The sequence below is a fragment of the Natator depressus genome, chromosome 14 (assembly GCF_965152275.1).
Source record: "Natator depressus isolate rNatDep1 chromosome 14, rNatDep2.hap1, whole genome shotgun sequence".
Classification (NCBI taxonomy): Eukaryota; Metazoa; Chordata; order Testudines; family Cheloniidae; genus Natator; species Natator depressus.
Genome location: NC_134247.1, coordinates 10,634,255 through 10,747,889, shown reverse-complemented (window position 1 = coordinate 10,747,889; position 113,635 = coordinate 10,634,255). Strand labels below are relative to the sequence as shown.

General features: G+C 42.5%; 2 protein-coding genes across 3 annotated transcripts; both read right to left on the bottom strand.

The window, feature by feature from the left end:
- Nucleotides 1–27,101: 27,101 nt before the first annotated feature.
- On the bottom strand, nt 27,102–90,068 carry MMD (monocyte to macrophage differentiation associated). Of its 2 annotated transcripts, none has more exons than XM_074970953.1 (7): nt 89,989–90,068; nt 39,870–39,951; nt 34,680–34,840; nt 33,279–33,353; nt 32,375–32,476; nt 30,858–30,927; nt 27,102–29,181 (listed from the first exon to the last, which is right to left on the bottom strand). In XM_074970953.1, exons 1-7 carry the CDS (start codon nt 90,051–90,053, stop codon nt 28,981–28,983), a joined length of 756 nt encoding a protein of 251 aa, XP_074827054.1. In that variant the 5' UTR covers nt 90,054–90,068; the 3' UTR covers nt 27,102–28,980. The 2 variants fall into 2 exon arrangements, with proteins under 2 accessions (XP_074827054.1, XP_074827055.1); XM_074970954.1 differs by lacking the exon at nt 89,989–90,068 and adding an exon at nt 56,204–56,231.
- An 18-nt stretch (nt 90,069–90,086) lies between these two features.
- SMIM36 (small integral membrane protein 36) lies at nt 90,087–90,386 on the bottom strand. The gene has a single exon (XM_074970955.1). The coding sequence runs from the start codon at nt 90,369–90,371 to the stop codon at nt 90,087–90,089; it is 285 nt and encodes a 94-aa protein (XP_074827056.1). The 5' UTR covers nt 90,372–90,386.
- Between the last annotated feature and the right edge of the window lie 23,249 nt (nt 90,387–113,635).

Below are 113,635 nucleotides of genomic sequence, written 5' to 3'. Positions count from 1 at the left end.
GGCTGTCTCAGACTTATTTATTGGGGGTGGGTTGGGGAGGAAGAACAAGGTAGGCTCTCCACCGTGTGCCAGCAGAGGTTTCTCGCAGCTACCTCATCCACCATCACAAACATTTCTGAGTCTGTTCAGGTGCCTTATATCTATAGGTCATGCATACTGTTTTCATGGTATGAACATTTGACAAATGCATCCTGCACAACAAAACGAAACCATGTTGTTTGACTTGGAGAGACTCAGAATAATCAGGAAGGGCTGTGGAAGTCCAGTAGCTAATAATAATAATAAAGTAACGCCCAGGAGCGCTGCTATCTAGAGTTGTGTCAACATTTCCATAAAAACCACCATTGACACCATCATTTTTAGGGGTTTATAACTAGGGCATTTAGGCTTTGATTGTCTGAGGCACCTAAAGGCGTCAGGGACTCCACTCTTACAGCGGGATTTGGGTACCTCACTGTTTAAGAAAAAAAAAACATCTGGGATAAACCTTGAAATATAAATTCTCAGCCTAGGACACTTTCCCAAAAGAATAACAATTTTTAAAACATTTTTTTTACCTTGTATTCAACTTATAAGGGCACTGTATCAGGGATACTCAAGATTCTGATGGGCCTTATTGTCTCTAAAGGAGTTCTTAGGTCTGTCAAATTATATGGCATTTAAAAAGGATCTGACAATGTATTTGCACGATAATCCACTGAAATCTAATAAGTAAACAATAAGCATTGGCGAAATGTTTGCATTATGCTAGCCCTTAAATCAATTATTTCAACTTTTTTTTAAAAAAACCCACTGTTTAAAAAATAAATCATTTTCAATTTCAATTCTAGTCATATAGGTTTTATTGCCTTAGGAATTAGGGGGGGGGGGGTCTTCTGATGCTGTTGGCACTAAAATAACCAGCATCATGGAATGAAAGTGCTGACTTAAATCCACAAAAGCAAGGAATTCAGAGCTAAAGGAAAACATTCACATTTCACACTTAACTCATTCTGCTGTGCCTATCTATTGCAGTGTCAATATGCTACATAACATCACAGGCACTGAATCGAAGACTCTGCAAAATGGGATGAGGATTGAATTATCATCTTGCCTTTGTGGGTTTGTCAGTCATTAATGTCACTCTAAAAATGATTTCTGTGTGTGGTTTATTGGCGAGAGAAGTGTGGTTTATTTTTTGTTTTTTAAAACTTGGAAAAAAATATTTAAAAATAACAAGTGATCAACCATTGTATTTTGGGCAACACCACAAGACAGCATCTGTTTAAATACAAGTTTAACATATAAGATCAAATTAAATGTATGTCATGCATTGGATTGCATCCTGTATGCTGTTCAGCCCAAATTTTTTTGTCTGTTGTTCTTAATGTTTAATAAACTTTTAAATTTTTCTGCTCTCAGCTGTATATTTGCTTTAGTGTGTCAGAGAGTGGGATGGTCTTTTTTTCAGCCCATACACTTGAAGGTCTATTATTAGTTATCATTGGTCCTGGAGAAACAACCCATAATATGGCACATCTTTGAGGGTCCCTCTTCAGTTAGTCTCAGGTCCATACCCCAATTAAATCACATGTGAAAATACGCCCCCTGTCCATAAAACACTTGCCACTGCAGTTATGTAATGCCAGACTACCTTTGCTCCTGAAGCTACTTTCTAAACACCCAATTTTTACAGGGGACTGAAAGTTACTTAAATAAAGCTATCAGTTCTTGAGCGCTTTAAAGAAGTAGATACACATCCTAAGCTCTTTGCGTTCCTCAGTAGGGCTCCTAACACCCGCTTCCTGCTGCCCCCGGGGAAAAACAAGCAGCCGTGGTAGACTGCAAACTGTTTATACTTTCCACTGTTCTAGCAGTACTGCAACCAACAAATAAAAAAAATGTCCCGCTTGCCATGACAGACTGAGAAAAAGCTAAGGGAACCTAGTTTTCTTCCTTACCTTAAAAAGAAAAGGAGGACTTGTGGCACCTTAGAGACTAACCAATTTATTTGAGCATAAGCTTTCGTGAGCTACAGCTCACTTCATCGGATGCATAAAGTGGGAAGAAGTGAGCTGTAGCTCACGAAAGCTTATGCTCAAATAAATTGGTTAGTCTCTAAGGTGCCACAAGTCCTCCTTTTCTTTTTGCGGATACAGACTAACATGGCTGCTACTCTGAAACCTTCCTTACCTTAGTATCTCTGCTCTTTCTTACAATAGTGACCAAATTACCCAGACTTGCAGGCCTAGGGGCCTAAGGAGACAGCTTCTCAGATGACCAGTAACTTACGGATTGAGCAACAGACACGAGGTTTAGGGTCAGAACTTAACACACCCATGTGCTGATCCTTTACAAAAGAGAGGGCTTGATATGCAACCTACTGTCTATTGGCAACATGGCATAGTCACATCAGTGCTGGTTCGCTTTAGCTGGCAGTAGATACATGGGACCTGCACTGGTTTTCAGACTAGTTTAAATGCATTGCTTTCACCCTGCTGTACATTCTGCTGTCATGCTGGTGTAAATGCTGAGTATCTCCACTGACACCGTCAGCATCATGCTGGGGTAAAATTACAGGTGAAGATACCACGAGGCCCTTCAAGTCTGTGCAAATGCACAGGAAGAAAAGATTATCAGCCAATATTTTGAAAAGATATTAAGGATTTGGGGTTCCAAATTGGCAACTGTAAAAGGGCTTGATTTTCAGCAGGCAGTGTGGTTTGAAAATTGTGCCCCTAAGTCATCAGTCACTTTTTTGGGGGAGGGGAAAAAACCCTTACCTCATAACCTTTGAGTCCACAGTTGCACGGCGGTGACGTGAGACCATTAGGGTGTGATAAGCTACAGCTACGTTTCCTGAGCAAGCCCAGCACTAGAGCGAGTGGGTAATTGTTCGACCAACCGTGCCAATTAGTTGCAAACAAAAATGTTTATGGAAACACATCATGTGCAACAAACCTTTTGTTTGGGAAGGTTCCTGAGGTCTGGGATGGAATCTGGAGTGGGGGAAGGAGAAGGAGGAAAGAGAGCAAGTGGAATAGCTAGTAGCCTGGTGATTACAGCACTCACCTGGGACCTGCTTGACGCAGAGAAGCAAATTGAACCTGGTCGCCCGCATTCCAAGTGAGTAGCCTAACCAGGAAACTCTTGGCTACAAGGTTTCTGTCTCTTGCTTCTCCATGAAAAATGTCAAAAGGTCTCAGTTTCAGCCCCATGCAGACCAAGAACAATTTGTGAAAGCTTGAAAATTTCCAGCAAATCTGTTTCCAGCCAGCTGTACCTGGGGCATACAGTGTACTGACTATTCTCATGTGTTTTGCAATTCACTCTTAGGTCAATGAGAGCGAATTTGGTTTCCCCTCCCCCCACACCACAAAGGTATAGCTAGGCTAGATTTGGAGAGGACAGAGTAGGCCATAGAATCTTACTGAGATTGGCACGCAAAAGACTAATAATATTCCTAAATAATTTTTAAAAGTGTGCTCACTGGGGCAGGGACTGTCAGCTACTACACGTTTGTACAGGGCCGAGCACCGTGCAGCCGAGACCTGTATGAGACCTCTGGGTCTTACCACACTATAAGTAACAGTAATACGGAGACATAAAGCATTATTGATATAAAGTGAGACACTTCTTCTGGACAGCTAAAAAGATTGTTTTTATCAGGCATGTGGAGTTATATAACAGGGGAAATCAAAGCCACTGATTTAGGGTGTGGAAACACTCTTGCATTATTATGACTCAGAAGTGGTGTATGATATAACCTTAAATGCCAGGGTGTCTGTCTGAGTTTACATCATCTACTGCTCACTGCTAGCCATACCGTGGATGACAGAGCCACTAATAGAAACTGCTTCTGGTTTGCTGCGTCGCCACTAAAATATGAACAACCCCAATGTCATCCCTAGCTTTAGAACCATGTTACTGTTCCGATTTCGCCTGCCTACCACAGAGGGAGAGCCAGGAGTCTCATGTGATCAGGATGGTGGAGCCATTCAGTTTGGGGTCATTCGAGGATTAGGTCACCTTGCCCTACAACAGCGGTCCCCAAACTTTTCCTCTCATTAACCCCCACTCCCCCCCACCAGTAATAGACTGTGTCCATGCCCTCCCCGAGGCCAGGAGCAGAGCTGCGGCCGGCGGAGGCTGAAAGCGGGGACGGGGCCTGAGCCACAGCCAGGAGCAGGGAATGGGACCAGTGCAGGCCCGGGGGGGGGAGCCCAAGCCTGGCTGGAGCCGAGCTGGGAGCAGAGAAGGGCTCGGTGGACCTCCGTCCCCTTTCCTCTCCTGGGGGCTGGACCAGGCCCCGCTACACATCCCACCCCAGGACATTCCTCCATGCCCCCCCACCCCCCTCCGACCCTAGAACTGTGGTTTCAACCTTTTTTTTTTTTTTTTTTTTTTTTGAACTCCGCCTCCCCCAAACAAATTTCAAATGGCAGCATGGACCCCTTTGGAAATCTTAGACATGGTCTGCGGACCCCCAGGTGTCTGTGTACCACAGGCTGTAAACTACTGCCGCAGGGTCTGCTATACCTGGGTCAGAGGCCACATCCTAAACTCCCATTGAGCAGTACCTTATTCTGCACCTACTCAGAGCCCAGCCGGCTCATCGCGATGCCTCTGGGTGGCAGAACCGGCTCCATGGTGTGTCAGGGGATTTGAGAATTATAATGAGCATGTTTTCCCAGGGGTTACACATGGCTGTAAACTGTATAATCTTTGTTAAAGGTTGGCCCAGCCTTTGCCTTTCTAACAGTCATTCAGCACCTAGTGTCATAGCAGCTTAAAGTGCTTCATAAAAACGGCATCCAGCAACTCCAACTCATGCAAATGGGCCACATCTAGGATGTCCCAATGAGGGCAGTGGGACTCCTCACATGTGCACTACGCTTATGAATAAGGGTTGGGCCTTCTAATTTATTAAATTGCAGCACATCAATGAGACAGGTATTATGCCCATTTTATAGATGGAAAAACTGAGGCACAGAGTGGTTAAATGACACATCCAAGGTTTCAGCCAACACTTATAAAAGTCAATGGAAGCTTTTTCATTGACATCCACTGGACACGGGATCAGGGCATTACTGATTCAGTGGCAGGGCTGGATCTGGACTCGGGTGTCCTGGCCTCCAGCTGTGAATGTTGGGGAACAATGGATTGGCAATGGGTGGAAAAGCCAGCATTGGATGCCCGGCTCTCTCATTCAATTTCATCACGTACTAGAAAATAGTCTTTTCTTTCAATAACTGTTTTACCTGCAGCAAACATCGAAAGGCACTTAGGAAGACAAGGTGGGCAAGGGAATATCTTTTATTGGACCAGCTTATGCTGGTGAGAGAAACACAGTTAGCATTCAGTAATTTCACTCCCCCAACCCCCCAATCAAACGTCTTTGCCTTTCAAAGACTTGCTTGCTGTCTAAAAAAACCAGCATGTCCTTGACATCCATGTATCTGTTCACACTCTTGCTTGCTCAAATAATGTCCTTGAGCAGATATACTAGCTTAACAATTTACCATGCTTCCAATATACCACTGTAGCTGTAGCTTTAGAGAATATATGGCAATTTAAGTCAACATGTGTCTTAATTTGTTTGAGCTTTGTCATTTAAGAGGGAACTTTGCATCTAGTGTGCACTGGGTGAGGCTAATTGTTGCAGCATGGGCCATTTGATTTGCAGAAGGGACCTCCCTTTCTGGTTGCAAACTGAAAGCCTGTTTAGACTTTGTAGTTTCAATGGAGATTACTCATTCTTTGTGAAATTAGCATTGGGTTCCCTGGGTTTCAAATCGACTGTCTGTGCATGATAGGAAATCAATTGGCAGTCAAAATACTGTCATCACAGAAGCACTACGGAAAAGGTAAATGCTTCGTACTAGATTAAGTCCAAGAGAGTTTCCACCACGCCTAAAACAGTTAGCCCTTCGCTTTTGATGTGCAACTAATTCTGAATGTACAGCACCTGTCTACGCTTCTGCAACTGGGGTGTTCTTTTCTAGCCCATAACTGTTACTGTTCCTCTTCTGCCTGCAAGCTAGAGAAAGTCATCCCTTTGCAGCCTGCCTCCTTGCTGATTAACTGAGAGATACGGTATGGTTGGTGCCTTACAGCATCAAATGTTTTTACAGGTTTCGTCTAATGGGCATTAAGACATCTCTTTCCTGCATGCAAAAAAAAAAATCCCAGCAACATCATATCAACAACAGACGCTGCTACCTCATTTCCAGCTAAATGGAGCAGTGATCAAGGACGAGAAAAGCTATAATTCTTGAGCCACTGCAGCTGCAAATAAAATCAAAGAGGGGTTGATTTAAAATGAAAGTGGAAAGGGATTAAAAATTCATTTGGAAGCACAGACTTTTAAAATGGTGACATAGGGCTAGATCGTGACTTGGACAGTGGACTACATGGCAGCACAGGGAAGTAAGAAATAGCTTATGTCTTGTGGGCTACGTAGACCGTGGATCTAGAATTGCATGGGTCAATGGGTGCCATCCGCAGGGGAGGTGGGTAGAGCATGGAGACGGATGGGCTGAACCTGACCTCCACCATTAGCACTAGTAATATGCCTGTCTGTTAGATGTCTGCAGACTGGGGAATGGTCTGATGTTGTTTTCCCATGAGGTCGGAGTTAAGGGTTAGCATTAGAGTGTGCTTGTGAGGCCTGCAGCGTGTGTGTGTCGTCGTGTTACTGTACGTGCTGGATAGGTATGGGACTTGCTGACAGAGGGCAGTGTCTGTGACTGCACATGGGAAATGTGATGTAGTGAGCAGAGCATAGTTCATGTGCCCTCTTACCTTAACTGCCCATTTTCCTGCTCGTGTGGATTTCTGTGGGTGGATGTTCCCCTTAAGCACGTGGGAATATACATACACATGTCTATATGTTGTATGTCGTTCCCCTACCCTCGGTCTGTCTTTTGACTGTGATCCCTTTGGGCAGGGATTGTGAGTTCCTGCTTTGGAGAGTTTGGGCTCTATCAGAAACAGGTATATTATAACAATTTGTGCTGCTCTGTGCCGTACTTACTCTGCCTTTGCAGCACGTCCTGTGCAGGGTCCATGTTGGAGAGACCCAGATGTACAATGAGGTGCCCCATCCGGGGGAACTTGGACAAAGTGGAAGGAAGAGGAGGGGGAATCCATCAACATCTCACCTTCAGCTCCCAGTCTCTCCTGGCCCAGAAGTCTCTCCCCAAATTGCATTGTCTATTTTTGCTGTCACATCACATTGCAGACCTATGTATACTTTCCTATCAACCCCTCTTGTATTGGTAAAATATTACATTGCAATGTATAACCTGATTTGCAAACTCCTGAGTTGTTAGTAGCTTTGCCATTAGCTCAGTATCCTGCACGTAACCCACATTAATTCTGTATAGCTCTTTGTCTCCCTCTAGTGGCTACACCGTGACTAGAGTTTTATTTATGCTTCAGATCAAGAGGTTCTGGACTCTCTTCTGGTTCCTGCAGACCACTCAGCCCCTGGGGCATCTTTGGAAGTATCAGCCACCAACCTACCTTCCCTGCCTCAAACTAAATAGGGTAGTGTTACATGCACACAGAGTACAATAAAACATTTGTAGCACTATCTGCTAAGAAGAATAATCTGCACTGAGATTTGCCGCAAGCAATACTTGTTTTGGGTACACAGTGGTCACAAGTTTGCTCAGCAGCCACTGGTCCCTTTAAAGCTGTTCAATGTGTAATTGTAAGTCTTAGAGACTGGAATATCCCATGACATGCCACAGTTTCCTCTTAGTTATTCTTTCCCATTACTGGAAGGTAAAGGAGCTGCTGAAAGGGCCTGTAGCAACAATTTGTTGTGCTGTCTGAGTAGCTCACAAGAGACACTGAATTTCCCAGAGGGAACTCATGTGAAATTCATGCTAACTGGCCGTCACATGATTTTGTGATAATACCATTATCACAGTGGTCACTTGATGGCTAGATGTAGTGGCAATCCCAGACCAGGCTAAACTTCATGTTAGTTATGTTGTAAGTACAGCAGCTTGGTGCACAAAGAGAAACAGCAAAAAGTGCATGTTAGCCCATAAGTGAAGTCAAAGTGACAGGCCAACAATATGATCAGCTGCTGTGGATCTGCTCTTATGACCAAACAGGCCGAGCGATTGGCCTGGACTGGGTAAACACACACGGCAGGAGAGGCAAACGCCCCACCTAGCCATGCAGCGACTGGCTGTAGTTGCAACTTCAGGCCAGCATCTGGGGTATCCTCCAAAGGCTCCTACATTCACCTTGCCCTACAAAAGCGGGAGAGAAGAACAGGAAGATCTCTGGCAAAACAGACTCCTCAACTCACCTCCGGCCATGCCCTGCATCCCATCCTCAAGCAGCCAACACCAACCTTCTAAGAGAAGATCGGATTTACTCCTCAGCCCCAAGGTTCAGTCATGACTAGGGTGGTAAAAGTGTCTTCTTGACTTAGGCCCTACAGATGGAGTCACTTGTTGGCTGCCTCTGGCCCATTTTCAGAACACCATCATTTTCAGCTGGCCTTCCCTGGACTGTTTTATGGGTCCCAGCTTACTCCATTGCGGGACTTATGAGTTCTTATGGCTCAGTGGTCAGATGTTGTGAGATAACTGGACGATTGCTAATTGGTTATTGAGATCTGGGTCCTGAAAGTCTAAAATGGGTGGCTGGGTGCCGGAGTGTCTAAATGAGGTGCTGAGCCCCCTGATTTTCCAGCCCATGTAGAAAATATTGGGCTCAGGGGCTTCATAAAGGGAACTAAGAAACAAATTGTCTTGTAAATTATATTGTTGTTTGTACGACAGGCGCACCTGAAATATCAATGCCAGCCAAGATCAGGAAGACTGTGGTGCTAGATACCATACCAAGTAAGATCGTGTTTATATGGGAAAGTTATTCCAGAATAAGGTAGGTAGTGAATTTAAAGTAAAATAGGAGTAGCAATAGGTTATTCCAGCATAAAAGTGTCCACAAGGGAAACTATTCCAAAATATTCTGCAATAGCTATTCCAATTAATTTCCTCATATAGACAAGCCCTAAGAGGCAGTCCCTGTCCCGAAGAGCTTACAGTCTGAACAGACAAGACAGACAAACCATAAGAAGGGACTCAGAGGCCCAGAGCGGAGATGTGATTTGCCCAAGGTCTCACAGAAGTTCAGTGATATCACTGAGAACCCCAAAATGACCAATGCCAAAGTAAGGAATCCAAGAGAAAAAAAGAGTGAAGGAAGACAAAGAAATGAACAAAGAGGTTTAAGATGCAGATGTCCTGCCCTCCTCTCTTTGGAAATGATGATTATTTTTATCCAGGAATGTAGATTGGTCTGAGGGGGGAATTAAAGCCATTAGCTCAGTGAGTGGAAAGGATGGTGCATTCTTATGACCAAAAGGAGAAGAATGACATCATCCTTAATTCAAGTTCATCCCTTTTGGCTTGCATCAAAGGTGATTGCTGTTTTGTGACAGAATGTACGCCTGTGTCCCCCACACCATTCACACTATTGTAATAATCTTTGTACAAAGTATGTCTTGTAAGGTATCATCTGAAAACTCATAATTTGCTTGTCAGTATTGTCCTGATAAAATATGTGTGGCAACATTGTATGTGAAATTATAAGATTCCACTGTAAGGTGTTATTAACTCATGTTCCAAACCGTGATTGGCAAACAGGTCTGTCTCCAACAAAGCAATGTGTGATCCGATTAATTTGCATGTAAGCAGTAAACAGAGTCATCAAGCAGGAAGGGGAGACAAAAGAAGCTAAAATAGGTGAGAAAAAAGCCACAGGGAACATCCTTCCCTATAGACCTTTTGTCTCCTGGTACCCAGCAGGAAATGTTTTTCAGAAGGGAAACTGAAACTATAAAAAAGGAGGGGCAAAGACCAAGACACACTCCTCCCTGTCCATTGCAATCGCAGCACCAGAAGCGACAAAGGAAGCATTTGATGGAACTCTGGGAGAAGGGGTCCCGACCAATGTTCCCTCTCATTTTTAACAGGCCATGTGCGCAAAAAATTTCTTCTGTGCCGCCACCGAAGCAAAAAAAAAAACCCAAGCCGGAGTGCCGCTGCGGAAGCAAAAAGACCCAACAACCGCTACTGAAGCCGAAGTGCGCATGGCGTTTTGCCGTGTGCGCGGGGTTTAAGATCTGTGTGCGCGTGTGGGAGCTGAGAGGGAACAGTGGTCCTGACTGCTGTAAGCACATGGTGAGAAACTTATTTGAATCTGAGTTTGTTATATTAGGTCCCAGTAGTGTTTTAACTTTATTTTCTACAAACCATTTCTGACTTTTATGTCTCATTACTTGCACTCACTTAAAGTCTAGCTCTTTGTAGTTAATAAACTTGTTTTACTGTTTTATCTAATCCAACGTGTTTAAGTTGAAGTGTTTGGGAAACTCCATCTGGCATGGCAAGTTGTGTGCATATTATTTCTATTAAAGAAGTAATGGACTTTATGTAAGCTTGTATTGTCCAGGAGCGGGCTGGGCAGTACAGGACATACATTTCTAGGGCGAAGATGTAAGACTGGGAGTGTATTGGGGTCATCTGAAGTATAACCATTGCTGATAAGAGCCAGGGTGTGTCTGGCTGGCTTCAGCACATACCCAGACATAGCTGGGAGTGACGCACGCTGAAGGCTCTTTGTGAGCATTGCAGTCCGGAGGCTACAACAGCAAAGTATTGTAAAGGGCTCCCCAGGTTAGACGCCAGAGTTGACACAGCTACTTATTAGTCTGGATTGTACCCTGCTATGTCACATCTTTACACCCGTGATGGAGATAGTGTACATGCTCTGGGGGAAATTGGTCTACAGCAGATCTATGCATCACTCAAGTCCCATTTGAACTTTGATGGTGCAATAAGAGACACTATTAGAAATCTTTGTGACTTAATTGAATCTTCAATGAAATGTGCCAACGTAGCTGCTTTCAGTAGCTATGTCTACACTGGGATTTCAGTCACTGTTGCGCACTGTTGTCCGTGCACTAATGCAAACCCCAAGTCCAGGCACGATTTATACAAGTGTAGTCTTCACCAGTGTAGTTAACCTTCGTTTCAAACAAGGGCAAGCTGCACCGGCTCCGATCACACCGCTGTAGTGTAAATCATGGCTGCACCTTTGCAGCTTAAGTCCTACATTTCGCCCTACTGCAGTGCCGGAGGGAATGGTCTGGAGAGTGGGTGAGCCAATGGGAATTAGTCACCTAAATACAGTTCAGGATCTGGTCCGTAGTCTCTCTGTGACTCTGTCCTCCATCTGTAAAATGAGAATATTAGCACTGCCCTACCTCACAGGGGTGCTGAAAGGATGGATACATTCAAGACTGTGAGATGTAAAAATATAACGGAGGGTACCTACAATAGATGCATCAGACCTGCTGGCTTTGGAAGAGCTGTGATTTGCACTGTTTTGCACCAGCCCATAGTAGTAATTTGGAAAAGCCCAGTAACTCTGCCTACAGCTTTTCCCTCTGCCCTTTGCTCTTGTATCTACTAGTCAAAAACTTATTTTCTATATAAATACCACTAATCCACCTTAGGCAGCAGCTCCAAGTTGACTTGTTTACCAATGCCAACCCGTGATGCAGCTGCCTTCCTGGAAATCAGCAGCGGGCTCTAGGCCTGTCAACACACCTCAGGCTTCCTGTTGATGCTGGCTTCTAGCAAACCTTTTCTGGTTTATTTTTTAAGTTGGTCAATAGTTCTTCACACTCCGTTTCTTCTTCTGTAAACCTAGATCTTTCAAATCAGCATGTTACTTAATAAATATGCAAAGCAGTGGCAGTCCCAAAATACTTGTGAGTTTTATTATCATCTGCTGCCTCTTATTTTATTTATCTATTTCAGGGCATGGAGGAGAGACGGAAAGGTGGATTTTGTTTTAATGGATGCGTTTTTGCCACAGGTGTTTGAAACACCTCTGTGGCAAAGCCCTTTTGGGTTGAGTTTTAAGTAGAAAAGTGGCAGCTCTTCAATTATATTTTATTGCTTTCACTTGCATGCGGAGGCCGCCGATTGAGTGAGAACTCACAGGAGATTTGAGCCAAAGTTTATAATGGGTTTGGTTTGTAAAGGAAAATAGCCGCAAACTGGTTTCTGATCCTCCAAGGCATTTAGACAGTGAACAATAAAAGTCCCCCAGTTACAAGCAGAAGGCCAAATTCTGCTCCAAATCTTGCTAGTGTAAGTCTGGCCTAACTCCACTGGCATCGATGGAATGATTCCAGATTTACATCAGTATAACTGAAAGCAGAACTTGGCCCAGCATGTGAAGACAAACTTTTTACAATCTAGGGAACCAAACCTGTGATCTTGTAAGGAAGAGACGAGCCCCTTCTGAGCGTATTAAAGGTGACGTGTGATTTCATGCATAAACCTCCCAATAGCTAGTGCTACAGGCTGCTGTTTGGAGAATGCAGCCATTAGCACAGCAAGCTGGACCCTCGTCAGCTTTTAGAAGCTACACAGGTCCTTGTCCAAGTCAGGACTTGTCTGGGGGCCTGCAGGGTAGTGGCACTGGTGGTTCAGTAGGGGGCAGTCTTTGCTCAGAGTCAGTATTGAACAGCGTCTGTTCTGTTCCCCAGAGTTTTCCCTCTGCTCTGGTACACCTGGGCTGGGTTACTCTGGTACACCTGGGCTCTGGTACACCTGGGCTGGAGGGGACTGAAAGGGAGATGAAACTGCTTCGAGCTGTCTCACCTACCTCCACACAGCCATCTGGGGACTGTGCCACTGGGAGTGGGTGGGTGCCTGCTCTCACACCCCAGCGAAGTCCCCTCCACGCAGAGCTCCGGGGCAGCACTGTGGTTTTGACCGGGGGGACAGTTTCACCACTTCTAACTGTGCTAGGGCCCCAGTATGTTTGTCCTGGTGGCCCATACTCATCAATACTCTAGGGGGCGCTGTATAATCGTGGCCTAAACTTTACCACAAGAAACCCAACAGCAGCAGAACCAGTCCCCTAAAACTATAAATTACAAAGATCTGATAGACCAGAATTGTACACAGGAAGAAAAGGGAATAAGGATGAGAGAGACACTGGCAGAGAGAAAGGCTGAGCTTGTGGGTAAGGCATTGGACGGTGGTTCTGCCCCAGACTCCATATGAGAGTTTGGCCCAGTCACTCATCTCTCTATTCTTCAGTTCCACATCAGTATAATATGAAAAAACCCTTCCTTTCCCTGTCTTAACAGCTGTAAGCTCTTTGGGGGAAGGGTTTGCCTCTTACTATATGTATGTACAGAGCCTAGCACACTGGGCCTTCTTGGCACTCCTGTAATTTAAACAATGATTTATAGAGAGTCCATTCTTACAAGCTTTGGCACTCTCTGTGTAGCCACAGCTACCAATCCATCAGGCTTTTATTATGTGCAAAAAGACAGAGAAGAGACACCTACATGTCTGAATAATATCTAAATCCATACTCCTCCCTAATCAGTCATGTTATTTACACAGTGACCGCACAGATAACAGACAGGAAAGGATCCAAACACCTTCCCCTGGGGAAATATATAGAAAGCAGATTATGGATCAGGCAATGAGATTTTATTGTAGATCACGAAAGGGCTGAATGGGTGCAGATTGGCAATATCTAGGTTAACCTAAATCCAGAGAAACACAAATTATATTTCTGTTGATTGATTTGAACCCACAGAAGATATCAGGTAATGCTGCAAGCAACAACCTTACCTACTGCATTGCTCATTATTTGCAGAATTATTGGGATTTAGAAACTAAAATGCACCTTCAATGATACCAAAGGAGAAGAAAGCACAACTCCTCCGACTCACAAGTTATGCCGAGTAATAGTAACATTTTGGACTCCACTAGCATCTTCAATCTCAAAGAGATTGCACCTCCCACCAAACCTTTTCAACTACTCCTTTCTGCTAGTCCTGTGAAGCTGATGCAAGTCAGCCACACAAGCAGGCCACAAAAGGAGAAAGGGATGGTGAATGGAGACATGGAGAAAGGCAGGGATCCCTACTGCTTAGAGCACAATACTGACACTGTGGCTGATACACAAGCACTTTAACCAGATGACTCTCAGTGGGATCAATGTGCTGCGTAGTGGAATGTGGGTGGGGCACTGCTAGCTCAGGCCCCAATCTCCCCAACGTAACCCACTTGTGAGAGTGTGGTACAGTCCCCTCTGTGCCCGATCCACAGAGGATTTGAGTGGGTTACAGGTCCAGCTAAGAAGCTATAGCTCAAGCTTTTATCTCTGCAAGGCCACAGTTCAATTCCTGGGGTGTCCGCCGAGACGACAGCCATCACACCAAAATATAAGGGGATGTTTCAAAAGCAGCAAAACTTCCACTCCTGTTCCCGGTTTGACTTCTCATTGGACAGCAGCACACAGGGACTTCGGTGGGAGCAGAAGTTAGGCCAACACCAAGCGTTTTGAAGATCCCACCTTTACCCACATGCTTCTCTTTATTCACGTGAGCTTCAACAGGGCTAGTTTTATGAGTCAGGTTAAGTGTGCACGCAAGCTCTGCAGGGTCAGGTCCTTGGAGGATAAGGCAACTGCTATTCCCTTTCTTTGCCTCCTTTCCCCGTCTTCCTTCCCATTAATCACTGACATTAACTTGGCTGTGTTAGTGCAACCCCCTTCAGGTTACAGTAATCACAGGAGAAATTCTGATACTTAATTGAATCCTATTGTCAGTTGCCATGCAGGAAAGACACGACACAATTGCTTCATGATAGCAAGGTTATTTCTCAGCACATCTGTAACACTTCTGCCTGATGCTGTTGAGAGCAAAAAGGGCTGGGTCCAGTTTTCTAGGGATTCCTTCCAAAAATCTTAAACAGCATTGGCTGGAGCCTGCACCCAGAAACCTGGGAAACTAGAGACACTGTCCTGGGCACCCTGGATGGGCTTCTCTACTCGCAAGCACTGAGTCCAAGGATTTGAACAAAGAGACAACAAAATAAACTTGGAAAAGCCATCAATTAATCCATTCACTATCTATTCGGTATGATGCCAACTGCCAGGGTTATCTGATGACCTCAGTCCTCGTCTTGCAGTTGTGAGTGTTCTAGCCACTTCCCTCTTTCCCGGATCCCCACTCACACTTTGTTGTCCAGGGTCGGTGAAGTCCAAGGATTCTTTCTGGCAACTCAGTTTCCAGCCCCTAAGGGAAGTGCTGCTCTGGAGGCTTTACCACCTGACCCAGCTGAAATTATTTCAGCTTTGTTTGCTGAGGAGGGAGGAGCACACTGGAATCTCTCAGGTAGGTCATTATTCTCTGTGGCTTCAGCCCTAGTTACTTCAGTGCCATCCACTGCTGCCCTAGATGCCACATCAACTCAGCTTCACCTCTTAGCTGAGCTCTATCTGCTCACTCAACACTGTCTCTGTGCTGAGTCTTTGGAGAAGAATCAATATCGCAGAGGATCTTTTTTTAGAGTCCTCATCACCAGAAAGGCACATCCTCCCCAAAAAGGGATAAAAGTTTCTCCTGCATTAACCTTGCCCGAGCCCCCTTACCCAGCTTTGCCACTGTGCCGGACTGCCGTCTCAGTCAGGGAGACCCCTCATCCCAATCACATTAGGTATAGTTTTCGTGTCCCATCATTTCCAAACAGGCATAATAGCACTTTATTGTTCACAAACTTAAAACGTACCTGTCTTTTAACCAGAAATAACCCAAACTGCCACATAGCTGAAATGCAAATGAGGCCTGGCCCATTCACTCATTTCCCTTTGCACACCAAGTGGTGCCAGCAGAGGGCTCCCTCCTCTCTGGACCCACCCTGTCTATCTGAAGTTCTCAAGCAGCTCTGGGCTGCTTTTGTCCCTGTTCACCAACAGGAGTCAATAGTGAGTCAGCTCCCCATTTAAGGGCTTCAGGCCCCAGGAGTTACACATGGACAGCCAGTAGATTGCACTTGAACAAGCTAGGAATGGCCCATAGCCAATCTGAGTGCAGTGTAGTGACTGTATGGTGATGTCACAATAGCCCTATGCTCATTATGAAAATACTTCCACTCTGGCTACTTGCTCACAGAACTCCCTAGCCACATGCCCACAATAGACAGGGCTCACTCCCCATTCCCTTCTAACTCTTTGACCATTTGCCAAATAGTGAGTCGTCGTCCCTATGTGCACACATGTCTGTTGCAGAGAATAGTAGTTTACCTTAGTCTGGAATGAGTGAAGAGTGAGTGGGAGTCAAAGGGCTTGGCCCCTATATGAAGCCATTTGCCTCATGAAGTTTCTCTTTTTGTTTTCTAATATTCCTGGTAGTTGGTGCCCTCTTGTGGCAAATGGTGGCTCTGCTGTGATTATAATGTATATCACTAATAGCAGTCTGGCCTGGGCTCTCCTTCAAGCTAAAGGGGATCAAGGTGAAGGAGGTTATCCTTGGGGCTATTTCCCCATGACCGTTCTTTTATATGGTACTTCTCTAGCAGAACAGGCTGTTGGACCAACCCACAACCCCTCGGGATCGTGCAGGGTAGGGAGGGGGGATGATAAATGAGCAGGGAGGCCACAGTTCTCCTACAGTGACCACACTTCCCAGTTTTACTGGGGCAGGCCCAGTTATTCATATAGCATGCCCAGAACTTCTTCTGGGACTCCTGGAGTATCCTGGGTTTTCATTTCATCAGTCAAACCGTTCTGGGTTTTTTGTACCTGCAAAATATTGATTCAAGACGTGTCACTATACAAGATGGTCAGGAAGGAAGCGTTGCCTCAGAGTTGGGGTACTAGCCTAGAGATGTGGGTTCAATTCCCTGCTCCACTGTGAGGTTCCGTGTGTGACCCTAGTCAAGTCACTCTGTGCCTCTGTCCACCATCGGTAAAATGAGGATAACAATATCTCACAGAGGTGTAGTAGGATTTAAATGCACTGGAGATTGTGAGGTGCTCAGAAACTACAGCAATTGGGACACCAGGAGTACCTGGGGACCTAGGAACAAACAGTCCATTGGAAGGCATGTTCAGGGTGCTGATCAGCCTTTGGGGTGAAGAGAAAAGTCAAATGAGCGCAGATACAGTTGGAGCTGTTCTTTCACTGCCAGTGAAGGTTACGGACACTTATTTAGAGTTCTGTGATAGACGCAGTTACTGGAAGAAATCCCACACACTGAGAAACAGGCCCATGTTGCTGCTGAATCAGAAGCATGTTTAGGAAGAGGAGAGGGCTAGGGTAGCTGAAGGGGATGATGTCTAATGCCCATTTGTTAACTGTAGTGGTTGGTAGGGCCCAGTGGAAAGGAGCCAGATGGTTCCCAAAGGCGCGAGCAGACTCCAGATGGGCTCCTGTGTGACTCTTGAGGCTCCATCAAATCGGCTGCCTCTGGCATACCCAAAGATGTGAATGATGGGCATCCCTTGGAGAACCTGGGCTTCTTTCTTTGAGAGTACTCTTGTTGTGAGCCTTGGGAGTAGGACAGTGTTCTCTCCTTGGGCTGATACTTGTGTGATTTTCTTGGAGGGCTGGTGTCTAAATCACTTAGGACTTGAGGGTTATGGTACTGTCCGCGAGGGAAAAGCTTTGTCTGTCATCTGGCTGAAGAACTCCATTACCTCAAAGGGCAAGTCCACCAGTGCCCCTCGAGCATGTTGTCAGCTATTCTGAAAGCTTGGCAGCTGATTGCAGAACATTTCTGAATAAGCACAACATTAGGCTTCCCATCTGCAATATAACTTCCCACAGCCCTTTTTCATTCTTTTATTCTTTCGTTTTTTCTTTCTACAGTGACTGACAATCCTGCTGTGCCGGACAGGATTCTTGCTACATTTCAGAACTGCTGAGCTGAATTTTTACTAGAACTGGGAACCATAACTTCAGATGTAGATGCCTGAGCACACTGGGGGATGTTAGTATTTGGATCCTTTGCTTCTTAAACTTCCCTTAAAAATCTATGCCACCAACGGTATGGCTTTATCAGAATTTTGAGTGTACTAAGAATGTTGCAGTGTCAGCCCTTTGATGTCCCAGAGGCAAAGTAATGAATTTTTAAGGGGGGGGGAATCCCATTTTTATGCAAACAAAATAATTCTCAAATCCCAGAAACTATCTGGTTGAATAGGCATGGAGACTGAATGTGCCTTAAAGAGGTCTGTATGGATTAAGGTGGGGACACACTGATGCAATAGGGAGAGTAAGGTAGCAGTGACACTGCCCAATCTGTACATATTGTGTGGATTAAGCACTCACATTGGAATAAATGCAAGTATTCATGTGTTTATGTATATAGACCTCAATCCTGTAAATACTTAACAGAAGCTGTCAGATTCGAGCTGTCGGTCAAGCATTTTGCAGGAGTCCAAAACTGACTGAAAATGCACAAAATATAACGAAGGAATAAATGAATACTTTGGCATTGCATCCATCATCTCTGAAAGAAACATCGGGAAAAATCCTTCAGGCAAGAGAACAGAGCTGTAAATCTCTGGAGAGGCTGATAGTGGCCTTATTCTTCCTTAATAAAGGATAACACACATTATTACAATCTTGGACCTGGTTATATTTATATTTTAACTCCTGTTCTTATCAAGCCAGACAATCATGCGTAGAGGAGTTCATTCATCCACTTGATTTATAACTGGAATATGAGCCATATTTTGGCACATGCCATTTTCCGGTTGTGAACTGCTTTGGTACCAGTCCATGAGCGCCATCACCTGGACAGGATCCAGCCAAACATCTGATATCCAGGAAGCTTGGAAATTCCAAAAAATAGTGCTAGAAATTCCCTGTCACACTCCTCCCCGCGCAGAAGAGATATACCCTCAGAATGTGTATAGCATATGGCCATTATTGATTGCACCAACAGATTCCCCTCAATCCAAGGACATACTTTGCATACTCTGGCTGACTGACAGTTAGTCTTGCAGGCCCTTAGGAACATCTGAAAATCCTATGCGATAACATAGCTATGCGCTGAAGAGTGAGGAAGGACGATGAAAGAGAACGAAATGGATTGGCACAGTGGAAGGGCTCATGGTCATGAACAATGAAACAAACAAAAAACCCAGGTACAGCCCAAGTCTGTGTCTTTTAAAATGTAAGTACATTAATGATGCTGGTGTTTCTTTCTTTTTTCTCGATGGGCAATTTTAGTCAAAGACACCGAACATGGGTCAAAAGTTTAACTCTCTCTTTGGATTCTTATATGGCTCATTAGTCTAGTATCTGAGTGCACATTGTAACTAATGACTCTTTGCACTCATTTGTATTGTACACTCTGTGCACATGTGGTTCATTGTTTGTATCATAGCTAGATGGATACTTGTATCTATCTCAGACATCAACCTTCTAAAACAAGGGATAATGTAAGAACTACTTTAATAAGTATCATCTGTGCATATATGTATATTATGTATTTTTGTATTGATATAGAGAGACTAATTAGAACTGTATCACAGTTTGAACACGTGCAAAAGATTTCTACAGCACCTATTCATGACTGTGTTTTGGAACCTTATTCTTATCTATACATTGTAAATTTACACAGTACCTGCAGGACATGTGTTTTGCAAAATGGTACTTAAAATAGCACTTGCCTAACATCTTTTTGTTAGAAAGGAGACTTGCTTTTATGGCTGGAGCACAGGGTACCCATCCAAATTTCATATGTATAGTTCATGCTTTAAACGCTGCCTGATGTGTGTGAGAAATATGTGAGATTTATCCATCTCGCTGTCTGTCTATAATATGGGAACACACAAAGTTAGACGTTTACGTGTGTGAATGTGGGTATACTACAATCCATTTAGATAACTAGAGAGGAAGCTATACATAAATAAATACTGGTATACCTGCATAGATATATATGTAAACTTCTTTGTGTGTATAGATATATGGGTGGACTGACAGAGAGATGAGAGTTTCATGTATATATCTCACCTCACATCAAAGTATTATATATGTATTTAGTGAGATTATCTCCAGTGATCTAACCCTGGCAGCAAACATTTTCAAACACAAGGGGTCGTACTAGAGCTACATTAATAAGTATCATCTTGATCCTTCAGTTGAACATGTAACCTGTCACTCCCCCGCCAATTATTATCGTATTAAGCTTCAGCAGGAAGGAAGACACGCAGAGAGGATGTTTTAGCTCAGATGTTCATGTTACTACTACAGGTGGTTGGACAAGTGTGTTCGAAAGCACTGAGACCACAGTATGGTGGCTGAGGAGACAACACCCGCCTAACTAATAACTCTGCAAAGCTTGCCAGGGTTGACAGCACAGCAGTTCAAGCAACGTCAAGACCAGGAGTGATATGATCTTTTGGAACAGATCAAGGTTTCCATTTCCCTTCTAACTACCTTACCGGCTTGTGCTATGGTATCACCGTGGATCTGCCGTGTTTAAATTCTTCAGTGCCCATGCAGGAGCAAAGAACATATTTGGCCCTGAGGGGCTAACGATCAGTAGACAGTTTTAGTATGACTTGTTAACGAAGGTGATAGCCAAAGCAATAGCCAAATTTAGCCCTGGATAGTTTCATGACTTCAGCAGAGTTTCCCTAATGATGGATTTGCCCTTTTATCTGTAATTCAAACCCTATATAACAGCTACTTTACTGTCCTTAATCCACAGTAGTCTCAAGCCAGGTATTTTTATTGCATTATAATGGAACACTCCACCGCTCCCCATTGCTGATGGAACCTGGCTGATGCATTCTGGAACCTGACACAGCACCTACTCTTGAGAACAACAGTGGTACAATCTATCAAAACAAATCACTCTGAACCCATCTGCGGGAAATAGGTAAGCTCAGAGAAATCTGCATTTGTTCCATGAATCTGTATCTTAAAAACAGATCAAGGGGTATAAGCTGGGCACTCCCAAGAAGGTTATGTGGTACTGGAAGAGCTACAGTTGAATTAATTAAAACCGGTGTATTTGGAAAGTTAGCCTGATAGATTCCTGCTTCCAGACTATATGTTCCCACATGAAAAAGCTTCATGCGTTGTGAGTTCAGTTTGCCTGACGGCATATACCCCGCCCCCTCCCCATGCAAATAATAAAAAGCAAGGGAAAAAGCAGTTGCTCACCAACCCATCCACACCCCACTCACCAGCAGCCCTTCTCAACCTCAGCTCCCTCCCCTTCCACCGTCCACAACCCACATATCTCCAACCTCCTCCTGAACAATTAGCATGACACCTTGACTCCGACCATGGTTGCTGGTTACATGGCCCCGAGATTCAGTAATTAATATAGACTTTTGCATGTTTCCCAATTACACAATAGGTGTTTTTGAACTGGTGGGTGTGAGGCATGATGTCAGATGGTATACGGTGATAATGCAATATAGATTCTGCTGTGTTCAGGAAAGGTCTCATAAATGGGTGCTCTACATCAGGGATCATGCTCCAGGGGGTAGTAGTTTTTATTTACAGAGCAGAAATCGGCATGTGTGTGCTCACTGGTATTTCAGATCTATGGCTGAGGTCCAGCCAAATTGGGTCTATAGAGACAGGATGGTGTGGTGGTTAGAGCAGGGAGACCTGAGACCTGGGTTTTGTTACTAACTCTGCCAGTGACTTACTGTGTCACCTTGGGCAAGTCATTTAACTTTCTGGCTGCAGGTTCCTCATCTGTAAACCAGGGCATTGATAGGACTTACACAGCTTTGTAAAAGGTTTCAAGATCCCTGGGGGAAAAGGGTAATTTGCACATTCTTCTTATTTGCACCTGGAAAATAAGTCCCTTTGGTTGAGGGCTCCTTGAGCGTGTGCAAAGGCAGTGATGGAGCCAAGCACATCAATCCCTTAATAAAAGACCTAGGATCAATCAATAAAAACAGTTAAGGAGTCAAAGTCCAACTCCCATTAGAATCTCTCCACTGACTTCAATAGGAGCTGGATTAGGCTCCTGAGGGTGCATTTTATTAAAGATACTATTTCATGGTTTACAGAGAGAGTCAATGAATCCCTCCCAGGCATTACAAAATAGGACCATAGGGTAGAATCAAATATAAACTAATATTAAGGGGATAAAACAAACATGTGACAGTGAAATGGGTTATTACAAACACACCAGAAGGCAACTCACCTTTTGATCTAAATAGAAAGGAGTGGTTTGACAAGCGTACCAAAGCCAAGACAATGACAGTTAATAATAACTGCAAGGCAACTGGAGACAACAAGATAGAAAGAGGCAATTCGTGCACAGACAGATGGAACCATGGGAAACTGTCAGCATACATGCCCCTGGAAAGAAAGATGAATATTTCTGGAACTGACCGGGCTATACAATGCGGTAAGTGTGACTATTGAACTGTGACTCAGTGCCAGCTGCCAATTTCTCTCTTTAGAAAGAGAAACAATGCACTGCTTGTATCTGAAGCTAAGAGCCAGATCCCCTCTCCCTGATGCATGAAATGACTGGCAAAGCTCCCACTGAATTTCTGGGTGCAGGATGCGACCCAAACTGGCACAGAATGGCAAAGTATCTGCGTCAGTTGGTGCCTCTCTGTACCACTCTACATTAACTGCCAACATCTCTCCCTCTTTGAGTCACCAGGACAGAGATCCCAGGAGCCTGCAGATGCTCTTGTGCTGAGGAAAACTGACCTTATTTTTAAATGGAAGAAATTATCTTAGACTAATAGGAGATGAGTCCCAGTTTAAATCCATCTTGAAATGGATATTGGGATTGGATTTTGGCTGCAGCTGGCTTCCATATCAATCATGTATTTCTTTACATCTTGCCCCTCCACTTCCTTCCCTCTCATGTCATGGAAACATTTATAACTTTCAACTCCAAATGCAAAGGATATATTTTAAGAAGGGGCCTTAATCTAGCCTCTAATTTTGCAGCTTTAATTAAATGTGGCCACAGATAGTAGCATTGAAGCAGCTCACTACCCGATTGCTCCCACAAATAGGAAATCTCTACCAGTTTTCACACAAAAATGTGTGTGAGAGAATCAGGCCACCAAGTTTGGCCTTGACTGAGATATAACTCATCTGAGAACAGGTCCAAAATGTTAGTGATAGTGTTTCTAGATTCAAGAGAAGCAATGTTAACATTTGTGAAGAGAGGATATGAAGATGATTGTATAGTCTTACAGCAGATGGCTATAAAGCTACTGTACATTCTGTAAACACCAGCTGCCTATATTTTAACCCAAGTTTTCCTCAGCTAGACTCATGGATAGCAGAGAAAAAGATGAGACCCCAAACCCTATCCTCTCTCTCTCTCTCTCTCTCTCTCTCTCTCTCTCTCTCACACACACACACACACACACTGGATTTCTGCAAAAGTCAGAATTAGGTTCATTAAATAAACTATGCCAAGCTCCTCAGAGTAATATTCCAAAATTCCCAGCCACTCTTCATAGGGTTAACACATCCAATCTTTTTACATCAGCACAAAGCATAATTATTTTATTTAAAAACACATTAGGAGTCCATAGTTCGAAATTAATTTCCAAGCAGGCTGCTGTAAATATCAGGATGTAAGAAGTGGAACGATGAGGGATTTTTGAAAATTACATTTTGTCTGCATAGGAACATAAAATTGTGCGAGATCACAGTAAAGTTCAGTCCAACGGTTGCTAACAGCTGATGCTCAAGTGAAAGGTGAAATACTATAATTGCTTATTGACCTCTGCAAATATTAATGTACCCCATCAAACCTGAAATTTGATTATCCTTATCTTAATCCAGCCACAGTGCATGACACAATCTTATGTGGTGTTGAGTTCTACATACAGACACCATGCTAACCAAAGTACTATTACCATGTATTTAGATGCATATTGTCTTTATTAAGCTTGACTTAGTAGGAGGACAACTTTCTAACACATCTGTTGACGGGGGAGAGAGACAGACACAGTGAACTTTTGTTCTGATTAGCAGTGATTATTTATGAGGTAATTTTATTTATGAAAAAAACCCAGAACTCAGCCAAGCAACAACAAAAATGCCCATTTTGCAATATTAGTGAAACAGCTGACTTCAGAAAGGGGCACACATTTAAGGGCACTATTTTTTTTTTTTTTTTTTTTTTTTTTTTTTTTTACAAAAGCTAATCTTACTTTATATGAAGGTTTTAGAGTCATAGAATACCAGGGTTAGAAGGGACCTCAGGAGGTCATCTAGTCCAACCCCCTGCTCAAAGCAGGACCAATCCACAATTTTTGCCCCAGATCCCTAAATGGCCCCCTTAAGGATTGAACTCAGAACCCTGGGTTTAGTAGGCCAATGCTCAAACCACTGAAATATTCAGAGAAAACCATGTCCCTGAATTTGTAACATTTCCCTGGAAGTTTGATAACACTAGCCCTTAGCCACTGCAAGGGAATCCAAAACTGAAACTGACCCAATTAATGTTGACTATGTTATTTTCATTTCTCAGGCTGAGTGAAGTGCCCCCTCCCCATCCCCCCCAAAAAACCCCCAGAAAGGATCATAGTGAAAAATATTATCTAATTTTAATACATATCTGTATTAGTAACATGTAAAGAATTTAGTTTTTGTAAGTTTGTGATTTTTAGTGGAATGACCTTTTAAACTCCCAGAGCAAGAAATTTCAGTGATTTAAGCTTGCACTGTATTACTCACTGTGCCCATGTAGTATACGATACATTCTAAGATCATCACACTATTTAAAAGCAAGAAGCAGTGCATGATTGTTGGAATAAGCACCATACTAAATGTTCTTGCTTTTTTGGGTTTGATTCTAGTGTCATTTTAACATCGTGTTGAATAAGCACAAACCTTTCTCCAGCCAAACTTCCTGTGATCTGGTTTGAACTTCCTGTCTGATAGGAGGCTTGGCTGTCAGTTGACATTGGTAACACTGCTCACGTCAGGGAAGCTGCAAGAAGGTCAGCGTCTGTTATAACATTCTGGCAGATCAAGAGCTTTATACCCTGCCACCCAAACCTGTGCGTCATTGTTCTTAAAATTGAACAGGATGCATAAGAAAGCAAGAACTCTTTTTCCAGGAACTAAAGCCTCAGTAATTTAGTGGACTAGAATCAATGACTTTTTGTTTATATAAAAAAAAATAAGGGGGAGATCTGCAAATCTCTCCCACACAATTTAAGAGCACAAATCCTTTTAACCTGTCTCCTAATTCATTGAGGCACATGTGAAAAGTATTCCCGTAAGCGCATACAGCTCTAGGGTAAAGTCAATGGCAAATCTTCCACGGCTTCACTGGGGCCAGGATTTTACCCCTAAATTTTGTAAGAGGACTCTGGTTTCCTCTGGTTTATCCTTAGTCATCGTAATAAGTGTCCTCATTTCACAAAAGAAATATGCAGCAATACTCTTTTGTATTCAAAATAAGCTGATGACAGAGATACATCGCTCAGAGAGAAAGCTAGTTTCTATGCCAATTATCTTGGCAAATACTACATTCAGGTGACTAATGGGAATATCAACTTTGTGCCTGCCTACTGGAGAATAGCATCTCAATAGAAACTCAGAAAACTTTTAAAGAAACCACTACTTTCCAGTCTGAGCCCCTTCCCTGAGGCTAGGCCCACAAGACCTAATGTTTGGATTAGCTGACTAAGGTTCCAATCTTGTGAGGAGATGTGTCCTAAACCCCAGTGGAGTTGAGTGCTCATCACCTTGCAGCTCTGGGGCTTATATGACCACTTAACTTCCCCTCCTAAACAAAAGGAGTGGTTTATTCCAGCTGTGGGAAAGAGAAATACATCGTGAAGTGGTGCTGGGGAGATGAGGGTGGTACCATAGGCCTGAATGTATTTCAAGTAATTGTATGGCATGAGTTACAAGTGATTCATATTTATGCAGTATATAATGTACATTTACTAGCACATTAAACAACTACGAATGAGTTACGAACTCATCTGAGATTTTACTGCATGAGGAGAGAGGTTCTTAATAGAGCTAAAGCTGGAACAGTTGCAGGTTAAGTGACCTGCTCCACCCGAAATGAGACTGAAACAGGGATTTAATAAAAAGGCTCCTATATCAAGTAGGAAGGCATTCATCCTGGGCATTCTTCTGGTAACAGGAAATTCTAACTATTTTTAGCTTTAATCTTACTGCACCTCTCACTACTAAAAGCAATTATCTAGCATAGACTAGCATCCTGTATTCCTTTAAAAATAGCAAAGCCGTGAGAAAAGACGTAGTCAAGCACATGATGTCAACATGACGGCCACAGTCACAGGATTCCTCTGGAGGCTAAAATAACCTGGACCTAAATAAAGAATCCTGGAGGTGACTCATTGAAAAATGTTCCATACAGAGGTAAAGTAAGACTCCTGTATGCTGCGGTGCCTGAAAAAAATATTAAACATCAATTTTAAACCAAAATTGTGCAAATATCCCCAGTAATTTCATTTAATTCAGTCACTGATTACTATGGTCAAAAAACTTCTAAAACAAATGTGTATTATAATTCAAGTACCAGCTTTCACCATTCAAATTATTGGCTACAAAAAGCAATTTGGTTAATGAATCAAAATTCTGAATACAGAAGACAGTCCAAAGTAGATCCATGTAGCAGGATTATCCATCTGTTGTGTCTTGTCTTACATTGTAAGCTCCTTGGGGCAGGGACGGTCTTTGTACATTTTGGACTAGTGTTTTAGGGTATGTCTACACTACAACCAGAGATAGGATTGCGGCACAAGTTGGCATACCTGCACTGGCTTTGGCACTCCATTTGGGTACAAAAAAAACAAAAAACCCACACCATGAAGTTTCCAAATTCACAAAATATTTATTTATTTATTTTACAGTCTAGTACATTCAAATTCATGTAGACTAGAATACAGTAATTCAAAATATTTTTGGCGAGTTCAAATATTTAAAAACCATTTTCACTATTAAACGCTCCAAACAACTGGCCATGAAAATTAACTTAAAAGATAATGGAACAAATCCAAGCTAAAATTTCCATTTTTGACAAAAAGCAAACTCTTACCTAGATTTTAGTGGTTTAACAGTGCTGCATTTGAACAGAATAGATGAACCCACAGAATTGAAAAACATGGAAACAGACGTTAAAAAAAAACGCAGGCATTCACATGTTTGAGTCTCTCATACAAGGGAATGTCTGCCCAGATGTTCCATTGTTATACTTTTTAGAGATTTGACTAGGGTGCTTTAGTGGTGCCGTTTTCCAGTCATCAGCTAACACTGTATGGCAACTCATTTCCATGCCTTGATTTTTTTTTTTTTTTTTTAAGTGTCCCTTCCTGGAAATTTTATAGAAATGTACAGATTTGATCATATGCGAACAACCCACTGGCAAGTTCAGATGAAATATTAAATAGTACCTTGAAAAACATCCCTATTGTGCTAGTCTATTGTTTGAAGACAGGCAATACCCAGAACAAAATCTGAAAAAGGCAACATGTTTGGTTTTTTTAGTTTTTAAAACACTGACATGAAAAACTGAGTAAATTAGAAAAAAGGATCGAGTCAATCTTAATATAAGACATTGATAATGTAGCGGGACAGATACTATAACCGGAAAACAGCATTACAGTGAGGCTTCTACATCTAGATATTTAATGCACGTGTTCTACAATCATGTTTTGCTACATTTTGTTTTCCTGTACAGAAAATAGCAATATGCTATGCCCAGCTTTGCTCTTTTTAAGGTCCCAAATTGATGAGAGATATTGTATCAAGTTCTTCAGGCTTTCTTCACTAAAAGGCCAAGTGTGTGAAGACCAGTAACTATAAAATACTCTAAGTTACCAGCAATTGCAATGTACCAGTTTCGGCTGGGATTCTGAAGGGGCCTAAGGGAGTTAGACATACAACACCCACTCAAAGCCAGGGGTCACTGGTACCCAACTCCATGGAGATCCTTTTGATATCCCAGCCTTAATGTTTCAGCACCAATATATGTTAACTCTTCTGGACAATTACTGATGCTTCCTCATTGTAATTTGAATACTGGGATATTTAATAGCTGGTCACCTGCATTGATACTGCCAAGTTTTGAAAAGTCTGCTCTAATCAGTTCAACTGTCTCTATAGATGGCATGTGTGGAGGTGTCTTTAAATGTTTGACTGGTGTTAACTACTTGTCTGAAACACTTTGTTTCTTTCATTGATAAGCCGGATGGTAAAGTGGACTATGGGGGTATGCTGAACATTAATTGGTTGGTATAGACCCTGCTGGTGTGCACTAAAGGCTCCCTTATGCACTTTAATGTAGTGCTATTTAAAACAGTATTATGTTAAAGTGCATTAGGGAGCCTTTCATGTGCAGCATCTGGGTCTATATGGACCAATTAACGTGTAGCATGTTAGTGCACTTTACAAATCGCACCCTGCAATCTGAATTACTCCACTATGTAGACAACCCCTAAGTAACGTTTTGAAATTCATAATTTTTAAAAACTTGTACTTACAACCCCACTTGTAATAAAACTTTTGGAAGAGGTATAATGTTTGCTTATCAGTACAGTATATGGAATGTAACATTTTCTTGCAAGAGTTTGCAATATGAATAACTGCATAGATGACAGTTGTGAGTTTTCATTTCAATAAATGTACTTTTAAAATTTACAAAAAACAATTTAAAATTTCTATAAAAGTCATATTATGCCAAGATGACGGGTGGTAAAACTAGATCTACCCCTCCATGATTTATGTTTATTAAATGGCTAGTGGAAAAATGGTAGAAACCAATTTTAAAACAAAAGAAGTTACAGCTTTGCTATTGCACTGACTTTCACAATTTGAATCACTAATTTAGAAAAATTCATATAGTAAAAACTGTAAAATTAATCTAGAATACAAAAATTCTGGTTAGTAAACATCAGGAACCCAGTTCTACTAATGTGGAATGGACTATCAGTACTGTACTATAGTGCCTTGATTATTTACAGTGCTTACTGTATGAAGGGCAATTCCAGGACACATTATTTAACATCAGTTCACAGTAAATGTACTCAGAGAACTATCAACTTCAGTGCAGTTTTTCCTGTGCAATTTTTCAATTCCCCAGAATTCCTTACATCAAATAATACTGTTATGGAGGCCTAGTGCAGATTATTTTTTTTAAATCATAAGTGACGGATAATGTCTGCAGGGCTTCTGTAAAGGTACTTCCAAATGGCATAGTAATGAACTGCAGCTGCAGTAGCTACAAACATGTGCCAGATGGCATGGGCAAATGGAATGATTCCATCACTCTTGAAGAACACCACTCCCATGCAATAAATTAAGCCTCCCCAGGCAACTTCTTGAAGTCCATCGGTGTTGTTCTGTTAATTAACAAGGAGACAAAAAAAAAGTTAGCCTTCAGAAATTAAAACTGGAACAGAGAGTTAATAAGTCTCTAGGTCTTGTTATTGGGGCGGGGAGAGGGGGTGGGACAGACGACTTATTTAATGACATTTAAAAGGCCAGACAATATTATTCTGAGACATCACTTTGGAGTACATAGTATATTGATCCTAATTGTGGGTGAGTTTCTAAACCTTTTCATGTTGACAGCTAATATGAACAGAACGAACAGGGCAGCCAATCCTAAATGCTTACGGTTCAGCTTGGAGTTTCAACCTCAGTTTGTCTGAACACTGGCCTGGCCTTGTGGTCGTTGTAAGATGTTACACCACACGTGTAAAGTTAGACTGTCACTGTTTCTGCTGCTATAGTTTTGTTTCCGATTCATCACTTCACAGTTCTAGCAGTTTGAACAACAAGCTGTAATGTACTTAAATGTATTTACAGTATAATGGCTATTCTTGATTTTGTGTGTGGTGACATGTTTGACAGGTTACTATTATCAAAGCAATATCAGGTGACATGTTCAGAGTTGAGCAGGTCTGACACTCTACCCAGTTGAGAGTGGAGTACGCACATGGGAGATCACAAACACATAAGGATGAATGTAACGGGCAAAAGAGACATGATTGTATACAGCTTATCTCCATGAGTTACGGACAACATTCAAGACGATAGAATTTGAAGGCATATTTTATGGCTTGTATTCAGGTTTGCTGCAGGAACAGTGATTATAGTTATGCATGCTGCAAAAAGTTGATAAGCAATTCTGAATATACTTTGACTATTGTGTCTATTGCTATTGTCAAGACATTTGAGCTGAGAATGGGCTATTTTGATCATTGTCAAACTATACTGAACAGACTAGGAGGATGTAATGATTTTTAAAAAAAAAATACATTTCCCAATGGCATGGTATAATGGTCACTAAATAATAAATTCTTGTAGAGAAGTTAATTAGTTCACTAGGGGTGGTTCTGAGTAGTGACACCTGTGATTCAATTTTTAAACACATTATATCCATTAATCTGGAGATGCCTCTAATAGGAAGAGTCAGACTATTCTCCAGCCTTCTTCTAAGGCAAGTCCTTTTTAAAAGAGGGAAGGAGTAACCTATTTGTAGATTTTGGGCCAGAACGGTGTGGGGGGAAAACCAACCCAAAAAACCTTACAGTCAGTGAATAAGCCAAACAGGACTACAGGAAGTCTTATGCCACATTTCTAAATTAAAAGCTTCCTTCTGAATGTCCAAGGGACAAGGAAGCAAGTATTAAACGGAGTCATAAATATTACAATTCAAACACTTTGCTTTGAAATACATGGTGTTTGGATGTATGGAACTGAAATGCAATATTTGATTCTTTCTGGCTCTAGTGAAATAGAAGTACTATCCCTACATGATTCTTTTAAGGTTTTTTTTTTTTTTAAGAAACTGAATCTACATAATGGATGGAATTTCATTGCCTTATAGCTTAAGGACCATTAAACCCAAACAGATGGCTAAACACTTTCAGTGCTTCTACAACTAGCATTTATAACAGTGTGTTGAACTGAAATTAACAGCTATACAGACAAAATGGAACTTCACTGGAACTCCCTTTTAAATTACTTATAAAAGGAAAGGTATTTATTACATTAACAGCATATTCCTTACCATGGATATCACTACCAGAGCAGGAGAAAATCCCATTGCTAAATAGAAAAGGAGTTCAACAATCTTATACCTAAAGGAATAATTTAAGGAAAGGTACAAGATGAATTTTTAATGCACATTTAATATTTTCTTAAAAGACAAAACAGCTAATGCAGGGGTGGCCAACCTGAGCCTGAGAAGGAGCCAGAATTTATCAATGTACGTTGCCAAAGAGCCACAGTAATACATCAGCAGCCCCCATCAGTTCCCCACCCCAGCTCCCAGTGCCTCCTGCCCACCAGCAGCCCCGCCAATCAGCACCTCCTCTTCCCTCCCCGCACCTCCCAATCAGCTGTTTCGTGGCGTGCAGGAGGCTCTGGGGAGGAGAGAGGGCATGGCAGGCTGAGGGGCGGGGGCGGGAAAGGGTGGAGTGGGGGCAGTGCCTGTGACAGAGCCAGGGATTGAGCAGTGAGTCCCCCCCCGCCCCCGACACAATGGAAAGTTGGCACCTGTAGCTCCAGCTCTGGAGTCAGTGCCTATACAAGGAGCCGCATATTAACTTCTGAAGAGCCACAGGTTGGCCACCCCTAAGCTAATGTATGACTTTTTAAACTAACAGATGCACATCAACCACCTAAAGACTTTGTATACAGATAGATCACATTGAGGTTTTAGTTACTTAACACAGGGCTGATATTTTTCTAATTAAGGGAAAGAGGATGACACTATGCTAGAAACATTGCCGATACATTTTCTATATATGGCTAAATATATCAATTTTTCTCCATACTTTTGAGATGTACCTGTAACTACCACTGAGTCTCCCACCAAGTGGGTCAATGCATATGGTTTCAACCCTTCTTTCTTACTAGGTGGGGAAAGACTTATGAAGATTAGTCGCTCGCTCCTTGGGAATGAGGTATGCAATGAGAGGCAGTCACATAGGCTCAAGAAAACAGTAGCGTAAACTAAATAGACTGCCCTCTTCAAATAGCTCAACAGGGGCATTGTAGAAATTTCCTGGGTTAGTAACCTCTCTATGTGCAACTTAATATTGCACTGTAATCCTATAAGGAATGTTGTATCAATTAACTAGCATAGTATAATATGGAAGCAATGAAGACATCTTTATTATCCAGACAGTTCCCTAAACTCCCATCAACAGATTTAATAGGACAGTAAAGACAAACTACTGAATGAAGTCAATAAAGATACTACTCCTCTCCTTGCCTACTTTCCACCAGCAAGATTTATATATTTATTGGGCTGTGTCTTAGTTTTCCACAGAAGACATATAAGAGCATTTATAAATTTGTTCTAAATGTGAGCTATACAAGTTACTGTACATTTATATGTGATAAAGTGGGTGCAAATATCTGTTCACAAGACATAAGCTTTCATCCTTCTATTTATGTATTTCTGCTATTTTGAAGTTCTTAAGTCAATATGCAAGACAAGCTGACATTTTATTACAGGAGTATTTAAAAAGCAGCAAGTTCAAATGCAATTTAAAGTTTAATGCAAATTAGAATTCTTACTTTTCATGGTAGAGAAATACATAAATGGTTCCTCCAGCTGCCATTAGCCAGATAAACCAACGCATATGAGATGCCAGAGGTCCAAGCTCACGAAGATTTAACCTGAAAATGTGAAGATTACAATAGACAATAGAAGTGATGACTGAATGGAACTTACTGACATACAAAGATTTTTCTTTACTTTAAAAGATGGGCTACACTTTATTTAGAACATGGGAAGGGGAAATAATCTTAGGACTTCTTGGAGAGGTAAGAAAACTTATTTGAGAACCTAAACTAAGTAGTGTCTAGGTGTGTTGGGACAGATGTGAGGAAGAGAGCGCGCTTTTTTCTATTTCCAAATCCCTTTCTAACATTATCACTAAAAAGGAATGGTAAGGGTATTTTCAATAACAAGTCTAAGTTGAAGTATAGCATTTGGCTTATGACAGTAGAATAGTAAAAAAGACAACTGCAGTACTTGGATAACTTAGCAATTGCTCATTCAAAAGGAGTATCACTGTAACCTAGCTCCCTTTCTTCTTCAGTCCAAATTTTAAAACTTAAGGTAAAAATTAGGGGCCCTGTTACATTCCTTACATAACCTGATGTCCCATTGAAGTCAGTTTGAATTTTGGATAAGCAGGAATGAAGGTTATGGCCCATAATTTCTAGTCACGTAGCTCAGAGTTCATTCAAAATTACAAAGAAAGTGACAAAACCAGTTTGTTCTTCTTGTAATACAAAAGAGGGAGGAGGCAGCATAGTTAAATCCCAGGGGGATTATGCCATATTTCATTTCCCAGTTCAATAATGTTGTCAATCAACTACTTCCCAAAGCCTTTGAAAAAATTATTTGGGAATCATATTGATAATACAGTGTAGGAAGTTTTAATCCCTTGAAAATATACATTTGATTTCTTACCATGGTGCATATGATGCTGCAATAAAGACATAGATCACCATTCTGTCACACATGTGAAAACAATGCTCCATTGTCCTAACAAAGAAAAAACAAGCTGCTAAAATACAAGTTTTGGAAAAACTTCATGATTCCTCTGTCAAGAAAAAGCCGAAGATTTGTGTTCAACATGAAAGTTTCCCAATTTTAAATGCTTTCACGTACACTAGTAAAGCTTCTTGGTCTTTGAGACACTAGAATAGGCACCAAGTGCTCAGGTCTGGCTCTGTGCTCCCTCATTTCAGGGCTGGCTAAGCCTTCAGCCTGCAGCAGCCTCCAGGCTGATCTGCGTTGGGCCAGTTGGCTCAGGCAATAGAGCACAGCAGTGCTCCTGTCCTGTCTTTTCCCCAGCCATGACCCCATGCTCGGACAAGATAGAGCTTGTGTAGCAGCTCCATGCTACACTACCCAAGGACAGGCACTATGCAGGGGGAATCCTTAAAGAGGCTGTTTAAGACAGCTTTGTGACCTCAGAGGAATCATAGCAGGATCAAGAATCTAGCCCTAGTTCGGCTATCAGAGACTAACTTTGAAACAGAACCTTCATCTGGTCAACTGTGTATTAGATTGCAAGCCACTTGGCAGGTTCTGTGTCTAGCTCAATGTATGGGAGAATGCGAAACATCCAGCCAGCAATCACATTTCTCTATTGAGATAAAATCCACCTCACTTTTAATCTAGCAATTTTCTTCTACAGAATAACGTTGAGTTGCTTATGACATCCATTAACTGCAACAGTTAATGCCAGCATAAATTGTGTGGTTTTGTTGTGTTGCTCTGTCCTGTACGTATATAGTTAAAGTGATTCAGAGTCTTGGGATGGAAGGCAGTATATGCTATTATTTTAATAAAGACATAATCAGGAACATCGAGTGATTCATTATGTTCTGACTATAGAAAGTGATCAGAAATAATGGTAGGTGTAAGATTAGCAGAAGACCAATTTATTTTTGGTTCAGTGTCCTATTAAACACTGAGTTTTGTCTTCATAGAAGTCAACTCATATTTGAACATGCAATGCAGGCACACAGAAATGTGACAAAAAGCGACACTTTCTGCAGTATTCTGTGTACTTTAAATAATGCATCTAGTTTTCTCTGGAGTAATTCTTCCCAATGAACAGAGTATACTGTTACTTTAGTGACCCAACCTTGCAAACAAAGGGTCTGCAGTGACAGAATGAAGGTTTCCTGGAGAATCTATTACACAGCACACAAGGTACCCCTCACAATGCTCTGCAAAAGTGGAGGGGGGGGGAGCGGAGAGGGGGAAGTGTTCCCTGGTCTGCTTACTCAGGGTAATTGAATCTGACCACTTCAGAAGCAGCATGAAAAACATTACAGCAAGTGAGTGCTCTGTGGATACCTTAAGTGACTCTTTTTCCAGGAAACTATGTGAAACACTGTTGAAACAATGAAGAGTGCACAGAGGCCCATGCCATACATCCATGCAGTTATCTTTTCCCATCGATCATCAGAGAGCCGGTGGAGGAGGGCACTACCCACAATGGCTGGAAAAATGAGGAACTAAGGAAACAATAATAAGAACACTGATGTTATTCTCCATCCCCAGCCACTGTGTAGAATCACCCACCCATTCCTGTAACCAAAAGAAGTATTCTACTGGTCCTGACTATATATTTTTCAGGTGTTATTGGGGAAAAAAAATTAATTTAACCAATGAAATCATGGGTACAGCCCGAAGTGGGAAAACACAGGTCTTTCATGATAAACACTGCATCCTGGAATTTGACAATGATTCACCTTTTAAAAACTCTGTCATGAAAAACAGAATTACAGGATGCAAAGTTCTTCCTTGATCTACACTGTAGATACACTGTACTTTATCCACATGCAAAACTCCCTGTAGCATAAATGGAAATTCTGAGCATGGAGACAATAGAGATCATTCAAGAAAAGTCTGCACTGTGGATTGAAAAACAAACAGTTTGTAACTTGAAGACCAGAGTTCACAAACCAATTTAAAAGCACAGAACTGGTGCCTGTTTCAAAAAGGAGACAAAAATACAAATGCATGTACTGGATCCTTAAAAACACACAAAGAATACAACAATTGCATTTCTATAATGCCTTTGCCTTCCATCCACAGACCTCAAGGCCCTTTTTCAAAGATTAGAATATGTAAGCTAACTGCATAGCTGTAAAAATATGTTGAGTACTACACTGTTAGTACCACAGCATATGGACCAATGCACGAGACATGTTTACCTTTTAATTTGAAGTTCACACTGAAAGCAACTTAGTCTTCTCCTTTCCCTCCATCCTCAGATTTAATGGAATCCACATAAACCCAAAGAATACTTGAGCCTAGAGGTATACTATTCATAAAACACCTTAAGCACTGGTGGTCACCATTAAAAAGTAAACTTTTATACGAGTAATTATTTAAGTGCAGTGCATTTAAGATACCAGATATTTTTGACGAGGTGGTGTCTAACTTTTATAATGACCACCGTACTTCAAGTTATAGCAGGATGAAGCAAATCAGTTTGTTTTACCATCTCTTCCTTCATGCCTTTAAAGGAGGAATACAGATACAAATCAATGCAGAGCTGCAAGCTATCAAATGTAATTTTATTTCTGCCTTTTTCCTGGCTTTTATTCTGAGCTCCAAATAAAAAATTCCACTCCTGCTATGGAAGAACTACACAGTCTACATTTCTCTTTTCTTCTAAGTGGTCCATTTGCAAAATAGCATGCCTTACCTGTATGCCATTAAGTTAATTGAGAACAATTAACTAAACAAAAGGTGTTTTATTACTTCCAGGGAGTTTATGTCAGACCAGAAGTGAAATTCTGCTGTCTGCTTACCTACTGGGAAACAAAATTTTCTACTACACTAATTACACTTGACACAGTATAGGTTCTAATAAAAATAAGACGTATGTATATAAAAATGGACTTCTCATCCATCTTTTAAACAGCAAGATATAGCTTTAGTCTTAGAGCAGTGATAAGCAATACAAGTTTTCCATTCAAACTTTTCATAGATATAAAGATTTCCAGGCCAGAGGGGACCATCTATAATACAGGCCATACAACTTCCCCCAAATAATTCCTGGAGCAGATCTTTTAGAAATTTAAAACTTCAAAAATTACGCAACAAGAACAGATACATCTGTTTCACATAGTATCAGTTCTCAAAAGGGGAAAGCCCTGACAGTACCTTTAGGGTTGATATTTACTAACAGACCCAGGGAATGGATCTACTTTGACAGAATCATAGAAATGCTGAGTCATCACATTCTAATGGAACAGTGCTAAACTGCCAGACAATGTCCTATTCTTGGTATTCCAATTTGCTGAAATTTACACTTCGTTCATTGTGTTAGCAAAACTATATAAACAGGAGAGACTGTACCAGGGTGCTAATTCCGTGTGCCAAATCCACCACTTTATAAATAGCCCAACTGAAATAAAATCCAGCCTTGAAGTAAATCAATTTAGAAAGTATTCCATTTCTTAGTTCAAGATCAGCAATTACTTTGAGGACTTTAGCCAAAGCATACTTGCTAAATTAGAGGAAGTGAGCAGTGAGCTTTGGAGAGGCAAGGTGGGGTCGGGGAAGTGACAGAGTATTTTAGAGGAGATATAGCAGAATTGCTGCCTTGTTCTTTCAATTTTACTGAGATATTTTAGAATAAATTTGAGAACCTGGTCTGATAGAAAGTAAAGAAAATGACTCTCTGTTAAGGAAAGGACAGGAAGGAGTTAAGATGCATTAACAGCTTATGCGGCTTATTTTTATGGGCTGGGATTTTCGAATGAGCCTGTTGAATGAGGAGCTGAATGTCCATTGAAACTGGCTGGGATTTAGGTACCTAAAACTCTGTTAGACCCTTGGAAAAATCCCATGCATTCAGTTATGAGACAGTCACAGTAACTGCTGGTAGGAATACCTGTGGAAGGAACTGAAAGGTGGCAAATACACTGGGGAAAGTTAATAGCACTTCGCTATTACTACACATAACAGCAACTTTAATTAAGGCCCATAGCAGAATGAATGATGCAGAAATAATAATCGCTAAAGCTGACTGGAGAAGTTTTGATGGAATCATATGCCATTGGAACATGCAGAGCTGTTGAAATCTTGGCATTCTGTGAAATCCAGTCATGTCTCTGGAATTTCCTTTTGGAAGAAAACCAGAAGAAAATGTTTAACAGTGTCAGAGCATTCTGTTTGGACATTTTCAGAATAAAACATTTTGATTTTTTGTTCTGAAACCACCTTTCCATTTGGAAGTTTTAAAATTTTGTACCATCTCATATTAGAATGCAAAATAAGAGCGTCACAATCAAAACGAAACGTTGTTGAAACAAAACATTTTGATTAACCTGAAACAATTTTTTTTAGAAGTTTCTTTCTCACAGTTTAAATTTTTCAGTTGTTGTTTAAATTTAGAAGGAAGCCAAATTTAAAAACAAACAAAACAAAAAAATCTTGAAATCCTTCGTGAAACATAATTGCATCCTCCACACAATTCTAATAAGCTTCTTGCAGCACAAAATGAAACCCACACAACTTATACGTAAGGCAACCACTGAAATCTTATGTATTGCAACATCAACGTTCTGTCTGCTGTCAAACTACAGCAGCACAGTGTAAACTTCCCGTCAATTTTCTCAGTTTACTAGGGTGGTATATAGACACTACTTTGCCTCAACTCTTTCCACATTTCACACTGTTTACGTAGCACCGTTTTGCTCTTCATACGGTAGCTACGTTAGATCACTTTGGCTTATGCACAAAGTTAAGCCAAGTTGTGTGTTAAGTGACTACCCTTTTTGTTGCACAGGCCACGGCAACATAATGTAAAGTTATTCTCTTGCATAAGGTTTCCATGGGAGAGGCAAAAGCGTGCAAAACCCCAATGCTTGCTCTGTGTATGGAGACAAGTGGAAAGACTATGTAAAGCAGGTAGAACCATGTGGAACCCAAGTATTCACAGGGAAGCATGCAGCAGTCCTGGCTTCAACAATGAAGATCTTGAGGCATTCAATTTGATTGCCTGCCCCTGTACATGGCTTTCAAAGATGACTTCTCCACTGGCAGTGCAGCATGATCAATGACCATGCCACATTGTCTACACACCGTACATTGTTTCTCTCCAGCCAACGTTAGGGAGTACAGAGGGAAACAGGGCCCTCTCTCCTTTAGCTCTTTCACAGTCTACACCTTTGAGGATCCTCCCTCTCATCCTCCAAGGAGCTGGCAAGCTCTCCACTGCTCCCTTCTGGGAATACTTGCAGTCCTTTGCTCCCTGCTGCATGATGCGGCACTGGGGCATATAGACCATGACTCATATTTTGAAATACAGAAAGAAGAGAGCCCCTTATATGAAAGCAAGTGGGAAGAGACCTTTTTAAATTGTTGCAAAGACAAGTTGTTTACACTTTGTTAGTTTTACTTTACTATAGTACAGCACATGCTCTCTACACAGATATAAAAAAACCTTGTATTTTGGATAGTTTCAGACTGACCCCTCCATCCCCATATGAAATGGAGTTTACTTTATAGCAATTTAACTGTAAATGTCTCCCAGCTTCACTCATCTGCACTGTTTCTTTCCCATTCCTGCAGCTACATAAAGAGCAGTGCTGAGTGTTGCTACATTCATCCACTAGCTGCCCTTCCTGCATCTCACAGTTAGTGCACTCACCTGTGGAAGTGGCAGATCCAAGTTCAAGTCCCTGCTCCAAATCAGAAAGTGTGTGGATTTGAACCTGGGCCTCCCACATCCCAGGTGAGTGTACTAACTACTGGGCTAGAGGATTAAAGGGGGCTCCACCACCACCCGCAGGTTGAACAGCAATCAAGTTCCCTTGTAAATCCTGCCTGAACTTTTTTTTTTTTTTTTTTGGCCAAAACTATTTGCCAAATTAGTATCAAATTCATAAATAGTTTTAGTTGACCGAGATTGCATTTTTTGGTGAATAAACTAGTCACTCAAAGTATTGTGTCCAGGGTAAGATGTGGATATTTATATATGATTGTTTAGAGTTTACACTCACCTTAATTATTAGTGTCTCTAAAAATGATGCTTAGACTCTCTAAGCAATTTAGAAAAAGAGAAGATTTATCATCGCAAAGCTGTTCAGTTTTATTTCTATCCTAAACACAGCCCTGTATTTAAAGGCTCAAAAGTTTTTAAACAGTTACATCTTCCTTGTTCTTCCTGTACTGAAAAATAATCCATCTAAAAGGATTATAGCAATCATCAGGCTAGTAGAGATCCATTTTCAGGATGCTTTAGTCATCCTTTGATTGGGCAGAAAGAAAATAGATGGGTCAAAACCTTTAACCTGCAGGACTTTTCCAAAATATGACTCCTTGGATCCTTCTGCGCTCCCAGAACATATGTTTATGATCACTACTTGTATTTACTACTACTTTCTAGTAGTAGCATACCATAAGATTGATTTTAGAAGTTGCAAACATAATATATCGAGGAATTCAAAGCTAAAAATAAACTTAGGGTTCCAATACCATAAAGGGTTTCACTGAAAGAACTGGTAAAATAATGAATTTACTTACTGCATGTGTATAACAGTTAGCAGCATGTTCATAGCAAGTGGGTTTGTAGCGGCTGTTTGCTGGAGCTGGGTGGTTCATGAACCTGTTCAGATAATCATGGAATACTTTTAGAAAAGTTAACACACTACCACACACAGTAGCACCTAACTTAAATCTGTTAACATGTTAAAAATATAAGCAAAGTGATGTTTAAAATATCTGTAAAAAAAAAAAAACAATCTTGAAGGTAGAATATACAATTGAAAGCTGACCTAATGAAGAAACTCATTAAATAATTTTTTTCTGTGTCTCCGTCTATAGAAGACCAATCCCCTACACATGGGGAACACTTAATTTAGTAGTAGTTGCATGCAAGATCAGACCTTTTTATTTAAACAAGCCATGGGAAAAATTTACTGTTTCTTTTCTGTTTTCTTTAAACATACACATGATGTGGCGGCTCTGAGGAATGGCCACGACTCAAGGGAATACATGTTAAAATAGGAGTAATCCTGTAACCAAGATTTCTTTTATCTAAAGTTGTAACAGTTTTCTCTAATTCTATGTAGATACAGGAGACTAACCCTTTGGATTAGGACAGCTGAGATACTGGTGTTTCTGTTCCTGTAAGGGGCCTCAGCATTTGCCTCGAGTGTGCCTAGTCTTTTAACCTAGTGTTTTAGCTAAGGTCAAAACTTTGGGTCTGCCATCCAAGTCTAAGTGTATGTCTTCACTACCCGCCTGATCGGCGGGCAACGATATATCCAGAGGGGATCGATTTATTTCGTCTAGTCTAGACGTGATAAATTGACCCCTGAGCGCTCTCCCGTCGACTCCTGTACTCCAGCGCCACAAGAGATGCGGGCAGAGTGGAAGGGGAAGCAGCAACAGTCGACTCGCCGTGGTGGAGATACCACGGTAAAATCGATCTAAGTACGTCGACTTCAGCTACATTACTCACTTAGATCGACCACCCCCGCCCCCCGTGTAGACCAGGGCTAAGATTTTTTTTCTTTTTTGAATGACGGTTTCACCACAATCTCTTCCCCAGGCCATATGGACCCACAGTATTCAGAAGATCCTGGAGGAAAATTGGGTTTATTCCAAATTAAGATTAGATTAGGAGGAGGAGGAGCAGGGCTGAACTCTCTCAACTTTTCCCAAAAAGCATGTTACTTGAGAAGTAGCTTCAGAAAAGTGAGAGCCAAAGGGGATGTCAAAGTTCACACTGTTCATGAACTACTGTTCATCTAGTTCTGATGAAAATTTTTCACCTTATTTTTTCCAGTCTAACTTCTAAGCAAAATGTGGCATTAGGACACTAAAATAAATCATTCCCAACTGGTGTCTAAAACATGGCAATTTATACCATTTTTTAGACAGTCTAGATAATAGAGATGTTCAACTTGTCCTTCCTTGCTGCACTACATGTTTCAGCACCAAGCAATTAAAATAATATTTTGCTAGCTCTAGAGCGATAGGCATTATTTTAAAAGTCAAAAATTGTATCTATATTACAATGTACACATGGTTTTGAATACCAAGAATGAGTTGTATTTTTGTAGAGCTAGATCTCTATATAGGCATCCTAATAAGGCCAATGAACCCATTTCTAAAGACTTTTCCTTTAAGACTATACACCAACTTCTGTCTGCTTAAGACTGACATTGAAACCATTGTGATCTGAATGCAAACATACATCTAGATACCATTTCAACAAGTTGTGGCAAATATTCTATTGTATATTTAGGAATTCCCAAGGATTGCATAGAGCAAGAATAGGTAGTCCTTTTGAAGTGGATGGGAGTATAAATCTAAAATAAATAATGCATTTTAATTCTGCTTGAACCAAGAGTCAATCACAAGAGGCTCATGAATAGAATCAAATGAGAAAACTTAGGAGAATGTTAGAAAAACTTGCCAACATAAGCTATATTCTTCTGAGAACAGCTAGTCTCTAAGGTGCCACTAGTACTCCTTTTCTTTTTGTGAATACAGGCTAACACGGCTGCTACTCTGAAACCTAGAAAACCCTGTGTCACATAAAACTGCAGACATGGGCAACAAGACCAGAACCAATATGCAAATATTCCCTGTATCATTTTAAAACCTTTTTTTAAAGCTATACACAAATAAGGAAATTTAATGCCCAAGAAGGAAAGTCATACTAACTTATTCTCCTGTCTATATCCATCTCTTGTCTTATACTTACACTAAGTCCCTTGGGAGAGGGATCATCTTTTTGTTCAGTGCCTAGCACAGTGGGGTTCTGGTATAGGTCCCCTAGGCACTACAGTAATACAAATAATAAATAATAATAATAGTTAGTAGTAATTATTCCAAGTAGATCATTTCGTACCAGTAAACAGCAACACCCAAATGGGTTTCTCATGGATTTTCACTGGTACCCAGCAGGGAACAGAATCATGAATTCACAGGCCCCCCGCCCCCATCCCAACAGGGGCTTGTGTGTTCAGAGCTCAGAACTGCTTTATAACATAAGTCCTGTTTATACTGCAAGAACTTTTAAGAAACCTAACAAGAAAAACAAAGAGTCCTATTTTAATACCATCCACTTAGTGTCCTGTGACGTCAGACCAGGCCAATCTTAAGCAGCTGAAGTTGTGGCATTTGGAAGCGAATTCTTTTGACCAAATATAGAATCCAATTTGTGAAACAGAAAATAGTGACAAATATTTTGATCCGTTCCTAACTGACAATCAGAGCAAGTTAACACTGATACTGTGGGTGCCAATGTTTTTTATTCATGTAAACTAAACTGATAAATAAGGAATCCTGCAAAGACTGATAAATTGAGCAAGATATCAAAATAAAACTCCCCTTCTAAACTGTTCCACGAACAAATACAATCTCTACATTAAATTGCATTTTCTGAGTTCCCTGTAGAGGCATGATAAAAGTGTAATGATTATTCACACACCAATGAATACTAACATTTATGCCTAATTGCAGTGAACATTTACCATTTGCACAACTACACTAAATCCTAAAACAATGAGGAATTTAGCAGACTTACACCTGTTCTTAGTCTCTAAGACAACAGGAGGATTGTAATCAGAGGTAAACAGATTTCCAGGACATTTGGAAAATGGAATTAATGCTAGGTGCCTATCTTTATTTAGTCAACCACGGTTAAATATTATCTGAAAGTCGTCTAGAGGTAGCCCAACAGTTCACTCAGTTTTCTTTCCAAGTTGGGAAAATCGTTAAAAATAAAGCACCTGTTAGGTTATTCTAGTGTTCACGATTAGATTACTCCTGCACAGTTAAGTGGATTCAAAACCACAGGAGACATCTTCCCATTGATTACATCTGGGATGATTTTACAAAATTTCTCCACGGACCACACTGGTACCTTTGAGGCCTTATTATATGTAGAAATAAAAGGGATAATTATATCTTGAGAGTAAACTTTAAAGCTTTGTGTATTTCAAGATTTGGAATGTTAACTACTTCAAAACAACCAAACTATTCATGATTTACAAGAGAAAGTTTAAGATGGTTAATGGGATACCCTATTGCAGCACAAGTTTAAATTAAATTATAGTTTTATATCTAAATGAAAAGAAAGATCATCATCTGCACAGGAGACTTCATTGCCAGATCCTCTAAGGACTGGATGAACTTAAATGACTTTAACAGAACTGGGTTAGATACAGACTTTCACTAAGGCCCCCCTCTCCAAGAGAGTTGGCTGGTATATCATACACCAGTGGAGACTAGCCTGGTATTGCTTATACCAGTGGGGAGACACCTTATAGCAGCAAAAGAGTTCATTTGTCAGCATAGCTTATACTAGTTTCCCAAATGAAATCAGCTATACCAGCAAACAACTTTTTTGCTGGTATAAACTGCATCTATACTAATGCTTTCTGCTGGTATGAATGTGTTGTAAAGAATCACACCCTTAACCAACATAATTACACTGGCTAAAAGCCCTATTGTAGAACTGGCCTCCAAGTTTGGAAATCTTCACAAACATTGAGTCTGTTTCTTTAGACAAGATTCTAGAAGCTTGTTTGAAGGTTTCTACTTGGTTAACACATTGACAGCACAGTAGAGAATTTCAGTGCATGTTAGCAAGAATCTTATTGGAAGAGCAGCATTACTGAGCTACTAAATGTGAACTGAGCCCTGCCCTTTTTCTACCATGGATGATTGTCCCACAGGATTGTGTTTTTAGGAAGGGGTTCATCCATATAGTGACAGAGATCCTAGTTTGTCTATAAACGCTTTGTTTAAACATCAGGGAAACAAAGGTGTTTGAGGATAATAAACATGAGAGCTCCCCTTTGGATCTGGGAAAGGTTCTAAAAATTTGCACTTCTATTGTGCCTTTAATGGGAGGATTTCAAAGCACTGTATCATCACCTATCATCTTTTAGGTGTCACACATCCTCATACCTCCCTTGTGAAAAAAGGATCATACCTCAGTGACACCACAATAATTACTAGGTCACGCTGACTCCCATTCTAGATTTCCCAGAAGACCAACATTTACAAGTGTTTCTTTACACTTATCAAACATAATAAAAAATACTCCAAGAAACACACAAACCAAATGTTAGTGTAAAGCTAATTTGAAGAAAATGGTGAAATAGGGAGCACTAGGCAAGTACAGCAGCTAGTATAATTTTGTTTAATAATAATAATTTTGTATAATTAAGAAGGAATTAACGGGAAAGAGTCTCGTTTTTTTATCTAGTATCTAGATCTAATGTTTTTATAACGTATGCAGGTCAGCCACTTCCCTTCATGACAAGAATCTCCTCCAACTCCCATCAAAGTGCAGTGACGTGGTCACTTACTTATTGGGCAACCATCTGTCTTGTATCCACAAGCATTTACAACTGTACGAAGTACAGGTATGCTCTACATTGATAACTGCATTTCTTAAACAACTAGTTTGTTGGTCCCTTAAGTGGTCATGCAAGACAGGTCTTGCTCTGCAGCAATTTTATTGTGACACATATGGCTTTTTTTTTTTTTTTTGCACCCCCGGGTAGTGCTCATAATTATCCAACCTTGAACTGTGAGTTTGTTGCCTTGTCACAAGTTTCATTATGTGTTGAGAAAGTTCGGCTATTTATTCTGGTTCAGTGTAGGAAGAAACTGGGCTAGAGAGAGAAAAGGTTACTTTTAAAGATTACATACTCCTCAAAAACCAACATGTGGTTTTGACATCTACTGTGAAAGACAAGCTCAGACAACTATTCCTGTACGTAAAAGTTAAACCTATACTGTAGCACTGAGACAGATAGAAGAACTGATTTCCTGACCCAATATGCCATGTTCAAGGTGACCTTGAGATGCCTGTTCCTTAAGCCAGTTGGGGCTGGGAACCTCATGCACAAGACTGCTCTGCTTCTCCTGTGGGAATGCTGCTGCTTTTTGTTACCTAAAATCATGAATGTTGCAAAGATGACAATGATACTGGTTTTCCTGCTAACCCAATATTAGAGATAATGGGCCATTTATTCAGACTAAGTTGTATGTTAAAAAGTCAGGGTCAGGAGATTTGAATCTACAAATTTATACTTAGGAGAAACTTTCTTAGGCTACGTCTACACTGTGCACCTTACTGCTACAGCAGTGCCGCTATAAGGTACGCAGTGTAACCGCTCTTTGTCGGCAGGAGAGAGAGCTCTGCTGCCAACAAAATAACTCCTTCCCCATCCCCCAAACGAGGGGCGGTAGCTTTGTCGGCAGGAGAGCATCCCCCGTCGACATAGCGCTCTCCACACTGGTGCTTTTCGTCAGAAAAACTTCTATTGGTCAGGGGTGTGGTTTTTTTCACACTAATGAGCCACGAACATTTTACTGACAGAAGTGCAGTGTAGGCATAGCCTTAAGCTGAACAATTAGACTTCAAAATATAAATAAAAACCTCAAAATAAAAATAATGATTATGCCAGGCAGATGAAAATCACCAAGGAATGCACAGTAATAGCTTACAAGAAAACCCAGTTAGTTTAGTTATCTGTTACACCAAGAGACAATCCAGTAAATGTTTTCCAGTGTAAGACTCTTGAACAGTAAAGATATACGGTTCTTATATTAGTTCTTTCATTATTAGAGCCAATAGAGATAAGACTGTAAAACAAACAGTTTCCAGTATAGGGCACTGGGGCTCTGCTTAGACACACACACATAAAGGGGTATCATTAGTGTTAAGGTTGTTTTGTTAACTAGTCCCCAGGGGGCCTAGTTACTGCAGAGCACAGAAGTCATATACACCGAGGGCATGTCTATGCTACAAAACTTTGGTTCACGCAAGTTATGCCAGTGTAAAGCCACCGCAGGTAAGATATGGCTTGTGCACGTCCCTACTGAGTTCCTTGCACCACCACTGCACATACTCACCAGGAGCGCTTGTGTTGATACACAATGTTGTGCACCATGGGCAGATATCCCCAGTGTGCTACAAACCATTGTGCAGCCTCTTTTGGGAAATTCAGGCACTGCATGGTGGGGCAGAAATGAGTCACATAAGGGGGTCTGGGAGTGAAGGGTCAAGTTCTGATCATGCAACTTTCTCCATCCCATTATGCCATTTCTATCCCATAACATTTGAGCCTTTTGTAAAAATCCCACAAACCCATGCAGTACCAGTCACAGTCCACCATCTCTGACAGAAGCAGGGCGTCTGCACAGCTCTGCACAACTGTCATGAGTGTTGCAAACACAGAATGCACTATCCTCTAGTGTTTGCAGAGCCACAAAAAGAACCATAGCTGCGAGCAACGTGATAATTGCATGGAGGACAGCCTGCTGTGGGACTTAGCAAAAACCAATTCAAGGTTGCTGGTGGTGTTCCTGAAACAGCTACAGATGACTGAGTGTGGCTTCTGGACCTGAGAAACAAGTCTTCACTGGTAGGACTGAATCATAATGCAGGTTTGGGTTGACAAGCAATGGCCGCAGAACTTTCAAGTTGTGAACGGCCACATTCCTGGATCTGTGCGCTGAGCTTACCCCGGCCCTCCAGCACAGGGACACCAGAATAAGAGGGGCACGGACAGCTGAGAAGTGAATGGCAATCACACTGGAGAAGGCTGCAATGTTGGATTGCTGCTGATACATGGGAAATCATTTTGGGAGTTGGAAAATTCACCGTGGCGGCTGATGTTATTCAAGTGTTCCATTTTGTGGTGCTTGTTGTACCTTTGTAATGACAGTGTTTGTCACTGATCCCATGAGTTCTGTTGCCCTGTACAACAACAAATAGTGGGTGCTTTCAGTTATGCTAAGCATTATGTTGTGAATTAATAAAAGATACATTATGTTCTCAGAAATAGATTTTATTGGGTACCAAAGCCAGTGCATAGAAATTATATGCAATTAAAAAAACCCACAAACATTTTTTTTTTAAATAAATTAAAAGGAACAAAAAATTAAACACAGATAAAGAATGTTCATCTCCATTTCAGCTACACAGACAATAATCATGGCTCCCACAGGTCAGGATGTGAAGCTGTGGTTGTCCTTACTGTCTCCCAGTGTGGAGTGGCAGGGGTAGGGATGCAGCCCTAATGCCATGTGGAACATTGGAGAGCAGGGGGGTGTACGAGAACTCCATTTTAGCACCTCCCATTCACTGAAAAGAGAGGCAAGTCCAGGCTGGTTGATCCTGCAGGTCCACCAGAGTTTGCAGCATCTGTGTTTTGTGCTGAAGAAGCCTCACTATGCCCTGGTGCATCTGCCTCTCCTTTTCCTGATGGGCCTCTCTCCTGTCCACTCTTTCCTTCTCCATAGAGTCTCTTCTTTCTCTTCCTTATCTAGCTCAAGCACTCCACAGGTCGGGAGGGGGACCCCTGAAGGCCACAATGGCAGCAGCTACAGCTAACACACACAGAGGTATCATTGTAAGTATAGTCAAAACGGAAAGTTTACGTTTAGTTTCAGAACTCCCTTCCATTGCTGCCCTAATGTTTTAAACAAGACACACTTATTGACACTTCAGCATGCTTGGGCACAGCCCCACCCTCCAATTCCAGCCAGCGTGAGTGTGGTCTGCCAGAGGCAGGGGGAAGAGAAATAAGGAGGGAATTGTTTGGTTGCATGAAACAATACAAAGTATAGGACAATGGCAGTAAATACGGCCACTATTTTCCACAGGCAGTAGTGACTTTAGCTGAACTCTCTCCCGAGGGTAACAATAGGCACAGAGCACAGCTGCGGATGGTGACCCAAAACCACCAGGGCCTATATGCTGCTAGCTGTCAACTCCAACGATGCCTGCTAAAGTGATCGCAGAGTGGAGTGGGAATGTGTCCTACCACAGAGGAAGAAATAGAAACCTAGAAACCTGCAGGAGAGGTTTGCAGAATGCCTCCATGAATGTTCCATCAAGGTCTCTCAGGACGATTCAAAGGACATCTGTTTGTACCTAAACAAACTGCTCCACAGGTCCCCTACCCTCTGCCTATCTCTAGTGGGGAATGAAAAGCAGATCACTACCTCTTTTTGTTGTACCACTACCTCTCCTAGCATGAGTAAATTAATAAGTCAATAGATTGGTCCTGCTACATTGGGGTCAGGCACCATCAGCACATTTAAAAATTGTACAGGTGAGTCGCATCATACACTTATTTAACTTACGCGAATTCAACTATATGTGTTCGGAAAGAGAGACAGACAGACAACAAGATAGCTGTAAATAGTGTGGGCGATTTCGCCCACTATTCCACTCAATGAGCCTATGCCCCAGAGTGAGCGTGAGATGGGAGACGTGAATCTGCTGTTCCCTCAGTCAGTCTCGGTTCCCGCGTGCCTCTCATAGCGTGAGCATCTTGCCACGCTGAGTGTGATTCTAGAGTTTAAAGATACTGTATGTATTTTTCGTACAACATAGCCCCTAAACACAAGCCAACTACCTCATCTGGTGCTCAACCGAAGAAACAGCGATCTGTTCCAACGCTGGAGGAAAAACTGGCTGTGTTGGACTTATTGAGAGATGGCATGTCAGTCTCCAATGTGGCATGTAAATATGGCCGCAATGAATCTAGCATCCGTGCCATCAAGATTCGAGAGAGAGAAATTCGTCAAGCCGTGGCATCAAGTGCTCCAATAACTGCTAAGGTGACGAGCCAGGTGCATGATAAGACTTTAGTGAAGACTGAAAAGGCTTTAAACTTATGGCTGGAAGACATGAACCGTAAAAGTGTGCCTGTCGATGGCAACACATTGAGAGAAAAGGCTCCTAGCCTCTACGTGCTGTTCAAACCTCCCGCCGAAGAGGGAGAGCCTTCTGAGGAGAAGGAATTCAAGCCAGCCAAGGTTGGCTTAACAGTTTTAGGAACCGCTTCAACCTCAAAAACGTGCAGACTACTGGTGAAGCTGCATCTGCCAGCGAAGAGGCAGCAAAAGCCTGCCCCGAACAATTAAAGAAAATCACAGAAGAAAAGGGCTATCTTGCAGAACAAGTTTTTAATGCTGACGAGACTGGGCTTGTCTGGAAAAAAATACCCAACCGCACTTACACTTCAAAATCAGAAAGACAAGCCCCTGGCTTCAAAGCAGCTAAAGACCATGTGACTGTGTTGTTTTGTGGCAATGCGGCTCGGCATTTAATGAAGCCGGGCTTGCTCGACAGGGCTGCAAATCCCCGTGCCCTAAAAGGCAAGAACAAAAAATCTCCTGCCTGTGTTCTGGCAACCAAATAAAAAGGCTTGGGTGACAGCAGCATTATTTCTGGATTGGCTCCCCATGTGTTTCATTCCGGAGGCCAAGTGGTACCTCGGAGAGAAAGGACTGGACTTTAAAGTGTTGCTGGTCATAGACAATGGTCCTGGCCACCCTGCGGCACTCCAGTTTGCGCAGGATGACGTTGAAGTCGTCTTGCTCCCCCCCACCAATACCACCTCCATCCTCTCGACCAAGGCGTGATTCGCTGTTTCAAGGCCACATACACAAGGCTTACGTTCTCACGGATACGTAGCACTATGGAGGCTGATCCCAATCTTAACGTGATGGAGTGTATACTGTACTTTATGGGCGATTTAAGGGATTTTCAAGGGTAATTTTGACTATAGGCGATTTTCACCTTACACGCTGACTTTAGAACCTAACCCCAGTGTAAGATGCGACTCCACTGTACTGGGAAATGCATTCACACACTTACCCTGCAGCAGGCTCCCCTGTGCTTGACTGGAAAGTACGGGCCCCTTACTGAATGAGGGAGGCAACCTAGTGACAGAGGATGTGGAAAAAGCTAATGTACTCAATGCTTTTTTTGCCTCTGTCTTCACGAACAAGGTCAGCTCCCAGACTGCTGCACTGGGCAGCACAGCATGGGGAGGAGGTGACCAGCCCTCTGTGGAGAAAGAAGTGGTTCGGGACTATTTAGAAAAGCTGGACGAGCACAAGTCCATGGGGCCGGAAGCGCTGCATCCGAGAGTGCTAAAGGAGTTGGCGGATGTGATTGCAGAGCCATTGACCATTATCTTTGAAAACTCATGGCAATCAGGGGAGGTCCCGGACGACTGGAAAAAGGCTAATGTAGTGCCCATCTTTAGAAAAAGGAAGAAGGAGGATCCTGGGAACTACAGGCTAGACAGCCTCACCTCAGTCCCTGGAAAAATCATGGAGCAGGTCCTCAAGGAATCAATTCTGCAGCACTTAGAGGAGAGGAAAGTGATCAGGAACAGTCAGCATGGATTCACCAAGGGCAAGTCATGCCTGACTAATCTAATTGCCTTCTATGACAAGATAACTGGTTCTGTGGATGAGGGGAAAGCAGTGGACGTGTTGTTCCTTGTCTTTAGCAGAGCTTTTGACACGGTCTCCATAGTATTCTTGCCAGCAAGTTAAAGAAGTATGGGCTGGATGAATGGGCAATAAGGTGGATAGAAAGCTGGCTAGATTGTTGGGCTCAACGGGTAGTGATCAACGGCTCCATGTCTAGTTGGCAGCCGGTATCAAGTGGAGTGCCCCAAGGGTCAGTCCTCTGGCCAGTTTCGTTCAATATCTTCATTAATGATCTGGAGGATGGTGTGGATTGCACCCTCAGCAAGTTTGCAGATGACACTAAACTGGGAGGAAAGGTAGATACGCTGGAGGGTAGGGATAGGATACAGAGGGGCCTAGACAAATTAGAGGACTGGGCCAAAAGAAATCTGATGAGGTTCAACAAGGACCAGTGCAGAGTCCTGCACTTAGGACAGAAGAATCCCATGCACCACTACAGACTAGGGACCAAATGGCTAGGCAGCAGTTCTGCAGAAAAGGACCTAGGGGTTACAGTGGACGAGAAGCTGGATATGAGTCAACAGTGTGCCCTTGTTGCCAAGAAGACCAGTGGCATTTTAGGATGTATAAGTAGGGGCATTGCCAGCAGATCGAGGGACGTGATCGTTCCCCTCTATTCGACATTGGTGAGGCCTCATCTGGAGTACTGTGTCCAGTTTTGGGCCCCACACTAGAAGAAGGATGTGAAAAAATTGGGAAACGTCCAGCGGAGGGCAACAAAAATGATTAGGGTGCTGGAACACATGACTTATGAGGAGAGGCTGAGGGAACTGGGATTGTTTAGTCTGCAGAAGAGAAGAATGAGGGGGGATTTGATAGCTGCTTTTAACTACCTGAAAGGGGGTTCCAAAGAGGATGGATCTAGACTGTTCTCAGTGGTAGCAGATGACAGAACAAGGAGTAATAGTCTCAAGTTGCAGTGGGGGAGGTTTAGGCTGGATATTAGGAAAAACTTTTTCACTAGGAGGGTGGTGAAACACTGGAATGCGTTACCTAGGGAGGTGGTAGAATCTCCTTCCTTAAAAGTTTTTAAGGTCAGGCTTGACAAAGCCCTGGCTGGGATGATTTAGTTGGGGATTGGTCCTGCTTTGAGCAGGGGGTTGGACTAGATGACCTCCTGAGGTCCCTTCCAACCCTGATATTCTATGATTCTATGACTGCCTGGACTGTGGAAAAGTCTCAAACAGGTCCTGGCTTTCAGCACGGCTGGACTCCTCGGTCACATGCTACCTATCCTCCTCCTCCTGCTGCTGCTACTCCTCCTGGCTGTTCATCCAGAGGTGTGTGTGTCAAGCTCCTTGAAGGTACCCACGGTGCTCTGTGGGGTGCTGGTAGGGCATCCGCAGAAAGTACGGCATGCAGGTCATTTTAAAAGCGGTATGTCTGTGGCTCAGCACTGGATTGATTGCCGGCCTCCCCGTATGCCTGCTGTTGTTCCTTCACCATCACACGGCTCTGTTGTTCCCCTTCACCCACATCCCCTATGCAATCTGCTCACAGATGATGATATTTCTATGACTGCTGCATAACTGTGCCTGCAGGGCCTCTTTTCCCAATGAGCCCAGGAAATCCATTATCTCCCATCTACACCAGGCAACAGCATATCTAGAGTGTGTAGACAGTGTGGTCAGTTGTACCCAAGCTGCTAGCTGGGCTCACCGAGCCGGGCAATCAGGAAAAGGTATTTCAAAATGCTGAAGGGTTTTTAAGGCGGGGGGGGGGGGGGGCGCGTGGCTTCTGCTCTCTGCGGACCCTTGGGAAGCAGAGTTCACAATTGTGACCAGAGCGGTCAGTGTCAGGCATCGCAGGGCAGCTGCTGGCGGACTGTTATGGTCGACATAAGTCACACAGCATCTACACTGACACTGCACAGATCTCAGTACACTGATCATAGCTCAGCGCTGTTTGAGAAGACAGTGTAACAAGGTGTTTACATTGGCTAGAGACAAAATTCAAATGTAGACACATGCAACTAGGCAGCTTACATTGACTTAACTTTGTAGCGTAGACCAAGCCCAAGTCATTCAAGTCCATCAGGTAAACACATGGACTTGAAAAGGAGTTGCAGGAGAGAATTTGTACCAAGTTTATATGATCAACGCTAACTGCTATTGTAGGGATTTTACAGCCCAGTTAGGAAAAAGACACATAGGGTTCCTGGTTTTCTTGATTTTTTGGTGTACTAGACCTTACTGTTTATGAAAGTAATGGACTACTAATGCTAATTAGAAACAGACACTGTGCAGATTGGGCTAGGGAAGCTTCCCCCAGTTAGCGCGGCTGAAGGAAATCAATTTTGACATGAGACTCCCTTAGATATGTTACCAGTCAACTGTATCAATCAAGGCAATATGAAAGCATTACAATATGTATAAACTATGTTTGAACGCAACCAGGCTTTAAAATGAAGTATTCGTCAAACTAAAATGGCCTTGGACCAAAGGCAAACCAAGTCCTTTACATCTTCAATGCAGAATCCTACATGAGGGCAAGCATCTTCATTTTACAGACAGGGAAAGTAATGAACTGGGGGCAAGTGGCTTGTGCAATTCATACTAACGTCTTCATCTTAAGGTTTTCATACACACACGTGCATGTTTAAATCACTTGAACTTTGGGCCTAAAGTATCTGACAGTCTTTTAAACAAAAAACAGAGAAACCTATTAGATTAGTAAAAGGACAGAACTCATGTAAAGTTTTTAGTGTAAATTCTTGTTCATTTCCCATAAGACTGCCATGTACATTGTGATGGTAGGTGAATTATATAGAATTAAATAGTCCTATGTTAAGGGAAAGATTTTTTTATTTTATTTATTTATTTATTTTTTTAACTGTACCATGAACCACAATGAGTTTGGAAGACAGTATGAGCACTGTTGTAGCTAAGACACTACTTCACGATTCAATTTTATTTTTTCTGTAAACAGACCAATGGCCCATCTAATTGTACACTCAATATTGTGTTGAACACTGGGTTACATCCAAAACTGTAGTAAGAAAAACATCCACAAGAAACCTGCCCATTTTGCAATATATTCTTGACTTCATCTAGTGAAGAATGTAAGCTTTGAAACATGAAGAGATAGCCCTTGTAGTTCTCATCTTAGTGAATTAACTGTGTATGCCGTTATTCACACAATGGTCAATATTTTGCAGTATTTAGTTTCATAGACTAAGTTACTTTAAGCGTCACGTATTTCCTTTCATCCATTTTAAATGTGTTGCCTTTTTGTTTTACTTGGTGCCCTTCTGTTCTTGTATAACTGGAAAACCCAAGTAGGAGGTCTGAATGGCCTTTTATAAAAGATAATAAATCCATGATTGACAGAGTATGAGGAAAATACACTGGCAAGAAAAAACCAGCATTAGCAGGGGAATGGATTAAATGGAATTCCACATTAAGATATGAAGGTAATAGGTATAAGGAACCAAAGAGACACTAGACAACCCAAGAGGGAAAAGGAAAAGTAACTTCCATTGTTCCATTCATGGTTTTATTTTTCTCTAAATAAAAAGGTATTAAATACAATTTTTACATTTAAAAAAAAAATCAGTTCTGCATCAAGCTCGATGTTCATAGTCTACCCGGCAGCTATGTCTATTTCTCTCCATCCTTTCCCAGAATAAAGAGAATAAATGAAAACCCTTCACACACAAAAAGCACCACACTGTTTTAAAGCATAATTAATCAGCATTGATAACTGCTTGAGATGTTATCGACTACTACACAGAATTATTTTAGAGGCAATAGAATTCAGAATGCTTCAAATCATGTGTCAGCACAGAATTAGATTGCTTTCATTTGTCACATTCAACATTAGATTAAAGAAATAACACCGTTCACAAGTAGTATGAACTCCGAAGCCAACATAACATGGCCGTAGAGTCTTCTTGAAATATGCAAATGCTGAAAGTTAACCCAAGCCCACACTATGCTCATAATCTCCATTATAAAAATAGAGGCCTGCTGTTTTATAGTTCCCTATAGCCTAATCTAAAATTCATTATGACATGCGCCTCAGTATCCCTAGATTTCTGGAAATTGCGAAGTAAAGGCATGTTAAGGTGGCAGAGCTCAAAATGAGAAGAAAACAACGTGGAGCAGCCGGGAAAGAATAGACGACCCTCATGTAATGCTGCAGCACACGTCTGAGCTGGGGGTCGGAACAAAACAAGTATATCAAAACAGGCATTGGGCAATGTAGACAAGCTCAAATGAATCTTTCCCCTCATGTGTACTTTAGGTTTTATTTGTTTGATCTTTCAATCTTTGCCTTTTGGTTTTCTTACTCAAAAGTAAAAAGCTATTGTAATTCTGCAAGAGACTGAGACGGTGTACCTCCTTGGGTGGAAAATACACCAGAGGTCCTACTCACTTGGGAGGCTCACGGTCATTCAAAACTTCATCTTCACTGTACCTGATGTTAGAATAATGAAGCACCTGAAAGCCCAAATACTTATGTAAGTACCCAGGTTCTATTGTTCCTTGAACTGACCCATTTTTGGAAGGGAGGGGACAAGAACAAGGAATGAGGCCAGCATTCTAATTCTGTCTGCTAAGGGACATCTAACTGTTGTATGCAGTGTCATTGTACCTGTGCTGGTCCCAGGATATTAGAGACACAATGAGGATGAGGCCATTTCTTTTCTTGGACCAACGTCTGTCTGTCGGTGAGAGACACAAGATTTTGAGCCACCCTATATCTTCTTCAGGTATGAGCGACTAGTGGTGGCTCAACAACTTGTCTCTCTCACCAACAGATGTCGATCCAGTAAAAGATATTACCTCACCCTCCCTGTTTCTCTAAGAGACCTCTAAAGAAGCCTGCATGGATTGAAAATAGCCCCATATATTTAAGGCTCCTCAACCACATCAGAACACAAAAGACAGCACTCTTTGCTTGTCCCTTGCCAACCCTTCTCCTCCCACCAACTGCTCTCCATCATAAAGCGGCCAAAACAAACTGCCAGACACCATAATCCCGAAGCGCCCTATACTCTACAGCCCCCATGGCCAGCCATTCACGAGAACAGATCATTTATAGGTTGGAAATTCCCTTGCCAGCGCTTGCACAGGCAGGGAGAGCTGGCGGCGTCCAACCAAAGATGAACCTGTGGCAAATCATCCCACCGGATGCGTGACCCTTCACCCACTTAAAAGGAATGAGAAAAAAAAAATCTCATCCCTGCCTGCGATCTATTGCCTCTCTGGAAACACGCTGGCTCCTCATCTCTCCTCCCAGCCGGCACAGCCCAGGGCCCTTCCCCAGGAGGGACCGGACTGGCTCCCCAGTGACAGACGCAGCCCCTGGGGAGGCTGGGGGAGGACGGCGGGGCTTTGCATGCAGCTGAGAGGTGGGGGTTTCTAGCTCCAGAATTTAACCCCCCCCCCAAGACTTCAGCAATGGGCCCCCCGCCCCACCCAGGCTCCAGTATTTGGGGGTGGGGGAGGCAGGTGCCAGACCCCCAGGAGGGGGCGCCCAGACTCGGGGAGGGTGGGCTGGGGGAGGCGGGGCGGGGGGAGCCTCGGGCCCCGCCTGTGGGGGGTCTCCCCCCTGGGATGGGCGCTCGGCCCCTGGCTCACCTCCGCAGTCTCTCCTGGAGCAGCCGCATGGGTCCTGGGCGCCGGGCGGGCGGGGGGTCGGGCCGGGGGGCTGCGAGCGGCTCCTGCGGCGGCGAGGGCCGGGGTCCGGGCCCTCATTGGCTTGCGAGCCCCGCGGCCCGGTGCGCCGGCAGCGGCGTGTGCAGGAGAGACCGAGCCGGCGGCACCGGGTAGGGGGGCGGGCGCTCGGGGCGGCCGCTTTATCCGGCCCCTCGGCCCGGGCTTCCCTCCGCCCTATCCCCGCCCTTAGCGCCGGCGCCGGCCCGCCCCTGTCGGCGCCGGGCCAGGGCGGGAGCGGAGGCGGAGGCGGAGGCGGGGACTCTGCCCCGGCGGGGGGACCCTGGCCTGGGTCCAGCGCCTCTTCGGGGGGCCGGATCGCCCGGGCTCCGCGGGGGCTGCAGCCAGGTGCAGCGGCGGCCCTCGCTCGCCCTTCGTGCCCGACAGAACCTCTGGGCGGGGGTGGGGGGTTCATAAAGGGCTCCCCGCAGAGCCTGAGCCTGCCTGGGGCGCCTTCCGTGGTACAATGGAAACCCCACGCTGCAGCCAGCGAGAGTCCCCTGGCCGATGTGGAAAATCAGACCCCATTTTATTCCAGCGGGACGCTGCTTTGTAACACGAACGAGCACATCCTGGTAGCAAGCTAGAGATTTCCTTTTTAAGAATGAAAGAAGAAGAAGATGAAAACCCTTGTCCTGGCTGACACGTGGATTCCCTTCGTCTGTGTACACACACACACACTCTCTCTCTCTCTCTCTCTCTCTCTCTCCAAAAGAAAGCCAGGCTGGAACTGAGCACAATTGTTTCTTAGGTGAGGCAGGGGTGCTGCCGCACCCCCTCGCTTAAAGTGTTTTCCATCATGTAGAGGATTTAGTTTTGTTCAATGGCTCTCTGCACCCCTGCTATACAATTGGTTTTAGTGCCACGTTGGAGAAGGGGCAAAGTAAAAGGAGGGGGAAATGGAAGATAGGAGGCTTTCAGATACAGGGGTGCTGGACGAAGAGCCTAAAGAGAATAGTTGTGAGGGTGGATGAAAGAATTGTAGGGGAGAGTGAAAAAGGAGAGCTAGGACAGGCAGCTGAAAAAGAGGCCAGGGCTGAATCAGAAAGGATGGTGGTTTCAGTCCCTTTGTTTTAATGTAGTTGCCCCAGGAAGCAGTGAGCTTAAAATGATGAATCTTCTTGACTCTTAAGAACAATGTACTTGTCTATAAAAAGGTGAGATACCATAACAGAAACAATGGAGAGAGAGCATGGCCTTGGGCATGGTGCACTGGATGCTGTGCCCAGAGCAGCTTGGCTTCTGTTCCCAGCTCTGCTACAGGTCAGGTTGCTTCACTTCTCTGTACCTCTGTTTTCCCTCCCACTATTTGTCTTGTCTATTGTGACGATAGCCTTTTCCAAGCAGGAACTGCCTCTAAATATGTTTGTACACTACTTAGTATGTTGGAGATAGTAGGCAATGCTGTAATAGAAAACACAATATTCCATTTATGGTGTGCCAAATACCAGAGCTTGAAGTGGGATGATGTACCACCTCTCAGAAGCTCCCATCTTCCATTAAAGAATCTAAGACCTTGTTTAGGCTTGGGATTGCATGGAAAGTGATCAAGGCAACCACTGGACAACTAGGCTATGATTTGTGTTGATGCATTTTACCCTACTTTCAGGCTGGAGTGAGCTGCAGTGGTGCAGATCACACCTTTCTCATTTACAGCGAGGGTTTTCATCAGGGCAGGTACACAAATCCCCAGTGTGGATGGACAACACCTAAGCTTTCATTAAAAAAAGGGGAAGGGAGAGGAATGTCAAGTTTATCCCTCATAGTTGAAAATAAAACCTTCAAATTGCCGAGTGGGTTTAGCCACTGCAGATACATTTTCCTGTGTTTACAGAGAGCCTAAAATAATTTCAAGATATGTGAATGGCCCCTATTAATCTCTGGTTTTAACAATTTTGACATTTAATTTTGACATGAATTAACTATTTCACTGCAAATCAAAGCACATCAGAAAGGAGATCGAGGTTCGAGGTATGAAAATCTGCCCAGTTAACATGTGTGACACTGGGCAAGTTGCTTCACTTTTCTGTACCTCTGTTTTCCCTCCCAACTTCTCTTTCTACTAATCAAAAAGGAGCAAAGGCAAAGGAGCATAGCAAGGCATATTTTGAATACCTGCACAGTCTAAGAGTAAAAAGAAAAGGAGTACTTGTGGCACCTTAGAGACTAACAAATTTATTTGAGCATAAGCTTTCGTGAGCTACAGCTCACTTCATCGGATGCATTCAGTGGAAAATACAGTGGGGAGATTTATATACACAGAGAACATGAAACAATGGGCATTACCATACACACTGTAAGGAGAGTGATCACTTAAGATGAGCTAATACCAGCAGGAGAGCGGGGGAGAGAGTAGCAGCACTGCCATCCCGCACAAAACACTACTGTCTGTGGTTGTTTTTCCTCTGTTGCTTCAATATGCAAACGTGCTATGGGAAGTATGAAGAAAGTACAGAAAACTGTCACGACACTGCTGCATCATCAGACTGTGGCTGTGAGCAGAGCACACTGTGTGGAGCCCAAGGAGGGTAAAGCAGAAAGCACGTGTGAACGGTATAAAATGTATCCAGTCAGACCCTCAAATCCCTCTTGGTACGTCAGTTATACTAGTCTGCCCACATCCTCTTTATTCTTAGCTGCTGCTGCTTTTATCATCTCCTCTTATAGTCTCTGCTTCATCTCTTTCCCTGCTGCCTCCTTATATTTGAACTAGCCTTCTACACTCCCCATGTGGCACACAGACTTCCTGTCTTTCTTCAAGTTTCTCAAAACTGATTTCTCCCACAAAGTGTTGTAGCACCCACAACCTCCTTATTCCATGTTGGCCTTATTATTTACTGTAGCACAACCACAGCTCAATCCTCTGGGTGCTAAACATTGAGCAAACACAGACCTTGAAGAGCATACAGTTTAAGGAGACCAATGACTTGTGAAGGGTGGAGAACAGTGGCCTAGGGAGAGGTAAACCACCAAATATAAACATTTTAAATGTATGTTATCTATTTGTAGTTAAAAAATTGCCAAAGTGCTAACTATCCCCATGCACTTCAACCTTTGATTGCCTGATTTGTGTATTGCAGATGCACTGGAGTTTTTGTATAATTTTATACCAATTCATTACTTTCATTGATAATCTCTTTATGGGAGAAACGTCCATCCTGCAAAGATTTACTCTTGTGCTTAATTGTATGTTACATGTATAGATCCACTGAATTAAGTAAAGCTAACAGTGCACAAAAAGTAAGTAATGTACATAAGTCTTTGCAGGATTTATGCATGCACATGTGTCTTCATTCAGTACATTCTAGCTATTTCACAGTGAATAGTACACTTACCATTAAAAATCATGTAGTGTAGCAGATTTCCATGATACCACATACATTTAATTCGGTCAAATTTTAACACAAGACCCTCAGGGAGTATTTGTAGAATGTAGCTATTACAATACAATATTTCAATATTGCCCACCCTGAACAGTCAAAACAAACTAATAAATAAAAAAAATCATGAATCAGGCTCTCAAAAATCACAAGAATGGCTTAAAATAATGAGATTTTTAAAAATAAAATTTTGGGTTCCTTTTATTTGCCTTCTGCTGCATGAGCACTGGGGATTCACATTTTCAAGTTTTTCTCTCGAATCATGAGGATTAGAAACTTACTTCTGTGTTTTAATGAAAAGCTGACATGCTCAGAGAATAACCTGATTGCAGCATCTGGGACATTAAGAAAATGGAAAAAAATATCACATGACTTGTGATAAAAATCGTAAGATTTTGTGATGCTGGTGTTGAGTCAAATATGTATATTTCTTTTTGAAATGAAAGTAAGTTATTCAGCATTCACATTTAAGAGCCTGATCCTGAACAATACCATACTTAGCACTTGCCACTCCCACGGAAAACACATATCTAATTGCATTTCATGTTTTAATGACTCAGACATTTTATTGTATTTTGTAAATATCAGAAGGGCTCAGACCTTATTATGGTTGCAGGACCTACAAATTAATTTAAAAAACTGGCATCAAGCACAAAACTGCAGAAACCAAATCCCCCAAGTCTTCCAAACGCCACTCTTTTTATTACACTCTTATACTTTACAAATTAAAAAAACCTAAGATGCTATTTCATTGCTTTATTACAAAGTGCTCCTGGCACTAGAAACATGTTGCTTGCCTTGCTTTAGCTAGGAGTGCATTTTTCGATGTGTCGGGTTTGCTTAAACAAAATTGCCAATGGTTTCTTAAGGAATGAAACCCTAGCTGCTACAATGTCTTTGTCCTCCTAGAAACAAAATGGCTGCATGCTGATGATGGATGGCCCAGGGGACTGCTAATAAGATACAGAAGCTTTCACCGCTAGTTTGGCGGATTGAATACACCTCTGCTCAACAATAATGGAAATTTGTTAGATGGGGGATGTGAAATGAACTTGATAGTTTCAGTCTAGTTCCTAATAGGCACGTGTCCACACAGCAAACCTGCTGCTAATTGCCATGCTTAGTGGCAGGCTCATCACAGAGAACAAAGAGTGGATGGGTCACATGGAGTGACCTCTTCTTTCATTGCTATTTCAGGTTTGACACATGGGAGGAGCTGGGGGACATGCAAAGCTTGCACCACCACTGCTCTGTGGCTAGAGAACTTCATTCTCCCCGGCTGTTCATTAATCATTTTTCATGAGCTAAGTTCACAGAGATATATCATTTCTTCTTTTTGGCACAGACATCAAGCACCATGGTGAGATTATACTAACAGTGACAGAAAGATGGGATCTTTATGACAAGCTGCCATTTTCACTCTACCTCACAGCACATGCAGAACCTACATATGATGATTGGCATAGGCAAAACACACACCACAGCCAAGCCTAAATTGTAGGGTCCCACAAGAAGTCTGTGTAGACGTCCTACTAACAAAATTAAATCTCTCAGATAGAAGCTGAATCTCTTCTTGTCACTTTGACAACATAGGAATTATTGTCATTAGTATGTATGTCAGACATACACGATGTACCCAGTCTTGTCATTTGTCAAACAGATCAAGAGAATAACAAACATTTAGAATAAGTTTCAGAGTAGCAGCCGTGTTAGTCTGTATTCGCAAAAAGAAAAGGAGTACTTGTGGCACCTTAGAGACTAACCAATTTATTTGAGCATGAGCTTGCGTGAGCTACAGCTCACTTCATCGGATGCATACATGCATCCGATGAAGTGAGCTGTAGCTCACGCAAGCTCATGCTCAAATAAATTGGTTAGTCTCTAAGGTGCCACAAGTACTCCTTTTCTATTTAGAATAAGGAACTGCAATTGTTTCTGGAGTGTGTTTTGGTAGTCACCAAACTCTTACACAATGATAGCTAATGTTTTCCTTACTGACTGATTTACATTCATGGATACTTGTCTGAGTCTTCAGTGGTCACAGGTACACAGCTAAGGTGGCCAGTTTCCTTCTATGACTCTGGGAGCCATCATCCATTTTAACATAGCAGAGAATAGCTTAGGTCTTTTTATGAGACAAGAAGAGACAATTTTGAGGGGTGTAACTCCTTTGCTCTCCAGGTATTGGTGAGTTGGACTTATCAGGAGGGGTGGGGTAAGTCAGGATGAAAAAAAGGACCATTGGCATGCCAATAGAATCCAGCCTTCCAGTAGAGGAGGAGCTAGATGACTGCTCTGGTAGGAGGGAATAATTTGGCCTGTTGCTTAGGCAGACAAACCAGCAACACTGAAACTGTGCTGCTAACAAGAAGAGATAAAGTGAAGGATTCATGAGAATGAGAGGGAGTGTGGATAGCTGACCTTGGCTCTGGGTTTCTGTGAATTTCTTGTTGGAAGCTGCTTTGCTGATAAGAAGAAATTATGAGTTCTTTGCTGTTGCTAGAGAAATTGTTGACCCATTAGGGGTTATGTGCTTTGTTTTGAGCTATCTGTAAAAGAGATTTATTAGAGTGTGCACTTTGGAGAAGTTTTGGAGTGGATTTCAATGAGGTAAAGGGCTGACACCAAACTCCCCAGTGGGTAGGAGAAAGGCTGGCCCCTGGAACCCTGCTACTGACTACTCGATACATCTCAGGCTTTGGGTAACTATATCTGGGGTGCTCTAGATGAGACTATTGCTATTTTAGATGTGTGCTTTGTACTTAATAAAAACAAGGATTTTGGGGTCAAAGCACTCTTGTGTGTACCAATTGTTTATCAGATGGAGGTGTTGTGTTCCCCACTGATTTATTTCCTGTCACCACCTGGAAAACAGAGACTAGTTACCATGGTTTGGGGTTCAGAAAACCTCAGGTAATACAGTGACTTAGAGGGCCAAACCCTCTGTACTGGGATGCATTTAACCAAATGTAGTAAGTACAATTCATACTGCATGATGTTTTAGGTTGTATTCTGCCTCAAGGAAGTCTCCATTAGTGGATAAAGAACCATCACTTCTTGGGTTTATAACAATACATACTATAATTAGCTCAACAGACTCTTCCTGAGTCTGAGTCTACTGCCCTCTCCTCCTCTCTTGCTGATTGCTTTCAGTCTTATCCTGCTATGAAGGAGACATTTGCTATTAACACCTCCCCCAAAAGGAGACTGCTGACGGAAAAATAGTCACCATTAGTTGATTTGAGGTGTTGGATTCTTGAATGAGCAAGAAATAGAGTTTGTGGGAGGATGTGGAGTCAGAACCTCAGCTGTGGCCATGGGAATGCTCAGCACATCAAGGGGGTGCAAAGGTGGGTTTTATGCTCTCTCGAACATGGGCTCTTGTCTGCTGGCCTGTGCCCATAACACAGATTAGAAGAACCAGAACCCTCTATTCCCACTAGTCATTAGGACCTATTAAAAAAATCCACAATTTTCCTGACTTCCATCGTCTTGTACACTCATATACTATAGTTTAAATAACATGACATTTGAAAGCCACGCCACTTTCTACTTAAAAATACAGTGTTTCACAGATCAGATGCTCAGCTTGTTAGTTGTCTGGATGGTCATCAGGGCACTAATTATCTCTACAGTCTGTAGCATCTCTGGAGCTGGATGGTTCCCAGATAAATTGGGACAACTCAATAATCTGCCCTAATGTACAACATTATACAGATAAAGGGGCAGGTTATAATACCCTTACACTGAGTGGTGTCTTACTCCACTTACACATGGTGTAAAATGCTATTCAGTGTGAATAAAGATATCACCGTCTGGCCCAAGATACCAATCGGTTCTCTCCTCTGCAGAGCAGAAAGGTCCTTCCAAGCCAGGGTTGATGGTTCTGACACTCCAGCATGGGAGAATGACCATGCAGAGAAGAAAGTAGCTGATGTAATGCATGAGAAAGCTGATAACTTCAGTTGTTAATATGACAAGTCCTTAATTCTTCAGCCCATTAAGTGTAGGCTTTTCACAAGATTCTGTAGCTTTTCTTGGCAATGTGACATTCACTCAGAACATCTCATTCTCCTTGGCACTGATATTTGAGCAATATTTTACCTTCTATATCGTCAAAAAACAAGTATGGGATTTTCACATTTGTGCTAGCATCCATTATATAATTAATACACCTGCAAGTCCCTCTTCAGTAACAAAACAGAACTAGTCTGGATTGGTAAAGCAGACACCTACATGTAAAGACTTCTCTCTCACTTCCTCCCAAATCTCAGATTTTTTCCCTTTGAAAAACACATCGATGATGAGCCAGATTCTGCCATCCTTATTCATAATAAGGAATACCTTCCTTTGATATTGCAATGAATGGGACTACTTAGTGGAGTAAGGTAAATGGGTCTGATCTAAAGCCATGATCTATTGTAGAGAAGAGAATAGAAAGACTACCCCCTTTGAATCCAATGGGCTGTGGATCAGGCCTGCAGTAAATAAAGGTCACAGAATCTGGCCCTTCATATTTACAGATTTTAATACACATTGTTTCCTCACTGAAGGAAAAAAATTGTAGTTTCCCAATATATGGTTAAGCATGGCAGAGGTTTTATTCCAAGTGGGTATTGTCCAGTTTTAGGAATTGGTAATTTTTATATGATTGTATTTTTAAAATACAAAGATATCTAAAGCCATTTTGTTATACTTTCTTTATAAAGAGAAATAAACAGAAAATAGATAAATAAAAATGTCAGGCCAGATTCTTCTCTCACATCTAGTGATGTAAATCAAGAGGAATTCCATTGGAGTTTATGGAATCAAAATGGTATAAGTGTGTTTACATGACAAGTTATCTCTTGTTTAGTACTGGGACCAGACCCAGGATTTGCTTAGAGCTGAGGAGTCATTCATTTAAAATCACAGACCACTCTGACAGCATTATGCTAGTTATTTGTTAAAATGCTTTACGTTAGGTTGTTTGAATAATAAATTTGGAATTGGAGAACCCAAATATAGACTGAGATGCACACTTTCAAACTTGAAATAAACATCTCAGTTCTTTTACTTTTGACTAATAGATTTTAGTAAAGTACAACTTAAGAATCAAGGGCTCCTCCAGCCCTGTGTTAATGGCAAAAGTCACTGAGAAGTGAAGTGAAGCTATCATATATAAATACAAATCCAAAGTAGAGAGAACTCACCAGTTACTGTTTTTATCATGTGTGTTGGAAACAAGAACTCCTGATAGGGAAATATTTTAGAACATGTGAATCTATGGATGAGCCATCTTATTATTTGTATTATAGTAGCACCTATAGGTCCCAAATGAGATCAGGGCCCCACTGTGCGAGGCTCTGTAGAAACACTTAATAAGAGACAGTCCCTATCCCAAATTGCTTATTGATATATAGAATGAAGTCAGAGAGATTTGAAGGTGCACATCACCTTCCAGGACTGGCTCCATAGATATGTTTCATTGTGAAAAAGGCAGTTTCATGGCTTTAGGAACGTGGCATTTCTTTTTCCAATTGGTCCCTCTCAACTGTTTTCACTAGATTTGTATTAATTATCTGTATTGTGGTAGCACTGCGGAGTCTCAGTCATGGACCGGGATCCTATTGTACAGGGCACTGTACAAACTCAGAACGAACAGGAAGTTCCTGCATACAATCTAAGTATCATTTAACTTTAAAATAAAATATTACCAACATTGAAAGTGGGGAGGAAGGGAATGGCCAGGCAAAAGAACAGTCATGATGTAATCATCTAATGTCATTACTGATGAGGTAGCTCTCTCCACTCAGCCTACAGGAACAATTTGTGGCACTCAGCAGGAACCTGGGCACTGGGACAAAATAATAATCATACTTGATGCTTTTATAGTGCTTGTCCTCTGAATTAATTGATCCTCGCAACATCCCCTCAGCAAGGTAGCAAAGCATTGTTACATGCAATTTACTGAAGAGCAAACTGAATCATTTGAGAGGTTACGTGACTTGCCAAAGGTCACACAGTCAGTGGCAAAGAGATATCAGGAGACCAATTGCCTGTCTCACTGTTCTAATTAGTAGACAAACACTGAGTGACTCCCAGACAGATGCTACTACTATTAATAATGACACTCACCACCACTTCTTATCTTTGCCATCTAGTTACGTCTCACAACAGCCTTGCCAGGGCAGTATTACCTAACCGTCATCTTTTATAGATGAAGAAACTGGGGGGAAAAGAGGGTAAGGGGTAAGTTTTCAGAAAGACTGAGGCCTGGCTTCCCTTTATGTGGATTTAGCTCACACCTGGGGAATAAACCGAAGCAGAAATCTGAATACCTGTGCCTCACTGACTGCCTGATTTGTACCCACAACTGGATCCAGAGGCCAGATCCTCAGCTGGTTTAAATCAGTGTGGTTCTGTTGACTTCAGTTGGACTGCATTGGTATAAATTCCAGGAATAACAGTTCCACCCACACGGTTCTTATTTGGAGGATTGAGGCTTTACACTGCAAAGTCTCTTTCTCAGGACTGAATCTTGAGGTTAGGGAGAGGTGCTTACAACAAGATAAAATCATTCAACATAAACAGAAAATAAACTGACAAACTCCCTAGAGGAAGGTTCAGGCCAGTTGTATGATACCTGGGTGTGGACTGAGCAAAGCCATTGACACTTTCTCTCTTACTTCTACAGCACTTTCCTCTGGTTGCCTGAGGAAGGGCATAGAGAAGCTGATCAGGAGTTACCTGGTCCCCAGTGAATTGGGAATTAGTTTCCTTGCACTCTGTGACTTGTGGATGCAAAAGATGCAGCTACATTTTGGGGAGTGCAACTTGCAGCCTCAGAACTGAGCCCACTCTTTGAAAATGTGCTTCTCAGTGACTTTCTCACAGCCCAGAGATAATCAGTACTGGAGCTAGATCAGACTTCAAGAATTCCTGCCTCTGATTTTAACCACACCTCCAGGGTTTAGGCCACACCTTTCTCTTTCTTCTGTTTGTTTTAGCATGATCTCTCTAATAAAATATAATTTTATCTACAGTATATAACATAAATATTTCAATCACCCTTACATTTAATGCTGGTCTCTGCAGTATTGCCAACTCTTGCAATGTTAGAGTGAGTCTTGTGATATTTGGTATTTTTCTTAAACTCTCAGTTTTCATTACAAAACAAAACCCAACACTAAGATTCTAGCCGTCTTGGTTTTGGATAAATGCTGGAAAATTTGAACCCTAATGGTACAAAAGCTAGATGGCAAATAAAAAAAGACTCCAAAGGAATTATTTTAAAATCTCATGATTTTTAAAGACAGCCTTATGATTTTGGGTTCTGTTTCACGAGTTCTGAATTCTTTGGATTGGCAATACTGTGTTTGTTGAATGTACTCTAAATCGGTTTCATGATAATCCAAAGCACCAACGTGATGGGATACTGTTACTGTGAATAATTTATTTCTGGAAATCTCAGGGTATGTTTACACTGCAATGTAAGCCCAGGGTAAGTAGAAGTCAAATCAGCAGCTCCTGGATTTGTTAGGGCTAGAGCATGTACATTTATTTGTAACCCCAGGTTAGGAATAGTTGAATCCTGGGTCCCAATGTGGGGCTCCAGTGTCTACACTGCATTATGCAGGCTTGAGTCAAAGCACCACATCCCAGACTTCCTAGCACCCTCCCAAAATGTGGCTGCTGTAGCCTTTTGTTTGTGGTATAGATGGGAAAACTTGACAGTTCACCAAACTTGACTGTCCAGAGAACAAAGAAAGTCAGCCTGTGGGATCGTGGGATATTAGTGGCAGACTGGCAGAGTATGTCTACACTGCAATAAAAATGTGTGAGCTGACCCAGGCTTCCAGGGCTCAGGCTGGGGGCTATAAAACTGCAGTGTAGATATTCAGGCTCCAGCTGGAGCCCAGGTTCTGGGAGCCAAGGAATGGGGAGGTTCCCAGAGCTTGGGCTCTAGCCTGATCCCAAATGTATATGCTGCTATTTTATAGCCATGCAGCATGAGCCCCACAAGCCAAAGTCAGCTGACCCAGGCTGGCTAGCCACAGGTATTTTATTGCAGTGTAGACATACCCCCATAACACGAGTCCAGTGGGTCTACGTCTACCCTGCAAATCAGTGACTCTGGTTCGGACCCTGCACCCGCGTGGAGTCTGGGGACGCTGTGTGTGAACCCTGGGTTAGTGCAATGTGTGTGTAGATGGGAAGGGGGTTAGGCATGAGCCCAAGTTTGCACCCTGGGTTTACATTGCAGTGTAGACATACCCTTAGTGGTTTAGGTATGAATATATTATGGGCCTAATCTTGAGTTGTTGTAAATTGGAAGAATTTACCTAGTCACATGGTGGATCCTAATTCACATGATATTGAATATCTTTCTAAAAGAGATGCTATTGCTCAAAAAGAAGTTATGGGTTAGATGCTGGGTGAGGTTCAGTAGCCCATGGTATGCACAGTTTAGACGACTGTAATACTTTAGTCTAATCCAGGCTTTTGGTCTCATTAAAGGGAAATAGTAGTCTGTGATGTGCAGAAGGTCAAACAAAATGATTTGGTGATCCCTTCTGGCCTTAAAATCTATTAAGTTGATTGATATCAATGGAGCTTCCCCCATTTATGTCAGCTGAGGGCCTATGAATCCTCCTTTACACTAGCCAGCGAGTAACTAGCCTACTGGTAAATAAGATCTCAGATGGACACAGGCAGCTAATTAGAACTGAGCTTTGTCTAACACAACTCTTTGTAGAAGCTCCTGAAATTGAAACTAAGACAAAGGAATTATTGATGTGGCCTGGAACAAATGGATACATTAAACCCATAAGGCTGTTCATAATCTGTCAGAGTCAATTGACTAAGGAGAAGCCAGACTAACCACAGCACTTAAATTTATACCCCTACTTAGTAGGTCTTCAATTCAGTATCAGAGCAGTCTCAAGGAATAATAGGAGAGTACAGGAGAATAACAGGAGAATAAAAGGAGACCCTTTCCTTAAAGTGGGTTTAGACTTGCACTGGAGTGTTCTTTGTGACTGTCCCACACTATTTTTCCCCTTAAAGAAAGAATACTTAGAAATTGTCTTTCAGTTAAGGGGCTATGGACCGTTCTTCACAGGGAAGTCATAAAAAAGCCCCATCATTTTACATATTGAAGACACGAATGGACAAACAGGAGAAAACATATTGTAGGAAATATATTGTAGTGTTGCCCTTTTTGGACCGGAATGGCTAGTCCAAAATATTGGCTGAAAAACCATTTTTTTTGTCTAAAACCCCAAAATTTCAGTTCAGATATGCCACCATGGTGCCTAATGGGACTTGTAGTTTAGGTGCTTCAGGCTCCCCTCCTCCTCTATGAACTGGGATCCCTGGTTGGACTACATCTCCCATGATGCATCATGAGCTCTCCGCGTGGTGAGCCACCATGGAAGTCGTAGGGCTGTGGTGCATCATGGGAGATATTCCAGCTGAAGAGTCTGGCTTATAGAGGAGAATTGGAGCCTGAGGAACTGACTCCTTTGGTGCCATTTCCAAACTGAAGTTTTTGACCAAACATTTTCTGGTTTTGGCCCAAAACTAAAAACTTGTCAGATATTTGATTTTTTAACAAAAAACTAACTTGTCTGTGGAAAGCAGACATTTTTTTGTGAAAACTTCTGAGTCAGAACTCCAATTTTCTACTGAAAAACAGTTTTGATGGAAAATTTCCAAGCAGTCCTATTGATCACAGTTTTGGAAATCTCCAGGTATCTCTCCATCCACACAGCAAGAAGACATTTCCTGGTGTCAGACAGAGGAGTATTAGACTCTAGGGGTCTGCTTCATTACTGAACCACACTTTTTGTAATCATTTACACTAGTGCAAAGTGATTTGATAGTTTACTCCTACCTCCTAATTACTTTGCCTTAGTGTAAATTTCCTATTCACATTGCATTAGTGCAAATCACTACCCAAAGTGCAGGGCAATAGTATACCAGGTCTCATAACTTCATTCCCATTCTTGAAAAATAGAAAGCTAAACTAAAAAGTCCCAGGAACACTGGGCACTGATGTACAGTTTGTGCTGCTCTTTGTCATGAATCATCACTGCTATTTAAGGGTGACTGATCCTCTTAAAGCTCCAGATTATACATGCTATAAGCATAACTTGCCTCTGTTTGAGATTTCGTGCTACAATGCAGACGCCTCCACAATTAAATATCCTCTTGAACCTTCTGTCTCCAGCTAAATAGACAGTAATGAGGAAGTTATTAAAAATAATTAGGTAACTTTACTTGGGATCTCAGAAATCTTCTTGTACTTAAGACTCAAAGTTAATATTAAACTACATTAAAGATACTGGTCTGATATGTAGCCAGAAATGGAAATTAAAGCTAAAATCCTAGCTCAGGGTGTGCTTTTACCTCACACATGACTAGATAACCATCAAGGGCATCACTCAAGTATATTGTTATTATTTGTATTACAGTAGCTCATTAAGCCCCCAACCAAGATCAGGGCCTCATTTTGCTCAGGTCATACAATAGATATAATCACACACAAAAAATGACAGTAAAAGAACATGGTTAATGTTGCAAAATGTCTAGCACTCAAAAGTTAGGAAATGCCAGGATTATGGTTGCCCAAGGAACCTTAATTCAGCCTCCTTGTGCATATACATCATGATACAGTCTTTAATACATAACCACATTCTATTTTTTCTATACAACCCCTGCCTTATTCAGTGCCCAGGATGGATGGTGCTCACTTAATTAGCAGCTACTCAGTACTGTGTTTTCTCATCATGGTTCAATGGGTGGCCCTCGGATTTATTTTCCACACACTATTCAAACTCACCTCTAAAGATGGAGTTATTCATTTCCGCCTGGGCTTTTCTATGATGCTCATTGCTAGAGCATCTGAGTGCTTTGCAAATATGAGGTGAGGGGGTGTCATTATCCACATTTTACAGATGGGGACCTGAAGCACAGAGATTAAAGTCAAAAGTTTCCACTAATTTTGGGTGTCCAATCAGAAACCACTCAGACCTGATTTTTCAGAGTATTTAGCATTATGTAGCACTTTATATGTTCAAAGCACAGCTCCCATTGACTTCAGTTGCCAATGAGAGTGCACAGCACTTCTGCAAGTCAGACCCCAGGGTATCAAGTTGGGCATCCAAAAAATGAGGAACGCAGAGTTTGATTAAAGTGACTTGCTCAGCATCACATAGGAGCTCTGTGGGAGTGATAGAATCCCGTTTTCCAGGGTGACATTCAACTGCCTTAACCACTTAATGCTTTCTATTCCTGCAGTCCCCTGCTCATTCACTACATACCTTCCACGTATTAAGAGACAGTCCCTGCTCCAAAGAGCTTACCATTTAAACAAGATAATGTGAGAGGAAGAGACACAGGTCACGCAGCAGAGCTGGGAACAGAATTCAGGTCTCACAATGCTCAATCCAGCAGCCAATGCACTGGACTACACTCTCTCTCCTTTGATGCTATGGCCATTTTTGAAGTGACCAACTAGAAGGCCTTAAAGGTCCCATTCCAATGCAGTGCTTGTGCACAAAATCCTAATCAAGTCACAGCCCATTCTCCCACCTGCACTGACCAGCAGAGGTGGATTGTTATGGGGAGGAGCACATGCTGCTCTCTTTCAAAGGCGTGGCTTGTCAGACTCAAACCTACTCTACTGCAGGCTGGTGCTCAGAGCCCCAGTGAAGCCTTGTAAGCAAAGTGAAGCATATATAGAATCACTGGGGAATAACAAATCAAGGGCCCTAAATCCTGCAGATGGACTTTGGCCCCGGGGGTCTGCTCTTAGGCTCCAGCATCTACCCATGCAGATTTGACTGCAGGGTTGGAGGCCATGAATCCTCAATGGTGCCATTCAGATTTGGAAAACCTGACCTATGCGGAAAGGTTAAAATAACTGGGCACATTTAGTCTGGAGAAAAGACCAGTGAGGGGGGACCTGATAGTCTTCAAATAGGTTAAGGGCTGCTCTAAAAAGGATGGTGAGCAGTTGTTCACCAGGTCCACTAAAGATAGGACAAGTAGTAATCAGCTTAATCTGCAGCAATGGAGATTTAGGTTAGATATTAGGAAAAAATGATCTAACTCTAGGGGTAGTTAAACTCTGGAACAGGCTTCCAAGGGAGGTTGTGGAATCCCCTTCATTGGAAGTTTTCAAGAACAGGTTAGGCAAAAACCTATCAGGGACAGTCTAGGTTTACTTGGTCCTGCCTCAGTGCAGGGGGCTAGACTAGGTAACCTCTCAAGGTCCCTTTGTGCCCTATATTTCTATGATTCTTTACAGTCACTGGCTGGAGAACAACTGCAGTTTACATAGAAGGAAAGATCTTGCTAAAATTGGTTAGCGAAAATATTTGAATAAGAAGAAAGAAAAAGCTCGTGCTTTGCACAGCTAAGGGTATAGTTTCCATTGTTCAGATATGACTGTTATAGAACTGTAGTGAAAGAACTGTGACTGGCATTGGTTTCTGAGCCGCTGCTTTTAAAGTATTACATAATCCTTGTTCCTGCAGAAAGCAAAACAGGAGGTCTGTAATGAAAGCAAAATTGGCTTGAATTGATGAGCTTTTGTAACTAGTGAGTGGAACCTTAAATGGAGCTCTTGATCATACTCATCCCTTTGCTGCTAAGGAGCAGAGTGCAAATATTTATACAACAATGTGTATGTATCCAGTTCCCATAAAACCTCCTCTCCAATCTACAATGAAAGGTTGCCAAAAAGGTTTAGTGCCTGTTAAACTTTGCTGCATGCAAAGTTTAAATATGCCCCGTTAAAAGGTACTTGCACTATCGAACCAAATCCAGCAGGAAAGAGAGAAAACTCATTTACCTTAACTTAGTGAGGCAGCTGGTATAAACGGACACTGCTGACTTCAATGGAGCTGTGACAATTTACACCAGCTGAGGATCTGCCCCAGGTGTACTGCTGAAATATGCTTTTTACTCTATTTTTTTTTAAAATGGGACAGATTCTCTACTGCAGCCAAGATCCAAACAATGCAACTGGGGCTTAGGATGTAGATGGGGCTGGGGTGCGGGGACTGGAGTTGGGAGAGCAGCAGGGAGCTAGTTACATATATCTTTCTTTCTACCCAGCCCTACCCTAATCTTAGCTCTGGCATAGGTTAGAGCAGCCTGGATAGTGCTCTAAACTATGCATCTGATAACAGGGCCCAAGGAAGTTTGGTGCCATACAGCCATGCCCCCAGTAAGCTTCCCCCACCTTAATGCCAATCCTTATGCCAAGGCTGCTGCAACAGGAGCTGGTGAAGGGGTTGGCTCTATGTCCGCTCTAGGCTCGCTGTGCTGCCTATACAAACGGTGTAGTAAATCTGCTGCTGCTGTACATGTGTGTGAATGTCAACAGGCATGGCAATGGGGGACTTGCAGCGGGACTTGAGCCAAGCACATCGGAATGCAGGCAGCCACTATGCATGCTTCCCTGACAAGGTTCTGCCAATTCACCTTCAGCCCCAAGCTGTCTGAAACTCCCCCGTTCCCGCACCCACTGTCAGGTATGTCAAAGTCTATCGTGGTTCTGTAACGTGGACAGGGGGAAATCACAGTCTCTTTTTGTGGGGGTGGGGGTGGGGGGGGGGATGTAGGCCAGGAGGCAAAGGATAAACGTGATGGACTAGATTTTCTGATCTGAGGAGTGCAAACAAGTGGCCCTAAAGCTGTTTAACAAACCTAGTGGAGAATTCTGCTCCGGGTAGGGGAATCTATGAGTGAGGCAGAGACTCTGTTGTGGCTTCTGTGTCACCCATGTTCTAGGACATAGTACAGTGCAGGCCTGGAAAGAAATCTCTCCACCCTGGGAACCCTCTAACAGCTGCTCTATGCAGGTTTTAGCAGTGGTCTCTGAAATGCTGATGGACATTGTTTCTCTTTGGCTCCATTTGCAGCTAAATTGGGTTCAGTAATCTCCATTGTCAGCAATGGGTAAATGAATTAGAGAAGCAGTGAAGAAAAGGTTCTCTCTTGAAGCTCTGTTTTTATTCCATATTCAGAGCGACTCCCTCTTTTTTTTAACTTCATCTATTTGTGCAGATAAACTCTGGTAATAGACGTATGGAACGTATGTCTTGTGCACATACTTGTCACTTCTAAAACAGAATAAACGGCCTTTCCTAGAGATTCACAGTAACACATCAGCTTTCATTATCACCCACCTAACATGAACACAAGAAGGCAAAAGTTTGCAATGACAGCCTTTTGCAAACCCAGCTCTTTCCCAAGCTTTGTGTTTTGCATTTGAATCAATATATATGCAAGATAAAGTACACAGATACTGCTACAGAAGGCCATTATTTACATAAAGTCCAAACCAATAACAAATTCTGATGTATTAGCCCTGATTAGCCTGTCTTCATTGATTCTGGCAGCTTCTTGATTGGCTGCAGGTGTTCTAATCAACCTGTCTGCCTTAATTGTTTCCAGAAAGTTCCTGATTGTTCTGAAACCTTCCCTGTTACCGTACCCAGGGAAAGGGGGGCCTACTTAACCTGGGGCTAATATATCTTCCTTCTATCACTCTCCTGTAGCCATCTGGCCTGACCCTGTCACAGTAACTAGTGAATACTCCTTCAAAGATAGCCATTCATCTGTTTTGAAGGAATTGGCCATTCTGGACTGCAAACCTAAGTGAGGTATAAGGTGGTGTAACTTAGAATCGTGCATACTCATGCAGACTCTCCTTAACCTCCTTACATCTGCTCTACACATATGTCTTTAAGTGGGGGCTTGTCTACACTTGAAATGCTACAGCAGCATTGCTATAGAACTTCAGTGTAAACATTACCTACTCCCATAGGAAGGGTTCTCCAGTGGGTATAGGTAATCCACCTCCCTGAGAGGTGGTAAGTAGGTCTACAGAAGAATTCTTCCATTAATATAGCTCTATCTACACCAGGGGTTTGGTCAGCTTAACTATGTTGCTCAGGGGTGTGGATTTTTCACACTCCTGAGCAATGTAGCTATGCTGATATAAAGTTCCCAGTGTAGACCAGCCCTGAGTTGGTTTAAACTTACACGCCAAAGAATCAGAACAAATTACAAGTTCAAGTAAGGTGGGGGTTACTGAAGGTTCATCTTCTTATTTCTGTTGGGTCCTGAGCAAATTTCCACTGATTTCAACATGCATTGGATCGGGCCTCATTTGGGATAAACCATCTTAGGTCTGGTCTACACCTAAAATTGAGATTGACCTAGTTATGTTGCTCAGGTGTGTGAAAAATTCACACCATTGAGAAACAAAGTTAAACCAACCTAAGTCCCACTGTAGACAGTGCTAGGTTGATGGAAGATGTCAAAACAATGAGAACAGGTCCTATTGACTTCAACTGGAGAAGCAGATACAAAAGAGTCTGTGTGTTAGGGAAAGGAGGCCTAAGTTAGTGTGAGCAGGGTCTAATAACACCAGATCCTGTATGACTTCTGAATTTGTCTCTCACCACACTGACCTGGGTTAATTTTGCCTCTGTGTTCTTGTAATTTAATAACAATTAATATATATGCACATAACACCATTTTTATTAAAATGATATATTTTGAAAAGTTCCTTTCCCTTATTTTAAATATAATTATTCCCCGCTGAATTTTTTGGTACTAGCACTGACTTGTTTTACATAGTTGGCAGGACCTGTTAGTGTTTGTCCCAAATTCTTTTTGAAACAATAGCCAATTCCTAATTACTGCTGATCATAAAGAACATGCCGTGTGATGAACCCAAAGGGCTGTAGCTGAGCCCCAACAGACACTGTGCACCACCCAGATTTCCACATCACTGAAATGGAAAGAAAAACAATAATGTAGGTCATCAAGGGAGTGGCAGATATAGTCTTCTTGTTTATCTGCTTCTGATGACTGCATGTAGTAAATTTCTAATTCCTTGCATGTATCTTCTGGTTTTATAATAGGTGCAGGGGAGTTGTGGGAGGAGATGGCTTGCTTCTTGCCAGTCTTTTTATTATTATCATGTTTGCTTGATGGCCAGCTGTTATGAGCCTTTTCTGTGTAGTAAGCTTGCCTGGCTCTTTCTTTGAATACAGAATTCTGTCTGGACGGTTGAGAGGCAGTTGAGATGGTATTCGGTTGTTTTGTCATTCTAAGGGGATGAGTTAGTAGGGTTCATACGTGAGGTCCCCTCCCCCCCCCCGTTCATTCTTCTTTCCATCTGTATCACTCAACAAACACCACACGAGTTATTCCATTTGGCATTGAATTCACAGCAGATTCACAGGGCCAGCCAGAGCCCATACCCTCTCTCGGAGCACTTAATTTCCTTTCTGTTGCATCCACAGCAACATCTGAATACAGTGGACACATAAGACACCAGACAAAAGAATACTGATTGATGCTAGCTTGAATTCATATGTTATTGACACTGCTAGAGTACATGGTTCTGGATCCATCATCAATAGTGTGCTCTGACTCCAGGCTTCACTTTTTAGGTTTGCATATTAGATTTCAACATACAAATTTCTGTAGTATGGCTGAGTCACAAATTTGGATTCAGAGTGTCAATTATCCAAATACCTTGCATTTATCTTCTGATTTTATAACAGATCCAGGGTCATTCATAACCCAGATTTTGGTCTAGACTTGTCCCAAATACATGCGTGTAGTTTTCTCGGTCTGGATTTTTTAAAGCACTCCTATAACTCTGAAATGCTACTGCCTAAATGCATGTAGTACTGTTTCTTGAAAGAACTTTAAAAGAGCATAGAAAGTTATTCTCCAGGCACAGAGCTACAGCTGGGAGCCTCCTGAAGTTTTCATGTTGATTTAGTCATTGATCTCTGAAGAGAAGAATTCATTGAAGTAGTACTCTGCAAGAGTTGTTATCCCTAATGCCAAGAATACAGAGACGCTAGCCAGGGCTTAGGAACTTCTAAACAAGGAAAGCTGCTGTGATAACAGAAACCTACTTTAAAAATGCCCAGACTGTTTCTTGCTCCCCAGCTTGGCAGACGTTCAAGGTGCTGGGTAGGGGGTTCATTCCCGGCCCTCAGCTGAAGAGGGAGTGTATTCTGCAATTCAGAAATTATGCCACCGGCCAACTAACTCTCCTGGTGACGTAGTGGATTCTGAAAGGGGCTGTAAGCATGGCACAGATGCAGCACAGAACTTCAGCGCTAGAGAAATGAAGCATGTGGGTTTAGGAAATAGGGCCCTCCTGACCATCCCAGCATGCAGGTGGAAGATCCTGTATCCTGTAATAGCATAGCTAACCTGACAGGTAAGCACCCAAACTGAGTGAGAGCAGCAAAAATCTTTAAGGGGCTGGAAGGTGGTGTTAGGCATTGCACGATACTAGAAGGCACCTGGGGAGGCACTGTGACTAAGAGGTACCCCACCTGAGACATAATTCCCTCCCTGCTCCCCTTTTGCCCTGCTGAGGGTGTAAGTGAGGCCTGGAGAAGGTGCGGCTTGCTTAACCTCTTCTATCTGGCCAGAGAGTGGCTGAGGAGGAACTAGGGCTCAGCTCTGTCCCCGCCCACTTGCTCGCAGCAGGAAGTATCTGCAGAGCAAGGGCTGTGCTCCATACCAGAGCCAGATGCAAGGTTCACATTACACTTGCTTGGGAGGGACGGGGGAAAAGGACACACTTTCCATAAAAATTCACAAAACACATATCCCTGTTTTCACAGAAAAATTAACAATTTGACATTTGCCAACCAGCCCTTTTTCAGGTGGGTCTGAGCAGGATGCACATGGAGATAGAGAAAGGCGTTCCTCTTCTGGTTGGCCAAATAAGTAAAGGGCACAATCTAGTCCTAGGTGATATTGTTTCATTCTTTCATCTAATCTTCCCTTCCGTAGACATTGTCCTTTGCTCAGCACAAACTGTTCAGTACCTGTGAAAGTGGAATTGGGCCGGCCTTTACAACCTTTGTTTGTTATTTTTCTCACTAGGGTTACCCTGTACACTTTCCAGCAAATGGGGCACAGAAAAACCACAGTCACAGAACCCATCCTCCCAGTCCATGCAGCTATTAAAATGAAGGAAGAAAAAGAAATGGAGGTTCTAAACTGTGACCCCTGTTTTGAAGTTCTGCTTTTGTAGGATGTGCTTATGTAGGTTTTAATAAGCAAGACTTGATCCATCTTCTGTTGGAACCCTTTTCTGACCTTCTTGTGGAGAGATTGTCATTTCTTCTATCACTCTCTCTTCTATCATTCTGGAGTCTGTATATGTAGGTTTTCAAAATCCCCTGCACACTTTACTGTCTATGTCTTATGTTTTACAATATTCTCTACTCTGAAACCTATAAAGAAGTGAAATAAAAACAGAAGTTCACTTTGCCAGAAATTGACTCGAGCATAGAATGTATACAATGTTTTTTTTCCATAAAGGGGATGAAAGGAGATGCAAACCCATCTTTACTACCTACATTCAATAATAAGTCCAGTGATACCATCTTAGACCTTCCCAATGATCGGTTTAACTATTGCAACTGGAGCTGATTGGAAAATGTCTCTCAGCCCCTGGAAAATTTCTATCATTTGTTTTTCTTCATCTTCAGCAGATAACTGTCTTTTAATTGATTTTTTTCCTTTCAGTTTTTGGGTGTTCGGTTTTCTGATGAAAAATAAATTTTTAAAAAAGAAAACAGACAGACACTTTCCATGAACATTTTGGGTTTTTTGAAAACCAAAATTTATGTCCCCTTCAAAAAAAGTTTAGACAGAAATATTCCAACCAGTTCTAACCACAGCCCTGCCTTTCCTCATACATAGCGTATATGTCACATACACCGAGTGACATGTTACTGACCCCAGGATTTATGTCACCTCCTAATTCACCCCAACACATTTAAAATAGACTAAGGGCTAGATTCGGATACCCTTACTCATTTTGAATAGTACCTCATGCCTGAAGGACCACTTTGGGTCTATTCTAGACATGAGGTACTCACTCTGAGTAAGGGCATCAGAGTCTGGCTCCCTGACGTAGGGGTGCTGGAACAATTTGTATAGTGGGGGTGCTGAGAGCCATTGAACCAAACTGTAAACCCTGTATATGATGGAAGCCACTTCAAGCCAGGGGATGCGGCAGCACCCCCTGCACCCCTAGTTCCAGCCCCTATGTCTCTGTTTGATTTTTGAACTGGTAACATGGATGTTTGAGCAGGTGCACTTGCAATGTGCGGGAAACCTGATACTTTAGGGTGTTGCAAATATGAGGAAACAGAATTACCATGTACAAAGGAATCCCTTGTCTTTACAGGTTTAAAGAAAGAATGATACAATATCACTGTGTGCCTGTGCAGGCAAAATAATAATGCCAAGACAAAATTACGTGGGGATAAAATAAATCCACAAAAGAAACTTAACAATGGCAAGACAAAATATTTCTTCCCAGGTCAGTTTGTAGCCCTGATTCTGCAAGCAACTCCTTGCAGGAGATCTGGCCTGTAGCAGTCATATAAAATCATAAGCCCTGATCCTTCCAAGAGATCCCTGAATGCAGGCTCTGACTAGCTTAGAGTCTCACTGACATCATGTCAACATTTCACAACTCCGATTTATTTTTTTACCCCAATCCAGAATGAGTTATGGTTGCCTTAGAACTCCTGGCTTTCTCCTGCCTGCATCGCCACATTAATTCTCTCCAGCTAGCCATTCTTCACATGTCCAGAGTTGGTGTTGGGATTCATGCCGAAAACAAAACCAAAGCTCATCCCATTGCTAAATAATTGGCTTCTGTTTGATACCTTATGGACAAAACACCAATACTAGCAAGCATTTCCCCTATTTTCAGTTAGGCAGATTTATACAAATATCCCTCTGTATTTATATAATGCCTTATCTACACTAGAAAAGTTTTGCCGATACAGCTATCCCAACAAATCTTCCCAGTGTAGATGCAGTTATGTCAGCAAAAGAGTGCTTTTGCCAGAATAGCTTATCCTGGTTTGGCAAATGAAAAGCTCTACTCCTTTTTGGCCCTAACAATTCTAAGAATTTTTTGCAAAAGGAAAAGGAGTACTTGTGGCACCTTAGAGACTAACCAATTTATTTGAGCATAAGCTTTTGTGAGCTACAGCTCACTTTATTGGATGTATTTTCCACTTTATGCATCTGATGAAGTGAGCTGTAGCTCACGAAAGCTTATGCTCAAATAAATTGGTTAGTCTCTAAGGTGCCACAAGTCCTCCTTTTCTTTTTGCGAATACAGACTAATATGGCTGCTACTCTGAAAAGAATTTTTTGGAGGCCAGTCTGAGACTAGAATGAACTCCCACAAGAACTAAGCGCCATCGCAAACCTCATCGTCTTCCACTCCAGGTGCAAAGTGCTTTCCTTTTGGCCTTGCCTTCCCTAACACAAACACATAGCGATGTGTATGTTAAAAGCGAACAACCTTACCAAAACAAGACATCTCACTGCATATACTTCTTCACCTGGGGACAGGATGAAAGAACAACCATCACACTACAGATGTCAGTCACATTGCTTAATACACTACTGGAAGTGATCAGATACTATGGAGATGAGCACGATATAAGAACTTATATAGAATTGAATATAAATCAGCTGCAATAAGCCCTGTTAATATTCATCCATCAAATACTACCTATCTTTATCTGGCTGCCCTTTGGATTAAGTGGGAAGTCAGATATTCTTTAAGAATACTGCATGTAGAGACATTTAGATCATTTGTTGTGTTGCTACAGATGGATTCTTTTTTTTCCAACAAAGAAGCTACCATACTAATGTTTATTACATTTGATTTCTCTAACATTATGAATATCCAAACATCAATAGCAGTTTGGAGGTAACTCATATTAATTCTTCAATGGCATGAAAATTGCTTGAGTTACGTCATTTGGAAGAACACATATCTAGGGACATTATGAAATCAGATTCTAATGCTTCCTTAAAAAAGAAAAGGAGGACTTGTGGCACCTTAGAGACTAACAAATTTATGTGAGCATAAGCTTTCGTGAGCTACAGCTCACTTCATCGGATGCATGCTTCCTTATCTTTCTCAGTAAACATTCACTGTCCAGATGCTTATGCCAAGAATGTCTTTGTTGGCTTTGTTTTTAAATTTAACTCCACTCAATTTTTCCAGTTCTAATTCAAAACAATATCACCATTAGAAGTTGTGATGGGTATTGATCCTCTCTTTCTTGCACACTTGAAACGCCCACTGAATTAATGACACTGGGTTCAGTGAGATTTTTGGGTGCACTAGGGATATATGATCCGACACAATAAGTTGCTACATTACAGAACTCAGTTTTAAAAGGTGGGTGCCTAAATAGGACATCCAAATCCCACTTCAGGGCATGAAATGGACACGAATAAATAATCACAGTAATAATTAATACCTTGTGCTTCTATAGTTCCTCACACACAAGAGATCTCAAATCACTTTATAAATATTAAGCATCACAACATCCTGAGGATATAAGCATTATCATCACCATTTAACAGATTGAGAAATGGGGGTACAGATTGGTCACCAGCACACATCATCTGTTGCAGGGTTGAGAACAGATTGACGCACCCACAGGCTGGGCTGAATGATCAAATGCTGGATTTAGATACCCTATTAAGGTATCTGCATCTGAAAACTTGTTTCCCCCTCCACCCCCTCGAGTCAGATTGGTATGGAAATGCCTCTTTGAAAGGTTCATGTTAAATACTGGAACTATAAGGGGGTGGAATTCAGGGAGGGACAGGTCTGGGGAAACTAATACATGCGAGAAAGCACAAAGCAAGAAGCCAAGAAAAGATTAAAATAAGAAGATAAGAGTTGATGACAGTTATGGTTTCCAAATTTTGGACATTGATGCTATATTTATGTTTCAGTAAATTAGTAGTACCAGCTCTTTACTCTTCAGTAGCACCTTTCAGCTGAGAATCTCAACACGATTTACCAACAGCTCATTTAGCTGCACACCACTCATCTGGTAGGGAAGAAATATGAAGGGATCACATCATCCACCACTGAAATGCAGCCATGTGTATTCTCTATCGGCACAGCCAATGGTGGGACTGAGTCAGAGAGGTGCTGAGTGCCTGCAGTTGACATTGACTTCAGGACAACACTGCAAAACCAGTTTAGGACATGTAGTGTAAAATGTTGCGGGGGGGGGGGGGTGTCAGAATGTAATTACTTGCATTGGAATATGTCCAGGAGACCAGAGTTAACACCATTATTCTTACAAAAAGTCCCACTATATCTTTACCACAAGTGGTCCTAATCTCAGTTTTATATCTTGCCCAAAAGACGGTACCTCCAGCAGTGCAGCGCCCCTTAGTGCCATGAAAGAGGACTGGGTCAATAATCAGAAGAAAGAGAGCCTCTCACTAAATAACCAACATCATTTTACTACCTCGGTAGTTTAGAAAAGGCCATGCAACTATTGTAGTGGTACTATGACACTTGCTGTGTCTTTGTCAGCTCAGTTGCATGAGTGAGTGATACATGCAGAGATAGAGATTTCCAAGGCTATGGCTAGATGGCAGAAATCCTCATTCAAGTATTGCTCTAAACTTATGCTGCTTGTTTTGTGAGAGTTGAATAGCTCCCAGCACAAGGTGAGGTGATGGTAGGTATTTTCCACTGAATGTATCCGATGAAGTGAGCTGTAGCTCACGAAAGCTTATGCTCAAATAAATTGGTTAGTCTCTAAGGTGCCACTAGTACTCCTTTTCTTTTTGCAAATACAGACTAACATGGCTGTTACTCTGAAACTAGGCAATAGAAGTAATTCTCCCATGCTAGTTACAGATACCTTCTCACAACCAGGGGCTTTTGTCTTGGATAAATCTATGTTTCTATATTTAGAAATATCAACAGATGAGATCTGCTGTAAGAGAACACTGCCCTAATGAAAATTAGTGACGACACAGCACATTCAAAATTGCAAAGTTCAAAACACTAATTCTGTGGGCTGGGATTCTGCTGCTTTTGTGAGGGAGGTTTAGTCTGTCTGGACTAATCCTATATTCATATATAGCGGCTTATCAGGGATTTTAGAAAATCTTATGGCTTTACATTAACATTGGCACATGGTAAAGCTATATTTCCTTGCCATAGTGAGTTTAACTACACATTTGATTTGAATTAATGTAAAAATCTAGCAAGTGAAATGCTAACGCTTTTTTGTTGGTGTTTCTATGGAAACCCTGGAATAAAGGCTTCTCAGCAGGCAATAATATGTAGCTTTAAAAAAAGGTAATACGGCCTAATAAACAGGAGTTGGTACAGAGTGACGTGCTACCCCAGTTCAGAACAAATTCCTATCCCCCCACACATCACCTTTCAAAACACGCAGCCACAAAATGCTAGATAGCCATTATGAATGTCAGCCCATTTAAGGAAGTTTTCAGAAAGGGCTTTTAGAGCCCGCGATTGCCACGTATTTACAATAGTTTGTTCTTTTATCCTCCTGCTCTCCCCTTTTAAATGCTTTTAAAACACCAAGGGGTGTGTTTTGTTTTTTGAGTCAATTGACAACTTCTGTGCAGTTCATTAAGGGTGAAAATTCACTTTAGATCAGAGGAGCCCTCTCAGGCCAAGTGTACTACTTAAGCATATACATTATTTATACCAGAGCGGTGCTCAGGGTTTCCAATCAGGCTCACGACCCCATTGTGCACTGTACAAACACACTGTAAGAGAGAATCTTTCTCCCCCCTGAGGTGCCTTCGGTCTAAATAGACAAGACGAATGGGAATGAGAAACAGAGTCACTTCCTCAAGGTCATGCAGCGAGTCGGTGGCAGAGCTAGAAATAGAACACTGGTCTCCCCATCATCTATCCCCCATCTACTTCTCTATCCCCTAGACCACCTTGCCACTCCAGACTGCACTGCCTCCCAATCAGGGTTAAATGATGCAGTTTTTACTCAGACCTTTGTTCACAAAGGGCACTTACTGCCATTGCTAAGTATCAAGATGAGGGCTTAAAACACTGCTGAAGCTGTAATGTAACAAACATACCCCAGGAGTAGCCACAGCTGGGACTTTGCAAGGCACATACCCATTATCAAAAGGGTAGCAATTTGAAAGCAAGATAAGTGCAGTACATGCAAAGAGCAACATGGCTGTTACTTTATTGCGTTATAGATCTCTGGGCCATTGTGGTCTGTTTCTTTCCCACGGGAATAGGGAGAATGGCATCAGAACAAACTCCCCCACTCCACTAACTTGTTGAAGGGCATAACTCCAGGAAAATAAGAGCTCATCCTAAAAGGCTTATTCAGTCTTTGGCTCTCCGGCTGGTAGATTCAGTTGAGAAACCAATGAGCACCAGATGAAATGGGGGATTATGAATGAAGCAGGCAGCTGCCTACTGAGAGCTGGATGGAAGTCACAACTTGGAATGTACAGAGAATATTTAAAAGGAAGTTATCAAGGTATTTTACATCATCTTCAAAAATTCCATAAGTGCTTCTATTTTGTTTAATCCTCAGTAGCAATAAGGAAGGCCCATTTCACAACCTGTTACCAATTGAACTGTTTAAGTGAGAGGTGTGTTTCACACATTCAGCTCAGCCAATGGGACATCACACAAAGAAAGCTCACCTTGATTTTACAGCAGGAAATTGATATTTAACTCAAGATGGCCACAACATAAAACAATAATCCTTTGTCGGTCCAACCAAAAAGTGTGGTCAGAGTTAGGCCCCTGACCAAGCCAGGTTTCTTGGGTTAAGACAGGATGAAATCCTTCCTCCCCCTGCCCCGGCTTCATCCAGAACTGGTCTCTGAAAGAAGCAGCGGCAACCAGCCTTGTTATCTTGCCTGTTGGGCCCTGATTGGTTTCTGACTACTCCCACCCCTTTTAGCTGCTGGAGGACCAATTCTTGTTGGTTCCACCAGCAGCCGATCCTGGGTAACCTCTCTAGGCAGCTCCTGGAGGTCTGAGTTTGCTGCTTTTTTTTCCAGAAGGACATCTTCTTTGGACAGACGGAACCCAGGGGGCGGGGCCTCTATCAGCAGGCAGCAAATGCCTGGCACACCTCATCAGAGTGTGATTTTAAATCTGTGAACCCCTAGTGTGGGCCGGTCAGACTCATATAAAGACATTCATATTAGTGTAGCTTATTCCCTTCCCATATGGGAATAGCTATATTGGTATTAGCCCCATCATACCAGTATAACTGCATCCATACTAGGGGATTTGTACTGCTTTAATTGTACTGATGTAATTGTCCATGCTAGATAGTTGTACTGCTTTAACTATACTGGTAGAGATAAAGCAGTAGAGATCAATACAGTACTGGACAAATACCAGTATAGTTAAAGCAGTACAACTTTCTAGCACGGACAAGCGCTAAGAAATTTTTCATTGGCCCTGGGGGAATGGAAACATTGATACTCATTTAATCTTTCATTTACTGTAAGCAGAACTGTGCATAGTTTTTAGGAAACTAATATCAGTGTCAAGTGATTATTTACTGTTCATAGTTCCACATGTCAGGGCAGAGTCCATAAACTGTGCTGCAATTGATTACTTCCTTCAGGGCTGAACACTGTGCTTTTATAAACTGTTATCATAAAAAACTCAGGGACATATTCTGCTCTTGAGTTAGCTCATTCAATCCTTTATGTCACTGGAGGCCTGCAAGAGTGAGGACACTATCTGACCTACTTCTGTCTGACATTTAGGGGTGAAATCCTGCCATGACTGAAGGCAATAGACGTTTTGCCATTGACTTCATGGAGCCAGGATTTCACCCTAGGGGTTGAAGTGCCAATCAGACAAAATCTACACAAATGATAGAAAAATGTATTGCTGACAGATTTCTGCCCTCCACCAGGAATATTTCCTGCCATAACCTTACAAGTCTTTATCTCTGCATGTATAATTACTCACTCTGTATCAATGAGCTGATAGAGATACTGTGAATGTGTCATAGTACCGTTAAAATATTTGCACAACCTTTTCTAAACAGCTACGTATCTGCTATTATGCCTACAGCATATGGCACCTCAACAACAGCAAAGAAATGTTCTGTGATCACACTCTCTGTTCTATGTAGTTCTTTCTCTATTTTTAGGTTTCCCCCCCAAATCTATTCCCAGCAAAGCTTAAAATACCTTGTATTAAGGGTGGTTATAATTTGCAGTTAATTGATTTTGGAATAACTTAATTTTTCTTGTACTAAAAATCAAAACAAAATAAACACTAAAAAAAGCATGATTTAAGTGGAGACTACTTGCAGAGCACAGTGCAGCTAGGTCTAATGACTGTATTGCAAGTCTTGCATGGTTTTGTGTTTTATTTAAAACTCCAACTCTTGGAGACAAGTGATTATATGAGAATCTGTGTTTTCATTTTAAAAACAGGTATAGTCCTAGCTCTCATGGTTGCAAAGGAAAGCCTGAAAATGTGACCCAAGTGCACCCTAAGAGTTCAGAAAGCAGAAGACAAACAAAAAGGATCCAACATACATTATTTTTAAAAAAGTCTCATGAGTTTTACACCAATCTCACGATTATTGGCAGCCTGACTTGTGAGTTTTAAATTTTGGGGGTTGGAAATATTGATAGTGAGTTACTATTCAACTTGAATAAGGATGGCAGAATCTGGTTTGTAATATTGTTATATATTTTTTTCTTTTCTCCCACGTTTTGTTCAGAGGATCATTTCTATTAAAACAAGATTGCAGTCAAATTCACCCCAATTTAATGCAGAAGGCACGTAAGCTGCCCCTCCCTATGACATCAGGTCTCCTGCATCCAGATGTAGATTCACACCGAACCTGGTTGATTTACAACAGGGTAGAATTTGGCTCAATGGTTTAAAAATTTTTCTGTGCGGTGTCAGCCCATGTTTGATGAGTGACAAAAGAAGACATAAAGCTACCCCCTAAGGGACGGATAATTGCTAGTTGTCTGACCTTTAACTGGTTAAAATGAGGCTCTGTAAATCCTAAGACTCCTGGGCTGGACTACAGCTGGTTACAAGCATCACTGCTAGAGGACTAGAGTTGTATGAATAATTTACACTGAATAATTTAGTTGTCAAATTTACCCCATTTCAGCTTCAAGTGTGTTTACTGACTACGTAGGAGATCAAAGTCTCAATACAAGGCAACTTTGTAGCAACAGATGATAAACTAAAGTACTGCATTTTACCCTGAGATATTGCTAGATCACTGGATCATAACCTTTCCAGACTACTGTACCTCTTTCAGGAGTCTGATTTGTCTTGCGCACCCCCACGTTTCACCTCACTTAAAAACTACTTGCTTACGAAACCAGACATAAAAATACAAAGTGTCGCAGCACACTATGACTGAAACATTGCTTATTTTCTCATTTTCACCATATAATTATAAAATGGAATATAAATATTGTACTTACATTTCAGTGTGGGGCATATAGAGGACTATAAACAAGTCATACCCATTGTGAAGAGAGTGGTCACTTTGGATGGGCTATTACCAGCAAGAGAGTGAGTTTGTGGGGGGGGGGGCGGAGGTTGAGAAAACCTGGATTTGTGCTGGAAATGGCCCAACTTGATGATCACTTTAGATAAGCTATTACCAGCAGGAGAGTGGGGTGGGAGGAGGTATTGTTTCATGGTGTCTGTGTATATAATGTCTTCTGCAATTTCCACAGTATGCATCCGATGAAGTGAGCTGTAGCTCACGAAAGCTCATGCTCAAATAAATTGGTTAGTCTCTAAGGTGCCACAAGTACTCCTTTTCTTTTTGCAAATACAGACTAACACGGCTGTTACTCTGAAACAAGTCATTGTGTGAAATTTTAGTTAATATTGACTTCCCTAGTGTTTTTTATGTAGCCTGTTGTTAAACTAGGTGACTATCTAGAGGAGTTGAGCTACCCCCTGGAAGACCTCTGCGTACCTCCAGGGGTACACAGACCCCTGGCTGAGAACCACTGCCTATATTCTCAGAAGTGTCATGTGGTAAATATATATTTTTCGCTATTATCACTTTAACTGCTGAACTGTAAACACAGCTATACATATGTTTTTAAGGTAATAAAAATGTAATTCAAGTTACTTTTGGTTGCACAAAACACGAAGGGCATGGCTACACTAGAGAGCTACTCTCTAATGTAGTCACTCTAAGTCTACTGGAGAGAACTCTCCTGTCAACTTAACTGCTCCAGCCACCACGAGAGTCAGAAGCTATGTTGGCAGGAGAAGGTCTTCGACCGATATAGTGCTGTCCACATGTATGATATATACCCTGATCTAAGTGTTTACATGAGCAAAAGCAAGGTCGAAGATGTGTGCCTTGAGCTTGGACTGGAAGGTAGTGAGGTTTGTGATCTCCTCTTCATTGCCAGCTTAACCTTTGAAATGTTCTATATTTGTTTACTCTCACTTCTGCTCTGCAGGACCTTGGTTATGTAGCACCTAACTAGAGCTGGGTGAATTTTTTTTGGCTGAAACTTATTTTTCAGTAGGTTTTGGGCTATCACACCACTCTGGAATGCTGTAGGAATTATTTTTAACCGGGCTAAAATATTTGCTTTGTTGTACATTTAACACCCTCCATTGATCTCTTTCCAGTGCAATTTTGGTGCAACTCAAAAAGAGAAAGAGAAAGAGAGAAGGATTTTATGTTGCAAAAGGAAGGAAGAAAAGGGGAATAGTATGGATATTGTGTGTGAATGGTGGCTAGATGCCACCATTTTATTGCTGCTTTGGAAGAACACAAACAATGGTGACCATTACGATCCATCAGAAAGGAACTTCAGGTTTCCATTCAAGAGTACAGCAAACTCTTTTATGAGCACAGTGATACTTGTTCCTTAATACCTGTAAGTTGGGATCCACAATCAATCTGTACCCTTAGCATAAAAACTCAAGCAATCTGCATACAGAAACAGAGGAATCTGTGGTTGGGGCATTAGTCTAGGACTTGGGAGACCTACCACAGACTTCCTGTGTAGCCTTGGGCAAGTTAGTCTCTCTATGCCTCAGTTTGCCATCTGTAAAATGGAGATAATGGCACTTCCTTATCCTCACAACACCTCTATGAGCTAAGTACATTGAAGATGGTGAGGTGCTCAGATACCAGGGTAATGGGGGGGTTATGTAAATACCATAGATAGGAAGGTTTTCATTGACGAAGAAGGCTCTTAACGTGTAGTTTTCTTGCATTTGTTTGGAGATCATGCTGTTATTACTGTAGATACTAGAAATTTTGACTGTACAAATGCCACAGCTGCAGACCAACCTCCACAATTTAATACAGCAAAGGAAACGCGCTGGTGAGAAAGACCAGGGAAATGTGCATACATAAATGCATGTATGTAAATAGAACTTGACTGCACTTGCTATAAAGGATCATGCAATACATTTCTCAATAGTGAGGGCATTGATTATGACTCATTCTTTCTGCATTGATGATAGTTTTATCCTGGTTTAAGTTTGCATAATGAATGACGGTATCATACCCAGCCCAGAACTATCCTAGATCCCCATATAACATTCAGTGGAAGATGGTAACACAGAAAGGGGCACTCAGAATCAATTTACGGCTTAAATTTATGGTTAAAGATCATATTGTATCTGATTCAAAACAGGCTTGGCTCGGCCAGCTCTGAGGAGCCTACAAATGACATTATAAATGCTACAGTCTGATAGCAGCCACAGCAGGCTCAAATCAGACACACCTCATATATATGCTTGTAAAATCCCTAGGCATTTCTTTTTTCACTTGAGAGATATACAGCCTATCAAGGTCAGTTGCAGTCTGGCTGATAAAAGCCCTATGCAGATACCCCACTATAGTACAGCTGAGTCCTGCAGGGGTGGGTTTAATTGAACAATGCTGTGTTCCTGTAAAAATAAAGACACGGAACCTAAATCTCATTTATACAAAGGCCCCTTTCCAGTGCCACAGTGGGGTAGGGGGTCACTGCTGCTTGGGCTCTAAGAGTATGTCTACACAGCAAATAAAAACCCATGGCTGTCCCGTGCCAGTCGACTCGGGCTCACAGGGCTTGGGCTGTGGGGCTGTTTCATTGCTGTGTGGCTTTCTGGGTTCAGGCTGGAGTCCAGGCTCTAGGACCCTGTGGGGTGGGAGGGTCCCAGAGCTCAGGTTCTAGTCCAAGCTCAGACATCTACACAGTAATGAAACAGCCCTGCAACCCGAGCCTGAGTCGGCTGGCATGGGCCAGCCACGGGTTTTCCTTTGCTGTGTAGACATACCCTTGGTGCCAATAAAAATTAGGCCCTCTCTCTCTTATGGCATGACTGGTGGGACTGCAAGTCATCTAGGACTGTATGAACACAGAACAGAGCCAAACACAAAATAACTCACCCGGTGACACCACCACATCAAATCAGTCACTGTTTCAACTTACCTTGCTGGGGTATTATCCATTTGCAAACTGAAAGTAAACATGGCAGATAAGGCAAGCTTATCCATAGATACTTGAATGCAGAAGCAATTGGTGGGCCCCTAAACCACAGTAGTTCTTTTCCCTGGCAGGTCAGAAGAATTTTCATAAGCAGAGACAAGTCCTTTGGCCCAGCGGGTACCAGGGCAGTTCTGTTGCATCACCACCAATCGGATTGGAGGCTGGGAATCCGTAGGAATCTCAGGAGCATATTCCTTATTGGGATCTATCCCCCTACAATCATATAGCACGCAAGAAATCAGGAACACCAAAAGCAGAATAACATAACTAGCTACCAGGATGATCAAGTTCAAGGTTACAGGGTCAATTTCCAAGTAAAAATCCATTTCATCCCGTACTACTGCCCGAGAAGTCAGAGAATGAAGTTTCATACATACTAGTGAGCAATGGCTAGCTGATCAGAATAAATGTATTGGCTTTGTGGTAAAAATACATTAAGCCTCAGCACTCCTGCAGCAATGGATTTCCCTGAACTGGATGATTAAAGCTGCTCAGTTTAATAACTTAAGCTCCTTCTTTTAATACCGGGTTGCCTACATTGGCAGAAGCTAAATTTGATTCCTTTACCAACAGCAGACTATCCATCTTCCTATTAGAACCCATCTTTCTTTTTTCTTGGCAGGCATGCACCAAACAATGCATTTGTTTTATTTACTCAGCTCCAGAGAGGGCTTCATGCACCAAGGTGAGTTATTATGACTATCGGAAGGTTTTACTGAAGGTCACAGATAACAAAACATCAGCTGTAAATAAGTGAGGAGCTGAATGAGGGGGAAAAGATGAAACAAGGCACAACTTGGACAGAGGATTATTCCAGCTGGGATTTATAGTATTTCACACATGACTCTATAGACTAAAAAGACATTTTTTCACTGGGAAATTTTCTTAAAATTTAATGAGCTTGATTCTCATTTACGCTATGGGCCCTTTGTACTGCCCTGGTAGCATTAAGCAGCCTTAATGTGTAAATTATTATTTATTTGTATTGGTAGTGCCTAGGAGCCCCAGACATGGACCGTGACCTCATCGTGCAAGGTGCTGTACAAACACAAAACACAAAGACAGTCCCTCCCCCAAAGAGTTTACAATCTAAATATAAACAATAGGAGGGTACAGACAAATGGGGAAGCACAAGGATACAACGCAACAGTATTGGTCAACATGAGAGGCAATGGTCTCATCACACCAGTTGCCTTACCCTTGTCTAGTTTTTTGTAGGCATCTCGGCAAAGGAGAGATCTAAGAAGGGAATAGGAAGTTATGGCTCTTGGCATTGCCAGAGCTATGGAAAAGGGCTTTAATGTAAATGAGAATCAGGCCCCTGGTGTTTAAGGTGTGAAGAGGAAATATATAATCAGGCCATACCCCTGAAACATACCTCATTTCAAAGGATGCCACTCATTTGAGGCCCCGCCTCACCTGTGTTCCACATAAATCCAGGGTCCTCTCTTGCTTTAACTGTCACAAAATTATTTACACCAAAAAGTAAAGAATCATTAACTTGAAGTTGCAGTATGAGTCGTTTCCCCTCAAGGAAGGAATCCCACAGCAATTTAAAGAGTTGGCATAAACCATGTTTGTACAATCTTCATTTTGGATCTGTCACAGGCTATGTGCCACTTTTGGGCCACGGCAGGTTGTGAGGCAGGCATCAAGTATTGCAGAAACCATTTTGTGTTTTACTAGAGATCAAGGCTGAGATTTTTTTCACATCTGGCTAAGCCATTTGGGCACCCAATTCTCATGAAAAGTAAGGGAAATTGGGGATCAGATTCAAACCACCCAAATGACTTAGGAGCACAAGTCAGTGGGACTTCTGCTCCTGAGTCACACCAAGGCTTGGCTACACAAAGAAATAGCTACGTCAGTTTTATTTCACATCTTTTATATTTCGGTGCCACTCTGTGTGAGGGCATTAGTATTTCAAACTGAGAGGGGGTAATTTTGATTTGGTTTAAGTTGGTAAGAAATGGACAAGGTGATCCTGAACTTCTCAGCCTGAGTTCTGAAGTTACAGTATTGTTCCTGCACAAGAAAGTTTCTGGAATTCTTAGTTGGTTCTTGGTGCCAAATAGCTTTGGCAAAAATGAGAGAAGATAGATGAGAAATATTTCAGCACTGACAGCTCACTTTCAGATATCTTTCTAAAAGCTGCTATTCAATTCTTAAAATGTTTTATTGTTTAGACGTGGGACTTTTAATGGGAACTTTTCAAAAGGCTAAAATTCGTTACTAGCTTCCTGGCAAAATGTTAGGTCTCACAGCCTTGATGAGTGTCTTATGTGGAACAAAATGTATGAATTAGTGCTGACTCTCCTTGCTGTAAATTAGACCCTAGGTTGATCTTTCAAGAAGTATTTTGAAAATGTAATATACTTTAGTTCTAGGGCAGAATTTCAAAAACACCATAGTGACTTAGGAACCTAAGTCCCATTGATTTTCAGTGAAATTAAGGCTCCTAAGTGCCTAATCACTGTTGAAAATGGGACTTGGGCATTTTTCAAAATTTTGCCTCTAATCTACGTCCATATTTCTCCAGGCTCAGGATTTTCTTCAACAATTCAGAAGTGAAGAAACACTGGGTTCTTTTCCTTTTCTTGTTTGATGAAATAACATTGGGTTATGAATGATCCCCTAAATAGAATGCATTGCAGTTCTTTTTAAGGGCTGTCAGTACATACTATACAGTCGTAAACAAACCCTAGTTAATCACTAATCTAATGATTTATATTTTGGCTTCACTGGCAGATTGGAAGGGCTGTTTATGTTGTTGCTTATCAGAGAGAAATTGCTACCAAGTATGGCTTTATTTCTGTAGATGACGCTTGAAATATATCGTGTGCTGCCCAGCTGAACTGATTTTTAGATAGTTTACTCTGAGGACACCTAGTGGCAAGAGAGGAGGCTTTAGGGCACCTCGTGAATTTCCTCTGTGCACTCTCTTTGTAGGACAAATTTTCATCTGTGTTCTCAAATTTTGCCTGTGCAAATGTGCCCAGCTCCCTGGCTTGAGTATGAAAATGTCTGTTCGTATGAGCTGAGCAGCAGCACATGTGTTTTTGTGTAAGAAATCAGAGGCCAAGTATGAAGGTTTCCAGTTCTTCTTATAAAAGATTAGTTCCTGTTCTGTTGGTGATTCCTCATAGAAAAATCCTATAGACAGTAACATTAATGAAGCTAGTAGGGTTCTACAGATATTTAATACAGTCTATAGAAATTAACTCTATAGGGAGCATAGTCTAACAGATAGAGTGCACAGAGTGGGATTGAAGAGACCTGGGTTCTATTCTGGCTCCTGCTAATAACCTGCTCTGTGACCCAAATTAAGTCACTTGCCTCTTTGCTCCTTCATTTCTTCTCCTACCCTTTGTCCATCTAGACTGCAAGCTCTTTGGGGCAGGGACTGTCTTTTACTATGTGTATATATAGTGACTAGCACAGTAGGGCCATAATCCCAACTGTAGGCATCGCTTTAATAAAATAACCCATCTAATAGCAAATGAGCTCTTCCCTATAATTTCTTTTAAAATCCATTATATCAGATTCCATAGCAGGGATATAATTCCATACATGGGTTAAAAAAACAAATCAAAACCTTGAGAAAGTTTATAACAAGACTTTCTTGAAAGGGATGATTTTATTATGGGCAGTTATATGAGTCAGTGAATTAGTTCAATCACCAGTGATCTGGATCCAGTGCATAAAAACCTTCACAATGGGAGGCAGAGAAGTGACAGCCTCTGTGCTGGTATAGCGACCATGGAGGGACTTCTTAACTGTCTTGTCTGACCTGTAAATTGATGCAATTGCATTGAAATCTTGCATGGTTCCCTCAAAGAAATCCCATTGATTCCAGGTGTGTGAGAGGTGATGGGAGTGAATTTCATCCAGAGGAAACATGCAAGATCATAACTGCCGTGACTTGTATCTAACTTCAGCAGGCCTCACAAAAAAGGAATTATTGGACAAAGATTAAAAAAGACTACCTAGGACTGAAACTGAAAATATAAGGAGGGTAAGGATGGAACCTGGCATTTTAGATCAGAGTTGATTAGGTAGGAGATGGCCACAAGAATAATACTCACCTTAAAATGAGAGCAATGGGTACTGGTTACGGAGGAAGTAGAGACAGCAAAGCATGGTTCATTCATTTGGAGTAGCTGCATTCTATATTTCAAAGAAAGAGGAAGCAATTCCTGGAGTGAAATCAGTATTGAAGAAAAAATGATACTAATGAAGAAGAAAGGTGAGAAAGCGGGGATATCATTGCCAGTGGCCTGATTGTGACCAGCACTCATGTGAGGACACAAGGGACGGGGAGATAGCTCTGGGATCCTTCCCCCGAGCATAGGAGCTTGCCATAATAGTGGCTCTTATTCTTTCTTGAGCACGAGAATTGCTCCCTGCATAGGTGCTGGAACTAACGTGCTTGGGGTACTGCTGCACCTCCTGGCTTGAAATGGTTTCCATCATATACAGATTTTACAGTTCGGTTCAATGGCTCTCAGCGCCCCCACTACACAAATTGTTCCAGCGCCCCTGGCTCCCTGATAGCACCATCTGGGCACTAGTCTGTTTAAAAGGCGCCTGGTGACCATGTCCCAACCCTCCCACATCAACTGCAGCCTCCTAAGGGGCTATGGAGCAGCCCGGGCCGGCTCCAGCGTTTTTGCTGCCCCAAGCGGCAAAAAAACAAACAAAACAAACAAACAAACAACTTGCCGCCGAACGGGGAGGCGGAATCCTGCCCGCCGAACACAGAGGCGGAGTGATGGTGCGAATTGCTGCTGGCGACCGAAGAACAGTCACGTCCCCGCAGCCGAATTGCCGCCGAGCGCGAATCGCGCTGTGACGGAGCGGCCGCCGAATTCCCGCTGCCGCCGCCGAGGGCGGATTGGCGCCCCAGAGCTCGACGTCCTGCCGCCCCTTTACATTTGCCCCCCCCAGGCACCTGCTTGGTTCGCTGGTGCCTGGAGCTGGCCCTGGCAGCAGCTGCATTCCCCACAAGTTCAGTTATTATCATTTGCAGCGTGGTAGCATCTCAGAGCTCTGGTCATGGACAAAGGGCCTGATGTCAGGACCTTGGTTTCAAATCCTGGTCACCCACACCCACTGGGTTCTTGGGAAGTAGCCTTGGCCGTCACACAACACCAACTCATCCAATTACCAGAGAATTCACAGACTCGGGTGGGCCAGTTTCCAGGGTTCTGTGACCTGCTTCCTGATTGGCCACTTGATCTTGGCCCTGATTGGCTGGTGACCGTATATAAATTTCCTGCTTCTGTTCTGGCCTTGTCTGAGCAACAAGCCATTGCCTGCTAGTTGCCACTTGGACCCAGCTTGACTCCACCAGCTGCCTTGCTATACATTCCCCTTGGATTGGATCTCCTGGTTATCACACTCTGAACTCTGACCACTGATATGGATCGGCCTTCAACCTGCATGACCCCTGAGCATTGCACCCATTGTGCTAGGCGCTGTACAAACACAGAACAAAAAGACGGCCCCTGGTCTAAGCCTAAGACAAGACACAACAGGTGGAGACAGATGGCAAAACATAAGGAAACAATGAGACAGCACTGTTCAAGTATCTGGAGTTCCAGAAATCCCAGCAGCACACTGCTCCAAACTTCAGGTTTGTGCCTCAGTGACACAATCTAGATTAATAACTCTCAGGTGTTATAGTAGTCTGGAAGCATATTGCGACCTGCAAAAGGAATTCACCACACAGCTCAGGCTCTTTATAATGAAGTAGGAAGCATTTTCCTTCCATGTCACCCTCCAGAATTGAATCCTGACAGCCAGCTGCACAAACAGAGCCTCAAACAGAACTGAAAATAGCTTCTCAAAAGCCAAGCATCACTCTATTGATTCCAGCTGGTTACACCATGAAAGCTAACTGACACACTGATTGTCATCATTATTAAGAAGCTAGGTTGATTGGTTTAACTGCTTGTTCTGTCTGAGAACTGAGTCATTGCTAAGAATAGCCCCAGGATAAATAAACCCCTTTAATCTTAGTCTGAAGTGGAAGAGGAGGGAAGTGAAGATGCCAGCAATCCCAGTGTATGATGCAGAACACAGTTAGAGGACTGAGATCAGGTGTAGAATAGGATGGGGTTAGTTGATTGATATATCCTGTTCTGTATCTATCTTTGCAGCTGAAGAAAATGGATGTTTACAATGGAAAGAGGCTTACAATGGCAGGATTGGGGTCTATGGTTATAAAATCTGCCAGCTCTCATTTGCACATTGTCATAGCCCAGCCATGAAAGTTGTGAATAATAAAACAGCATGGGAACAAACGTGCTGCAATGATTATTCAAACTGTAGTTAGTTCACAAATCCCCATCTAAGTCTCAAATTCACAGAACATATTCTATAGTGGCAGGGTACATTATGCACATTCTGAATGTTGGCAGCTGGAGATTAAATCCCCTGAGCATGCCCCGCCCTCGCTCCTCCCCCCCAGCGCCTCCTGCATGCTGCGGAACAGCTGATCGCGGTGGGCTGGAGGTGCTGGGAGGGAGGGGGAAGAGCTGATGGGGGGGGCTGCCTGTGGGTGCTCATCACCCATCATTTTTTTTTCTGTGGGTGCTCCAGCCCCACAGCACCCACAGAGTCACCGCCTATGGATGCAATCTTGTTTATTTACAGGGATTCTACAAAATCCTGCTTCTCCGAATGCAGGAGGAGGGATTTCTTGGCTTAGAGCCCCAACCCTCTTTAGCCAACACCAGACCAAAAACTCTGTATAGTTTCTCTAGGATCATAGCATGCTCACAGGCTGCTGCTTGACTTCCTTGCTTTTTGCCTATGTCTCTGTCCCCCCCCACACACACACAAATCAATACTCAGTTGAACCCTCCACCTATATAGTGCTAGTTTCTGGGCAGACGTTATTAAGCCTTGTTTTAGGTATGTTCCCTTACAACTATCTTAAGTGGAGGGCATGTTCACACATCAGTTTTAACGAGGTTTTAACTCAACTTGTAACAAGGTTTCACTCAGCTCATAACAACAAGTAAAGTTTAAGAATTTTAGGTTAAAAAGGAATAAACCATCACAACATCTTTATTGTGCATATATTTCATTTAACTGAATGGATGGTCTTGGTTTCAAGGTGCTGGATGAGAATCAGGAGATCTGGGTTGAATTCCTGGAATTGCACAGCTTATTGTGCGAGATTGGGCAAGTGACGCAGGGTCAGATTTTGAAAGGATTAGGTGCCTAAAGAAGCATGTAGGTGCCTAATGGGATTTTCAAAAGCTAGTTCAAATATTGGACACTAGTCGAGAGGGATGCAGGGTAAGAGCCTTATAGCTCCTCCTGCTGCCTGACTCCTAGACAGCAGGAGGATGATATTGAGCTAGTGAATGCTCCCTGAGAGCAAGTTAATGTGGCTTTTCTCCAATGTCAGGACAGAAGAAAATGAGTGGGAGTTAGGCACCTAGGTGAAAATCCCACACCCCTCTCTGGAGCTTTAGTGGCCTAAATACTTGGCCCTAGTGCCTCTGTGCTTCGGTTTCCCCTCTGTAATATGGGATTCATATTTTTTTCCTTTCTCCCACTTAGTGTGTCTGAGCTAATTAGCTTGTAAGCTTTTTGGATTGGAGACTGTCTTACTATGCATATGAAAGAGGCAATGTGTATGTACAGCACCTAGCACAATGGGGCCCTGAGCTCGGTTGTAGCACCTAGGTGCTACTGAAATAGAAGCAATAAGAGACCAAGAAAGATCAGTTCTAATTGCAGCACAAATACACAGTATAACTTTCAGTCCGAGTCCAATGGACAGAGGACACTAGTAAACAGTGTTATGGCTTGGTAGGAAAAGATTTAGGCCAGCGTGGGGAGGTGTTTGTCCCCTCACTTCCTGCTGCCCAAAGCAGGATCTTTTAATTTAGAGGGGCTATGTGAGCTCATACATTACCACTATGTATAAATGAAGGCTGGACACTTAGTAAATACAGCACCAAAGGCAATAGACTTAATCCAGGATGGGGGGAGCAAGGCAATAGCTCTCCTTTCTAGGCTTTTCCCAGTGGGCATACCCATTGCAAGGGAACGAGACTGGACTGTGTTCTGTTTGTACAGGGCCTAGCACATTGGTGTCCCGGTCCATGTCTAGCGCAATACAAATGCATAATAATAATAATAATTGGTTGTAACAATAAGGATCTACTACTTTGCACTTCTATAACACTTTGAATCTGAGGATTTCAAAGCACTTTCCCACTGTTAATTTGTTATGTCACTCAACAGCCCCATTGTTGTCAACCGTCAGGGTTAAAAAACATGAGACAGGCTCCAAAGTGTTGTGAGACTGGCTTATCAACCATGAAATGTTAAAAGTTAATACCGATTGGGTTCTCTCTTTTCCTTCTACTGTTGGGGCTTTTAGGGTTGAGGTTTCCAAGCTTTTCTCCGCTAGTAACTTACCTTTTTAAAAATAAAAGTTGAGATTCTCAAGGTTTCACCAGATTCTAGGAGCTGGGGCTTTAAGAAAAATGCCAAATATCATGAGACCTGTGATAAAATTTTGAGAATTGGCAATACCGCACCTTTATGAGATAGCTATTATTACTCCAACTTTGCAGATGGGTAAAATGAGACAGAGAGAGGGTAAAGTTAGTTGTGTTACGACACACAATGAGTTAATTTCCAAGTGTATCTCTAGATCTCTATGTATCCATCTAGGTTTTTATAAGGATGCCCATTGCCCTGGTGTCTGAGTGCCTAATACCCATTTGTGTTTCTTTTGTGCTACTACTTTTCCTATAAAGGATATGAACATTCTCAATATTACCAATTTGGAAACAGGAGATTTTTCAGAATTTCTTCCATGGATCGGATAGAATTCCTCTGTGTGATGCTGAACAGTTCTTGCTGCACTATATCTCCTTGTCCAGGAGATGGCATTAAGAGATCATGTGCATTTGGAAATCCTGAATGCTTTCTTGTAAGTTCTCTTAAATGTTAGAAACATACATATTCTTGATTAGGAGGGAGACCTCTATTTTTTCAAACTCTTTTAGTCCATACTGTCATTCCCATTCTGAAGAGAGAAACAATTTTCCACTGTTATTGTTCATGGTTTATGCTATACTCTCTCCTCTCAGGAAATGTTTAAGTGCAGTGGTTAAACCATTTCCTGCTTTAGAGGTGCATTTTTATCAATTTGATCTGCACTCCATGAGGAAAATATAGCTATTAAAACAATCACTTTAATAAAGAAGGAATATAAACTTGGGGAGAAAGATCAAAAGGAAAAACAAGTAACCTAGTTGTTGGATGCACCTACTCCACCAAATATTATTATTTATTTGCACTGTGGTGTCTTCTAGAAGCCCCAGGTCAGCAAGGCTGAGGTTAATGACTGTTCACATGCTTAAAGTTAGGCACTTTACTGAATCAAGGCTACAGGACCAAATCGGGAATTTAGGTCCTATTGTGATAGGCGCTGTACACACATACAATAAAAAGTTGGTCCCTGCCCTGAAGAGCTTACAATCCTAAATCCAGTGTTTGGTTTTACTTGTCTGCCATCCCTATCATGCCTGCAACTGCCAGAGCATGGTACTGAGTTACATCTAATTGTCTTCATCTGTGATTCAACTAAAAGGGAAGTCTTAGATAAAGAAAACCAGATGTAATTTAGTCCTCAGTGAAAGCAGACTAGTTACCATGATGTGGCATGTTACGATCAGCTGTTTTCTCTTCCCTGGGGAGCTGTGTCTATTCTTGGATTTGTGATGGACCTGCTGTGTGACTTGTTCTCAGTGCTGTCCTCTCTAGGTGTCACAGGAATTCAGCTCCTCACAGGACTAGGCCCATGTGCTGGGGGTGGGGGGGCAGGAATGTCTGACCACAGCAAGGTGGAAGGAACAGCACTGGCATAGCCATGCAGGAATTACACTTAGAAGATTTCCTGGAATAGTCAAGTGCACAAGGTGTGTGAGGGAGGCTCTAACGTCTGGCACCAAAGGCACCCAAAGGTTTCAGTGACCTTGGCAGTGCTGTGTGTCAGTCTTTACTGTAGGATGAGAAGCTGTTGAACAGGTTCCCTGCTCTATTTGGCACAAATACTATATGCCGTTCTTCAGCATTGGACATGCATGGCTGCCTCTCCCTTCATTTTCCTGGAACAAACATGTTTGCTACGGGCAGCATGAGGAATGCACTATTCCTGATGAATGTTTGAATTCCCTTGAGAGAATGTTACAGTATCTGTGGGCAATAAATCAGGACATAGTCTTGCTTCTGAACTCAGGAGTATTTGTTCTGGATCCGAATTCAAGATTCCATGCCTTAGGAGAAATGGCAGCCTATAGGTGCTTCCCAGTCATCCGTGCGTTTTTGTGGGCATTCAGTCACACGCTATGATTTCCCCATCATACCAGAGCCTTTGAAGAGACTACTCAGAGGCTGCTGCTCCAGGAGTCTACGGTCTCGCCCAGAGAAGAAAGGAGAAGGTAGCAGAGCTTAGGGACCACCCATGCGAGTAGACCATGCTGAGACAATTGTTCCACGTTGTTCTGTGAAACCAACTGTTCTTCAACTCAGAATGCGCCTTTGCTGAATGCCGTGTAACATGAAGAGGTTGCAGGCAGATTAGGTGGATGATAGGAGGTGGGGGACTCCTAAATGAAAGCAGCCTGAGCAGATCACTGTCTTGAAAGATGTTGCAGAACACTCCACTCATTCAATTGTGGCTCAGTGTCCTACCCAATGGAGAGGATAGGAATGGGAAGGGAAAGTAAAAGCAATGAAAGCTCCTAGGGTAGATGTTTTTTTTTTCCCAGGCCTATTGCTAGGAGCTCTACCGAGCCCAGACCACTCTTATTTTTTCCACCAGGCAGGCCAGCTAACTGGTAAAATATCTAATAGTTTCCCCAATGGTAGAAGTTCAAGAGTGTATTCACTTTAATGGCATTACAGTGGCTGCAACTGGTGTCCCCGATGTATCAGAAAGTAAATTAGAAGGTTACTAACATTCCCCTACTAGTATCTGAAAAGAAAAGCAACACAAGGATTGAGTCATGTCTTTTGTTTGAAGGCACTGGAGAAATCGAAATCTGTTTGGGTTCGGCTGTTTGTAGCAGTCTGTAGGGATTAGAAACCCCCCAAAGACGGAGACTAACAAACATACATACAAACCAAACACCCGGTAAACAAGCCCAGCTAGTCACAGCTGTTCTTTCCATCTCTCGTTTCATTGTTTGCAGAACACAATGAAGCAATCGAGCGCTGAGAGGGTTGAACAGACAAAAAGGACCCACGTGCCCAGCTCTGGAGTACTTTGTAAAACCCAAATAACGGGAAAAATAGATCAAGTCTGGACATCAACAGGAAGTTGAAAAATTACTTCAGTGGAAGAGCAGAAACATAGATGTCAATCATTTGGCTATAGGCATCATGGTAGAACAGATCTGATCACATACAGGATGGTTTCCAAACTCCACATTCAAGTTATTATGCACTGGTTATACAGAAGGTAATTGTCTACTTTTAATGCACACACATGCACTCCCTCTCTCTCACACACACACAGATTAGGGATTTGCCTAATGATCTCTAGGAACAAACCTTCTAAAAAACAGTAATAAGATCAATTCTACAGTCTCTGGTTCTAAAGCTGCAAAGACTTTGGTTCTTGTGGACGCAATGATCACAAAATGTCTGATTTCACAAAAAATGGAAGAGTAGGCTTATGCCTAGAATAGAGCAGTGGTATTCAGACCAGTCTGAGTTAGCAGCCAAAGAAATGAATAGCAACTATATGAAGCTGAAGAAATTTGGACCCCATTTCTCAATACATTTGGATAGAAATGTTGAGATGGCTCACGGAATGCCAGACCTCCATTCCACTGAACCCCTCCTCTTCACCCCCCAACGCCTTTCCTTTCCTCATGTTATGTCTATGGTCTGGTTTTATACTGTCTGGGCTTGCAGCTTTGACAAGTTGTAAATTTGAGTAATTCCATAATTTTACTGGCGATCCTGTGAAGTATTTGGAACCGTTTACATGCTGTACATCATTTATCTTTTTTTGTACTTTTCATTGTCTGTTTCTCTATGAAAATCAACAACCAATTAATCCCCAAAACCATCTGCTTAAATCCATCTCTATTCAGCAACACACTTTAAAATCAATGGGACTTAATCAGGGGCCTACAGTTCAATGCTTTGTTGAATATAGGTGAACTGCTGGGCCGTTGCCCCTGAGATTTGCCCCATATCATACTCAGTCTGTGTCACTCTCTCTTTTTCATCCCTCTGTGTGACCCTACAAGACACTGATTTTATTGGTTGATTAATTGACTTGGATTTATACAATAATAGAAAGAAGGGAACCTTTCCAAGGATCCAGACACCCCTGCTGGAAGAACAAAGATTAAATTTAACTAGCATTTACTTCTGGGACAGTCACCAAAATTTAACCCAGAGCTCCCTTCCCCTATGCAGATTTAACCCCCATCAAACGCTGCCCCTTGCAGCAGCAGGTGCACACAGAGCTGAATCTTGCAGCCTGCCCTGAAGGTCAGGCTGCGGCTATTTTGAACCAAAGGGGAGCTTAGTTCCTCATAGAAACCACTTTGCTGCCAGCACCTCTTTACGAGCAACCTTACTTTACGCACAGGGTATAAACTCTTCAGGGCAGAGATTTTGTCTCCCTGGGTGAGGGAGAGGGCTGCCAAAATACAAACAGTAATAATAAATACTCACTTCAGCCCAGTTTTCCTCTCTTCATTCTACTTCAGGCACTCTCACTCCTGTGCTGTACCCCTTCTGTCCCGTTTCGCAGGAGGCAAATTTCTCTCGCTCTTTCTTACTCACCTACCTTTTTATTTCGTATTCAGTGGTGATGGGGCAAAATTAACTGCCCAGATCTGCCAAGAACCCCATTGCCTGGGAGTCTGAGGCAGAGACAGGGGTGAAATGAGGAAAGACACATGGTGGATTTTAAGCGGCAGGCAGCAACTTCTATTAAACTACCCACCCATCACCCACTCTATTATACCAGCCATTTAATTGGTTCCAGTGTGGGGGTTACACGGGGCTCCTATCATATAACCCATAACTGGAGTAGGCCCTCTTCAGCCTACCTCCCAAGACTCAGCTTGCTCTGCGTCCTACCCCTCCCTCTGCAAGGGGGTCAGAGGGTGCAGAAGGGTGGGGACCTCAGCCCACGAGGGTCACAAGGTCTGACCCTGTTCCACGAGTCCCAGGCCCATCACCAACATCCGAGGTTTTTTTACTTCTGGGAACTGTTCTTCTGACTGCACCTCAGCCAAATACCTCAGTTAGGTACCAAGCACCTTCCTACTTAACCCACTGTGGAGTTAAGGCACGGCGAGGAAGGCTAAACAACTCCCCTCTCCCTCTGTCAATTGGCCCATGGGAAAAAAAAGTTCCTTCCTGACCCCCAAACCGGTGATCAGCTAAACTTGCAGCATCTGTCAGGCTGGTTTCCCATTCACAGGTAGTAGGATGGGACCGGTGGAATGGAACCCAAAGGAATTCCACATGGCCCCCACCCCAGGTTAAATCCTGGGGGCTGGGAAATGCTGGCCAATCAACATCCCTCCTCCCCAGCTGGCCAATGGGTATCAGAGACTCTGTGTGAAAGGGAGGAGCTACATGGTGTCCCTCAGTGACTGTCTCCCTCAGCAACTGTCCCCCAAGTTCCCCCACCTCTTGAGGCAGGTGGGTGGCATTTCTCCTGTCATGTGGCAGGAGAACTGGACCCCTACACATTGGGGAAGTTTGGAAGTGGATCTGAAATCTGCTGCTCAGCCTCATTCAAACTGCTCCATTCTTAATTCAGACACTTCCTATTTTGTTGTTTTTTCTTTCCTGGCATCAGTCACAACATTCTATTTTGAATTTAGTCTCCATCATTTTTGCATTGTGCCCTTTCAGTGCTTTCTTATCAGTACTGTATTGTTCATTTGGGGCTTCATATCATGTTTCTCTCTCTCTCTCTCTCTCTCTCTCCTGGTCCTTGTGTGTAGCATTAGAGTCTTGGCTTCAGTGATATTGTTTTCAGTTCATTCAATTTGGACTCATGATATGTTTCTTTCATAACATTCAGGTTCAGTTCTAGTTCTGTCAGTCCATCATGATTTGTCTTAATGCAAACTCAACTGATCTCAAATCAAATATAGCTTTCAGCTGCTCCGTGAGGAAAGAGAAACTGACATGGAAACAGATTGTGAGACAGTGACCCATGTTCACAATGAAACCTCGCCTGGCCTTTCATGAGACCCACAGAATTTGGCCCAGGCTCACCAAAAGGCTTGCTGTGCTTCTTTTGAATGAGCTTGTGACAATTGCTGGTTCTGTTTTGAAATCATGCCACATTCATGGTTTCATTCATGGTTCTGATGAGGAGTTCGTTGAACATCAATAGTTCTACATTGACATTTTGGGTCATCAGCCTATTCATAGTACTGCGTTTATATGTTAATATTGCCCAAATGTCCCATATCAGAATTATTCAATCCTAAAATTTAAGGTGAAACTCAGACCAAAATAAAATAAGACCCCCAATCCTGCAAACACTTACGTACATGCATAACTTTACTTCTATAGATTTCAGTGGGAGTATTGATTGGAGTAAAGTAATAAGTGTTTGCAGGACAGATGCCTGTATTAGTACATGAATCCTTACATATCATCCCTCCCCCTGAGTTTCGCACTGCTCTGGTGCAAACATGAAGGATCGAGGGGTCTTGTTTAAGGTAGTAGGAGGGGACATAACACGGAGGAATGTGATGAAAATAAGTATTTACCAGAGGTGTCAACACAGCTTCCAAAATCCTCAGCGCATCCGAGCTCTCTTTTGTGCATTCTCTTCACACCAGGGAGAGAAGGAGGAAACTCACTCAAGAAGTTTCTTTGAGCTGAGTGGCTGACTTTATCCACCCAAGTGATCTATCCTGGATTTAGTTTCCTCTTTTGGGTGTGGTCCCAAAGTGACACCATGGGAATATTGGCTCATCCATCACTTGTCAAACCCAGAAGGAGGCTCAATGTGTGATGATAGAACTCTGCACTTTGAACCATTTCTTGCGCCAAGTTGCACAATCCAGTAAAGTTATGAAGTGTTTGTGGGTGAGGCTCCCTGACAGGAAAAGGGGGCAGGGAGGCCACTTTCAGTTTCCATTGGTCCAGCTGTGGATTGTTGTCTGCCAGGGTTCTAGCCTGATGAACACAGGTCAAAACCAGACTGATAATTTCTTTTCTCCAGAGTGCAATTTTATTGGTGTGGATAATGTTCCAAGAGGCCTGTCACCCCTCCTACCTCCAGGTTATTCATTAAGGCCCTGATTTACAAGGTAATTTCCCCAAAGCTGACTAGAGAGGATCCATTAGAATTCTTAGGAGAAGGCCACTGCCAACCAACCGCCAGCTTCCCTCACTTCAGTAACCTTATCGTTCTAACCTTCTGGAACACAGCTTCCTGCAATTCTGTACCCCCTTCAGGCAAAGAGGCAGCAAATCAAAAAGAAAATCCTCCGAAGAGTAGCAAATAGAAGGAGCCAAATTAAGCACTGGTGTCGCTCAACTGCCTGCACTTCAGTTACACTGGTCTATGATAACCAAACATACCCCAAGGAGATAAAACCACTCCAACCCGCAGGCTGTCGTTGGCCACATTTGGGCTGTATTACAGCAAACTAAGCGCAACCTGGTGTTGTTTTCATTCTTAGTCTGATGGATCATCTAATTAGAGAGCAAAATAACATTCTTACGCTTGGCAGATCCTTTAGTCTTAGAAAATATCTTTTCTTTATTATTTTTTATAGACAACATGGAGACAGTGCTAAATGGCAAAAACTAAATTTAATATCCTATTTCAAACAGCTGGCTTTGGGTCTGGAAGTACTTCAATTGATTGCCCTGGTTCAAAGAAGTAGGAATGATTTCACTTTGAATAAAGCAATGTTTTTCTAGCAGCATATTGGCTGCCCTGTGCTGGATCATAACCTCTAAAGCGGCACGTACCTACGTATGTTTGAAAACAAGGTTGATTTCTTACCTCCTCAAATAGACAATCAGGTTTCTAAATAGCAGCAGGGGGAGGGAGTTGTTCTTTTCCTTTTGAAAAGGTGGGAGAAAGGAAAATAATTATTCTGTGCTGTCTATGAATGGGCTGACTCCCACACTGTCCTCAACAGTTAGGCCCCAATCCTAGAAGCACTTGGACATGTACTTCATTTTAGGCACGAGTGATCCCATTGGAGTAAGTGACACTGCTCATATGCAAAGGGAAGCATATAACGCTTGGGGTTTAAGTGTCCAAACTGAAAAAAGCAATAACATAAAATAAAGTCAGCTTGGCTGTTCCTAGAATTCCCATGCCCCACACCAAACTCCCTCTGTCCTCACCTTCCTTCTCCTCCCCCTGCCCGCCCGCCATGCCAATTACAGATTTTCTTTGTATCCACTTCACTTTTTATCTGGGTCAAAGCCAATTATTATGACAGCTGTAGCTACCCTGCATCTTAATATAGGGTTTTAGCACCTGAGACTTGTGTGACTCATCAGGATAGCTCTACCTTAACATATACCAAGGCAACACTAGTCTTCTACTCAGTTATGCTGATGTATCAGTAAATGCAGGGACTGCGTTTGCAGTAACAGTTCTGATTCAGCCTCCCTGAATGTGGTCTGGATGCAAGCACAAAGAAGCAAAAGATGAAGCTCTACAAGAAGTGGAAAACATAAGGGAACTGAATTGGGATTTAAAGGTTAGATTAATGTGGAACATGTATAATGATGTATCTTTCCCACAGATCCGCCTGTAAGGCAAATTACATGTGGCGGGGAGAGGGTGGGGGACATTGGTGGTGAGCAAAGACCCCTTCGGCTGGTTCTGCAGTTGGCATGGCGTTTTCATGGAACACCATCTCTGCCCCTGGTGACGAACTTGGTTTTGGGAAGTGTGTCTGTCTCTAAAGGAGACTACATATTAGGCTCTGCCCTCTGAGGAGCAGAGAGAGACTTCTCTAAAAAGGGCTGAGAAAAGTCTTCAGCAGGAGCGGGGTCTTGTGATCTGGGCTACAGGGTCGATCCAGAAGTTGGCTGAGGAAGGGTTAGCCGTCTCTCCTGGAGTAGAAGTGCCCCCCAGAGTGCAGAGGCTGCAGGGTAGTGGAACTCAGCCAGCTGTACTGAATTATGTTACTCCCCCAGTGCACTATAAGAGGGCTGTGTATGGAGGGCCTTGGCTGGCTGTTGGCACTACATCCTTGGGCTGGGGTAATGTTGTTGTTTGCAAGATTTAGACCCTTTGGTCTGGATTCATTTAGAAGCCAGGCTGAAGGAAGCCATTCTGAACTCAATTTAAAACCCATGAGCAATCTGTTTGTTTCCACTGACCAGGTGACGTGCAGTGCCTCTAGTTCTCTGCTATTAATCCTTCACTCTCATGAGAGCCAAAGGAACCTAATCTCTTTTTAAACAACAACCAAACAAAGAAGCATATGGCTTAGGGTGAAGTCCTAGGGGCTGGCAGCAGAGCAATAACAGGAGATAAATATGTTGCCTGGATCTTCAAGGGAGACATTTGTGTTCAGGGCTATGGTAAGTTTCACAAGGTCCATTGTGACACATAGACTCCATGTGGACCACCCAGTTGCATGGCAAGAAACCCATTTTTCTTATGGTTTCTGATGCCTTCTAGTCCCTTTTTTTGGCAGGCTGCCGCCTTGACAGCTCTCTTGTTTTCCCAGCTGTTCTGTATGCCCAAGATCAGGTCACTAACAGCAAAAGAGCCAGCTTCAGAGTAAAGCTAAAACTCTTCAAAATAAAAACATACCTGCAGGGGTCCCCTTCCCACTGAAAGGGGCCATCTCCAAGCATTCAGTATTGAAGTGGCTTGTGTGTGTTACTGGTGAGTGCATGAGCATTTCTCCATCCTATGCAAAAAAAAGAACCACAGAGAGAGACTGAAAAAAAATTGAGAAAAAATGCAGCATAATCTGCAATAGAAAAACATGCAGGATTGAAAAGGAGAGAGAAAACCCCCTTCTGATTGACAGGTAAAAGGGAAAATGAAGAGACCATAACAGGCCTATTACAGGAAAGATGGATGACCTAGTGGGCAAGGCTCTGGGCTGGGACTCAGAAGATGTGAGTTCAATTTTCATTTCAGCTCCAGACTTCCTGTGTCACCTTGAGCAAGACCTTGGTGTTTTGAGGATAAAATCCAGCAGTGACTGTGTTGTGATTGGAGCTATAAGAGAGGGAAAGAGTGCACAACACCTTGCCCCGAGCAGTTCAATTAACGTCTGCGGGGGACTCCTCTCACATGTCTTTCTCCCCCTGGAAAGTGTAAGGTCAGGGGTTTGCACTCCAGTTTAAAAAATAGCACATTAACAGCCCTGTGAAGGGCTCATAAATATAGTATTCTGTGATGAACCAGACTGCAAAACTTTGGCAAACATTCTGTAAGCAAGGCTTAAAATAATGAATCAAAATTGTTAGAAGAAATAAAATGTGCATAGCAGTGGATATGTGAAAGTTTCTCATATAATCCATGTACAAACTGGTCTGTCTAGATTGTTAGCTGTGTTCAATGTATGTACACACACACACAGGTATACCTATCTACAGTGCCACAAATGGCTAGTGTGTATGTATACCACTGCCCTCTACTAGATAGAATCAGCACAGTGCTGATTCTATCAGAGATCCCATATTGCTAACATTTCTTCTCTCAGGCATTTGTGTTTTCAGAACAAGAGAATCTGGATCCCATCCCTGCTGAGGCAGTGAAGTTTCATATGGCCACGGGAGTGCAATATAAGGATAAATGTGAAGTCCCAGGTGTCAACCAGTTTGTGATAACTTGGGCAAATATTTTATCGAAAGGAGGATTTTGAACAACTCCCTGTGTCTAAAAGAGAGATGGCAGAGGTTTTTATTTTATGTAGAAGTGCCTATTCTATCAGCTCCTTACTCCCAATCTCCCCATCCCAAGGCAATGGGTCAAATTCTGCTCCAAGTGACACCCTCTAGACTTCAGCATCATCCTTGAGCTCAGGGCGAACAAAGAGGACCTCACCATTGGCTGTTGAGTAATGTAAAGCTTTCTCTCCCATTGAGGGGCTGAAGGGACTGTCCATGTATCACTTGCCCGGTGAGCCAGAGACGGGGAGGCCAGGAGTAGTGAAACATGGCAGTTCAGAGCATCGTCTGTGGGATGGCCAGCTCAGCCCCCAAATAGCAGAAAGCTGTGCACACCTGTGAGATGTCTTATTAGTGGCATCACTCATTTTGTTACCAGCAGAAGTAGATGTATTTTAGGTCTGCCACATGTGCCACGTCCCCTTGGGTAGATGATTCAGACACAGAGAACGAGAGCATAGTCCTCTGCCACTTGCTAGAGTGAGTTCATGTTGTCAAGTTCTATGTTTTGGCACTGAAAGTCTGACATTTGGTACTCGCTGATGACCTTGGGTTTATAACCTATATTTTCAATTTTACCCATGGACTGGATCTCTGAGAGACACTATTGTCAAGCCCATTCAATAATCCCTTTTTCTTGAGTCCTGAAAGTAAAAAACCAGCTTTCCCAGCAGAAACAGGCTGACTGGTGAGAGCTCAGAATTTCAGGCTTTGGATGGGTCAGAATTGTTGGAGAAAAATCTGTGTGTGGGCGGGGAGGGAGAATGTGGAAAAGTCTTACTAGAAAAGGCACAAAATTCCAGTGAAACTGCTGCATAAATAAGTCGTGTGTATTCCGATTCCCTTATATTTTATGCGTACTGTTAAAAGACGCTCTAGATTTTTAAACAACTCTACAGGAGTAAGGGTTTTGTTCTCATGGAAGCTATTTTTTTTTTATTACACTCCTAAAACCTAATCCCAATTTTTCCAAGTGTATTTTGGACTGTGGCCATTTTGTGCATGTGTTGTAGGAAGCTGCAACTCCCAGCAAAATGTGAGAACTGGGTCAGAATCCATAGGCTTCTGTGATACTTGACACAATACACAAGAAAAGGAGACATCATCCCTGCAACAGAAGAAAGGGCAAGAGGCAGTGACTTAAGTTGCAGGGAAGGAGCTGGTGTTAGAGAGAAGGAGCAGGGAAGCAACACATGCAGAAAAACACATGGAAGAACAAGCTACTTTGGTAGCCTTAATATCACACTCAGGAGAAACTTCCTGGCTTCATATTTTCCATATAAACACTCCACCAGTGGATAAAGTTAATGGTTCCCTGACTGCAGTGCAGAAGGGCTTGATCAGTTCAATTTACGTCACAGATTGAGTGTTTTAATGAAATGTGCTGTGCTTCCCCCATTTATACGTTTGACCCTAACCTTTACCAGATGTTCCTCTCAGACTCGCACACAGAAAGTAAAGTGTTGTGTTTCGGAGGCTCTGAGAAATCTGTGCTGAAGTGGAAATAAAATCCCCTGACATCAATTCTTTTGTTTTAGTTGGTCCCCCACCCACATGTTAAGTTATTGATGCACTCAGGGCTCCATTCTGCCGTCACTTACGCTGAAGTGTAGCCATGTAAGAGTTGGCAGATTTGGTCCTTAAGTGCGAGGCTGTGCCCTGGACTGTTTGCCTGTATGGAAGCATAAGGGGTGTGAGACAGGGCTGGGCTTACTGGTGGTACAGCCTAGTGGTTAGGGCCCTGGGTCACAACTCTCCCCCATCTCTACTGGTCCCTGCCAGTGGTGGCTCCAGCACTGTGATGGTCTCTCTTCTGGTAGCTAGTAACTCAGCCCTCTGGGCAGCTCACCACTGTAGCCCACTCCTTTCTGAGGTAACAGAGTCTAGCAAAGAATAGAAGTCCAACATCCCCCGCCCCACCACACACAAAAGGAGCTTGTGGCCCAGCTCTGGGCCCCCCAAGGGCCTCACCCCCTTACTTCAGGGCTTACAAGGTTTTTATCCCCTTTATCCCAAAAGAGGGCTATGCCACCCTCATAGCTGGCTGGCAGGGGAGCCCATGCACTCCTTCTCTGTCAGGCTCTAGCCCAGGGCCATAAACATGGTAGCATTGTCAAGCACCCAGGAGTGCTCCGAAGCTGCCTCCCTGGGACACTTCCTGCCACTTCCTTTCCCAGTCAGGGCATGGTCACAGCTTCACAAACAATCCAAGAAAAGATAGAGCCAAGAGCTTTTTAGTCCTTACCGACTGGCTAGTCCCTCCTCCAGGTCCTGGGGTAGCTGCGGCTTGCAGACCGCCCCCTTCCCACTTCCCCGCAGCAAGGATTCCTTCCAGGACCCAACTCAGGAGCTCTGCAGATAGGACATGGTGATGGACTTACCTGCTACCCCCCTCTCTGAGCTGTCTGGCTCTTTTTTAAACTCCTCGTCTAGCAGGAGCAGGCTCTGCAGGTGCAGTGGTGTGGGGCCCCTTGGACCCAGAACTGCTCCTTAGCCCCTTTTATCCCAGTGTGGGGTTTCTATACCACATCACAGGGGCTAAGAACTCTCCTTCCACAGAGTAGAAGCAAGCTCTCATCTTTCCTGGTCCGTTACCTTCACCATCAAACAATGCCTCTGATTTCATAGAGGAAGGGTGGTCTTGTAGCTAAGGAACTGGACTAGGACTTCGAAAAATTGAATTTGGTATTGGCCTAGTGGCTAAGGCCCTAGCCTATGATAGGGAAGAAATAGATTCAACTCACCTCCTCTTCCACAGATGTTCTGCCTGATCTTGCTTAATTGCTTAGTTAATTGCTCAGTGCCTCAGTTTCCCACTTGTAAAATAGCAACACTACCTCCTTTGTCTGTTTAAATTCTTTGTCCCTTATTATATGTTTGTACAGAGCTGAACATAATGGAGCTCTGATCTTGCTTGGAGCCTGTAGTTGCTATTTTAATACAAATACAGAAAATCCTCTTTATTCAGCCATAAATGAGTAATTATCATGGCTCTAATTCTGATCTCACGTACGCTGGTGCAAATAAGGAGTAACTCCACTGAAGTCTGGGCCTATTTTGAGCATTTACACATTCCCAAAACAATTTATGGTCGGTTTCCACAAGAGGTGGAACCGACTTGAAAGTTATTGTACTCAGGAAAACAACCCACATCCTCTCACCTTCCAGCCTGATTTAAAAGCAAAGAGGAAATTTTATGATAACAATCCCCCCCCTCACCCCCCCCTCACCCCTTGAGTTTAGATGTCACCAGTGGCTGTGGATCAAAACGCTGCCAAAGGCAGTGTCTCTTCTAACTTGGAATAAGGAAAAGTGCCATGACTCAATTTCCACTTCTGCACCACGGCTTCAACTTTTTGCACGTGTGTATAGATATCATTTTGCAAAGCGATGACAGTATTGCCTGTGAGATGCCCCTGAATGCACTGAGCCAAGAGCTCCTGGCAGGCCCCTGGTACTCACATAGTTCAGATAGTTGGGCCTTCTGTGGTTTCACACCTATTCAGAAAGTCAGGCCTGTCAAACCACCTCAGCCTAACTGCCATGTTATTTGCCAATAATGAAAGCACAGCTTCTTTAGCCCAAACCGCTTGTCTTTTCTCTACCACCCATAACCCTGACAGCACAGTCCCCAGGGCATTTCTGCTCTCTGGGGGGTCCACAGTAGATAGGAGTGTTTAAAAAGAGTTTTATATTCCCTATTACTTGTTTTGTGTTGCGTTTTAATATAATCTCTAGCTGTTTGTAATACAGGGTCAAATTACCCTGCTGGGCATTTGGAGTAACCCCATTGCCATTAGTAGATTTACTCTGAATATACACAGGTGTAAGTGAGCAGAATCTGGCCCAGGTATTGTAGCTTAGTTTCCATTTGTGTGCTCTCCTCCCTAAAGTATTAGATATTGTTTTCCATTGACTATTAGCTTCACCTGTTGTTGTTTGACACTTTTTCAAAGCACCAAAGTTTAAATCTTTTTTTTTTTGGGTGCTTCAAGTTAGTGATGTGCCACATGGGTACCAATGATTGCACCAGACACAGGGATCCCCTCACAAATTATTGATTTAGTCAGCAGCTCCCAGTCCAGCACCGAAATAAGTGTCCAGATTTTCCAAAGCCCATTTAGGTCCTGTGAAAGAACGTGGCCTCATTTTCAGCACCGAGCAACTCTCACTGAGAACAAGAGGAGTCCCTGCGTGCTGAATCCTTTTGAAAATCAGGCCCTACATTATTACTATGTGGTACGATGGACCAGGACCCCTTTGTTCAAGGCGCTGTACAAACACAGAACAAAAAGACAGTCCCTGCCCCAAAGACCTTACAATCTAAATCACATCTTCCCATCTCCGCAAGGTGAAGAACTGATGCGTCTTGCATCACAATCCTTCTGAGCCAGTATATTGTTAAAGGTAGAGCATTAAAACAATAAAATATTAGAGCCTGACCAAGGATGATTTTTTAAGGGAATTTTGGTTTTGCACATATTTTGTTACCAGAAAGTCTGACTATCAGCAAACATAGTACAGATCCCTAGAGATTAGTAGGGATGAGGATTAATTATTTCATGATATTGTAGAACTCTGGTTTTTATATGCCATGCACTTGATGACTTAGCTGTTTCCTCAAGAGGAAAACCTATCATTGGTCTCTTAGAAAGCAGAAAATGTTAAGTCA

Coding starts and splice junctions, on each gene's coding strand:
- MMD (XM_074970953.1), bottom strand. CDS start 90,053: ATGGATAAGCTTGCCTTATCTGCCATGTTTACTTTCAGTTTGCAAATG. Junction 33,354..34,679: donor TGGAAAAAGAGTCACTTAAG/GTATCCACAGAG, acceptor TTTCTTTGTTAG/GACAATGGAGCATTGTTTTC. Junction 29,182..30,857: donor CTCTGGTAGTGATATCCATG/GTAAGGAATATG, acceptor GTTAATTAACAG/AACAACACCGATGGACTTCA.
- SMIM36 (XM_074970955.1), bottom strand. CDS start 90,371: ATGGATTTTTACTTGGAAATTGACCCTGTAACCTTGAACTTGATCATC.